At 43.0% G+C, this 144,179-nt stretch overlaps 1 protein-coding gene and 1 pseudogene across 1 annotated transcript; both read left to right on the top strand.

The window, feature by feature from the left end:
- The first annotated feature begins 14,520 nt into the window (after positions 1–14,520).
- LOC120034717 lies at positions 14,521–25,494 on the top strand (annotated as a pseudogene).
- A 10,606-nt stretch (positions 25,495–36,100) lies between these two features.
- On the top strand, positions 36,101–96,999 carry LOC120035089 (melatonin receptor type 1A-A-like). The gene is made up of 3 exons (XM_038981859.1): positions 36,101–36,153; positions 36,250–36,404; positions 96,131–96,999. The coding sequence occupies exons 1-3, from the start codon at positions 36,101–36,103 to the stop codon at positions 96,997–96,999; spliced, it is 1,077 nt and encodes a 358-aa protein (XP_038837787.1).
- Positions 97,000–144,179: the final 47,180 nt, after the last annotated feature.

Raw genomic sequence — 144,179 nt, 5'->3', positions numbered from 1 at the left:
TGCATGTGATTGAGAGCAATGATTAATCAAATCAACTAGCCTTTTATCATTTGATTTGCACATGCATCAAACTGACATTTAAAAGGCCCTGCACACTGACTGACATTGCAGTTGTCTGCACTTGGGCCTAACAGATCCACACTACTGATCCCAGTTCAGTATGAATGTCATTACATTACAGTACAGAGAAGAGGATAATGCTGTAGATCCATGGTACTGATCCCAGTTCAGTAATGATGTCATGTAGCACCGATAACAGATTGATTTGTCAGCCAGGGTGGGACTGAGCTCTCAAATTATTATATTATTACTTGCAGTACAGTACAGAGGGGAGATCCTAGTACTGTAGAGCTACACTGCTGATCCCAGTTCAGTATTGATGTAATCTTATTACATTACATTACAGCGCAGTGCAGAGGGGATAGCCTAGTGGAGCCACGCTGCTGATCCCAATTCAGTTGATGTTCTGTCAGCCTCCAGGGCTTTAGAGTGAGAAGAGACCTGACTCAGCACCTGGGCAGAGATGGACTGGCCATAGGGAAATTCTGGCAAATGCCAGATGGGCTGGTCCACATATAGCCCAGTAGGTCTGTCTAAGTTTGGGTTTTCACGCAGAAATAACATTATTCGGCTAATAGTGCCGAATAATAAGGGAACAAGAAATGGTTAAGAGTGGGGCCCTCGGGGACAAATATTGGGCCAGTGTGTTAGAAATGCCAGGGTCTATTTCTGGTCCCAGTCTGTCCCTGTCTACGAGCCAATAGTGAGAAACACACACCATCAGCCATTGTTCAAAAGCACTACGCCACTGACTTCGTTGATTATAACAGTGCCTGCTGGCTACTGTATATGCAGTAGGAGCTCTTTGATTAGAGTTGATAACGGATTGGAAGGAAACGATAAAGAAGATGCAATACTTTGACCTAAAATGTAAGATGTATACGATGTAATATTGATGTATTTAAAAAATATATATAATTAGTCACAACTACACAGTATAAGAAATGGATGAACATTATTTCAGATTTTTGAATATTTAAAGTCACTCTATAGCATAAAAAGTTTCAATATTTGTATATGGCTATAATCCATTTTCCAGCATGTAATGCCCTTTTTGAGCCCTTGTCACTATGACTAATGGCTGTGTCATGCAGTATGGTTCTGGTCATGACCATGTGTTTGGATGATTCCAAAACGGCCGCATACTTCCTATATAGTGCACTAATTTTGAACAGGGCCCATAGTGCACTTGGGTGTCATTTGGGACGCAAAGGGTGTCCTTGACTTTCTGATCCAGTACTACCCAGACGGTGTCCCAAATGACACACTGTTCCCTATATAGTGCACTACTTTTGGCCAGGGCTCGTATGTAGGGAATAGGGTGCAATTGGGGACGCATATCCCAGTGTGTTCTGGATCCCACCGCTGCCACCTGCCTGTGTCTGACCTCTAAACATCATCTGTCAGCAAATGAGGAGGGGGAGATGTACTGCAGTGATTTTCCTTTTCTTTTTTTCTTTTTTTTACAAAGAGAGATAATATAGTACTGCTGCCTTCTCCCTCCCCCTATCCCACTCACTCTGTCTCTGTTCCCATCTGTCTCTATATCTTTCTCTGTTTCTTTCGCTAGCCCTCTTTCTTTTCCTCTCCTCTCCTGGGTCACCTTTCCCTCGCTCCTTCTTCTCTCCTTCCCCTTTCTATCCTCTCTTGCTCTCCCACTCCCTCTTTCTCTCGCGCTATGCTCTCCCCTCTGTCTTTCCCCCTCTCTCTTCCTCTCTCTGTCTCTAAACTCTCCACACCCCTCTGTCTCTATCTTCCGCTCTTTATTTCTCACACTACTACCCTCTCTCTTTCCTCTCCTCTCCTGCTTGCTCTCTCTCGCCTTCCTCTTCCCTTACACTCTCTACCCTCCTCCTCGACCCACACTTTGTGCATTCACTCTCTCTTTCCTCTGCTGCTTCTCTTCTGTTATCCCACCTCCCCTTTTCTCTCCTCTCCTCCCTTTCTCTCCCTCTCTCCTCCCTCTCTCTCTCCCTGTCTCCTGTGACTGGTCTAACTAACCTCTCTCCCAGTATCCAGAACATGTTATGCCTGTCAGTAAGTAGTACGATTGGGCGTACTCCTTTTCCCTCAAGTCCCTGCTCACTGGCTCCAGTGCAAGTCGTCTCACTCCTGTGGGGATTTCAGATCCGCATTGGAATCCTGTCAGTTTCCCTCTCTCTCTGTCTCCCTCTCTACTCTTCTTTCTCCCACTGTCAGTGTCTCTCTATGTGTCTCTGTCTCCTTTTCTGCTTCCCTCTCCTCTCTCCGTCTCCCTGTCTATCTTTCTAGGTATCTGCCTCCCTCTCTCCTCTTTGTCTCCCTTTCAGTATCTCTCTCTCTCTCGCTCTGTCTCCCTATCCACCTCTAAATCCTCACTCTCTTTTCTTCCCATCTCTCTATCCCTGGAACTATCTTGCACAGTTATAGAAACCTGTCTCAGGAGGGATAGTATTTTAACAGCCAACCTCAGTTTTCGAGAGCTGAGCCTCACTACTGCAACATGGCTACAAGGTACTGTCCTGTATCCATAGGGTATGAGACGCCATGGCTGCAAGGTACTGTCCTGTATCCACAGGGTATGAGACACCATGGCTGCAAGGTACTGTCCTGTATCCACAGGGTATGAGACGCCATGGCTGCAAGGTACTGTCCTGTATCCACAGGGTATGAGACGCCATGGCTGCAAGGTACTGTCCTGTATCCACAGGGTATGAGACGCCATGGCTGCAAGGTACTGTCCTGTATCCACAGGGTATGAGACACCATGGCTGCAAGGTACTGTCCTGTATCCACAGGGTATGAGACGCCATGGCTGCAAGGTACTGTCCTGTATCCACAGGGTATGAGACGCCATGGCTGCAAGGTACTGTCCTGTATCCACAGGGTATGAGACGCCATGGCTGCAAGGTACTGTCCTGTATCCACAGGGTATGACATGCCATGGCTGCAAGCTACTGTCCTGTATCCACAGGGTATGAGGCGCCATGGCTACAAGGTACTGTCCTGTATCCACAGGGTATGAGACGCCATGGATGCAAGATACTGTACGGTATCCACAGGGTATGAGACGCCATGGCTGCAAGGTACTGTCCTGTATCCACAGGGTGTGAGACGCCATGGCTGCAAGGTACTGTCCTGTATCCACAGGGTATGAGGCGCCATGGCTGCAAGCTACTGTCCTGTATCCACAGGGTATGAGGCGCCATGGCTACAAGGTACTGTCCTGTATCCACAGGGTATGAGACGCCATGGATGCAAGATACTGTACGGTATCCACAGGGTATGAGACGCCATGGCTGCAAGGTACTGTCCTGTATCCACAGGGTATGAGACGCCATGGGCCCTGGTCAAAAGTAGTGCACTATATAGGGAACAGGGTATCATTTGGGATGCAACCATAGAGTGGCTCAATAGACGGGCAATCCATCTTATTACGGCAGTGGAGGCTGCTGATGTAACGGCTGTTGGAAGGAGAGGACCAAGGTGCAGCGTGGTACGTGTCCTTATTTATTAAATTAACACAGAAATAACAAAAATAACAAAGATAACGAAACAGTTCTGGCTGGTGCAGACACACAACAGAAAACATAGAACAAAACATAGAATGCCCACCCCAACTCACGCCCTGACCAAACCAAAATAGAGAGATAAACAAGGAACTAAGGTCAGGGCGTGACAGCTGAGGGGAGGACGGCTCATAATAGTGGCTGGAATGGAGTATTGGGACTGGAATGGAGTATTGGGACTGGAATGGAGTATTGGGACTGGAATGGAGTATTGGGACTGGAATGGAGTGAATAGAATGGTGTCAAACACATAAAAAACAGGTGTTTGATACCATTCCATTTGCCCCGTTCCAGCCATTGCTATGAGCCGTCCTCCCCTCAGCAGCCTCCACTGTAATGCTGATAGTGTAAGTGAGAGTGTTTGATGAGACATGCATTCGAGTGTGTAATTAAACAGTTTGAATTACATGAATTTGTCCAACACATGTTGCTGTAATAACATTTTATTCACTTTACACATCAGGGAGACAAATGTTAATTTATACCGGAATCCTAGAAGGGGTGACCATGGCTCTTAATAACCTTGAACCAATAAAATAAAGTATTTACCCCAAGACCTGAAAATGTTCAGTATGTGAAACACCTGCATTGACCTATGGTCCGATTGTGCTCCGCTTTTCAGCAACTCACAGCAGGGTTAATTCCATTTCAACTCAGCCCCGGCAAGACGTACTGCAGCAAGAATTGAAATGAAAAGAAATGATTCTACGGGAATGAGAATTCACTTCCTGAATGAATGGATTTAAATAGAATTGAGCCAAACACTGGTAGACTACACACCAGTACAGGCTAATACTTGAAGACCTCCAAGACATGTCCATCAGGTTGGACATAACGGCTTCAAATCACACAAAACAAATCCCTAAATGAACCAATAGTGTGATTGTGTTGATGCTTTCCTGGTAGCCTGTACACCGACATAGTTAGGTAGTTTGATTAGATTTATGCTTCTCCTTCACAGTAACATGACTCAAAGGTTCCTGAAAGAGAGCGAGAGAGTGTTTTGCCAAAAGGTCACGGTAGGGTCACAGCTCTGAGTGAAAGGTCTCGTGGGAGAGATAGATTGCAGAGGAATGAAGGGGGGGCTCATAAAGAGAGAGGGAACACTAGCAGGTTCAGCTCTCCTGAGACAGACGGGGGCAGATTATGTTATCCGCTTAATAATGTAGCAGATATACAAGTGCTGCTGTACACATGAATAAGTGAGGGAACTCAGAGGCTGTTTCGGGAGGCACTTGAAGGGAGGTGTTCCTCTCATAGACATTTCTAAAGGAATCATTTGTACAATAAATGATGTAGAAATGTTTTTCATCTCAATAGCATTTCTCAAACTCAAATGAAATAAAATAGTGATTATAATATTATACTGTTGTTGGTTGTGTGGAATGTAATGCAATGCATTTCAATATAAAACCTTTTTTGAATGAAGAACAAACTAAATGACTTGTTTATGTTCAACAAGTAAGGCGGATTACAGTAGTGTTACAGTAGTGTAATTACTGTAGCATGCTAATAAGTAAGGTGGATAACACTAGTGTTCTTGGTTTCAGCATGCACACTAATAACAGAGGCCAAAGTTGAGCTATACACAACTACTAAGTCAAGCAAGCACTGACTGTGAATTAACAGGGATTTATGAATCCCACTGCAATACCGTTCAACTTTATAAAACGTTCACAAACAAGCTACTGCTCGGCCTTGCAAGAATTGGTACCTTGCCAGAATCAAATAGCCACGTTGCAATCAATAAATAAATCCTGAAAGTCCGATCAAGTGCAATCCCAGGATGCGCTAACTTCACTTTTGCAACAACAGCACTAACTTCCAATATGCTTCAAAATTACAACCCTCAGGTCTACATGATAATAACAAAGGTTCATTTTGTGTTAAGATTAGCATTGACAGAGAATGACTATGTGGTTTTCGTAATTTACAGGTGATGCAATCTCTATTGCACTCCACACTGCTCATTCCCACCTGGACAAAAGGAACACCTATGTGAGAATGCTGTTCATTGACTACAGCTCAGCGTTCAACACCATAGTGCCCTCAAAGCTCATCACTAAGCTAAGGATCCTGGGACTAAACACCTCCCTTTGCAACTGGATCCTGGACTTCCTGGCGGGCCGCCCCCAGGTGTTGAGGGTAGGTAGCAACACATCTGCCACGCTGATCCTCAACACTGGAGCTCCCCAGGGGTGCGTGCTCAGTCCCCTCCTGTACTCTCTGTTCACCCACGACTGGATGGCCAGGCACGACTCCAACACCATCATTAAGTTTGCAGATGACACAAAAGTGGTAGGCCTGATCACCGACAATGACGAGACAGCCTATAGGGAGAAGGTCAGAGACCTGGCCGGGTGGTGCCAGAATAACAACCTATTCCTCAACGTAATCAAGACAAAGAAGATGATTGTGGACTACAAGAAAAGGAGGACCAGGCACGCCCCCATTCTCATCAACGGGGCTGTAGTGGAGCAGGTTGAGAGCTTCAAGTTTCTTGGTGTCCACATCACCAACGAACTAGAATGGTCCAAACACACCAAGACAGTCGTGAAGAGGGCACGACAAAACAGATCTTCAAAAGGTTCTACAGCTGCAACATCGAGAGCATCCTGACTGGTTGCATCACTGTCTAGTACGGAAAGTGCTCGGTCTTCGACCGCAAGGCACTACAGAGGGTAGTGTGTACGGCCCAGTACATCACTGGTGTCACGAACGTCGTCAGTGTGGAAATGACCGGACCAAGGTGCAGCGTGGTGAGCGTACATTTATCTTTATTTTGAATGTCGCCAACAAAACAAGACACAACAGAAACGAACGTGAAGCTGACTTGGGCTATACAGGCCACTAACACAGACAACTACCCACAACTGAGGTGGAAAAACAGGCTGCCTAAGTATGATTCCCAATCAGAGACAACGATAGACAGCTGTCCCTGATTGAGAACCATACCCGGCCAAAAATAGAAACAGAAAACATAGAAATAAAGAAACTAGAATGCCCACCCTAGTCACACCCTGGCCTAACCAAATTAGACAATAAAAGCCTCTCTATGGCTAGGGCGTGACAACTGGGGCTAAGCTGCCTGCCATCCAGGACCTCTACACCAGGCGGTGTCAGAGGAAGGCCCTAAAAATTGTCAAAGACCCCAGCCACCCCAGTCATAGACTGTTCTCTCTGCTACCGCATAGCAAGCGATACCGGAGCGCCAAGTCTAGGACCAAAAGGCTTCTCAACAGCTTTTACCCCCCAAGCCATAAGTCTTCTGAAAAGATAATCAAATGGCTACCCGGACTATTTGCATTGTGTCCCGCAACCCCCTCTTTTACGCTGCTGCTACTCTCTGTTTATCATCTATACATAGTCACTTTAACTATATCTGCATGTACCTATTACCTCAATTAGCCCAACTAACCGGTGCCCCCGCACATTGACTCTGTACCGGTACCACCTGTATATAGCCTCGCTACTGTTATTTTCACTGTCATTTTACTTTTTTAAACTTTTATTTCTTTACTTATCTATTGTTTACCTAATACCTAGTTTTTACTTAAAAATTGCACTATTGGTTGGAGCTTGTAAGTAAGCATTTCACTGTAAGGTCTATTGTTACCTGTTGTATTCGGTGCGCATGTGACAAATAAACTTTGATTTGGTTTGATTTACACAGCTCTCTAAGCTTCATAGGGACCCCTTGTCTTGATATAGAGAACTAATTCAATTTAATCTATTTAAAATAAATTTTTAGTCTGGCAAAAACTTGAGTTATTTTGTTCCATACATTTTTTAGTCATTTAGCAGACGCTCTTATCCAGAGCGACTTACAGTAGAGTGCATACATTTTATTACACTTTTACATACTGAGACAAGGATATCCCTACCGGCCAAACCCTCCCTAACCCGGACGACGCTATGCCAATTGTGCGTCGCCCCACGGACCTCCCGGTTGCGGCCGGCTGCGACAGAGCCTGGGCGCGAACCCAGAGACTCTGGTGGCGCAGCTAGCACTGCGATGCAGTGCCCTAGACCACTGCGCCACCCGGGAGGCTCCCATCCTACAATGTTTTATGGTAAGTTTATGGTAAAACCAACATAAACATCATGTAAATTGCCAATCATATTTAGCAAATATCAAACGATGTATAAAAAGTGTATTATGTGAACTGTAAGTCTTAAATTGTTAATTTCTATCTTTCCACACACTTGGGATACGTCTCCCTTACAATCTAGGATGCTTTTAATCTCAATGGCGTCAGTCATCCTATTATATCAATGAGGACTATGGTGCTAATAGCAGTTCACACAGTGTGTCCGAAGCTGTGGGCTAGTCACATAATATGTTATGTGTTTCCCCACCGGAGACCGGGGTTCAATCCCCACGTCTACCCTTTATCTCCCTTCCTACACTTCTAACCTGTCTCAATACAGTATAAAAATACAATACAGTATAAAAATACAATAAAATATAATATAAAAATATACAGGAAAGTGGAATTCTTGTCTTACATGCACTATAGCACCAGGCTAGCATATTGAACATCCTGTCACTCTGTCACTCGGTATTACAGAAATGCATTAGACTGGTGAGCTTTATACGGCCGAGGGATTGATCAGTGATCGGCCCTGCAGAAGAGCTGGAGTGGAAAGACTGCAGACTGACAACACAGTTGGTGCCGCCCCCCCCTGTCATTTACTCCCAGCAGCCACTGAGATCAATAGAGAGAGACAGAGAGAGATAGAGATGGTTGGGGATGAGAGAGGGGCAGACAGAGGGGGAGGAGAGAGGTGTGTGTATCCAGACTGTATCACAACCAGCCGTGATTGGGAGTCCCATAGGGCAGCGCACAATTTGCCCATCGTCGCCCGGGTTTGGCCGGTGTAGGCCGTCATTGTAAATAAGAATTTGTTCTTAACTGACTTGCCTAGTTAAATAAAGGTTAAATGTGTGTGTGTGTGTGTGTGTGTGTGTGTGTGTGTGTGTGTGTGTGTGTGTGTGTGTGTGTGTGTGTGTGGAGAGAGAGAGCTCAGGGGGAAAAGGGAGGAGTAAAGAGAGAGGAGGGAGGAGGAAGAGAGAGAGAGAGAGAGAGAGAGAGAGAGAGAGAGAGAAAAATAAGGCCATAAGACTTTCTTAGGAAATGATACTCATAGACACAATCAGAGCATGTAATTGTGTAACTGATACCTTCACCTTCCCCATCATTCCCACTGGACATGATCAACTCATTCTTCAATTACCAAAGACAAGATTCAAAGTGAGTTATGATGAACTTCATCCTCATCCTTACAGACTTCATATTCCGAATATCAATAAAGGAAAGTGATAATCAGTTCAAGTTTGAGCAAATAGAGCCCCACAGCTTCCTCCTCCTCTTATGTATTCTCAGGAACTGTAAAGCGCGCTCTGTCAATTAGCTATCTTCGCACACAGGACCTGTCAGCGCAGCCCTCTTCCTGCTGTTGTTGCCAGGTAACGACACAACGGCGAATCATAGGGCTGTAATTTCACACGGGAAGCTCCCAGACAGCTCTGCAATTAACACGCTTCAAAGTCATTCGGTGCCAGACTGGAGCTGTTCCGATATGCACACTTAAAGGGGAAATCTGAATTTCATACAATAACAAAGTGCCAACACTGAGGGATGAGCAGGAGAAATGTAAGTACTCTCATACACAAAGCTATGGACACAAGGACTGATCATCCAATTATACTTTGAACCATGTTTTTAAGCTTTACAGTTGTATTGTTTACAAACAGTACAGTTAAACAGGCTTACATTTTGGGTTCTAATGCGGTACAGCAGTTTAACGAAGACCACGAGACATTTGTAAGTTATGTTCCTCAAGAATCAACAGGTATATATCCAAAAGTTGATGCATCAATCACAGACACATACACAAGTTATCATGTCGTATGTAGAGTATTTTGGAACACAAGGGATCCTTTCCCTATTTGGCTCGTTTCTGAAGCAAAGATGCGATGAGTAAATAAGTGAATCAATACAGTCTAGAATCTATAGATCTACATCTCTTATGGCCTCTGTGGCAATGGTTGTCAACAGGACGTCCACATTTTTGTTCCAGACTAGCCGATTTAGACATATTTGTATAAAATACAGAATATACAGAGCTATATCCATCCATCCATCCATCCATACAGTACATACGTACATACATACAATAAACCATGTTATTTTTAATTTCAAGTAATCTATTCTTTAAGTGATTGGATAATTTTTTGTTGTTGTTGATATAACAAAGAATTCACTTCTTTTTTTTTTTTTTTGCACCGTATCCCTGGATCTCATTTAATGTTTTTGCCGTTTGGCTTTTGGGAACTTCGAATGTGGACTGTATGTGTCCGAAACTGCCCCGCTTCAGGCTTGGTCAGTGGCTTTGGTCAATTGGTAAGGGAGCCACTACAAGTACAAACCCTTCTAACGTACCTGATTCAAAAAGTCAGGGGCTTGATGTTTAGTTGAACCATGTGTGTTTGTGCTGGACTATAACAAAATGTCCCTATTTGAATGTCAATGTTCCAGAATGGATGGCGCTGAAAACCAGTTGCCTATAGAATCTTGGTGATTACAGCTCTAAGACAGGGCAAAGCGGAGGCTCCCTTCGTCAGTTGAGTAAGAGAAGTGGATAACGTAGTTGACTCTCCTATAAATCACTAGATTTGGACTCAATCCTGTGGGATTTCCTAGAGGCGGGGAAATGGATTAGCTCGAGGAGTGAGATTGTATTGCTTCTTGTCGACACAATGCCTCTGATCCAGATGGCAATAAAGAAACTTGGGTTCTGTAAATTCACTGTGGTTTACTTTCACTTCCTGGTCAGCAATATAGAAAGAAATACAGAACGGTTGGTAGCCAAACAAACCCCTCAAATGTCATAATTTGGAGTATATTCAACTGAAATAACATTTATATTAGTCCGTGTGAAGGCGGATGTGAAATTACCACAAAAGTTAGAAATCTCAGAAAACTATGACAAACCACAAAGCAGAAATGAGTTATGTGTGTGTACCAAACCATTTTTTACTACTTAGATTCAGATGAATTCATAGCCACGCTGATTTTGGAATAAATTGTGGAATTTTGTCTTACTCTTTGTCTTACTCTACACCTCAAAGGGATAAACTGCTATTTTAGGGACTAAGGGTGGAATCCTGATACAAAAGAATGAACTAACATTAAATAGACATAGGGAAATGGCAGACTGTAGTAATGGAACAGTTTATCTTGTTTACATAATTAATTTGAGGTTCACTATTTAAGTCGTTTTCTTTTGGTTTCTTTTGACATTTATAATTTTGACAACTTTTACTTCACTACGTTCTTAAATAACGTACTTTTTACTCCATACATTTTCCCTTACACCCAAAAGTACATTTTGAATGCTTAGCAGCACAGGAAAATCCCTTATCAAGAGAACATCGCTGGTCCTCCCTACTGCTCTGATCTGGGGGACTCACTAAACACACATACTTCATTTGCAAATGATGTCTGAGTGTTGGAGTGTGCCTCCTGTAAATTCAAATAACAAGAAAAGGGTGGCGTCTTGTTTGCTTGATATAAGGAATTTGAAATTATTTTTTACTTTTGATACTTAAATATATTTACAACCAAATACATTCCGACTTTTACTCATAGTATTTTACTGGGTGACTTTGACTTTTACTTGACTCATTTTCTATTACACATCCTACTTATTTTATTCATTTATTTACACATTTTCCAATGAGGAACTTATTGCTTGATCACTATCGCCATCTCCTGGACAAAAGCCAGTATGTTTAGAAATGGTCTGTTTAGTGAGCTTCGCAGTTATCACAAGTCTGAACAAGTCATTGACATTAAGTTCATAAAAATAATAAAACTGCCAGTCTGCAATTGGTCCATTTTTGGACTTAGATTTGATAATAGCCATTATATTTTGGGTTCAGTTGAACTCAGGTCACGTGGCATTTACATATTCTTCAAGAATTAATATATCTTGGACCATCTTTTATGATATTTTCAGTGGTATTGTTAACAAACACTCCCCCATAAAGAAAATGAGAATTAAAACAATTTCGACGTGATCTTGCAGAGTTACTCATAAAGAAAATGAGAATTAAAACAATTTCGACGTGATCTTGCAGAGTTACTCCACCTCAAGAATTGCATTTGGTGAAAGGCTCAGCACACGCATACTCAGGCTGACTGGCTCTCGTCAAGGCAAATGAGAAATAAGTGCACTCAGGCTATCCAGAAAGCCAAAGTAAGTTACTTTAAGGAGCAGTTCTCTCTCTGTGGGTCTAACCCCAAGAAGTTCTGGAAAACTGTTAAAGACCTGGAGAATAAACCCTCCTCCTCACAGCTGCCCATGTCCCTTAAAGTTGATGATGTGGCTGTTACTGACAATAAGCACATGGCTGAGCTCTTTAATCACCACTTCATTAAGTCAGGATTCCTATTTGACTCAGCCATGCCTCCTTGCCCGTCTAACATTTCCTCATCTTTTTCCCCTGCTCCACTACAAAGTTTCTCCCTGCAGGCGGTCACTGAGTCCGAGGTGCTAAAGGAGCTTCTTAAACTTGACCCCCAAAAAACATCTGGGTCAGATGGTTTAGACCCTTTAAGGTTGCTGCCCCTATCATCGCTAAGACTGTCTCCAACCTTTTTAACCTGTCTCTTCTTTCTGGGGAGGTTCCCATTGCTTGGAAGGCAGCCACGGTTTGTCCTTTATTTAAAGGAGGAGATCAAGCTGTTCCTAACTGTTACAGGCCTATTTCTATTTTGCCCTGTTTATCAAACATGTTGGAAAAACTTGTCAATAATCAATTGACTGGCTTTCTTGATGTCTATAGTATTCTCTTGGGTATGCAGTCTGGTTTCCACTTAGGTTATAGATGTGTCACTGCAACCTTAAATGTCCTCAATGATGTCACCATTGCCCTTGATTCTAAGCAATATTGTGCTGCTATTTTTATTGACTTGGCCCAAGCTTTTGATGCGATAGACCATTCCATTCTTGTGGGCTGGCGAAGGAGTATTTGTGTTTCTGAGGGGTCTTTGTTCTGGTTTGCAAACTACCTCTCTCAGAGTGCAGTGTATAAAGTCAGAACATCTGCCTGTCACCAAGGGAGTACCCCAAGGCTCGATCCTAGGCCCCACGCTCTTCTCAATTTACATCAACAACATAGCTCAGGCAATAGGAAGCTCTCTCATCTATTTATATGCAGATGATACAGTCTTATACTCAGCTGTCCGGCTCCGGATTTTGTGTTAAATGCTCTACAACAAAGCTTTCTTAGTGTCCAACAAGCTTTCTCTATCCTTAACTTGAATAAAAAAGGGACAGGAATAACTCAACTTTGCTCATTAAAAGAAAGAGGAAGGAGGCTTACTTCAAGGGTTTGTGGATTAAGAAAGGGAGGAAAAAGGGATAAACTCTGTCCTTTCTCACACGTGTCGGATTTATATTAGCTACAACCTCATCCACAGGCTAATTGCTACCGAGATACAACTGGTAGATTAACCTTCTCCCCTGGCTCAGTTGATAATGAACACTCCCGCTGGGCACAAACCTAATTTTAACATCTAGTTTGGATTTACAATTGGTTGAGTTGTCAACGTAAAATCAACTAAAACAATTCACCATGTCATTGGATTTAGGTTCAAAGTTGGGTGGAAAAAAGAAAAGCCAAACAGTTTTTGGTGTTGTTTGGGGTGGGAGGTAGTCTAGTGGTTAGAGCGCTGGACTAATAACCGAAAGATTGCAATATCAAATCTCCGAGCTGACAAGGTAAAAATCTGTTGTTCTGCCCCTGAACAAGGCAGTTAACCCACTGTTCCTAGGCCATCATTGAAAATAATAATTGGTTCTGACCTGACTTGACTAGTTAAATAAAAGATGCAATGTCATCACAGATTTTTGGTGTTGAAAGGATGTGGAAACAACATTGATTCAACCAGTTTTTGACCAGTGGGTTTTTAGTTACACGATCATGTTTTCAATTCATAAGCAGTCAATAATTCATCAGTTTTGTATTATACTCTACATGATTGTGTTACATGATACTACCCCATTTGTATATGCTTAGGGACACACATGGGATTTTGGGGGGATTTTTTTTACTATGTTTATTTATTAGGATCTTTTTAAGCCCACCAAGGGCTAGTCTTGCAAGCGTCCTTTACGTATGTCAGAAATGTTTGGAAACAGTATAGAGCAGGGGTATTCAACTCTTACCCCACGCCTGATGGTTTTCTGTTTTACCTGATAATTAATTGTGCACACCTGGTGTCCCAGGTCTAAATCAGTCCCTGATATAGAAGGGAACAATGAAAAAAACGCAGTGGAACTGGCTTTGAGGTCCAGAGTTGAGTTTGAGGGGTATAGAGTACATCCTAAGAATGAAATGTTCCCTTGTGTGATATCATAAAGTACTTCTAAGAGGTCTGGACCTTAAAACCTTAGCGGCCCAAATGATGCTTACGTTGCCGAGTTGCTAGTTCAAGCCCAGATCCAAGGCCTTCATTGGAAGTCCAACATCCACCCTATTTGTTTTGGGGATTGCCCCTTTTCCTGATATACTTTTTCAAGCTTCAATCATAGCTCTTCCCCCTTCATTTGCCTCAAAAGTAACACCCCTTTTTTAAGGGCATCTCAATGTGAATTGGCAAGGGGGCTTGCATCCTAAACAAGTTGACGACTGTATTAGTAGCCTGCTATTGTGGCTCACTTCAGGGGTACTTGTAGTGGTAGCCTACCCGAATCTCCCTGAGGAGCATTACATGGTCATAAATGGTCATTGCATGGCCATAATTACACAAAACCTTTTGTCTGCTATTGCTAAAGAATGAGACCCTGAAGCAAATGTACATTTATGAGTCAATATTGGACCACCACCTAACTAACCAAGATGAATATCGGTGAATTGCTGAGTGGGTCGATCGTTTTGGTCTTACTCCTGACCATATTGACCGGCGGCTTCACCTGGCAGTTCCTCAGCAGCTCTCTGCACAGATGGACCCAGATGAAGCCATTACCAGGGATAAATCCAAGCTACCCATTACTGGGCAATGCTCTGTCATTTGAAGCTAATGCGAGAGGTAAGGTGTGTGTGTGTATACAGTGGGGCAAAAAAGTATTTAGTCAGCCACCAATTGTGCAAGTTCTCCCACTTAAAAAGATGAGAGAGGCCTGTAATTTTCATCACTTCATCTATGACAGACAAAATTAGATTTTTTTTCTCCAGAAAATCACATTGTAGGATTTTTAATGAATTTATTTGCAAATTATGGTGGAAAATAAGTATTTGGTCAATAACAAAAGTTTATCTCAATACTTTGTTATATACCCTTTGTTGGCAATGACAGAGGTCAAACGTTTTCTGTAAGTCTTCACAAGGTTTTCACACACTGTTGCTGGTATTTTGGCCCATTCCTCCATGCAGATCTCCTCTAGAGCAATGATGTTTTGGGGCTGTTGCTGGGCAACACGGACTTTCAACTCCCTCCAAAGATTTTCTATGGGGTTGAGATCTGGAGACTGGCTAGGCCACTCCAGGACCTTGAAATGCTTCTTACGAAGCCACTCCTTCGTTGCCCGGGCGGTGTGTTTGGGATCATTGTTATGCTGAAAGACCCAGCCACATTTCATCTTCAATGCCCTTGCTGATGGAAGGAGGTTTTCACTCAAAATCTCACGATACATGGCCCCATTCATTCTGTCCTTTACACGGATCAGTCGTCCTGGTCCCTTTGCAGAAAAACAGCCCCAAAGCATGATGTTTCCACTCCCATGCTTCACAGTAGGTATGGTGTGCTTTGGATGCAACTCAGCATTCTTTGTCCTCCAAACACGACGAGTTGAGTTTTTACCAAAAAGTTATATTTTGGTTTCATCTGACCATATGACATTCTCCCAATCTTCTTCTGGATCATCCAAATGCTCTCTAGCAAACTTCAGACGGGCCTGGACATGTACTGGCTTATGCAGGGGGACACATCTGGCACTGCAGGATTTGAGTCCCTGGCGGCATAGTGTGTTACTGATCGTAGGCTTTGTTACTTTGGTCCCAGCTCTCTGCAGGTCATTCACTAGGTCCCCCCGTGTGGTTCTGGGATTTTTGCTCACCGTTCTTGTGATCATTTTGACCCCACGGGGTGAGATCTTGCGTGGAGCCCCAGATCGAGGGAGATTATCAGTGGTCTTGTATGTCTTCCATTTCCTAATAATTGCTCCCACAGTTGATTTCTTCAAACCAAGCTGCTTACCTATTGCAGATTCAGTCTTCCCAGCCTGGTGCAGGTCTACAATTTTGTTTCTGGTGCCCTTTGACAGCTCTTTGGTCTTGGCCATAGTGGAGTTTGGAGTGTGACTGTTTGAGGTTGTGGACAGGTGTCTTTTTATACTGATAACAAGTTCAAACAGTGGAGGACAGAGGAGCCTCTTAAAGAAGAAGTTACAGGTCTGTGAGAGCCAGAAATCTTGCTTGTTTGTAGGTGACCAAATACTTATTTTCCACCATAATTTGCAAATAAATTCATAAAAAATCCTACAATGTGATTTTCTGGATTTTTTTTCTCATTTTGTCTGTCATAGTTGAAGTGTACCTATGATGACAATTACAGGCCTCTCTCATCTTTTTAATTGGGAGAACTTGCACAATTGGTGGCTGACTAAATACTTTTTTGCCCCACTGTATATATATATATTTATTTATTTATTTATTTTGTATATATATATTTTTTGTATTTTGAGGAGGGTGTGCTTTTATCAATTTAGCGTTGGGGAACTTCTAACCATGAAGACTTAAATTATGCCATCCGTAATATCTTTAGGAAATACTTTGTAGCAGTAAAGAAAGAAAATAAATCAATTTATTCAAAAGATACGTGAATACAATATCCAATTTGAACGGTGAATCACATTAATCTGTTTGTCCCAAATGTCCTAGAAATGAGGTTGTTCTCATTAACACAATATATTGTCTGCATTGTTGCTGCATGGAGATTCGAGGCACGGCAACTTCTTCAGACCTTGTGTGACTGTTAAATATTTTGGAAGGCCCCCACTTTAAAGAGGCAATCTGCAGTTCATACAACAACAAAGCGGTCAAGCAGCCACTGTTTTGGTAAAAATCTGATTGTGCTGGAAAATGTAACCACTCAACTTTATAGACATAGCTATGGATTCAAGGACTGACCATCCATGATATCAAAATTATAGTTTTAACCATGTTTTGGTTTATAACTGTCTGTGAATAAAACGTTGCTGTGTTATGACAGGCAGTTATCATCTGAGTGTGTGCACATGTGTGTTATACCTGTCTGTGTCTGTCTGCATCTTATCCAGAGCGACTTACAATAGTGAGTGCATACTTTTTCGTACTATGTACTACATGTGCGTGCATGACAGTACAAAATACTATCCCTTGATGAACATCCATGTTTACCTCTTTCCCCCTCCCTACTGGTTAATCATTCATAACTAGAGGCCGGGGTATCAGGGAAAAGTGGGGAACAGGTAAGGATTAAATTCCACCTGATATGAGGTGAAGCCAGCAGGTCTCAGACATCCAGTTGGAGGTTGTTTAGGCCACGTACTACCCAGAGATGGTGATGGTTTTGGGGGCTTACACTTTGGGGCTTCTGTGGTTTATCTACTGCCGTTCCTGATACCGCACGGCAAAGCAATGCACAAGGCCCCAAAAATTGTCAAAGACTCCAGCCACCCTAGTCATAGACTGTTCTCTTTGCTACCGCAAGGCAAGCGATACCGGAGCACCAAGTCTAGGTCCAAGAGGCTTCTAAACAGCTTCTACCCCCAAGCCATAAGACTCCTGAACATCTAATCAAATGGCCACCCAGACTATTTGCACTAATCCCCCCCCCCCCCCCCCCCCCTCTTTACATCGCTGCTACTCTCTGTTGTTATCATCTATGCATATTCACTTTAATAACTCTACCTACATGTACATATTACTTCAACTAACCGGTGCCCCCGCATATTGACTCTGTACCGGTACCCCCTGTTTATAGGCTCGCTATTGTTTTTACTGCTGCTCTGCTCTTTTATTCTTATTTTTTTTAACTGCTTTGTTTGTTAGGGGCTTGTAAGTAAGCATTTCACTGTAAGGTTTTATTCGGCACATGTGACTAATACAATTTGATTTGATTTGAAGTTGGAAAAACTCCAATGCATGCAAGCCAGGCAATCCATCCTAGTCTGGCAGATGAGTCGCAGCTGTGCGAATTTGCCTCCCGTCGGAAAGAATGGACTTCTGCCGGAACACATACAGTTTGGCACAACCAGTGTACACGAGGCTTTACGCCTCATTCACATTACATCTGAGCAGTCCATTGAAATGAATGACATCCGGCGCAACGCAATGGGGACCGTCCGCAACGGAGTGGTATCACAGCAGCAACAGAGTGCTGTCTCAGCGCCTCCTTGCGTCGAAGGCGCTGTTGCGAAACGGATTCCGCATACCATAGATTTTTTTCAAACTTTGTGTCATCTTTAGCGCAGCCTGAGTCCGTCAATAGAACAGAAAATTACAAAACCACAGAAGATGGTGAAAATATGTGGTTTTTGGTGATGGCTTTATGGGATAGCTAGCAACGACCAACTATTAAAGCGATGGTGTGATATGTTTTTTTTTCTTCTATAACTTCATGAAGAGGAAGCATCGATCTAGATTCTAGAGAATTATAAATGTGCAGGGCAGCATTATAAGTAACATCAAAATTGCTTCTCTCCAAGTCAAACATCACAAATGTATTCAATATTTGTCGGTACATGCACACGTGTGTTTCTGTGTGTGCGTGACAAAAATAGTATCCCTTAATAAACAATAAACAACCATGTTCACCCCCCCTCGCTATTGGTTAATCATTCATCATGACTAGCGGCCGGAATGACAGGGACATTTGGGGAACAGGTCAGGATTAACGTCCGCCTGACATTATGTGAAGCCAGCAGGTCTCCGACATCAAGTTTGAGGTTGTTTAGGCCACGTACTACCCAGAGATGGTGATCGTTTTGGGGGCTTACACTTTGGGGCTGCTGGGGGTGAGCCTCTTCTTTGCAATGCTGACCTGCACCACCTACCAGCTACTCAGCAGTAACCTGTGTAAATGGAGGGAGATGAAGTGCATCCCGGAGATTGAAAGCCAACTCTGGAATTGAGCGAGGAGAGGAGATGTGAGGAGAAGGGAAGAGAGAGGAGAGGACAGTAGTTTAGGGAGGAGAGCTTCGAACATTCATTCATTCACTCATTCATTCAGTCTACAAGGTCTAATGCCCTGTCAATCTACAGATAATCAGAAGCTTGGAACTAGTGAATGACTTCAGAGTTCTCTTTCTTTGGATTCAGATTTCTTCCGTCAAGTCATTGGCTACACAGAGCAGTTCAGGGACTCCCCACTGTTGAAGATTTGGATCGGACCAGTACCCTTCCTCGCTCTGTTCCATGCAGAAACCATTGAGATAGGCTTTTAATCGAAGAATTGACTTGAATCAACTTGATGCATAACACCTGTATGTTTGGCAAAGTGTTTAAATATGCTAATACATACAAGTTGGTGTCACACTTGTTTAGAAACCTCAACACTACATTGGTTCACTCCAGAGATGGAAATCTACTCTCCATAAATAAGGTAGTAATTACACCACATACTGGTAGCCTGACAATCAATATATAGTTACTGCTATCAAAACCCATTCTGGCCTGTTGCTTTGGGTGCAAGCGTGCCGAAGCAAACCCGACTGTATTGAATACTAGAGGAAGAGTCACATTTTCCATAGAAACGTAATTTACTAAAGCAAAAAGAATTCACTTTGCTTCAACAATTTTTTTTATGTAGTTGCTGTTAACTGTCTGTTTGCTGATGATGATGCCATGCCAATGACCAACGTTCCCTCTGAGAAAAGAAATAAACTATATTTTATTTTCTATTCTATTGTCTATTTGATTCTATTTATTCGATTCTATAGACAGTTCTGAACAACTCTGTTCATATGGAACGGGCCTATGCTTACAAGTTCCTGCACCCTTGGCTCTGCACTGGTCTACTAACCAGGTGGGTGTTTCAAAACAGATCACATTCGATAAAGATCAAACGTATGTGCATTTGAGACAACATAAAATATGTATTATAACGCAGGATAGGAACATGAAATTCTTAGATAAGCCTTCAACAATTATTAGGAAAACACGTCCTTTTTTTATGACAAAGAACAATACATTCTGAGAAACGTCAATACTTTCCCTCCATATTTTCTGAACTTTTGTCGATCTCTCACAGTCTCTCTCTGTGTTACTTGTTCTGCATCTCCCTCTCTCGGATTCCCTTCCCTTTCTTTGTCTGTCTGTCTCACTCTCTTTCTTTGTCACCCTCCCCCTCTCTCTCTCTGTCCTCCTCACCCCTCTGTCTCTCTCTTCCTCTGTTTCTCCCCACCTCCCTCGCTCCTCACCTCCCTCTCCCCAGCACGGGGGACAAGTGACGTCGGCGGCGGAAGTTGCTCACCCCCACCTTCCACTTCTCCACCCTGACGGAGTTCCTGGAGGTGATGAACGAGCAGGCCGAGGTGCTGGTGGAGAAGCTGGACAAGGAGGCAGGCAAGGGACCATTGTTTCAACCACGTCACCCTCTGTGCCCTCGACATCATCTGTGGTGGGTCCGGGTCTGGGTCTGGGTCCGGGTCTGGATGTGGGGTGGTTCTAGCGGGTCCAAAGGCTCAGTGGGTTAAAAAGATGTCCTATTCTTGTGGCCATTTCAAGTCAACTAAAAAACTAAAAAATTCCAACCAAACTTACAATAAATATCTCTGTATATGATTTTCCTTTCAGAGACTGCACTGGGGAAGAAAATCTACGCTCAGAGTAACTATGACTCAGAGTACGTCCGATGTGTGTACAAGTGAGTACCTCGTCCTGAATGCAACCGACAGATGTTGTCATGCCCAGTGTTGTTTTGAAGTAGAGGGTATTGACGGCCGACCATTTCTCACTGTCCCTGCGTCTCTCTCTCTGTGTCCTTCTGTCTGCACTGTTGGTAGTTGGTTGCAAGTAGTAGCCAACTTGTACCACGCATTTTGTTGTACTCTTTAAATGCTACTAATAAACAGACGTTTGGGGACAATATTCATTGCAGAAAATGTAATAGAGCGGGATAAACTGGCATCAAATTAATATAATTTTCTCTCCCTCACATCCCTTCTACTGTCCCCAGGATGAGTGACATCATCACACGGCGACAGAGGATGCCGTGGTTCTGGCCTGACTTTTTTTACAACTACTTTGGCGCGGGCTGGGAGCACAACAGGAGCCTCAAGGTCCTCCACTCCTTCACCTCCAATGTGAGTCATCAGTCAATCAAAAAGGGGCTTTTGACTATTTAGCTGTACCCAGGGAAATAAGCGGTCATCCATCCAGCCAAGGGCTTGTTCAGATGGAAGACCGTTACATAAGGTTCAGATAGAAATGTATTGTGTAGAACATAAATTATTGTCTGTACGATCGAATAAGAAATCATGTCAGCTCTATTCATTCTATTTCTATCTGCAATGTTTAGAATGCCTCATGTCAAATGTTTTCACTGAATACACCCCCAGTTGATCTACGAGAGGGCGGAATACATTGCCTACATCGAGTCGGACAGCGAATCGGACCAGGGCATGAGGAAGAGGCGGGCCTTCCTGGACATGCTGCTGAAGACCACAGACGAGGAGGGCAACGAGCTCACCCACCAGGACATCCAGGAGGAAGTGGACAGCTTCGTGTTCAGGGTCAGAGGTCAAAACCACTATCACACACTCCATGTAGAATATATTACAGATTCATCATTAGTGTTTTTTTTATTGCCCCTGTCTTGCAGGGTCATGATACTACAGCCGCAGCCATGAATTGGGCCATTCACCTGCTGGGCTCCCATCCAGAGGTGCAGAGGAAGGTTCAACAAGAGCTTCAGGGGGTGTTTGGTAATCCCCCCCTTATTTTTTTTAACCCTTTTACTGCATGGGGCTCCCTTTCCTGGACACAAATGCCATGTGAATTGTTCTCATAATTTACACTTCAATTAAAAATGTAAACTCAATCTCATGCTAGTTAAGAGGTGATATTCAACATTAAATCAAATTTCCCTAGACTCTGTTCTTGGAAAATGTATCAAAAGCATTTGCAACATTGTGCAATAGTGGAACTGCAATTCAAGTGAGAGGGTCAAGGCAAAAGTAATATTGACATGACTAATATGTTTTAAATACATTTTTGTAAATGTAGGCTAAGATAGGCTAAGGTGTACCTGTGGATGTATTTCAAGGCCTACCTTCATACTCAGTGCCTCTTTAAAATTGTAGACCTCCACAAGTCTGGTCCATCCTTGGGAGCAATTTCCAAATGCCTGAAGGTACCACATTCATCTGTACAAACAATAGTACGCAAGTATAAACACCATAGGGCCACGCAGCCGTCATACCGCTCAGGAAGGAGACGCGTTCTGTCTCCTAGAGATGAACGTACTTTGGTGCGAAAAGTGCAAATCAATCCCAGAACAACAGCAAAGGACCTTGTGAAGATGCTGGAGGAAACAGGCACAAAAGTATCTATATTCACAGTAAAACGAGTCCTATATTGACATAACCTGAAAGGCCGCTCAGCAAAGAAGAAGCCACTGCTCCAAAACCGCCATAAAAAAGCCCCATTACGGTTTGCAACTGCACATGGAAACAAAGATTGTACTTTTTAAAGAAATGTCCTCTGGTCTGATGAAACAAAAATAGAACTGTTTGGCCATAATGACCATCATTATGTTTGGAGGAAAAAGGGGGAGGCTTGCAAGCCGAAGAACACCATCCCAACCGTGAAGCACGGGGGTGGCAGCATCATGTTGTGGGGGTGCTTTGCTACAGGAGGGACTGGTGCACTTCACAAAATAAATGGCATCATGAGGTAGGAAAAGTATGTAGATATATTGAAGCAACATCTCAAGACATCAGTCAGGAAGTTGAAGCTTAGTCGCAAATGGGTCTTCCAAATGGACAATGACCCCAAGCATACTTCCAAAGTTGTGGCACAATGGCTTAAGGACAACAAAGTCAAGGTATTGGAGTGGCCATCACAAAGCCCTGACCTCATTCCCATAGAAAGATTGTGGGCAGAGCTGAAAAAGCGTGTGCGACAAGGAGGCCTACAAACCTGACTCAGTTACACCAGCTCTGTCAGGAGGAATGGGCCAAATTTCACCCAACTTGTTGTGGGAAGCTTGTGGAAGGCTACCCAAAACGTTTGACCCAAGTTAAACAATTTAAAGGCAATGCTACCAAATACAAATTGAGTGTATGTAAACTTCTGACCCACTGGGAATGTGATGAAAGAAATAAAAGCTGAAATAAATCATTCTCTCTATTACTCTGACATTTCACATTCTTAAAATAGAGTTGTGATCCTAACTGACCTAAGACACAGATTTTTTACTCAGATTAAATGTCAGGAATTGTGAAAAACTGAGTTTAAATGTATTTGGCTAAGGTGTATGTAAACTTCCGACTTCAACTGTATATGTAGAGAGAGAGATTTTACATGTGTTTATTTAGGGCCATTTTACTTTAGAAAAACAGATATATATATATATTTTTTTGCATGGTTCCTTCATAATGCATGCAGTAGAGGGTTAAAATATATATTTTTTGCAGTTGATTTAGACAGTGATGAAAGAGAGCAGAGAGCAGAGACAGGTAATTGGGATTTAGAGGAGCTCTATTTAGAGGAGCTGGACGAATTACTGCTAGACAATGGGCTCTGCAGGAGGCATTTGGTAATTATAACCCTCTCGTGTACCGTCGCTATTTCTGCTTCTATCTTGTTTTCTCTGCCCGGGGCCTTTTGGTTCTCGTCAATGCTGACTCTCGTTCAAATCCTTCTCTCACGGGTCAGACTGAGTTCAAACACAGTCACACCGAAGTGGTTCTGTGGCATATCAAAATGGTGTGCTGTATATGAGGCAGTAGTTCCCAAACTTTGGGGCACATGCTGGGTAAATTCTGCTTGACGTTAAAATAATGTTCTTCTCCCTCTAATGCAAAAACATTCTAAATAGGTTAGAGTTCAAGTGGTTCTTTGCGGTTCGGCAAAAAAAGGAAAGGAGGGGTGCTCAACAACAACGAAAAAAATAATGAGAATGGCTGACCAAAAAAAATTCCAAAATGACTAATTCGAGGTAAAAAGGAGTTGGAGCACTCACCAAAAAAAGGCAGAGTGATTCATTTTTGCTCACTATAATCCATTGTACATGTGACTGATGTTTAGGCATCAAGCTAACATCTTCCTCAAATTAGTCCTTTTGGAAGTTTTTCTTGGTAAGCCATTGTAACGGTTGTTCTCCTCCTCGTCTGAGGAGGAGCAGGGATCGGACCAAAATGCAAATTTTGTGGAGTACATAATGAATTTATTTAAACAAGACGAACACGAAGCACACTTGATAAATTACAAAAACGACGTAGACCGACCTGGACATGAGAACTTACATAACACGAAGAACGCACGAACAGGAACAAACGAAACAGTCCCGTGTGGTACATACACAGACACAGAAGACAATCACCCACAAACAAACGGTGTGAACAGCCTACCTTTATATGGTTCTCAATCAGAGGAAACGTCATACACCTGTCCCTGATTGAGAACCATATAAGGCTAATTACCAATGAACCTAAACATAGAAACACATAACATAGACTGCCCACCCAGCTCACGTCCTGACTAACTAAACAAAGCTAAACAAAGGAAAATAAGGTCAGGAACGTGACAGCCATCCACATGCTAAATAGGTTCTCGGGAGGTTTTTGCCAACACACACAAAGAATGTTCCTGTAGCTAACGGCAAAATGGACACTCAAACATCAGGGAAACATAACAGGTAACACTACAAAAATGTTCTATCTCCCTAGAATTGTTAGCTGGTCTGTGCCATATAGAAGATGAACCTACAACGTGTGTCCAGCGACCTTTCCATTTCAGTCATCTCGTTTTGCTATTTTTTGTTTGTTATTTGTGTTCATTAGTTCATTTATCCACTTATACCTTTTTGTGGACCTAATAGCCTAGCTTGTGTTTCACTGTTGTGCCTGTAGACGGGTTCAAGGTTCCCAAAGGTGTCAATGCCATCATCATGCCCTACTCCCTCCACCGTGACCCGCGCCACATCCCCCAGCCAGAGGAGTTCCGCCCGGGGAGCGCTTCCTGCCGGAAAACTGCGTCGGGAGACAACCGTACGCCTTCATTCCCTTCTCCGCTGGACTCCGCAATTGCATTGGTAGGAATAGGAGACATTTAATACATTCAATTAAAGTAGCATTCAATTCAAGTAGCACTTAAAGTAGTACAACATTTTAGAAAATTGGAAAATCAACATCATTCCATTTGAGATTAATGACACAAGATTGGTCACCTTTGGCAGCAATTTTCAACTTGAAGCCAAAATAAGCGATTTAAAATAAAACAAGGGTTGTGTTGTACAATATCATAGGTATTGATCGATGTTTTATCGGCTTGAAAGTGGACTGTCCACTACAGTGGGCCTGTCCAACGAAGATGCGTACAAGCTATCACTACCTTAATGATAGTGACAAACTAAAGTTTAACTTCCGACAACAACAAAAAACAAGACATAATTAAAACAAAATGGAGGATTCAAAGTGTGTGTCCTCACATGCTCTCGTTACATCCCTGCCCCCAGGTCAGCGCTTTGCCGTGATGGAGGAGAAGGTGATCCTGGCATCCATCTTGCGCTACTTCAACGTGGAGGCGTGTCAGAAGCAGGAAGACCTCCGTCCACTAGGGGAGCTCATCCTTCGCCCCGAGAATGGCATCTGGATCAAACTGGAGTAGAGGAATCAGCATCAGCACTCATAGGCTGCGTCCCAATAATATCTAATTTCTCCTGAAGGGCACTTCACTACTTCCTATGAATCTAAAAGCATTGGATTAATGGAGACGTGGGCTAGAGGGGAGTTTCTACCATGTTTCTTACACCAGTCATTTCCTTTTCAATCAGTGAAGGAAAGTGAACAAGTGCACACTTTGAGAGGAAGGAGAGATAATTGGGACATAGCCATATACATGTACTAGAGAGCTCATATCTTTGCATATCTACCTCAATTTGAAAGTCATACACTTCTTCTTCTTCAACTTTAACAAGTGTATTGGCAACAAATGTTCAGCAAAAGTGCCCAAATCATATGTACAGAACTTCAGCCTCTTCCAGGCTAATCAGTCTCCTATGGGGGCTCTAGATCTTTCTTTGATGACAAATTGGTTATTAGTGACTCATTGGGTTACCCGTAAAGCATGGTGGTGAGCCAATCCGAAAATGCATGCCGGGTGAAGTTGCCCCCTGATCTATGGTCAGTTTAGCATTTCCCCCCACTAGATCCTAGATCTAGAAAAAGCCTTGAAATGAAAACCTCTCACAGTGATAGGGTTATACATGTATATGCTCTGAAGATTGTGATGAAATAAAATGACAACATCTCAGCAGCATCAAATAACATACGCGTCCTGACGTATTCGTGTCCAACAACACAAGTGTCCTTGTTGGGACTCTCAGTTACTGGAAGCTATTATCGTTTCCGAGAAGACGGCACGTTAGGTATATTATTATCTGAGAACATAGTGAAATAGTACTGATAATGGAGGCCGTGGTCGTCAGGTTCATTGTTGCATGTGATGTGGTGAAAAGGGACCTACTGTTTATCCTCCACAAGGGGGTGATAGTGGTCCTCTTTTCCCTCCTGCTGTTGACAGTGAGTGTGTATGTGTGCCCACCCATGTCAGTGACAGTCTCACGATGTGTGTTAGTGTGCATGTCAGTGGTTGTTTGTGTGCGAGTGCGCGTGTCCACATCAGTGGCTGTGTGGTGCGTGTATTGTCTGCATGCTACATTTGTTGGCGGTATGTTCACTCTATGAATGGGTGAGCACTCAAGGACAAGACACTGCCACCACCTGCCCTGCAATCTGCAAGGCCACAACAAACCACATCGTCAGAACAACAGAAGAAGAAGAAAAACACCCCACAGGGCTGCCAAATCTGAATGAGAGAACTTTGACGTGGCAACCCACCCTTCTTTTTTTCCAGACTCCTTCTTTCTCCCTCCCCCTTTGCCTCTACCTCTCTCTCAATCCCCCTCTGCCTCCCTCTCACTCGTAGCTCCCTCTCCCCTCCAGCTCCAGTCATCTCCCTTTTCAAGAGAATCTCAGATGCCGTATTCACAAACTGTCTCAGAAGTGGTGATCTAGGATCAGTTTAGTCGTTTGCTCGTTATTAATACGCTTAGCTGATCCTAGAACAAGCCTGATCCTAGATCAGCACTCCTACTCTGAGACACCCAGAGCTCCGGTCAATGCAATCGACCTTGTGTGGCGCTCCCCCAAACAATAGCTTTCAAAGACAGGGAGCGAGCGGCAAGGGAGAAAGCTTAACCACTATCTGCAAAGGCTGTTGTTAAATGCCCCAAAGAGGATGTGTCCAAAATACAAATAAGAAATAGTGCTGGATAGCAGGGAGGGAAGAGAAGGAAAGAGAGGAAAGTATTGATCGTTTTTTTCTGAAGAGTGATAATGTTGAGGTGGGGGCAGGGGGTGTTTTGGGATAATGGTGATTCTCTTGTCCTTTCTCGTGGTTCCACATCCAGGGAGACTGGTGGGAGGAGCTATAGGAGGACGGGCTCATTGTAATGGCTGGAATGGAATAGATGGACTGGTATCAAACAGATTAAACATATGGCAACCATGCAACCGTCCTCCTATAGCACTTCCCACCAGCCTCCACTGTTCCACATACTCCATGGGGTGTTGTGCATGTGTGTGTATGAGCATATGCATATGTTTACAAGCATACTGTATGTATGAGTTCCTAAAAAAAAAAAACAGCATAGCAAGGGAATTCTGTCGCATCACCTCTTGGACCGAATCGAACAATCTCATTGGTTCGTGCCTTGACATCCCTCTCAAAATACACAGGGACGGACTTATAAATAACTCTCGCTCTCAGCCACATTCTCTCTCTCTCTCACACACTCACACACACACACACACACACACACACACACACACACACACACACACACACACACACACACACACACACACACACACACACACACACACACACACACACACACACACACACGCGCACATACCACCAGCGATCGCTTCATCCCTCTGTCTCACAGAATACACCTCTCTCTCTCTGGCCCCGCCGGGCTCTCCAGTCACTGTGGTAACCTACAAAAACAAGACAGTGGCAAGTCAACTACAAAAACACCAACAAAATAGTAACGCTCGCCTCTGGACCTCCGCGCAATGCTTCAGAGCACAGTGATGCGAGAGAGAGAGAGAGAGAGAGAGAGGGCGAGAGAGAGAATAGGGAAAGAAAGAGCAGGAGGGAGAGACAGGGAGAGGGAGAGAGTAAGAGAGGAGGAGAATGAGAGAGGTTGAGAAATTCATCACCCCTCCATCACTCCCTTCATCACCCCTCCATCACCCCTCCATTACCCTCTTCATTACTCCCTTCATCACCTCTCCATTACCCTCTTCATCACTCCCTTCATCACCCCTTCATTACTCCCTTCATCACCCCTCCATTACCCTCTTCATTACTCCCTTCATCACCCTTCCATTACCCTATTCATTACCCCCTTCATTACCCTCTTCATTACTCCCTTCATCACACCTCCATTACCCTCTTCATTACTCCCTTCATCACCCTTCCATTACCCTCTTCATTACTCCCTTCATCACCCCTCCATTTCCCTCTTCATCACCCCTCTATCACTCCCTTCATCACCCCTCCATCACTCTCTTCAACACCCCTTCATCACCCCTCCATTACCCTCATCACCCTCTTCATCACCCCCTCCATTACCCTCATCACCCTCTTCATCACCCCTCCATTACCCTCATCACCCTCTTCATCACCCCCTCCATTACGCTCATTATCATTCCCTCCATCACCCCCTCCATGACCCCATTTTATATTGCTCCTATGGACCAAAAGGACAAATCTTCTCAAATTAACAGTTATATACATTGCATTCAGAAAGTATTCAGACTCCTTATTCTAAAATTAATTAAATTGTCCCCTCCCCTCATACATTTTTGAAATATGAAATATGACATTTACATAAGTATTCAGACCCTTTACTCAGTACTTTGTTGGAGCACCTTTGGCAGTGATTACACCTTAAAAGTGTTCTTGGGTATGACGCTACAAGCCTGGCACATCTGTATTGGGAAAAGTTTCTCCCATTCTTCTCTACAGATCCTCTCAAGCTCTGTCAGGTTGGATGGCGAGCGTTTCAGCACAGCTATTTTCAAGGCTCTCCAGAGATGTTCGATCGGGTTCAAGTCCGGGCTCTGACTGGGCCTCTCAACGACATTCAGAAACTTGTCCTGAAGCCCACTCCTGCGTTGTCTTGCCTGTGGGCTTAGGATCGTTGTCCTGCTGGAAGGGTGAACCTTCGCCCCAGTCTGAGGTCCTGAGAGCTCAGGAGCAGGTTTTCATCAAGGATCTCTCTGTACTTTGCTCTGTTCATCTTTGCCTCTATTCTGACTAGTCTCTGAGTCCCTGCTGCTGAAAAATGTCCCCACATCATGATGCTGCCACCACCATGCTTCACCGTGGGGATGGTGCCAGGTTTCCTCCAGACGTCCACAGAGGAACTCTTGAGCTCTGCCAGAGAGACCATCGGGTTCTTAGTCACTTTTCTGACCCATGCCTAGGTCCCCTGATTACTCAGTTTGGCTTGGTGGCCAGCTCTAGGAAGAGTCTTGGTGGTTCCAAACTTTTTCCATTTAGGAATGATGCTGCAGACATTTTTTGGTACCCTTCCCCAGATCTGTGCCTCGACACAATCCTGTCTCAGAGCTCTACAGACAATTCCTTTGACCTCATGACTTGTTTTTTTCTCTGACATGCACTGTCAACTTTGTGACCTTATATAGACAGGTGTGTGCCCTTCCAAATCATGTCCAATCAATTTGAATTTACCACAGGTGGACTCCAATCAAGTTGTAGAAACATCTCAAGGATGATCAATGAAAACAGGATGCACCTGAGCTCAATATCGAGTCTCATAGCAAAGTGTCTGAATACTTATGTAAATAAGGTTTTTCAGTATTTGTATTTTTAATACATTTGCAAAACATTCTAAAAACCTGTTTTTACTTTGTCATTATGGGGTATTGCGTGCAGATTGCTGAGCATTTTGTATTTATTTAATCAATTTCAGAATAAGGCAGTAACGTAACAAAATGTGGAAAAAGTCAAAGGGTGTGAATACTTTCCGAAGGCACTGTACAGAGCTATCACTGAATGGAGCTCCTTACCAACCCAAGCAAATAGTAAATTCACATTCAAGAAAGATTTAAAAAAATCTATGAAACCAAATCGACCACATGACTGGACAGATACTGAATCTGCTTATTGAATGTTACATTTTACCTTTCAGATTTATAAAATGATAAATATTTGTTTAAGTTTGTAAATGTACGTGTACATTTTGTCTGTCATGTCTTTTTTGTTAGTCTTCTTTGGGTCCGACACCTATCTGCCCCCTCCGACACCTAACCCCAGAGCTGTGACACTCAGATGACTCTCTTGTTCCCTGTCTAGATTCCATGTCCTTCCTGTCCATGGAGTTTCTCTCTCTCCGGTCTCTCCCTCTCTCTCTCTACCTCTTTCACCCTCTCCTCTCTCTCTCTCTGCCTCCCTATTTGCATGTCTCTCTCTTTCTCTCTCGCTCCCCTCCCCTCTCATTCCCCTCTCTGCCATTTCATTTACAGATATCTCTACCTCTTTGGCATCTCCCTTCATCTCTCTCTCTCCCTCCATCCCTCCATCCCACAATCCCACCTCTCTTTCATGTGAAGGTCGCCCCCATGGAAATCCCAGTAATCCCAGTCTATGGAAGTATTTCAGCAACAACTGCAATCTTATGAAGCTCCAACAAATATCACCCACCCAGGTTGTACTGTACTGAGTGTCTCAGAGTAAGAGTAGGATCAGTTTTACCTTTTGGAAGATAATGAGATTAGATGGACAGGGGGGACCTGATCCTAGATCAGCAGTCCCTTCCTTTTAGAGGCCCTGGTAATTAAAGAGGGCCCAGAGGCAGTGGCGTCATGCCTGTATCTGTTCTCTGTTCTAGGAACTCAGTGAAGACATACAGTAATCTGAGTAGACCAGACGAAATAGGCAGCCTCTCCCTCCTCTCTCTCTCTCTTTCTCTCTCTCTCTCTCTCTCTCTCTCTCTCTCTCTCTCTCTCTCTCTCTCTTTCCCTCAATTAAATTAAATTAAATTTAAGGGCTTTATTGGCATTGGAAACATATGTTAACATTGCCAAAGCAAGTGAAATTGATCACAAACAAAAGTGAAAATACAATACGAAATTGTTTGTTCTTCACTGGTTGCCCTTTTCTTGAGGCAACAGGTCACAAATATTGCTGCTGTGATTGCATACTGTGGTATTTCACCCAATAGATATGGGAGTTTATTTAAAATTGGATTTGTTTTCGAATTCTTTGTGGGTCTGTGTAATCTGAGGGAAATATGTGTCTTTAATGTGGTCATACATTTGGCAGGAGGTTAGGAAGTGCAGCTGTTTCCACTTTATTTTGTGGGCATTGTGCACATAGCCTGTCTACTCTTGAGAGACAGGTCTGCCTTCTGTACATAATCAAATATTTCCTTAATTTTGGGTCAGTCTCAGTGGTCAGGTATTCTGTCACTGTGTACTCTCTGTTTAGGGCCAAATAGGATTCTAGTTTTCTCAGTTTTTAAAATAAATTCTATCCAATGTGTGAAGTAATGATATTTTTGTTTTCTCATGATTTGGTTGGGTCTAATTGTGTCTTTGTTCTGTTTCACACACACACACACACACACACACACACACACACACACACACACACACACACACACACACACACACACACACACACACACACACACACACACACACACACACACACACACACACACACACACACAGTCTGTCTCGCCCCCCCCCCCTCTCTTGCTCTCATTCATTCAGAAGTGTGTGTAGTGTGTACTCTGTTCCCCTTTCCGTCTCTGCTCACTTCAGTGCCTTTTTATTTCATTCAAACCATAGATGTATTATTGATCGATAACGCAGCAGCATGTGTGTGATTCTGGTTTTTGCGGATGCTTTGTGAGATTCACTTCCACTGTGACTAGGATTCTTGTTTGGACTAAAAAGGATGCATTGGTTTTCCCACTCATTCTCTATTGTCTGAAATAGTGTGGGGGTGTTTCGGTTTGGTTGGCCAGTATCAGACCCAAAGAGGATGATCGAAAACTCAACAGATCACAACACTGTCAAACGGTCTCAGAACTTAGAATCTCTCTCTCTCTCTCTCTCTCATTCTCTCCCCTCCCTACATTCTCTCTCTCTCATTCTCTCCCCTCCCTACATTCTCTCTCTCTCTCTCTCTCTCTCCCCTCCCTACATCTCTCTCTCTCTCCCTCCTTCTAGCTCTCCTCCCTCTCTGCCTCCCTCTCTCAATTCAATTCAAGGGGCTTTATTGGAATGGGAAATATATGTTTACATTGCCAAAGCAAGTGAAATGGATAAATAAAAGCGAAATAAACAAAACGTGAACAGTAAATCTCTCTCTCTCTCCCTCTCTTGTTCTCTCTGTCTGTAGTGTATCATGAGATTAAGCAGTAAAAAATAGGGGTAGGGTTGTAGAGAATCGAAGGTACCATGAATGTAATAAGAAACATTAGGTGCTAGCTTAAGGCCGGTAGCAACCCCTACAGAATGTCCGGTCAGAACTAGGATGAGACGGATGTTTAATGGAAGAAGATGTCCACATTCACACACATCACACACACATCTGACCTCTCATGGTTCAGATAACTGAGAATCATGTCCAATGAGAACTGACATGAACTATGTGGTGGTTTGGATGCACGCACAATTAAACATCAGACAAACAGGGATTCGGTCCACAGAAGGATAAGTTCAGCAGGAGGGAAAACTGTGGAAGTGCTCATTAGGATGGGGAAAGCACGTTTCTGACCACACAGCGTTCTGGGGTCATTTATTATTTTTAATGTAACCTTTATTTAACTAGGCAAGTCAGTTAAGGACAAATTCTTATTTACAATGACTGGTCTACCCCGGCCAAACCCGGGCGACGCTGGGACAATTGTGTCTGTACTTGTGCGTGCGAACGTGAACCCGCGCCTGACTATGTGTGCGCGTGTATCATGCAGGGACCAAGGTATGAGTTTGGAGTAACCTTTGCCCTCTCTTCAACTGAACTCAAGTCTATTCCTGGTTCACTAACAATTTAGTCTGGATAATGTTTTTTACTACCACATATGGACACATTTCAACCTTATGACAAGTAGTAATGGGTCTAACAGTACTTTATATGGGCTTTCAGGGCAATATGTTGACATTTTATGACAAGCTAAAAGCATGGTGGACATACAAAGTAGCCTCATACAGTAGCCTTGCTGGGTCAGACAGAGTGTTTGCATCGCAAACAGCACCCTGTTCCCTTTTGTGCACTTCAGGGCTCTGGTCAAAAGTAGTGCACTATATCGGGAATAGGGTGCCATTTGGGACACACCCTGTCCCGTCAAACGGAATTACTTGAGCAGTGCCCAATCAATCAAATCAAATTGTATCTATATAGCCCTATGAACAAGATGTCAAGATGAAGCTGCTGCTATCGTGTACAAGTGGCTTTTGCTAAATAGATTTAATTTGAATAAGACTAGCCTGTAACCTCCTACAACCACCCAGAAGTCTTACGGGTTTACATTCTGTTTTGCGACACGGATTACACCTGGCTATGGGCGGAAGATGTGAGCTTGGTGCCCTCACCGTTTTGCCGGACCAATCAGCGTCCTTTGAAGAACTATGGGGGTGGTTTAGTTGATGGCGAATGCGAAGCGCCACTGTCGACAGCCACTATATGGCTTTAGTTGAGTTGGCATTTCTTTGCTGAAGACAAGGTAGTAAGTAGATAGCTATGTTAGCTAAAATGCTTTTGCAGCCAGGTCATCAGGATGCAAGTCAGTATTCAACGTCCATCCATGTCCAAGGACGTCGGGAGACGATGTGGAAACCGGCCACTAGGGGCAACAGTGAGCGCAGTTAACTTAAATTAGGTTTTGGTTTTGCTAGGGTGTTTTTCTAAGCTTCTGCCTCTGATTCCAAAGGTTGCAAGTTCGAATCCAGCGATAGAAAGTTGTTTTTGAGATTTTTGTTTAAGCCTATCCCAAACCTTAACCCTTACCTTAACCATTCTGAGTTAATGCCTAACTTTAAGATTTTGGGGTTAACGACCTCAACTTAAACCCTAACCTTAAACATTCTAAGCTAATGCCTAAACGTAACCTTAAACACTACACTAATATACTTCGAAAGTTGATGTTTGAGAAACATGGACGAACGTCTAATTCTGACGTGAGACTGTGAGACCTAGTTGGTTTGTGTCTTGGTACTCGATGTGCCTTTCTCTGCAAAGACGACATGCGCTTCTTTTACTTCTGCAAAAAGCTGCGCTTTGGTTTCTGTTTTCTGACTGGTTGAATATGATCCAATTACTTTAAAATGGGGTTTTCTGCAACACCACTCGGGCAAAACGGCTTCAATGGTTACTTTTCCCGAATGATAGTGCATAGGTAATCAGTCTGATAATTAGGAGCCTAATTTACTTGTAGTAAAGGATAAATATGCTGACAATAACCAAGCCTAGACCCTAGGGTTTGGAATTAGCCCTTAACAACGTTAATCCAACACGTAATCTACTAATGTTCTGGGTTGATTGTAAAGGTAATTTGAACAGATGGACCTACCTTCTACTGTGAGACAGACTATTTTGAGTAGGTGGTCTGGCTCACGGCATCTGGACTCACTCACTGAGACACACACACACACACACACACACAGAGCGAAGGATAATGGGGAGAGGGAGAGCTGGAGGGAAAGAGAGTGAATGAAAGACAGAAGGGGAGAGAGAATTAGAGAGAGAGAGAACATAGCCCACGCAACCTTTTTAATGAACTGCCTTCCTCACAGCAGACATATTAGTGGAATGTCTCTACATTAAAGTTGCATTCACATGGCAGAGGAGGTTTGGGTGACAACCCCTCAACAGCGTGTGTGTGTGCGTGTGTGTGTGTATAAGGGTAGGTGGAATAAAGTACCTGCCATGTGCTGACATTTGTGTGTGTCTGTGTGTGTGTGGGCATTTGTGCAGAAAGTAGCGATCATAAATGTACTTATAGGTCGCAGGGGCGCAATTTCCTTTGGTAAAATAAACTTAACCGTGTGTTGGCTTTTTGAGTCAGTTCCACTACATTTCCCCAGCTCAGCTACAAGCAGTCTCCTCAACCTGTCTCTATAAGTCTGCATATTCCCATATAGTGCACTACTTTTGACCAGATCCCAATGAGCCCTGATCAAAACTAGTGCATAGGGTGCCATTTGAGATGCACTGACTGTTTCTATGTTAGAGTTTGTAGTTTAACTTGATATTCTGTAGATACTAATCATGTGGATTCTGCGTTACAACACATGCTGTTGGGACAGAGAGAGAGAGAGAGAGAGAGAGCGAGAGCGAGAGAGAGAGAGAGAGAAGGGAAAGAGAGAGAGAAGGGAGAGAGAGAGAGAATAACACAATGTTAACATGGGAAGAGAGAGAGAGAGAGAGAGAGAGAGAGAGAGAGAGAGAGAGAGAGCGAGAGAGAGAGATGCACATCCATTATATTCTCTCACCCTGACCTATATATTGTGATCATAACATATGATCAGGATTTACATCCGTACATCTGTCTAAATCGTTCTGTCTCTCCATAATATGAGTAAATATGTTATTTTAATAAATAGTATTTTCTCTATCATAGTAATTGGAATAAATTCCAATAATTGATATTAAGCATAATCATCGGGATTATTTTAATAATGCCATAGGCTAGTCAACATCCTTATATTGATTGATATGTTAGAAAAAGGTGCATTTTATCTGTTTCGTTTAAGTGTGAATAAATCGATGTGGGAATGGATCAAATATGAACTATTCCTCAAAATAAGGATCAACGAATGCATGAATAAAGGAACGACGAGTCGCTGGACGCAAAGCAATAATTGCGAGGGGAGCTCGCAGCCAGGCTTCAAAACACACCGGGAAATAAAGGAGTGCCGTCCACTGTTTTTCCCTCTTTCGGGCGCTGAGAGGCAGCATTAGGCTACCACTTACCCGACACCACCCACGACAGGCTCACTGTAATAACACAATGTTAACATGGGAAGGTTTGAAGTTGCCTCTGAATGTCACATACCAACAATGTGATGGGTAACACATATAGCCATGTACGCGTAGACTCTGACACACGAGCATTGTGACGAGAAGGGTAAACAGAAGGTTGTCTACGGGAGCTATAACGGGCAATATGGACAGGAGGAAAGCCACGGGAGAATACCACGGCATCCCTGTGTCCAAAATGTAGACTACATTTTATGGGACGGGCGGCACGTTTATTTCGCTAATTGGAAAAGTTACAAAATATACAATGATTATAAATGGGTCTTATCTGAACAGGTCGTCGCTGGACCCGTACGAGGAAGTGTTGAATCGCCCCCCGTGGGTTACAACAACTTTGGGGTGCTTTCTGATATTCACTATAGTGGTTGATATTTTGGGCAACCTTTTGGTGATATTCTCTGTCTACCGGAACAAGAAGCTAAGGAATGCAGGTGAGTAAAGTACTATTGTGCATGAGGTCGGAGTAGCCAAAGTATTGTATTGTGTATATAAACAAGTTTCAAAGTGTTGTATTTCACACAACATTGTTGTTCGGATACAGTTGAGTCCGAAATATGACAACAACAAACCAGCGTTTGGGTAAAGCTGTGTACGCTGTTCGCGCGCAAATCTCGAAATGAACAAGAAAAGTAGGCTTATTTGTGATTCAGAATTTGTGATAGGCGTACTACATACATCGATGAAAATCAATAAAATGCATTGGTATATCCCAATTAATTTAGCTTGGGTTTAAAGCTAAGGTGAAAGTAATGTCCCGGTGGCATTTGGAGGTAGCTACCCGAGCGTTATAGAGGATGCCGTGTCAATGTTGGTAGCCTGATTTTATACCCCAAACAATGTATGTTGTATACCGGTAAATTTTATATAGGCCAGTCAAGGATGCCTAAATAGGCATGTCATGAAAGTTAGATTATCGCTCTCGTATCATAACCGTCTATGGACGCGCAAGCTGCTCTGACCAGACCGAATAACCATGTCTAACTAAATACTTCTCTGTTTAATCTCCGAGCGAGCAAAGATGAAATAATAACTAGAAAGTGTCAACGAATGAGGCTCTTCCAAGAATGAAAAATAGACTCGCGGAGATTGATTGACAAGCGCCGCCTGAAGCCACTCAAGAGAAATTATAGGATGGACAGCAGTGTATTTTAGGAAACATTTGCGCCACAGCCTCGGCATGCTTAGTTGGGGATTGCGTTTCACATCCTATCAATCATGTAACTAAACTGGGAAGTTGAATGAGAACATCTTGAACTATCCGTTTGATTTTTCAATGGACATTTTGGATTAGGTGACGGAACATGCGTCACGTGCGCACTTCGGTTTTATGAATTGGGATCGGAGTGGGGCTGCTGTGTCTCGACCACCTTATTATCACCAGATATTATATAATGTGTTTGATATTATAATGTAGGATAATGCTGTATGTAGGATTATGTTGTAAGTTGTGTAGTGTGGATATTTTAAATTCATTATAGTATTGTACTGTGGCGTGATTATTTAACGTATGTTTGGATGATTATATTCCAGTGATTATACTCCAAAGTACTGTACTGATGTAACCCTGTGATAAGAACCTATGACATTATTGTGTGAGAACGCAATGATATACATATCATAAAAACTAATTACATTGTGTTTTGATAGGCTACAGATAAAATGTGCGCCAGATAGAAGTTAAGTTGTTGAGAAAATATATATTTAGTCCTACATTATTACAGACTGGTGTGTTCTCCAAATACCAAATGACATGCTTTGCGCTCCAGTTCCGCTCTGGCCATTCAATGACAGATTGGAATTCTAGACGAACCCACATTGTAGATAGATTTGAGTGTTTTATCGTTTCCTGGAATGTGTATCTAGCTAAATGACTATTTTTTTACCACCCAAATTAGTTTTCTTTTCTTTGATGTTTCATGTTATTAGTTGCGTTTGTTTGTCACAACCTAGACCTAATGTCAAACGCAGAGCATTTTTTGGTGATTTAAGCAAAATGGATTTGTGCTAGTCATATTAAGCCCCCCCTAATGTGATGAATATCATTATTATTAAGACTTCCTGTAATTCCTCGTCCCACCCCCCTCTCTATCTTTATTTATCATTGTAATCACTTCCATTTAATATAAACATACACAAAATTGCACAATCGCTGTGTCCTGGATTTGAGTCTTTTAATAGTTTATACAGTAAATATAATCGAACATTCTGTCAGGTGCAGAGAATTTATTTTATTTGATATGTGCTTTTACAAGTTTGATCACATTTTATGCTGCCCAGTCTGTGACTGCCCAGTTAGGGAGCACATCTTTGATCTTTGAGGAGGGGATGGCCGATTCATTTAAATGTAAGTGCACAGAGTTCTCTCTGTGCATCTCAACAGTCTGACGCGCTCCCTCTCCTTCTTCTGCATCAATAATGGCTGCATCTCAACAGTCTAAAGTGACGCCCACTCCTTGTCTCTTGTCCTTCATTTGCACTGGTCTGAAAGTCCTAATTGTAGTCCCCAATTATTCAACTGCTTCACCTGTCCAGTCCAGCCCATTCACATCAGTGCAGATGAAGGAAAGGAGACAAGTCGAGGAAGCTACTTTAAACTATTGATATGAAGCCGTTTTTGTCAGTTCAGAGTAGCTGAAGTAGCACTGCTTAAAACTAACTATAAGTTAAGTATCTAAGATGTGCTAAATCAATTATCTCCAGCTCAGGGCTCCAGCTAGGCATTTGTTTGCTAACTTGCTAGCTAAGTGGCTAACTTGCTAGCTAAGTGGCTAACTTGCTAGATCAAGCTTCTTGGTTACAGCCGAGACAATTAATCCCGTCCTCGATCAAGATCCCTGCTGTCTTGCTTTTATATTCATTTAATTAAATTTTTATGCTTGGAAAGAAATAGCGCCCCTTGTCTGCACTGCTGGCAATACCGTATGGTACAGGAACGGTATGAAGGTATGAAATACCGCCCAACCCTAGTTAGAATATTTGCTTTCTATGAAACCATTTACATTGACATGAATATCCATTCAGTCTTTTGTCAGCTTTCTACACAACAATAATTGGCTTTGTATGATGTCAACAATAATGGACCTATGTCACAGGCTTTTTTCACATGAGCCACGTGAAAAAATGATGTATCTCTCTTAATACTGTTTCCACAACAGCATTTGGCGAGTACTAACATCCCTTAAGCAGGCCAGCCACCCGGTTTCCCTGTATCCTTAGGTTCATGCCTTTCAGGATCGTTTGCAATTTCTCAGCCCAGTTCCCAAAGATGGTGCCTGTCCTTCTATTCAAGCCGAAGAAAAGGAAAAAACCCTGCATTGGCAAATCGTATGCCTCATGGCGGCCATATTGATTGACACAGAAACTTTTCTACTTTCTAGGTCTATCTGCCCATGTGGCCTGTCCCTCTGCCAGCGAACAGAATGGCTGTGCCGCAGGAGAGTGGGTGTGTGTGTGACTGCACATTGAACTCTGATCTGAAGCACTCTCTCTCAACCCAGCGATGTGTTATTGTTTTCCATCCTTTCAGAAGCAGAATGTTGTTTGTGTGCCAAAGTTTTGTGTGTGTGGGTTAAATACACAACATGTAATAAATGGAATTGGAACCAGGTGTGATGGAAGACAAGACAAAACCAATGGAAAATGAAAAGTGGATCGGCGATGACTAGAAGGTCGGTGACGTTGACCGCCGAACGCCGCCCGAACAAGGAGAGGAACCAACTTCGGTGGAAGTCGTGACAAATACCTTATTTACATAAGTATTCAGATACTTTACTATTAAACTCGAAATTGAGCTCAGGTACATCCTGTTTCCGTTGATCTTCCTTAAGATGTGTTTACAACTTGATTGGAGTCCACCTGTGGTAAATTCAATTGATTGGACATGGTTTGGAAAGGCACACACCTGTCTATATAAAGGACACATTTGACCTTGCATGTCAGAGCAAAATCCAAGCCATGAGTTTGAAGGAATTGTCCGTAGAGCTCCGAGACAGGATTGTGTTGAGGCACAGATCTGGGGAAGGGTACCAAAACATTTCTGCAGAATTGCAGGTCCCCAAGAACACAGTGGCCTCCATCATTCTTAAATGGAAGGTTTGGAACCACCAAGACTCTTCCTAGAGCTGGCCACCCGGCCAAACTGAACAATCGGGGGAGAAGGTTCTTGGTCATTTAGGTGACCAAGAACCCGATGGTCACTCTGACAGAGCTCCAGACTTTCTCTGTGGAGATGGGGGAACCTTCCAGAAGGATAACCATCTCTGCAGTACTCCACCAATCAGGCCTTTATGATAGAGTGGCCAGACGGAAGCCAGTCCTCAGTAAAAGGCACATGACAGCCAGCTTGGAGTTTGCCAAAAGGCCCTTAAAGAGACTCAGAACATGAGAAACAAGATTCTCTGGTCTGATGAAACGAAGATTGAACTCTTTGGCCAAGCGTCACGTCTGGAGGAAACCTGGCACCATCCCTACTGTGATGCATGGTAGTGGCAGCATCATGCTTTGGGGATGTTTTTCAGCGGCAGGGACTGGGAGACTAGTCATTATCGAGGGAAAGATGAACGGAGCAAAGTACAGAGAGATCCTTGATGAAAACCTGCTCCAGAGCGCTCAGGACCTCAGACTGGGGTGGATGTTCACCTTCCAACAGGAAAACGACCCTCATGTCCGTAGCCATGGAAGTGCTTTGAAAGGCTGGTAATGGCTCACATCAACACCATTATCCCAGAAACCCTAGACCCACTCACATTTGCATACTGCCCAAACAGATCCACAGATGATGCAATCTCTATTGCACTCCGCACTGCCCTTTCCCACCTGGACAAAAGGAGCACCTACGTGAGAATGCTATTCATTGACTACAGCTCAGTGTTCAACACCATAGTACCCTCAAAGCTTATCATTAAGCTAAGGATCCTGGGACTAAACACCTTCCTCTACAACTGGATCCTGGACTTCCTGACGGGCCGACCCCAGGTGGTGAGGGTAGGTAGCAACACATCTCCCAGTGGTAGGCCTGATCACCGACAACAACGAGACAGCCTATAGGAAGGAGGTCAGAGACCTGGCCGGGTGGTGCAAGAATAACAACCTCTCCCTCAACGCAACCAATATTAAGGAGATGATTGTGGACTACAGGAAAAGGAGGACCGAGCACGCACCCATTCTCATCAACGGGGCTGTAGTGGAGCAGGTTGACAGATTCAAGTTTCTTGGTGTCCACATCACGAACGAACTAGAATGGTCCAAACACACCAAGACAGTCGTGAAGAGGGCACGGCAAAGCCTATTCCCCCTCAGGAAACTAAAAATATTTGGCATGGGTCCTCAGATCCTCAAAAGGTTCTACAGCTGCAACATCGAGAGCATCCTGACTGGTTGCATCACTGCCTGGTACGTCAATTGCTCGGCCTCCGACCGCAAGGCACTACAAAGGGTAGTGCATACGGCCCAGTACATCACTGGGGCTAAGCTGCCTGCCATCTAGGACCTCTACACCAGGCGGTGTCAGAGGAAGGCCCTGAAAATTGTCAAAGACCCCAGCCACCCCAGACATAGACTGTTCTCTCTGCTTCTCAACAGTGTTTACCTCCAAGCCATAAGACTCCTGAACAGGTAGTCAAATGGCTACCGGGACTATGGCTGGCTACCCGGTTGAAATGGCTACCCCCCCCCCCCCCCCCTCCAACCCCTCTTTTACGCTGCTGCTACTCTCTGTTTTTCACATATGCATAGTCACTTTAACTATACATTCATGTACATACTACCTCAATTGGCCCGACCAACGGGCTATCTGCATTGTATTCCGCCACCCACCACCCGCCAACCCCTCTTTTACGCTACTGCTACTCTCTATTTATCATATATGCATAGTCACTTTAACCATATCTACATGTACATACTACCTCAATCAGCCCGACTAACCGGTGTCTGTATGTAGCCTCGGTACTGTTATAGCCTCGCTACTGTATATAGCCTCGCTACTGTATATAGCCTCGCTACTGTTATAGCCTCGCTACTGTATATAGCCTCTCCACTGTTATTTTTCACTGTCTGTTTTACTGTGGTTTTTATTTCTTTACTTACCTATTGTTCACCTAATACCTTTTTTTGCACTGTTGGTTAGAGCCTGTTAAGTAAGCATTTCACTGTAAGATCGCACCCTGACAAATAAACTTTGATTTGATTTGTCCAAACGTTTGACTGGTACTGTATGTGTAGATTGACGAGGAAGAAAAAACAATTTCATTCATCTTAGAATACGGCTGCAACGTAACAAAATGTGGAAAAAGTCAAAAGGTCTGAATACTTTCCGAATGCACTGTATGTCTATCTTACAGAGTCTGATTATAGAGTCTGGTGTAAAAGCTATATAATGTCTACAAGCCATTTGTGTACTATCAAAGTCATGTCTTTTCATGCATACACATTACAAGTTTCAATGATGTTATGGTGAACTTCAGATTCAAACTTCAAGTCCCAATGAAGTTCCTTAGCTCAAAGCATGATTAGATTTGCTACCGGATGTCCCCAAAGTTTGTTTTCATTTCATTAATGTTATTTTGGATCATCATAGAATCCAAAATCCCACTGCCCCTCCAGAGTGTTGTTGTAGCTCCAAGCGTAATACATGATTTCTAAGCATATAATATGGCTTTAAGTGCTTTGCGTATGTCTCCATTTACGACAAGCGTTTATGGTCCCTAAATATCCCACTGGCTTTGTTGTTAAACCTCTTTAACGTAAATTGGTACACAGCACAGTGGCGTCAAATTAGAGAGCTCTTTGAAAAACAAAAGACAAATCCTCATTTTGGAGGGAAATTGATATATTTAAATTGCAGTGATTCCCCCCAGCGTTTTGTTTGATTTTCATCTAGAGGGAAACCATTTTATATCCCAATTAAACTCTGGATCAAACAAGATTGAGGTTTGTTCTTTTGGGACTATTCCATTGTACTAGAAACACCTAACCAACGGCAACTCTAAAGTATTAAAATATTTCGATTAGATTGGATAGTATTTTATTGTGTGTTTTCACAGAAATGTCTATTATATACAGAAATTGCACTGCGTTCAAAGAGATTCCACAACAAAAAGAGAAACATAATATAGTCATAACATCAGACATACAAATTCATTCATTTATTCATATTTGACACAGGTCTGGTATTTACTAATCGTCTGGATGGTCAATGGACAGCCTAGCATGTTTGAGTGACAGGAAAATACATGGGTATTGTGAACAAAGCTTTTTGTACACCTCTCTGACAATCTGCTGCTCAATATCTGTCATTGGAGTGCACCAGACAAAAGAAGAGTCCCAATTTGAACCTGTCTTGTGAGGTCCAATGTTCATTTTGCTGATTGCAATGTGGCAAACAAAGTATTACCAGAATGTAGTGTATTGTATCTACTTCACAAGGTTTGGAATGAGTACATTTTGCCACCGGGTCGATTTGTTAAATCCAGTTGCAGTAGTCAACTTCTTCTACGCAGTCAAAACAATATCAAAGTGAGCTGTCATGCTGTTCCATAAAGACGTCAACACCACCTGTTTTCGAGAGACACACTCAATAGGCTTGGGCACTATACCGTATATACCCTATACCGGGGTATTTTGAAATACCAACGGTATGATTTTCAATACCGTAAAAAAAAGGGATGGGCCAAATAAATGATCTCCAGCTCGGGGCTTCAACTATGCATTTGGTTGCTAGATAAGTGGCTAGCTTGCAAGATCAAGTTTCGTGGTTACTCCTGGATCAACATCCCTGCTGCCTAAATTAGCTTTTGTGCGCCCCCCCCCCAAAGAAAAGGTTTACCCCGGTATGGTACAGGAACGGTATGAGGTATGAACATCTGGATACTGCCTGACCATAGCACTCAATACCCATTAAAGGCCCTTGGTGTGTAGACAAATTGTTGTTACATTGCACAACCTTCAATGTTATGTCATGATTATGTACAATTCTGGCAAATTAATTACGGTCTTTGTTAGGAGGAAATGGTCTTCACACAGTTCGTAACGAGCCAGGCGGCCCAAACTGCTGCATATACCCTGACTCTGCTTGCACAGAACGCAAGAGAAGTGACACAATTTCCTTAGTTAATATTGCCTGCTACCATGAATTTCTTTGAACTAAATATGGAGGTTTAAAAAAATATACTTGTATATTGATTTTAAGAAAGGCATTGATGTTTATGGTTAGGTACATTGGTGCAACGACAGTGCTTTTTTCATGAATGCGCTTGTTAAATCACCCGTTTGGCGAAGTAGGCTGTGATTCGATGATAAATCACTGCGTTGATTATTTGCAACGCAGGACAAGCTAGTTAAGCTAGTAATATCATCAACCATGTGTAGTTAACTAGTGATTATGTTAAGATTGATTGTATTTTTATACGTTTAATGCTAGCTAGCAACTTACCTTGGCTCCTTGCTGCACTCGCGTAACAGGTGGTCAGCCTGCCACGCAGTCTCATCGTTGAGTGCAATGTAATCGGCCATAATCGGCGTCCAAAAATGCCGATTACCGATTGTTATGAAAACTTGAAAATCGGCCCTAATTAATCGGCCATGCCGATTAATCGGTCGACCTCTAATATAAATCCCAAAAGCGCTCAAACAAAGCAGCAACAGTTCCGCTCTTTGAAACGGTGATAAGTCGGCATCCGTGAAGTGGGATGAAATGTCTGTGTCCTTCTTCCCCATCCAGTGGGCTGGCCTTATCAGTCGTTTCCAGAGTTTTCACCTCGGAAAGTGCGACTGGGGTTTCTTTAAGACCTTCCGGGATCCCAATTTGACTTCGCTTTTTCTGTTGGCTTTTTCTGTTGGATCAGTGCAGCTATAGGTGATTTGAATGTGGGTAGAGTGTCACGCGCCAGGTGTCCACTGCTACTCTATGCTACTCTATCAGCGGCTGGCTGATCTGTTTCAAATCCCCCACCCCTGTGAACGCTGCTACATTTGACATATTGTTACTCAAACACTGTGCTTGCTCGCTTTCTCCTCTGGCTGCAGTGGAGAAGCTATCATTAACTATGTCCTTGAAACCCCTGTTCACATTTCTACAGAGACATTGTAGACACGGTGGTCGTATAGACTGTATTGTATACATGAGACATCACTCAATCTTGCAAGGTGAATACCAGTAACCTGCTTTCGCATTCTCTCTGTAGACACAGTCCCTGTCTTCTTTGGTTGCATAACTGTCTAAGTTGGATATGTCTAACCTTGGCTGATATGCTCAAACTTTACATTACGTCTGTCAGAGTTTCTACAAAACCATCAGCCAAGAATCAGTCTTTTACCAAAGAGTTTGCCTCGCTACACTACACAAAGCACAACTTTCCTATCAAGGGAATTGGTACCATTCTTTCAGGATAAGAACATGTTTAAAACAACACCTCAATGCATCAAAACAATAACCAGGTAAGTCACATTGCGATCAACATCTTTGTCAACTCTTACATGTGAACATTGGCCAAAAAAGCTGCATGCTCCTGTTGACGTCCGTTGCCGCGGGGGGCTGACCACACTAGGAGTCAAGCAGTGGCAGGGGGATAGGGCACGTTGTCAGGACCAAGGAGGATGGTGGGTAAACTCAGGTGACTCAGGTGAGAGTGGCCGTAGGGTTGCATGACATTGGGGTGCCTTCGCTGTGTATATGTGTGTTGGTGGCTTCCCTGTGTGTATGTGTGTGTGTTGGTGGCTTCCCTGTGTGTGTGTGTGTGTGTGTGTGTGTGTCTGTTTTGGTGGCTTCGCTGTGTGTGTGTGTGTCCGAGCTGCATAAATGAATAATGTGTTGGGAACGTTCTCCTTAGTTCTCATCATAACCCACTTAACATCGGCCGTAAATCAGTCTTCACATTACCACCAGTCAACTAGGGCAAAAAATAAAAGTGGAAGTTGTCAATACCTCTTCAAGTAGGCTTTCCTGTGTGTGTGTGTGTGTGTGTGTGTGTGTGTGTGTGTGTGTGTGTGTGTGTGTGTGTGTGTGTGTGTGTGTGTGTGCGTGCAAGTGTGTGTATTTTGTATTTTACTAGGATTCCCATTAGCTGTTGCGAAAGCAACAGCTACACTTCCTGGGGTCCACACAAACCATGAAACATGACGTAGTACAGAACATGAATGGACAAGAACAGCTGTGTGTGTTTGTCCCTTTTATGAGTTACGCCAGCAGGACTATTCTCTGTGACACTGTGGTCCTTGCTGGTGATCTGGTAATTGGCCAATGTAAATTCTATTGGAGTGCCGTCAGGTGCATGTGTCTATCAAGCCACCCTGGAGCAGTGAGCAAACCTAATGAAAGGATTGGATTGTGTTGTGAAGTTGTGTGGTTTGGTTATAAGTCTGCTGTTATCCTCTGTCGTGCTAACTCCCATGGGGATGGGCGGAGTGGGGGGAAAGAGAGGTAGAGAGAGACTAATAGAAAGGGAGGGAAACAGAGACATTTCATCTGTTGAATTTGTTCGTTGAAGATGAAAATAGAGCAATTTTCTGGGTCCCTCTTTTTTTGCCTATTCCATTCCCACGGCACAGATGTCAATTCAACGTCTATTTCTTGTTTGTTCAGCATAATTTAACAGCTATGGAGTGGCAACAATGATGATTCAAGCAGTGTGTGCCCAATGGGTTGCTATGTTTCTCTCTCTCTTCAATACTCTCGCAAGTACCTTAAAAGCCCCTGTGCCCATCCCCCACATCTACCTTCCTCGTCTTTATCCCCCACATCTTCCTTCCTCATCTTTATCCCCCACCTCTTCCTTCCTTCCTCTTCTTTATCCCCCCTCTTCCTTCCTCTTTTATCCCCCCTTCCTTCCTTCCTTCCTTCCTTCCTTCCTTCCTTCCTTCCTTCCTTCCTTCCTTCCTTCATCTTCTTCATCCCCCCACCTCTTCCTTCCTCTTTTTTATCCCCCACCTCTTCCTTCCTCTTTTTTATCCCCCCTTCCTTCCTTCCTTCCTTCCTTCCTTCCTTCCTTCCTTCCTTCCTTCCTTCCTTCCTTTATCCCCCACCTCTTCCTTCCTCTTCTTTATCCTTCCTTCCTTCCTTCCTTCCTTCCTTCCTTCCTTCCTTCCTTCCTTCCTTCCTTCCTTCCTTCCTTCCTCTTTTTTATCCCCCACCCCTTCCTTCCTTCCTTCCTTCCTTCCTTCCTTCCTTCCTTCCTTCCTTCCTCTTTTTTATCCCCCCCCTCTTCCTTCCCCTTCTTTATCCCCCACCTCTTCCTTCCCCTTCTTTATCCCCCCCCTCTTCTTTATCCCCCACCTCTTCTTTATCCCCCACCTCTTCCTTCTTCTTTTTTATCCCCCCCCTTCCTTCCTTCCTTCCTTCCTTCCTTCCTTCCTTCCTTCCTTCCTTTTCTTTATCCCCCACCTCTTCCTTCTTATTTTTTTATCCCACACTTCTTCCTTACTCTTTTTTATCCTTCCTTCCTTCCTTCCTTCCTTCCTTCCTTCCTTCCTTCCTTCCTTCCTTCCTTCCTTCCTTTTCTTTATCCCCCACCTCTTCCTTCTTATTTTTTTATCCCACACTTCTTCCTTACTCTTTTGTATCCTTCCTTCCTTCCTTCCTTCCTTCCTTCCTTCCTTCCTTCCTTCCTTCCTTCCTCTTCTTTATCCCCCACCTCTTCCTTCCTCTTTTTTAGCCCCCACCTCTTCCTTCCTCTTTTTTATCCCCCACCTCTTCCTTCCTCTTTTTTATCCCCCACCTCTTCCTTCCTCTTTTTTATCCCCCACCTCTTCCTTCCTCTTTTTTATCCCCCTTCCTTCCTTCCTTCCTTCCTTCCTTCCTTCCTTCCTTCCTTCCTTCCTTCCTTCCTTCCTTCCTTCCTTCCTTTTCTTTATCTCCCACCTCTTCCTTCTTCTTTTTTATCCCCCACCTCTTCCTTCCTCTTTTTTATCCCCCCTTCCTTCCTTCCTTCCTTCCTTCCTTCCTTCCTTCCTTCCTTCCTTCCTTCCTTCCTTCCTTCCTTTTCTTTATCCCCCACCTCTTCCTTCCTCTTTTTTTATCCCACACTTCTTCCTTCCTCTTTTTTATCCTTCCTTCCTTCCTTCCTTCCTTCCTTCCTTCCTTCCTTCCTTCCTTCCTTCCTTCCTTCCTTCCTTAACCCCCACCTCTTCCTTCCTATTTTTTATCCCCCACCTCTTCCTTCCTCTTCTTTATCCCCCACCTCTTCCTTCCTCTTTTTTTATCCTTCCTTCCTTCCTTCCTTCCTTCCTTCCTTCCTTCCTTCCTTCCTTCCTTCCTTCCTTCCTTCCTTCCTTCCTCTTTTTTATCCCCCACCCCTTCCTTCCTTCCTTCCTTCCTTCCTTCCTTCCTTCCTTCCTTCCTTCCTTCCTTCCTTCCTCTTTTTTATCCCCCACCTCTCCCTTCCCCTTCTTTATCCCCCACCTCTTCCTTCCCCTTCTTTATCCCCCACCTCTTCTTTATCCCCCACCTCTTCCTTCTTCTTTTTTATCCCTTCCTTCCTTCCTTCCTTCCTTCCTTCCTTCCTTCCTTCCTTCCTTCCTTCCTTCCTTCCTTCCTTCCTTCCTTCCTTTTCTTTATCCCCCACCTCTTCCTTCCTATTTTTTATCCCACACTTCTTCCTTCCTCTTTTTTATCCTTCCTTCCTTCCTTCCTTCCTTCCTTCCTTCCTTCCTTCCTTCCTTCCTTCCTTCCTTCCTTCCTTCCTTCCTTCCTCTTTTTTATCCCCCACCTCTTCCTTCCTCTTTTTTATCCCCCACCTCTTCCTTCCTCTTTTTTATCCCCCACCTCTTCCTTCCTCTTTTTTATCCCCCTTCCTTCCTTCCTTCCTTCCTTCCTTCCTTCCTTCCTTCCTTCCTTCCTTCCTTCCTTCCTTCCTTCCTTCCTTTTCTTTATCCCCCACCTCTTCCTTCCTCTTTTTTATCCCCCACCTCTTCCTTCCTCTTTTTTATCCCCCACCTCTTCCTTCCTCTTTTTTATCCCCCACCTCTTCCTTCCCCTTCTTTATCCCCCACCTCTTCCTTCCTCTTTTTTATCCCCCTTTCCTTCCTTCCTTCCTTCCTTCCTTCCTTCCTTCCTTCCTTCCTTCCTTCCTTCCTTCCTTCCTTCCTTCCTTCCTTTTCTTTATCCCCCACCTCTTCCTTCCTCTTTTTTTATCCCACACTTCTTCCTTCCTCTTTTTTATCCTTCCTTCCTTCCTTCCTTCCTTCCTTCCTTCCTTCCTTCCTTCCTTCCTTCCTTCCTTCCTTCCTTCCTTATCCCCCACCTCTTCCTTCCTCTTTTTTATCCCCCACCTCTTCCTTCCTCTTCTTTATCCCCCACCTCTTCCTTCCTCTTTTTTTTCCTTCCTTCCTTCCTTCCTTCCTTCCTTCCTTCCTTCCTTCCTTCCTTCCTTCCTTCCTTCCTTCCTTCCTTCCTTTTCTTTATCCCCCACCTCTTCCTTCCTCTTTTTTATACCCCACCTCTTCCTTCCTCTTTTTTATCCCCCACCTCTTCCTTCCCCTTCTTTATCCCCCACCTCTTCTTTCCCCTTTTTTATCCCCCACCTCTTCCTTCCCCTTCTTTATCCCCCACTTCTTCCTTCCTCTTTTTTATCCTTCCTTCCTTCCTTCCTTCCTTCCTTCCTTCCTTCCTTCCTTCCTTCCTTCCTTCCTTCCTCTTTTTTATCCCCCACCTCTTCCTTCCTCTTTTTTATCCCCCACCTCTTCCTTCCTCTTTTTCTTTATCCCCCACCTCTTCCTTCCTATTTTTTATCCCACACTTCTTCCTTCCTCTTTTTTATCCTTCCTTCCTTCCTTCCTTCCTTCCTTCCTTCCTTCCTTCCTTCCTTCCTTCCTTCCTCTTTTTTATCCCCCACCTCTTCCTTCCTCTTTTTTATCCCCCACCTCTTCCTTCCTCTTTTTTATCCCCCACCTCTTCCTTCCTCTTTTTTATCCCCCACCTCTTCCTTCCTCTTTTTTATCCCCCTTCCTTCCTTCCTTCCTTCCTTCCTTCCTTCCTTCCTTCCTTCCTTCCTTTTCTTTATCCCCCACCTCTTCCTTCCTCTTTTTTATCCCCCACCTCTTCCTTCCTCTTTTTTATCCCCCACCTCTTCCTTCCTCTTTTTTATCCCCCACCTCTTCCTTCCCCTTCTTTATCCCCCACCTCTTCCTTCCTCTTTTTTATCCCCCTTTCCTTCCTTCCTTCCTTCCTTCCTTCCTTCCTTCCTTCCTTCCTTCCTTCCTTCCTTCCTTCCTTCCTTCCTTCCTTCCTTTTCTTTATCCCCCACCTCTTCCTTCCTCTTTTTTTATCCCACACTTCTTCCTTCCTCTTTTTTATCCTTCCTTCCTTCCTTCCTTCCTTCCTTCCTTCCTTCCTTCCTTCCTTCCTTCCTTCCTTCCTTCCTTTTCTTTATCCCCCACCTCTTCCTTCCTCTTTTTTATACCCCACCTCTTCCTTCCTCTTTTTTATCCCCCACCTCTTCCTTCCCCTTTTTTATCCCCCACCTCTTCCTTCCCCTTTTTTATCCCCCACCTCTTCCTTCCCCTTCTTTATCCCCCACTTCTTCCTTCCTCTTTTTTATCCTTCCTTCCTTCCTTCCTTCCTTCCTTCCTTCCTTCCTTCCTTCCTTCCTTCCTTCCTTCCTTCCTCTTTTTTATCCCCCACCTCTTCCTTCCTCTTTTTTATCCCCCACCTCTTCCTTCCTCTTTTTTATCCCCCACCTCTTCCTTCCTCTTTTTTATCCCCCACCTCTTCCTTCCTCTTTTTTATCCCCCTTCCTTCCTTCCTTCCTTCCTTCCTTCCTTCCTTCCTTCCTTCCTTCCTTCCTTCCTTCCTTCCTTTTCTTTATCCCCCACCTCTTCCTTCCTCTTTTTTATCCCCCACCTCTTCCTTCCTCTTTTTTATCCCCCACCTCTTCCTTCCTCTTTTTTATCCCCCACCTCTTCCTTCCCCTTCTTTATCCCCCACCTCTTCCTTCCTCTTTTTTATCTTCCTTCCTTCCTTCCTTCCTTCCTTCCTTCCTTCCTTCCTTCCTTCCTTCCTTCCTTCCTTCCTTCCTTCCTTTTCTTTATCCCCCACCTCTTCCTTCCTCTTTTTTTATCCCACACTTCTTCCTTCCTCTTTTTTATCCTTCCTTCCTTCCTTCCTTCCTTCCTTCCTTCCTTCCTTCCTTCCTTCCTTCCTTCCTTCCTTCCTTCCTTATCCCCCACCTCTTCCTTCCTCTTTTTTATCCCACACTTCTTCCTTCCTCTTTTTTATCCTTCCTTCCTTCCTTCCTTCCTTCCTTCCTTCCTTCCTTCCTTCCTTCCTTCCTTCCTTCCTTCCTTCCTTCCTTCCTTTTCTTTATCCCCCACCTCTTCCTTCCTCTTTTTTATACCCCACCTCTTCCTTCCTCTTTTTTATCCCCCACCTCTTCCTTCCCCTTCTTTATCCCCCACCTCTTCTTTCCCCTTTTTTATCCCCCACCTCTTCCTTCCCCTTCTTTATCCCCCACCTCTTCCTTCCCCTTTTTTATCCCCCACCTCTTCCTTCCTCTTTTTTATCCCCCACCTCTTCCTTCCTCTTTTTTTATCCCCCACCTCTTCCTTCCTCTTTTTTTATCCCCCACCTCTTCCTTCCTCTTTTTTATCCCCCACCTCTTCCTTCCTCTTTTTTATCCCCCACCTCTCCCTTCCTCTTTTTTATCCCCCACCTCTTCCTTCCTCTTTTTTATCCCCCACCTCTTCCTTCCTCTTTTTTATCCCCCACCTCTTCCTTCCTCTTTTTTATCCCCCACCTCTTCCTTCCCCTTCTTTATCCCCCACCTCTTCCTTCCTCTTTTTTATCCCCCCTTCCTTCCTTCCTTCCTTCCTTCCTTCCTTCCTTCCTTCCTTCCTTCCTTCCTTCCTTCCTTCCTTCCTTCCTTCCTTCCTTCCTTATGCTCGTCCGTGGGAAACCTAATGCTCGTCCGTGGGGAACCGTGCACAACATATGCATACAGTAGTATATGCTGGGTTAGAGTATAAGAGATGTTTTGAACATGCACACACACACCCACGCACACACACTTATAGGCTGACCATACCGCTCGCGTTGCAAAATACACTGCTCAAAAAAATAAAGGGAACACTTAAACAACACAATGTAACTCCAAGTCAATCACACTTCTGTGAAATCAAACTGTCCACTTAGGAAGCAACACTGATTGACAATAAATTTCACATGCTGTTGTGCAAATGGAATAGACAAAAGGTGGAAATTATAGGCAATTAGCAAGACACCCCCAATAAAGAAATGGTTCTGCAGGTGGTGACCACAGACCACTTCTCAGTTCCTATGCTTCCTGGCTGATGTTTTGGTCACTTTTGAATGCTGGCGGTGCTCTCACTCTAGTGGTAGCATGAGACGGAGTCTACAACCCACACAAGTGGCTCAGGTAGTGCAGTTCATCCAGGATGGCACATCAATGCGAGCTGTGGCAAAAAGGTTTGCTGTGTCTGTCAGCGTAGTGTCCAGAGCATGGAGGCGCTACCAGGAGACAGGCCAGTACATCAGGAGACGTTTAGGAGGCCGTAGGAGGGCAACAACCCAGCAGCAGGACCGCTACCTGGAGGTGCACTGCCAGAGCCCTGCAAAATGACCTCCAGCAGGCCACAAATGTGCATGTGTCTGCTCAAACGGTCAGAAACAGACTCCATGAGGGTGGTATGAGGGCCCGACGTCCACAGGTGGGGGTTGTGCTTACAGCCCAACACCGTGCAGGACGTTTGGCATTTGCCAGAGAACACCAAGAGTGGCAAATTTGCCACTGGCGCCCTGTGCTCTTCACAGATGAAAGCAGGTTCACACTGAGCACATGAGCACATGTGACAGACGTGACAGAGTCTGGAGACGCTGTGGAGAACGTTCTGCTGCCTGCAACATCCTCCAGCATGACCGGTTTGGCGGTGGGTCAGTCATGGTGTGGGGTGGCATTTCTTTGTGTGGCCGCACAGGCCACCATGTGCTCGCCAGAGGTAGCCTGACTGCCATTAGGTACCGAGATGAGTTCCTCAGACCCCTTGTGAGACCATATGCTGACACATGCACATTTGTGGCTTGCTGGAGGTCATTTTGCAGGGCTCTGGCAGTGCACCTCCTTGCACAAAGGCGGAGGTAGCGGTCCTGCTGCTGGGTTGTTGCCCTCCTACGGCCTCCTCCACGTCTCCTGATGTACTGGCCTGTCTCCTGGTAGCGCCTCCATGCTCTGGACACTACGCTGACAGACACAGCAAACCTTTTTGCCACAGCTCGCATTGATGTGCCATCCTGGATGAACTGCACTACCTGAGCCACTTGTGTGGGTTGTAGACTCCGTCTCATGCTACCACTAGAGTGAAAGCACCGCCAGCATTCAAAAGTGACCAAAACATCAGCCAGGAAGCATAGGAACTGAGAAGTGGTCTGTGGTCACCACCTGCAGAACCATTCCTTTATTGGGGGTGTCTTGCTAATTGCCTATAATTTCCACCTTTTGTCTATTCCATTTGCACAACAGCATGTGAAATTTATTGTCAATCAGTGTTGCTTCCTAAGTGGACAGTTTGATTTCACAGAAGTGTGATTGACTTGGAGTTACATTGTGTTGTTTAAGTGTTCCCTTTATTTTTTTGAGCAGTGTATATTTAGAAATCTATGTTATTCAATTATTGCACCCACACTGCTCGCGCGCGCCAACGAGGGCTAAAATAGAAATCAGTTTTATTTCTGACGCAGATCGCGCTGCCAGTCCTGCCTCTCCCATCTCCTCATTGGTTTGTAGAAGCAGGTACCCACGTGCCATCTCCTTATTGGTTATACCCACGTGGGTGACTGAAGACGAACGAGGTCAGTAGGGGTAATGCTCCTAATTTATGAAAGTTGCCAATCGCAATATAAAGTCAAGAGAAGAAAAGGTCTGGAAGGAGGAGAGATGACTAGAAACGATTCGGCTGACCATTTTATGTGTGGATTAATTGGCGGAGTAGAGGACCTTGTGCATTTCAGGTAAAATAACAACCTAATGTTTATATCCCAGGACAAATTAGCTAGCAAGTGCAAGCTACCTAGCTAAATTGCCATAAATGTTTAATGCTTTTCGACCTGTCCCCAAATTAATATAATTGGTTCAGAGTTTGTTTTGATATTTTAACCTGCGTGTCGTGATCGCGTTTGGTGTAGGGGGACAAAATACATTTATGCACGATAGCGCACGATGGCGCACGGGCGCAGCCGGATTGGGTTCCGTGTTACGCCTCAATTACACTTACAGCGCCATTGCGCAAAATGGTATGCAGCATCAACATGAAAATTCAACAATCAGGTTCTTAAAAAAATTAAGAAAACATACAATATACTTGCAGGGAAGCCGCTCAACAACTACATCACATTAGTCATCTAACAGACACCCATCCAGAGCGACACACAGAAGCAACCAGGGTCAACGCCCTGCTCAAGGGCACGTTAACAGATCTCCCACAAGGTCAAAAACGGAGACCTGAACCAGCGATCCATCAGCCACCAGCCCAAGCTCCCAACCGCCAGCCCTCCCAAGATGCCACCCACAGTTCCCCAAGAGCTGCCTGTCAACCATCAGAGACCCTCCCCGAAATTAACAAAAGAGAAAAAAGAGAAAGGACAACCAGAAAAAAACGATGCAAAAACCAACAAAGACATCAAGGACAACAACAATCATAACAGCAAGGCCAACTGAATATGTTTGAGTGCATGTACGGCACTATTTACCTGTGTGTGCGTCCGTGTATGTGCACGTGTGCATTTGAATGAGAGTGTTCTGCTACCATTTATGTCAAGCCATTTATATGATTTGATACATACGTTTGATAAATTCAACGCATGCACCACACTGAACACACTGCAGCTGCCTCTGACACGCAATGCTGCAAGGCAAATGCAGCGTTCTTCTGGTGTGTCAAAATGCAATGACACTGTATGTGTGATCAAGGCGTTACTGGCAAGCTCTCCCCCCCCTGTGCGCCTGTCTGTTTCCCCAAAAGAGCTTGGGCGTGATCCACTTATGGCCAAACAGTTCGAAACAGTTTCATCAGACCAGAGGACATTTCTCCGAAAAGTACAATCTTTGTCCCCCATGTGCAGTTGCAAACCGTAGTCTGGCTTTTTTATAGCGGTTTTGGAGCAGTAGCTTCTTCCTTGCTGAGCGGCCTTTCAGGTTATGTCGATATGGGACTCGTTTTACTGTGGATATAAATACTTTTGTACCTGTTTCCTCCAGCATCATCACTTGGTCCGTTGCTGTTGTTCTGGGATTGACTTGGACTTTTCGCAATAAGTACATTCATCTCTAGGAGACAGTCTGCGTCTCCTTCCTGAGCGGTATGACGGCTGTGTGGTCCCATGGTGTTTATACTTGCATACTATTCTTTGTACAGATGAACGTGGTACCTTCAGGCATTTGGAAATTGCTCCCAAGGATGAACCAGACTTGTGGAGGTCTACAATTTTTTTCAGAGGTCTTGGCCTTGGTCTTGATTTCTTTTGATTTTCCCATGATGACAAGCAAAGAGGCACGGAGTTTGAAGGTAGGCCTTAAAATACATCCACAGGTACACCTCCAATTGATTCAAATTATGTCAATTAGCCTATCAGAAGCTTCTAAAGCCATGACGTAATTTTCTGGAATTTTCGAAGCTGTTTAAAGGCACAGTCAACTTAGTGTATGTAAACTTCTGACCCACTGGAATTGTGGTACAGTGAATTATAATTGAAATAATCTGTCTGTAAACAATTGTTTGAAAAATGACTTGTGTCATGCACAAAGTAAATGTCCTAACCGACTTGACAAAACTATAGTTTGTTAACAAGAAATTTGTGGAGTGGTTGAAAAACGAGTTTTAATGACTCCAACCTAAGTGTATGTACATTTCCGACTTCAACTGTATCATAGATGAACGTAAACAAGAAACTCTCCACTCACCCCAGCCTTCAGAGTGATTAACTGATTCACTGTTTACGTCCCAAATGGCACCCTATTCTCTAGTGAACTTCTTTTGACCAGCGCCCATAGGGTATATACTGTATATAGAGTATAGGTTGCCATTTTGGGACAGACCCATAGTGGATGATAGACACATAGGCACTTGAATGTTCTTCTTTAATATCCGCTGTGACACTTTGTCCCCTTCAAGCTTTATCTAAATGCTGCCCCGGCGTTTCCTTGTGATTATTAGATTGGCAGGGTCACCCTGTATCCTCACTATGGCCAGTTACACTTATTACAATCAGAACTCACAGAAGTAAGACAGAGAAGGGGAGAGAGGTAGAAAGATGGAGAGAATGAGGTAGAGAGAGAAGGAAAGGGAGAGAGAGAGAGGATGAAGAAGAGCAGAGAGGTAGAAAAAGAGAGAGAAAGAAGGGCAGAGAAACAGAGTGAGAGAGGGATGGAAGGAAGGAAAACAGCATGACATATAAGCAGAAACCAGCAAAGGATTACACGAGGTGATGAAACATCACTGTTGTCTTTGTGTGCCGGAGAAAAAGAGCAAGAGAGGAAATAAGCCAAAATATGAAGAAAAAAACAAAAGCAAAAATTGTATCTAATGTTCCTCTTTTTATTTTGGGCAACAGATTTGTTGGAAATTATAAGGTATCACGATGCTCAAAGTGTAATTACAGAGACAAACTTTTATCAAATGGGTTTTTGTGCTCAGCACGATAGAAAGAAAGCCAGTTTCACCCCAAGGCGAGATGCGTTGACTCATTCCATGTGATTAAAACAATTAAACGATTGTTTTTTCTTCTTGTGCTCGGATCAATTACTCTATCTGGGTTTTCAGCAGAGGTTGGAACTAAAATTATTTTCCGTTCTGAAAATAATATTATTTTGTTTCCGTTCCTCTCTTACGTCCTGCTCAATAAAGTTCTGAACCGGTTCGAACCCCCAAAAAAGTAAATGGTTAATATCGTTCATTTCTGTTCCTTTTAAACCTCTGAAATTGGAGACAGCCTCATATTTAAACCTTTGAAATGTATATTGCTATGGAGCAGGCACGCTATTGTTTACATGCATTGGACAGACAAATCCAGGGCGTGAGATGCGGTTGACATTTTGTGGGTGGGGAGAGAGCATGAGACTGTGGAGGAGGAGGCTTGGCTTGAAGCGCTGGTGATCTTGTTATGACATGCATGATCTGAATTAGGCCCACAGAATTATACCTATGGAGGTGTGGCTTCCATGAAGGAACTTTGAATGTCTTTGAACTTCCAAAGGTTGGATTAATGTTGGACCAGAGCTAGCTTGCTAGCTAGCTAACACAGCTAATATACCTTAATAGAAAATGACTCAAGTAAAAGTGAAAGTCACCCAGTAAAATACTACTTGAGTAAAAGTCGAAAAGTATTTGGTTTTAAATATACTTAAGTATCAAAAGTAAAAGTATAAATCGTTTCACATTCCTTATATTAAGCAAACCAGATAGCAACATTTTCTAGTTTTTTATTTATTTACGGATAGCCAGTAGGGATGACGAGGGATGTTCTCTTGATAGGTGTGTGAATTGAACCATTTTTCTGTCCTGCTAAGCATTCAAAATGTAACAAGTACTTTTGGGTGTCAGGTAAAATGTATGCATTAAAAAGTACACAATTTAAAAAAAAGAATGCAGTGTTGTAAAAGTAAAAGTATTTTTACTTATGTACTTTACACCACTGGTGCAGAGAGGCACCAGAATTAAAATAAAACACATCTCACCTTTTTGTAGTTAATAAATCCAATTTGAAACGTGATGACTATAGTATCCTTAATTAGCATTGAAAAAGTTCATCCATTCTTCGCTAATACAAATCTCTCTCCCGTATTTCTGAATCACGCTGGTAACGTCAGTAGGCTACAGTAGCCTATGCTTCGGAAGGGAGAGGGGCAGGCAGACACCAGCTAGCAGGCAGACACCAGAATACGTTTCTGAGAATATGTTTACCAGAACGTTATTAACCGGTTCCCATGCTTTTAAAATAACGGCTCTGTTCTGGAACAGTATAGATTCACTTTCGTTCTCGGTTCAGATTCTGGTCGTAGAAAATGTAGTTCTGTTTCCTGAACCGGTTCCAACCCTTCTGTCTGTGGATACATTTACCCTGGAATCCTAGTATTCACCTAACACTGAAGGTGTAAGGGCTGGTTCCCTGAACCATGTTCACGTGACAAGTAACCTTGCCTGAGACTTGAATTAGCGCTCAGAGCTAATGCCTAGGCTTTAGCTCAGCGGGATAACACAGTCTTGTGGTGCACAGTTGATTCGGTTTCTCACCCAGACATCCCATTTCAACATTGCTGCATGGTCATTTCTCTCCTTAAAGAATTTAAAGTCTTATCACACTGTCAACCTCAATGCAGTGCGGATTACAAGGGCCAAAGACATGGGACGAGTAGGTGTACTATCATTTAGCTCTTCTCTCCAGAAGGACTTACAGTGAGTGCTTACATTTGATGTATATGTGACCCAGCGGGAATCGAACCTACGGCCCTGGCGTTGCTAGAGCCACGCTCCTATAACCTGAGCCATAGAGGACCAGCGAAACCACGTAGCTGTGAACTGCCAAGATAAGCCATTTAACGTACCTGTCCTCGTCACACAATATGCCAATATTACCCTATAGGTTTTCCATGGCCACTCCATTGAACTTACCAACCGCTAATGGCTTGTATTGTTGAGGCCTGATGATCTGGTAACACATGCATCCCAAATAGCACCCTATTCCCTACATAGTGCACACATTTTTAACCAGGGCCCATAGTAGTGCACTATGTAGGGAATAGGGTGCCATTTGGGATGAGACATTGTGTCAACGACCGCAGTTGTACTTCACAGTACTGTATGTGTCACTATGGTGACAGGGCCGTCCATGTACCAGAGGACATTGGTGTCAGCTTCTCCCATAGGGCGGTATACATTCCCTTGTATGGATGGACCTTAGGGACAAGTAAGCACCCCCTCTGACTTCTCCTCCACTGTCATTGTCACATAGTGAGAAACCTTTGACTTGTTATAAAAATCTAGAACAGCTCATGGCTCCTAGTAACACCCTATATTTTCAGTAAATGCATTAATGAAGCCTTAATTAATGCATACATCATGAATTGCGCTACATATAGAAATTGTCTAATGGTAGCAGATTATGTGGCCAAAGTTTCTAAGAATATTTATACCTCCAGTATGTGAACTGTATGTTACAAACTGCAAAGACATCTCTTGTATAATTTTATATATATTTTTTTAGAATTTACCATTGACAAGAATGGATGATGGAACAGTAACTTTTCATTTGCTAACGCTAATGTGAAAGGGGGTGCAAATTGTTTTCCTTCCAAGCTGTATGATTTCTTTTAACAGGCCATAAACAAACTCTTTGAAATTGTTCTCTACATGAATGAACCAATTTCATAGACTTTCAAATCCGCTACAATCTCCCTTCGCCTTCCTGGCTGCTTAGCCCTTGTCCAAGCCAGCTAGTCCAGAGCCGCCCCCGTTGCGCTCCGACGGCGATGAAATGGCATTTGAAAATGATGCAGTAGGAAATAAGAGGATCTCAACCATAAAATACCCTCACGTCCAAAACGCGGCCGAGCCGTAGTTTCTCAGAGACCTTGAGCCTGTCAGAAAACACTTTCGGATGTGTTACGAATCCAAAAAGAGTGACTTCCGAGCTAATGTGGCGGTGAAGACAGCCTCGCGTTTTTCTATAAATGATATCACCTCTGGTATTTTAGGGGAAAAGATAACATTGATGAGCAGCGCTGCTGAGAGGTTTTGGCGCATTTGGCGGTTGGAAGGTGGGTGCATGGGTGTGGTTCACTGATATTTCTCATCTGTCAGAAATGGTGTGGCTTCCAATTCGAGTGAGCTGCGCTCTGTATCAAATGCCAAATCAGACCGTAGTAGTTTTGCTGTCGTTACCTCGTGGATTATCCCACATTTCATTCTGCTGCTCATAACAGAAGGAAATAGAGAGTGAGAGAGAGGAAGAGAGAGAGAGAGGGGGGATAGAGAGAGGAGTGGAGGGGAGGGAGGAAGAGAGCGACAGGAAGGGACAGAGACAGAGACTGGAAGGGAGGCGACAGAGAGATAGGAAGGGAGAGAGAAGGAAAAAAGAAGGGAAATGTCAGTTTTCCACTAAATTGCAACTTTATCTTATCTCAACTTTTTTCATTTTTTGCAACAGGGTTTATAGTAGTGATGGGGGGAAAAATCTATACAGTTACATGTCAGATTATTATTTTTGATGATATGTTTTATTTCATTGTTTTGACAATATTATGTTTTTGTCCTTGTTGGCTGTACCTCCAATTTGTTTTCAGTACTTGTATTTCGATGACAGATCAAAACTCGTTTTCTCATAGCTCTCTCGTCCCACTGCAGCAGACATATTGTGAGCAATATGTTTGAAACATTGAATTGCAATAAAATAACCGTATCCAATCGCAATACGTATAGAATTGTGAGAATCGCAATACATATCAAATCAAACTTCATTTGTCACATGCGATGAATACAACAACTGTAGACCTTACCTTGAAATGCTTACTTACAAGCCCTTAACCAACAGTGCAGTTCAGTGTTAAGAAAATATTTACCAAATAAACAAAAGTAAAAAATGTAACACAATAACATAACAATAACGAGGCTATATACAGGATGTACCAGTACCGAGTCAGTGTGCTGGGGTACAGGTTAGTTGAGGTAATTTGTACATGTAGGTTGGGGTGAAGTGACTATGCATAGATAATACACAGCGAGTAGCAGCAGTGTACAAAACAAATGGAGGGGGGGGCTCAATGTAAATAGTCAGGTGGCCATTTGATTAATTGTTCAGCAGTCTTGGCTTGGTCGTAGAAGCTGTTAAGGAGCCTTTTGGTCCTAGACTTGGCGCTCCGGTACCGCTTGCCGTGTGGTAGCAGAGAAAACAGTCTATGACTTGGGTGACTGGAGTCTCTGACAATTTTATGGGCTTTCCTCTGACATTGCCTATTATATAGGTCCTGGATGGCAGGAAGCTTGGCCCCGGTGATGTACTGGGCCGTACGCACTACCCTCTGTAGTGCCTTGCGGCCAGATGGTGAGCAGTTGCCATACCAGGCGGTGATGCAACCGGTCAGGATGTTCTCGATAGTGCAGCTGTAGATCTGGTGACCCATGCCTAATCTTTTCAGTCTCCTGAGGGGGAATTTGTTTTGCCGTGTCCTCTTCTCAATTGTCTTGGTGTGTTTGGACCATGATAGTTTGTTGATGTGGACACCAAGGAACTTGAAACTCTCGACCCGCACCACTACAGCCCCGTCGATGTTAATGGGGGCCTGTTCGGCCCGCCATTTCCTGTAGTCCACGATCAGCTCCTTTGTCTTGCTCACATTGAGGGAGAGGTTGTTGTCCTGGCACCACACTGCCAGTTCTCTGACCTCCTCCCTATAGGATGTCTCATTGTTGCCAGTGATCAGGCCTACCACTGTTGTGTCGTCAGCAAACTTAATGATGGTGTTGGAGTCGTGTTTGGCCAGTCGTGGGTGAACAGGGAGTACATGAGGGGACTAAGTACACACCCCTGAGGGGCCCCAGTGTTGAGGATCAGTGCGTCAGATGTGTTGTTGCCTACCCTTACATCCTGGGGGTGCCCTGTAGGGAATTGCAGGATTCAGTTGCAAAGGGAGGTGTTTAGTCCCAGGGTCCTTAGCTTAGTGATGAGCTTCGTGGGCACTATGGTGTTGAACGAGAGTTGTAGTCACTGAACAGCATACTCACATAGGTGTTCCTTTTGTTCTGGTGGTAAAGGGCAGTATGGAGTGCGATTGAGATTGCGTCATCTGTGTATGTATTGGGGCGGTGTCACGTTCTGACCTTTATTTTCCTTTGTTTTGTCTTTATTTAGTTGGTCAGGGCGTGAGTTGGGGTGGGCAGTCTATGTTATGTGTTTCTATGTTTAGGTTTGTCATTTGGCCTGATATGGTTCTCAATCAGAGGCAGGTGTTTTGCATTGTCTCTGATTGGGAACCATATTTAGGTTGCCTGTTTTCACTGTTGGTTTGTGGGTGTTTGTTTCCTGTGTCAGTGTTTGTGCCACACGGGACTGTTTTCGGTTAGATTCTCTTTGTTATTTTGTTTTGTGTCGTGTTTCAGTTTATTATATTAAAACATGGACACTTACCACTCTGCGTTTTGGTCCGATCCCTGCTACACCTCCTCTTCAGAAGAGGAGGAAATCAGCCGTTACAGGCGGTATGCGAATTGGAGTGGGTCAGGGTATCTGGGAGGATGCTGTTGATGTGAGCCATAACCAGCCTTTCAAAGCACTTCATGGCTACCGACTTGAGTGCTACGGGGTGGTAACAATTTAGGCAGGTTACCTTGGCTTCCTTGGGCACAGGGACTATTGTGGTTTGCTTGAAACATTACAGACTCGGTCAAGGAGAGGTTGAAAATGTCAGTGAAGACACTTGCCAGTTGGTCCACGCATGCTTTGAGTACACGTCCTGGTAATTCGTCTGGCCCTGCGGCTTTGTGAATGTTGACCTGTTTAAAGGTTTCGCTCACATCGGCTACCGAGAGCATTATCACACAGTCATCTAGAAAAGCTGGTGCTATTGTACATACTTCAGTGTTGCTTGCCTCGAAGCGAGCAAAAGGCATTTAGCTCGTCTGGTAGGCTCACGTCACTGGGCAGCTCACGTCTGGGTTTCCCTTTGTAGTCCGTAATATAGCCGGTGTAGTAGGATTCAATCTTAATCCTGTATTGAAGCTTTGCTTGTTTGATGGTTCGTCTGAGGGCATAGCGGGATTTCTTATTAGCGTCTGGATTAGTTTCCCCCTCCTTGAAAGGAGCAGCTCTAGCCTTTAGCTTGATGCTGTTGTTGCCTGTAATCCATGGCTTCTGGTTGGGATATGTATGTACGATCACTTTGGGGACAACGTCGTCGATGGACTTATTGATGAAGCCGATGACTGAAGTGGTATACTCCTCAATGCCATTGGATGAATCCCGGAACACATTCCAGTCTGTGCTAGGAAAACAGTCCTGTAGAGTAGCATCCTCAGCATCTAACCACTTCCGTATTGAGCGAGTCACTATTACTTCCTGCTTTCGTTTTTGCTTGTAAGCAGGAATCAGGAGGAAAGAATTATGGTCAGATTTGCCAAACGGAGGGTGGGGGAGAGCTTTGTGTGTGGAGTTAAGGTGGTCGAGAGTTTTTTTCCTTCTGGTTGCACATGTGACATGCTGGTAAAAATGATTTAAGTTTGCCTGCATTAAAGTCCCCGGCCACTAGGAGCACCGCTTCTGGATTAACATTTTCTTGTTTGTTTATGGCCTTATACAGTTGGTTGAGTGAGGTCTTAGTGCCAGCATCAGTCTGGGGTGGTAAATAGATGGCTACGAATAATATAAACCCAGCAAAAAAGAAACCTCTCACTGTCAACTGCGTTTATTTTCAGCAAACTTAACATATGTAAATATTTGTATGAACATAACAAGATTCAACAACTGAGACAAACTGAACAAGTTCCACAGACATGTGACTAACAGAAATGGAATAATGTGTCCCTGAACAAAGGGGGGGTCAAAATCAAAGTAACAGTCAGTATCTTGTGTGGCCACCAGCTGCATTAAGTACTGTAGTGCATCTCATCCTCATGAACTGTACCAGATTTGCCAGTTCTTGCTGTGAGATGTTACCCCACTCTTCCACCAAGGCACCTGCAAGTTCCCTCACATTTCTGGGGGGAATGGCCCTAGCCCTCACTCTCCGATCCAACAGGTCCCAGACGTGCTCAATGGGATTGAGATCCGGGCTCTTCGCTGGCCATGGCAGAACACTGACATTCCTGTCTTGCAGGAAATCACGCACAGAACGAGCAGTATGGCTGGTTGCATTGTCATGCTGGAGGGTCATGTCAGGATGAGCCTGCAGGAAGGGTACCACATGAGGGAGGAGGATGTCTTCCCTGTAACGCACAGCGTTGAGATTGCTGCAATGACAACAAGCTCAGTCCGATGATGCTGTGACACACCGCCCCAGACCATGATGGACCCTCCACCTCCAAATCGATCCCGCTCCAGAGTACAGGCCTCGGTGTAACGCTCATTCCTTCGATGATAAACGCAAGTCCAACTATCACCTCTAGTGAGACAAAACCGTCTCGTCAGTGAAGAGTCATTTTTGCCAGTCCTGTCTGGTCCAGCGACCGTGGGTTTGTGCCCATCGGCGACGTTGTACCTGGTGATGTCTGGTGAGGACCTGCCTTACAACAGGCCAACAATCCCTCAGTCCAGCCTCTCTTAGCCTATTGAGGACAGTCTGAGCACTGATGTAGGGATTGTGCGTTCCTGGTGTAACTCAAGCAGTTGATGTTGCCATCCTGTACCTGTCCCGCAGGTGTGATGTTCGGATGTACCGATCCTGTGCAGGTGTTGTTACAAGTGGTCTGCCACTGCGAGGACGATCAGCTGTCCGTCCTGTCTCCCTGTAGCACTGTCTTAGGCGTCTCACAGTACGGACATTGCAATTTATTGCCCTGGCCACATCTGCAGTCCTCATGCCTCCTTGCAGCTTGCCTAAGGCACGTTCACGCAGATGAGCAGGGACCCTGAGCATCTTTCTTTTGGTGTTTTTCAGAGTCAGCAGAAAGTCCTCTTTAGTGTCCTAAGTTTTCATAACTGTGACCTTAATTGCCTACCATCTGTAAGGTGTTAGTGTCTTCTCGACCGTTCCACAGGTGCATGTTCATTAATTGTCTATGGTTTATCTTGTTTATCTTCCAGTTTGTGATGAGTAATCGCTGTTCTGATGTCCAGAAGTTATTTTTGGTCATAAGAGACGGTAGCAGCAACATTATTTCTAAAATAAGTAATAAAATAGATTACAAACAACGCAAAAAAACTAACAAAATAGCACAGTTGGTTAGGAGCATGTAAAACGTCACCCATCCTCTTCGGCGACATCTTATAATGCATATCATATCATATCGACACCTAATTATCGTGATAATATCATACCGTGAGGTCCCTGGCAATTCCCAGCCCTGGTTTATAGTATATTTAAGCATTACATTGTCATATGCTGTCAACGGTTTCTAATTCCCTGTCCAAACTGTCATAACAATATTAACTTATCCAGTATTGTCGGGGCAGAAGGCGAGGGAATAGAGTGAAATGTTTTTTTATTTCACCTGTATTTAACCAGGTAGGCTAGTTGAGAACAAGTTCTCATTTGCAACTGCGACCTGGCCAAGATAAAGCATAGCAATTCGACACATTCAACAACACAGAGTTACACATGGAATAAACAAAACATAGTCAATAATACAGTAGAACAAAAGAAAACAAAAAGTCTATATACAGTGCAAATGAGGTAAGATAAGGGAGTTAAGGCAATAAATAGGCCATGGTGGTGAAGTAATTACAATATAGCAATTAAACACTGGAATGGTCGATGTGCAGAAGATGAATGTGCAAGTAGAGATACTGGGGTGCAAAGGAGCAAGATAAATAAATAAATACAGTATGGGGATGAGGGAGGTAGATAGATGGGCTATGAACAGGTGCAGTGATCTGTGAGCTGCTCTGACAGCTGGTGCTTAAAGCTAGTGAGGGAGATAAGAGTCTCCAGCTTCAGAGATTTTTGCAGTTCGTTCCAGTCATTGGCAGCAGAGAACTGGAAGGAAAGACGACCAAAGGAGGAATTGGCTTTGGGGGTGACCAGTGAGATATACCTGCTGGAGAGCGTGCTACGAGTGGGTGCTGCTATGGTGACCAGTGAGCTGAGATAAGGCGGGGCTTTACCTAGCAGAGACTTGTAGATAACCTGTAGCCAGTGGGTTTGGCGACGAGTATGAAGCGAGGGCCAACCAACGAGAGCGTACAGGTCGCAATGGTGGGTAGTGTATGGGGCTTTGGTGACAAAACGAATGGCACTGTGATAGACTGCATCCAGTTTGAGTAGAGTGTTGGAGGCTATTTTATAGATGACATCACCGAAGTCGAGGATCGGTAGGATGGTCAGTTTTACGAGGGTATGTTTGGCAGCATGAGTGAAGGATGCTTTGTTGTCTGGCAAACATAGCAATCATAGACTAAAATGCTGAATTCTGGTTTGTGGAATATTGAGGAGGTGGTTGCTGTGTGGGTGGGAGGTTCTGCCTGTCACTTGTTCTCCACAGGCAGCCAGTCTCAGAAGGGGGACGTGAAGAGGGAGACTGCAAAGTCCAGGCACTGCTGCTCTCTTTGTTCTGAGTGTTTGCGGTTCTCGTGTTTTTAGTTCATCTGTGTATCTGTGTAAATCTTTCTTAGCAGATAATGACAACATGACAATAACAGTAGCTGTAGATGATGTATTGAAAGTTGGAGGGTGGTTGGTAATGGGGGACATGTCTGGGTGTTTGGCAACACCCATGTCTGGGTATTGGACCCCTAGGTCCTGGAGAACAGGAGCAAAGTTAAAGGGAACAGGGTAGGAGACAGACATAAACAAGCAAACACACAGGTTACACTTTACTGTGAGAAAATGTGATGGATTAGTGCAGTGTTATAAATGGGAGATATGTACTTTTCAACACTTTTGGAAGGTATAGCCTACCTCAAGCTGGTCCCCCTCCGACTCCAAGCACAGAGAATCAGACTGATCCGAACTCACTGGTTCTGGTGAATGGGATACCTCCTGGAGGGGCTTGGACAGTCGATGGTCCTAAAGTCATTTGGAGAGGTAAATTGAAGAGGTATATTTTTATAAGCTCAGCATAACTACCGTTTCTTGCTTCCTCAAATGTCAACCAAAGCTTAATATACTTTGTCTATTGGGCTTCACCGAAGTGTAGGGCGTCAGTGCTTTCAGTGGTCGAACGTCCAACTCCTCCAACTGGAGAAGATTGTTGGCTTCCACCGAGGTAACCCTAGGAAGACAAAGAGAGAAATATCAGTGTTAAGGAAGCTAAAACTAGCTTCAGGTTATTTTGTGTGCAAATGCAAATAGTTATTATCTGAGATTTTTTATATTCACCTTAAAAGATGGTGACCCCAGCTAGGAGCGAAAGAGCAGCGAGGTTTTCCAGGTCTCACCTTCCTTTCGTCCTTCTTCCAAACCAAGTAATTCGCCCCAAATGTCATAGCAGTTGGTCTCCTTCTTGAATCTGCTCCGATAGCTCTCCTTCCGTTTCTCCTGCGCCTTTTCGAGGTTCAGTCTCACCTTGATTGATAACAGGAATAAATGAAATTAGATTTCATATAACAAATACATTTCTTACATATCTCTTGGAGGGACAGAAAATAAATGAACAGCAGACAATCATTTTTACCTGGTCAAAAACATCCACATCCTTCTCAGTCCGTGCCTGGAGGTGGTCCTCGAAGGCGTTCTGATCTGGTTCGACAACTTCCACCACGTCAGGTGGGGGTTCAGTGTTCTGAAAGTATGTTATAGCAACAGACAAATAGCAACACTAAGTCAGTCACAAATTTGAAAGACCACATTATATACAATAATTGTATATAAAATTGCATTGTTTACCTCAGTCAACAGCTGCGGCTCCCGTCCGTACTCGGTGGAGGCCTGGATGCTGCTGTTATGTGCAAAGAGAATTACCTCCAGGTTGTTCTCCCACCCTTCCGTCTTGAAAGTCAGGTTGGTCCATTCACCAAACCTGGAGGAAAGTGATATCTATTGACAATGTAAGATATTGAAATAAGTCTGATTATGTACCATGGAAAAACTAAAACAAATTGTAAAAAATAAATAAAACAAACCATTGGTGACAGAATTTAACTTATAACATCCGTACCTTGTTCCAGAATTCATGACCTCGGTCACTCATGATGACCTCAGGAGAGCCGTGGGTGTTGAAGATGTCCATCATTGCCTTGGAGGTGGCCTCGCCAGTCTCGTCCTTGATGGGTATCATACAAAACGAAATCTATTTTTGGGTCCAAGCACCCTTTTTAATGGGTTACAGAAGGGAATTTAGAGTTAAGCACGTACTCTTCCTTTACTAACCTTAACTTCTACTTCATCACAATCCCGGATCCGGGAGCACCCCCATCAGTAAAAAAGCTGACTAGCATAGCCTAGCATAGCGTCACAAGTAAATACTAGCATCTAAATATCATTAAATCACAAGTCCAAGACACCAGATGAAAGATACACATCTTGTGAATCCAGCCATCATTTCTGATTTTTAAAATGTTTTACAGGGAAGACACAATATGTATTTCTATTAGCTAACCACGATAGCAAAAGACACAACTTTTTTTTTCCACCATTTTTTTCCTGCATAGGTAGCTATCACAATTTCCACCAAATAAAGATATAAATAGTCACTAACCAAGAAACAACTTCATCAGATGACAGTCTGATAACATATTTATTGTATAGCATATGTTTTGTTAGAAAAATGTGCATATTTCAGGTATAAATCATAGTTTTACATTGCAGCCACCATCACAACTCTCACCAAAGCAACTAGAATAACTACAGAGACCAACGTGAATTACCTAAATACTCATCATAAAACATTTATGAAAAATACACAGCGTACAGCAAATGAAAGACAAAGATCTTGTGAATCCAGCCAATATTTCAGATTTTTTAAGTGTTTTACAGCGAAAACACAATATAACATTATATTAGCTTACTACAATAGCCAACCAGACAACAGCATTGATTCAAGCCAACAATAGCGATAACGAATAAACCAGCAAAAGATATTAATTTTTTCACTAACCTTCTCAAACTTCTTCAGATGACAGTCCTATAACATCATATTACACAATACATATAGAGTTTGTTCGAAAATGTGCATATTTAGCGGCACAAATCGTGGTTATACAATGAGAATAGTAGCCAAGCTGCCAACAATATGTCGGGAGAAATCTTGGGAGAGGCACCTAATCTAAATCAGTAACTAATCACAAACTTGACTAAAAAATACAGGTTGGACAGCAAATGAAAGATACATTAGTTCTTAATGCAACCGCTGTGTTAGATTTTTAAAATTAACGTTACTACGACATACAGCGTGCGTTAAAGCGAGACCGCACCAAAATTAATGGCGGAACAGTAGTTTTACATTTTTCAACAGAACAACGAATTAACATCATAAATACTTCTTACTTTTTGATGAGCTCCCATCAGAATCTTGGGAAAGTTGTCCTTTGTCCAGAGGAATCGTTGTAGATTGTCGCCTTCAATTTTGGAATTAGCAGTAAACATTAGCCATGTGGCGAAGACGTGTCCAACTCACCATAACGCAGCACAAATAAAATACCGAAAATCGCAATATACTGATATAAACTGATATAACTCGGTTTAAAATAACAACATTATTGATGTCTTTAACACCTATATCGAATAAAATCAGAGCCGGATATATCTAAGGCCTATAACGGTAGCTTTCCAGAACGCCATCCTGAGGTCTGTCTTGCGTCATGGCGAAAGATGAAAAGACTGGACCCTACGTTCCCAGCCCATTTATATGGCCTCAGATCTGCCTAGCAACTCCATTCAAATTCTCACTATTTGCTGACATCTAGGGGAAGGTGTATGCAGTGCATCTCGACCAATAGAAGACATGCAAATTAATAAACTGACCCCAGAACAGCCTGCCTTATTTCAGATTTCTCACTTCCTCACAGGAAAATTGCTCCAACTTGAGTTCTGTTTTACTCACAGATATAATTCAAACGGTTTTAGAAACTAGAGAGTGTTTTCTATCCAATAGTAATAATAATATGCATATTGTACGAGCAAGAATTGAGTACGAGGCAGTTTAATTTGGGAACGAAATTTTTACAAAGTGAAAACAGCACCCCCTATTGAGAAAGGGTATCGCCCCACCCACTTGGTAAAGTGATCGGTCGCCGTCAGACACCAGCTGTTGCCATTCCTGGATTTCGTGAAGGGTCCAATGAGGTCCACCCCTAACATTTAAAGTGTTAGAGAGAAGATGACTTTATTCTTACCCGTATCTGTGTCAAACAGTATGCAGATTGTCATATTTGTAAGGATACTGACACTCACACACACACTCTATTATATTGAACTCTGCTGTGGTCAAATAAAGCAACCATTACAAAACAACTTATCAGTGCAACATTTGAATTGGGACACCTACCGATCATGTGCCAAGGTGAAACAACTTTGATAGGGCTTCAACTCCGTTGCCACATTCTTCGCCTTCTCAAGCTTCTGGCAGGTTAGACAGGGTACTGACCTTTAAGCAATAAGTGACAAATTGAAACATTGTGTGCTCTCTGATATGACATTCATTGAAATCATAATCATTTCAGATATAATAGAATGTGATTGATAAACAAAAAGTTATTTCACTTGCCCAGCTGTCCACCTCCTTGACAATTACCCGTCAGAAGAAGCGTAGGTTGATTTTGGCAATCATGCTCTTCACTCCGAAATGGCCAGAATGCTTCTTGGTCAGTACAGCCTCTTTCTCCTGAGCAAAATGCACCCTCCTGTATGGCTGGCCATCCTTCCCCCATAAGTACATGTGATTGCCTAACAAGTTGGAAGAGAAATACTCTAGTGTAAGTACATTTGTACTGCTGCCTTTCGTTCTCTCTTTCTCTCTCTTCATCTCTCGCTCTCTCTGTCTTCCACTCTCTTCCCTCTCTCACTGTTATCCTTTCTTTCTCACTTGCTTCCTCTCCCCCCTTCTCTCTCTGTGTCTGTCTAGCGAAGACACCTAGTTTGGAATTACCATAATTGCTTACACCTATCCATTTGATTGATCAGGTTTAACTTATAGCTAGACACCTCAATATGACAGACATATAACTGGAGTCAATGGAATGGTATCAACCACACCACGTGTTTGATACCATTCCATTTACTCCATTCTAGACATTATTATGAGCCATCCTCCCCTCAGCAGCCTCCACTGAACTATAGGTATAGCTAGCAACATGTAGATGACCAACTAGCTAGATGGAAAATGGTTGTTGAAAAATGGTTGTACATAGCTAAATCCGTCCACTTACCTAATGGAAGTGAACTGCTTAATGTCTGAATGTTGCGCCTCTTGTCGAGATCAGTGGTGCCTTCATAGTACTTCGCCTAGTTGGAAAGATAAAATAAAATCTCCTCGAGGGATGCCATTGAAATGCAAGCTACATTCAAACAGAAAGCTACAATAACAGTTACAGTAGCTAGCTAACTAACATTAGCTAAATAAAACTGAATACTAAATAAAACTGTTTGGCTAGCTAGCTGGCTAGCTGACTAGGCAGGCTGAGGTAAATAAGTTGCTAGCAATGTCAATCTAAAAACATCTTAAATTATTTCTTCCTATTTAACAATATTTTCTTATATGAAGACAAATAAATGGTAAATTAAGAATGTTCTACTAAAACTGCCCGCACCCTCCTTCCTTTGCGAGCCCTACGCGGTAAAATAGAGCCAAGCAACCAGCATAGCAACGGACGCTTTGGTTCATTTCATAATCCGGTCAGAATTTTGTTTTAGCAACAACCCTTGCAACAGAAGCTAGAACCTATCGAATCCCATTGTGATGCGGGACACTTTTTGGCAGGGGAACACTATTTGGCATACCAGGACCTGAGTCTGAACCCCTCCCTGTGCAACTGGGTCTTGGACTTCCTGGTGGGCCGACCCCAAGTGGTGAAGGTAGGCAACAAAGCTTCCGCCACGCTGATCCTCAACACGGGGGCCCCTCAGGGGTGCATGCTCAGTCCCCTCCTATAGCCCCTGTTCACCCATGACTGTGCGGCCACGCTCATCTCCAGCTCAATCATCAAGTTTGCTGACGACACAACCGTGGTAAGCCTGATTACCAACAACATGAGACAGCCTACAGGTGAGAGCCCAACACATCATTGGGGGCACACTGACTGCCCTCCAGGATATCTACAGCACCCGGTGTCACAGGAAGGTCAAGAAGATCATCAAGGACCTCAGCCACCCGAGCCACAGCCTGTTCACCACACTACCATCTAAAAGGCAGAAACAGTACAGGTGCATCAACACTGGGACCGAGAGACTGATAAACAGCTTCTATCTCCAGGCCATCAGACTGTTAACCTGTCTAGCCCCGGGGTTCCGCTAGCGGAACTCCTCCCACATTCCACTGAAAAGGCAAAGCGTGAAATTCAAAAAATATTTTTGAGAAATATTTAACTTTCACACATTAACTTCTACCGCCTCAGAAACCCGGATCCGGGAGCACCCCCCACCACCCCCACCAGTAAAAACGCTGACTAGCATAGCTAGCATAGCGTCACAAGTAAATACTAGCATCTAAATATCATTCAATCACAAGTCCAAGACACCAGATGAAAGATACACTTCTTGTGAATCCAGCAATCATTTCTGATTTTTAAAATGTTTTACAGGGAAGACACAATATGTAAATCTATTAGCTAACCACGTTAGCAAAAGACACCATTTTTCTTTGTCCACCATTTTTTCTCTCCACCAGTAGCTATCACCAATTCGACCAAATAAAGATATTGATAGCCACTAACCAAGAAAAAACCTCATCAGATGACAGTCTGATAACATATTTATTGTATAGCATAGGTTTTGTTAGAAAAATGTGCATATTTCAGGTAGAAATCATAGTTTACAATTGCACCCACCATCACAACTCGACTAGAATAAATACAGAGAGCAACGTGTATTACCTAATTACTAATCATAAAACATTTCTTAAAAATACACAGCGTACAGTAATTGAAAGACACAGATCCTGTGAATCCAGACAATATTTCAGATTTTCTAAGTGTCTTACAGCGAAAACACAATAAATCGTTATATTAGCATACCACATGTGCAAACATTACCCCAGCATTGATTCAAGGCAAAAAGAGCGATAGCATTATCACCACCAAAATATATAAATTTTTTCACTAACCTTCTCAGAATTCTTCCGATGACACTCCTGTAACATCATATTACAACATACATATAGAGTTTGTTCGAAAATGTGCATATTTAGCCACAAAAAAACGTGATTATACAATGAGAATAGTAGCCAAACTGGCCAGAAAATGTCGGGCGCCATCTTGGACAGTGATCTAGTCTAATGAATAAATAATCATAAACTTGACTAAAAAATACAGGGTGGACAGCAATTGAAAGACAAATTAGTTCTTAATGCAATCGCTGAATTACATTTTTTAAATTATCCTTACTGTGCAATACAGGGTGCGCCAAAGCGAAGCTACCCCAAAGAAAATGGCGGCATATGCGTTTAACATTTTTCAACAGAACAACGATTTATCATCATAAATAGTTCTTACTATTAGCTGAACTTCCATCAGAATCTTGGGCAATGTATCCTTTCTCCGGTCTAATCGTCTTTTGGTCGAAAGATGTCCTCTTGTCCTGTCGAAATGGCCACTAACGTTCGGCATGTACTGGAAAAGTGTCCAACTATTGGAAGTGCGTCACAAAGAAATGCCAGAAAATCGCACTAAACGGATATAAATTGCTATAAAACGGTTTAAATTAACTACCTTATGATGTCTTTAACACCTATAACGAGTAAAAACATGACCGGAGATATATTACTGGCTAAACCAAAGCTTGGAAGGAGGCCAGTCCGACGTCCATCGTGCGTCAAGCGCAGGGAAGAAAAGAAAGGTACTTCCGCCCTTTGGTCTTTTATAAAGTCCCAGATTGCGCAATCAACTCCATTCAAATTGTCACCACTTACTGACATCTAGAGGAAGGCGTAGGCAGTGTTTGTAGCCCCATAGCATTCACAGGGACCTAAAAACTGACCTGGGAACAGAGGCCAAGATTTCTGAAATCTCACTCCCTGGCAGGAAAAGTGCTGTAGAATGAGTTCTGTTTCACTCAGAGACATAATTCCAACGGTTTTAGAAACTAGAGAGTGTTTTCTATCCAATAATAATAATAATATGCATATTGTACAAGCAAGAATTGAGTACTAGGCAGTTTAATTTGGCAACGTCAAGAAAAAAAAAGTGCTAACAGCTCCCCCTATTGAGTAGAGGTTAACAAGTCCAACACAGCAAATGAAAGATAAACATCTTGTGAATCCAGTCAACATGTCCGATTTTTAAAATGTTTTACAGCGAAAACACCACGTATATTTATGTTAGCTCACCACCAAATACAAAAAAGCACAGACATTTTTCACAGCACAGGTAGCATGCACAAAACCAACCAAACTAACCAAGAACCAACCAAACTAACCAAGAAACAACTTCATCAGATGACAGTCTTATAACATGTTACACAATAAATCTATGTTTTGTTTCGAAAAATTTGCATATGAGGTATAAATCAGTTTTACATTGCAGCTACCATCACAGCTACCATCAGAAATAACACCGAAGCAGCCAGAGTAATTATAGAGACCAACGTGAAATACCTAAATACTCATCATAAAACATTTCTGAAAAATGCATGGTGTACAGCAAATGAAAGACAAACATCTTGTGAATCCAGCCAATATTTCCGATTTTTTAAGTGTTTTACAGCGAAAACACAATATAGCATTATATTAGCTTACTACAATAGCCTACCACACAACCGCATTCATTCATTCAAGGCACGTTAGCGATAGGCACGTTAGCGATAGCGAATAAACCAGCAAAAGATATTAATTTTTTCACTAACCTTCATAAACTTCATCAGATGACAGTCCTATAACATCATATTACACAATACATATATGGTTTGTTCGAAAATGTGCATATTTAGAGCTGAAATCCGTGGTTATACATTCTGAAAACTTAGCATCTTTTTCCCAGAATGTCCGGATATTTTTCTGACACTCACCTATTCTGACCAAATAACTATTCATAAACTTTACTAAAAAATACATGTTGTATAGGAAATGATAGATACACTAGTTCTTAATGCAATCGCCGTGTTAGAATTCTAAAAAGAACTTCATTACGACATGCAGCTTACGTTATTGCGAGAGAGCGCCCAAAATCTGGGCGCAAACTAAAAGTAAACATGTTCGACAGATATATGAAATAACATCATAAATGGGTCCTACTTTTGATGATCTTCCATCAGAATGTTGTACAAGTGGTCCTTTGTCCAGAACAATCGTTGTTTGGTTTTAGAATGGCATTTTTCCCTCTCGAACGAGCAAGCAAAACTAGCCAAGTGGCGCTAAGCTCTCCTTCGTCACCAAACGCAAAGAACGCAACACGCCTAAACTCCCGAAAAAATGTCAATAATCTAATAAAACTATATTGAAAAAACATACTTTACGATGATATTTTCACATTTATCAAATAAAATCAAAGCCAGAGATATAAGACGTCTATAACGAATGCTTTTCAGAAGCCAATACTGGTGACCTTTATGCGCTTCCTGAACAAAGGAATTCTGGGGTCATGTCATTCCAAGCTCTATCTTTTGACCATAGAAATACCTAGAAACCCTATTTCACCTCTCACAGCCTATTGACATCTAGTGGAAGGCGTATGAAGTGCATGTATACTAATAGATATCAAGCACATTTATAGGCAGGCCCTGGAACAGAGCCTCGAATTCAGATTTTTCACTTTCTGACAGGAAGTTTGCTGCAAAATGAGTTCTGTTTTACTCACAGATATAATTCAAACGGTTTTAGAAACTTGAGAGTGTTTTCTATCCAATAGTAATAATAATATGCATATTGTACGAGCAAGAATAGAGTACGAGGCCGTTTAAATTGGGCACGATTTTTCCCCAAAGTGAAAATAGCGCCCTCTATCCTCAACAGGTTAAACAGTCACCACTAGTCGGCCTTCGCCCAGTACAGTGCCCTGAACCTTATTCAATGTTAATAGCCGTCTACCACCCGGTACCTCTACCCTGCACTTTAGAGACTGCAGCACTATGTACTTTAATAATGTTTAATAAGGTTTACATACTGTTTTACCCATTTTAGATGTATATATTGTATTCTAGTCATGGCTTATCCTACTTATCCTAATATAAAAGGTGTGTACTGCTGTACACATATTTTATATTAATATACTATCCATAATGTCTATAGACACCAATATAAATAATATATTATATTGTATATTCTGGATTCTGACATTGCTCATTCTGATATTTCTTAATTTCTTTCTTCTCACTTTCTGGATTATGTGTGTATTGTTTTGCATTGCTAGGTATTACTGCTGCACTGTTGGAGCTAGAAACACAAGCATTTCGCTTCACTTGCGATAACATCTGCAAATCTGTGTACGTGACCAATAAACTTTGATTTGTTTTGATTTGACGTACAATCCATGTTCTGGGTCTCAGTGTTCTGAGTTCTAAATTCCCATTGCACACGTGTGGCATGAGTTGGTGTGTTAATCTCAATGTCCTGGCTAAATTCCAAACCTGGCCCTCAGTTTCCAATGGGCTCATTCAACCTCTCTACTCTCTATTCCTGTCGTATTTTTAAATGAGAATGTGCTCTTAATTAACTTAATTTCCTAGCTCCCTAGTAGCTGACCGGTTCTACTGATACTCTTTATTTCTGTCCTGGGCCCAGATTCACAAAACACTTCTTACTCAAAAACTTAAGAAATATGAAGTTCATAAATTAGTTCGTAAGTACAATTCCTCAACAATATCATAAGATTGAATGATTTTCTCAGGAACTTCTCAATGATGTTTGTTGCTTGGCAACTATTTTAGCTAGCTAGCAATCAATGACAGCTAGCTAGCAATCTTGTTTGCATACTTCTTACTGAGATTACTGTTCTATAACATTTCTTGGGTTTAAAATAATCAATACTGAAAATTTCAGATGACGTTTGTGAGTGAATTAAACATGTTCAATTGCTTTCTTGAGCTTTTTCTCTCACTGCCCTGAGTTTAAGACAAAGGGTTTAGCTATCTTGGAGTTAAGAACATTTCCAATAACTTTATTTTCAAGAATCAAATTTATTCTTAACTTTTTGCTTCAGGAGAAACATAAGAAATAGCGCAAGATAATTTCCAAGAAACTTTTTGAGGAATAGCAACTTTGCTTAACTTTCTTCTTAAGTCTGTAGTTAAGGAAAAAATGGCAGTTAAGAAGAAATGTCTTCTTAAGAAGGTTTTGTGAATCTAGACCCTGGACCTGTCTAGGCCCTGGACCTCTATACCAGAGTATGTAGTTAATTACTTGCATCAGGTGTATTAGTACTGTCCTAGAACGCATACCCTGTGGTTCCCCCCAGGACCTTGAAAAGCCCTGCTCATTACTCTAGAATCTGGAGGCACCTTTTGACTTCACACCATGCCTTGTGAAGATTCAAATGGGGTGGAGCTCCACTAGTATAGGATGTGTGTGTATTCAGCCCAGACTCAGTTGAGCTGTATCTACAGACTGAGAATGACGAATTCATCATTTATCTGGTGTAGCTCTCTCTGCACACTCCCAAACTGCAACGCTCAGCTCCGTCTCCCAAGTCTCTCCTGTGGTGTGTGTGTGTGTGTGTGTGAGGCTGCTGTTTCCCTGGAACATTCTGACCCAATCCTGTTTGCTATGTTTCTGCCTGCTGGTCCGTGTTTTCAAACGTTGAACTCTCTTGTGCTATAGGTCCCTGAGGTAATAGCTCAGCAGGCCAAAACACTGTTGTGGCGTGCAGGATATTGGTGCTCGAACCCAGTCAGTCGGTCAAATAGGGGGGTATGTGTGTGAGTCAGTGTGTGGCTCTCTTTTCAGTTTGTGTGTGTATCTCTGTCGTGTGTGTGCATCTCTTTCTCCACTGTGTGCGTGTGTGTGTGTATCTCTGTATTTGTATGTGTGTGTGTATCTCTTTCTCCAGTGTGTGTGTGTGTGTGTGTGTGGGTGTGTGTGTGTGCCTCTCTCCAGTGTGTGTCTAAGCACTCTTCAATGTTTCACATTGTTCACAATAGTTCCAAGATGGCGTAGCAGTGCAGACGTGGTTTGACGTTCTCCCATGTACATTTTTGTCTTTTTTGTCTTTTTTTGTATATATTTCAATTTATTTTCAATATACCTTCCGGTAACCCGCCTCACCCAATGTGATACGGATCCACTATTTTTAGACCTTATAGCCAGATCTCCATCAGGAGCTAGCCATCAGAAGCTAATCAGCTAATTAGCTACTAGCTGTTTAGTCATTGTCAGCCACTGCTAGCGGCCTTCACTTTCTGCACAGACTCCAGACGCTTTTAGTCTGGATAATACTTGCCAGCCTGCCAGTATTGGACTGTTTTCTCCACTACAATGCCGGATTCCTGCCGTAAGCCCTGGACCATTACTCCTGATCATCACAGCTAGCTAGCTGCCACCGAGTGACCCATCCCCGAAGCTAGCTCTGAGCCAGGCCCACCTCCCGGCCTGCTCAGTGATCACTCGGCTACACAGCTGATGCCCCCCGGACTCTACCCCAACACAGCTAGAATCCACTACTCCACCGGATCCTTGCCGTAAGCGCTGGACCTTTGCATCGGATCATCGCTGCTAGCTAGCTGCTACCGAGTGGCTATAGCGGCTAACACCCTTTTCCCGAAGCTAGCACCAGTTAGCCGCGAGCCAGGCACATCTCCCGGCTAGCAAACAAAATTACAGGCCAACTGGCCTGGACCCTTTTGTCGACACGGCGCCCCGCCATACCACCACGACTGGTCTGCCGACGTAACTCCATCCGCTGTGCCCTCAACCGGACATTGGAGCAGACGCTCTTACTAGCCCCGGCCTGCTAACTTTAAACGCCGTGTCTCCCGCTTGCTAGCGTAGTAACAACTACGCCGGCTTCCCTGTTTCATCTATTGCTGTTCACTGGACCCTATGATCACTTGGCTACATAGCTGATGCCTACTGGACTGTTCATTAATCACGGTACTCCATTTTGTTTATTTATTTTTAAAATATTTTAAAAATATTTTTTATCTGTCGGCCCCAGCCTCGAACTCATGCCCTAACTGACCATCTCTGCCCATTCATCGCCATTTTGCCTGTTGTTATTGTCTTAGCTGATTAGCTGTTGTTGTCTTACAAATTGTTGTCTTAACTAGCTCTCCCAATCAACACCTGTGATTGCTTTATGCCTCGCTTTAAGTCTCTATCAAATGTCAATATGACCTGTATCCTGTGTTTTAGGATATTTATCATTGTTTTACTTTACTGCGGAGCCCCTAGTCCCATTCAACATGCCTCAGATACCTCCTTTGTCCCACCTCCCACACATGCGGTGACCTCACCCAGCATAACTAGCACGTCCAGAGATGCAACCTCTCTTATCATCACTCAATGCCTGGTTTACCTCCACTTTACCCGCACCCCACCATACCCCTGTCTGTACATTATGCCCTGAATCTATTCTACCACGCCCAGAAATCTGCTCCTTTTATTCTCTGTCCCCAATGAAGTAGACGACCAGTTTTGATAGCCTTTAGCCGTACCCTCATCCTACTCCTCCTCTGTTCCTCGGGTGATGTGGAGGTTAACCCAGGCCCTGCGTGTCCCCAGGCACTCTCATTTGTTTTCTTCTGTAACCGAAAAACCCTTACTCACTGCTTTAGCACACTCCGCCAACCCTGATGTCCTTCTAGTCGGCTGGCCCTCGCTACCTATTCGTCGCCAGACCCACTGGCTCCAGGTCAACTATAAGTCTATGCTAGGTAAAGCTCCGCCTTATCTCAGCTCACTGGTCACGATAACAACACCCACCCGTAGCACGCACTCCATCAGGTATATCTCACTGGTCATCCCCAAAGCCAACACCTCCTTTGGCTGCCTTTCCTTCCAGTTCTCTGCTGCCAATGACTGGAACGAATTGCAAAAATCACTGCAGCTGGAGACTTATATTTCCCTCACTAACTTTAAACATCAGCTATCTGAGCAGCTAACCGATCGCTGCAGCTGTACATAGCCCATCTGTACATAGCCCATCCAATCTACCTACCTCATCCCCATATTGTTTTTATTTACTTTACTGCTCTTTTGCACACCAGCATTTCTACTTGCACATCATCAACTGCACATCTATCACTCTAATGTTAATTTGCTAAATTGTAATTACTTCGCTACTACGGCCTATTTATTGCCTTACCTCCTCACCCCATTTGCACACACTGTATATAGACTTTCTTTTTTTCTATTGTGTTATTGACTGTACGCTGGTTTATTCCATGTGTAACTCTGTTGTTGTTTGTGTCGCACTGCTTTGCTTTACCTTGGCCAGGTCGCAGTTGTAAATGAGAGCTTGTTCTCAACTAGCTTACCTGGTTAAATAAAGGTGAAATAAAATGTAACATCTGTTTGTGCTCCCCCCCAATCCCACAGTAGGCGACACAAAGCAGTATAGAAACTAAAAGAGGCATCGGACTGCTGATTGGGATTTTCAATCATTCAGATTTTATTTAGATTGTTGTTCAGGTTCACCATAAGAAATCGTTTTGGTAATTTTGCTTTAAACAGTCAAGTGTATTTGGTCATTGTTACATGAGCAGGGTAATTTCATAAAGAACATTTCGCATTCATTGGCTCTATAAAATTCAAAACGGTCGAAACCATTCGCTTTCGAGATGGGGTAAAATCAAAAGATGCATTATATAAATTGTATAAATGCCATGCTAATTTCTAAATATATATATTGACATAGTACTAGCTCAAAAAACTTCCAATCAGTGCATGATGGTTATTTCAGAAAAAAAGTGGGGGGAATAAAAGCAAACATTTCCCCCTTTCCTAATCTGATAGTGGGGTGGTAGATGCTCAGTCTGCCCAATGGCTCAGCTCAGGTGCCTACACACACCATTGACATTGACACAAACACATACACACACCAACAGAGGTCCATTTAGCTAAGAGAAGTCACCTCAGACAGATCCAGCTCAGAGAGGCCCAGCTCCTGACCCATCAGCATCAGATATTCATTTAAAATGGAAAATTAATGTGTTCATGCAACAACAACAAAAAGTTGCATCGAATCATATCGAACCGCGTCGCATCAATTCGTTCCCCGAATCCCATCGAATCGTTTCAAACTAAAACATATCGTTCCTGTATTATATCGGAGCCCATGCATCTAGATGCGTATTGAATCGTTCATCAAAGGAGAGATGCACATCCCTAGTGTGTGTGTGTGTGTAGTTGTGTTACTATCTGTGTGTGTTGCTATGATTTAATCTGTTTTAGGGTGTGTTTATGTGTGCGTGTGAGAGAGAGAGAGAAAGAGAGAGCGAGAGAGAGAGAGAGAGACAGAAAGGGAAAGAGAGAGCGAGTGTGTGTGTGCCAGGGAAAGTGTGTGTGTTCCGTCAACCCCAACGCGTGGCTTATTTATTTTGTGTAATTTTGGGGCCTCTCGCCGAGCTGTCAGAGAAGTAATTACAGGAGTATCTGAGCTGTCTGGGATGGAGGGAGAGAGTGGTGGGAGGCAGGCGAACGGATGGGATCAACTCACTGTTGTGGAAAATAGGATTCATTTTAATGTTGAATTGAAGATAGTGGATCGTTTTTTAATATAGGGATTAATAAATGTGACTAAATGCTCAGAATTCCGGATAAGGTATTGGCACGACTTTGATGATGAACATGTTGCATAAACATGTTCAGAGACTTGGCTGTGTGGTGCCAGGACAACAACCTCTCACTCAACGTGATCAATATCACATGATCAAGACACGTGATCAAGGAGATGATTTTGGACTACAGAAAAAGGAGGACTGAGCACGCCCCCATTCCCGTCGACCGGGCTGTAGTGGAGCAGGTTAAGAGCTTCAAGTTCCTTGGTGTCCATCACCAACAAACTATCATGGTCCAAACAAACTAAGACAGTCGTGAAGAGGACACAACAAGGCATCGGTCCTCAGATCCTTAAAAAGGTTCTACAGCTGCACCATCGAGATCATCCTGACTAGTTGCATCATTGCCTGGTATGGCAACTGCTCGGCCTCCGACCGCAAGGCACTACAAAGGGTAGTGCGTACGGCCCAGTACATCACTGGGACCAAGCTTCCTGCCATCTAGGACCTCTATACCAGGCGGTGTCAGCATTGTAAGGTCTGCACCTGTTGTATTCGGCGCATGTGACAGATAAAATTAGATTTGATTTGATTTAAACAGAATATTGTTGGGCCGGGTGACAGCTTATGCATTAACAGGTCCCTTACTAACCAGGGTGGTGTTCAGTTGGGTAAATGGAAAAACGAAAAATCTGCAGATAGTACCTCCCCATTTCGAAACATTTCAAAATGTTATTTTACCTACAGAACCTTACCCATAAGGCTTGGCTGCTAGTCATCCTATAGGGCCAAATTATTCACGTGAGAGGGATAAACGGCATGGTTTATCTTTTCATCAAGGGGGGTCGGTTTCATTAGAAAAGACACATGACAACAAAGTCATAGAATATCATTGGAAAATGGGAAGATATGAGATTGACATATTATGCAACGCATTCCCATTCAAAGTTTAAGGAGATTAAATTTGAGCTCTTTTAAGTCAGCTGGGGCTAGGTCATCTGCTTAATAAAAGATATGGGTGGTAAGAATAACAACCGTCACGCCAAGCAATCCGAATTTAGAGGCTCAACAGGCAGATGTTAAACCATTGGCTAGACACTGCTTGGCCAACATATTTTAGTCAAAACCCTGAACAAGCACTGTCACTTACAGTAGCAATGGATAAACCACACTCCGGAGTGAAGTTTACCCTAGGTACAGATCTAGGATCAGCTTCCCCTCCCCCAATCCTAACCTTAACCATTAGTGAGTTTTATGCAAAACTGACCCCTGATCAGCATCTAGGGGAAAATTTACACTAAAAAACAACATTATTTCTTAAAGTAATATTAATTGTGTATGTTTTACCAGATGTGTATTGGTATTGTGTTGGTGTGTAGTATTCAGCTACTGTAGGCCACAAACTAAACCTGTTTTTTTCAAATGGTCATTGCAAACAGTATGTCAAGGCTTTTTCATTTGGGAGGAATACAATTAAGAGGTAGCTGTAGGAATAATGTGAGATATTGCAGCTTCGTAAATATATTTTCTTATCGAAGGCTTCATGGTTTCCCTACTAATGAGTTGGCCAATGTACCAAGCTCATATCAATTTAGTTCAGATTTCATTTAAACTTTAAACCCGTCATTCTTTGGAAAATAACCCACTATCCAGTCCATCTTAATAGTCTATTTTAATTATGGGGATATTCAGTACCATCCAAACAAGCACACACTCACCCAACTGTAATGCACCCAATCTTCCTCTCTAAAGATAATAATTGTAAAAAAAAATGTACGTTAACCATATATAGAGTTTTAATTAGTAACTTAATCAAGAAAAAAATGATCAAACACCCACACCCTACCCCCAATCTCCCGCCATTTGTCAAACAGCCAGCATAGTGCTATGCTACCAAAATGTCTTTATCTACCTATAGGTAGCTTTTTCAATGGGTCGGTCTTCTGTTTACAATTTGAACGACAGCGAGTAGCTCATCATTAAATGGTGTTTTTATGAGGACTTCGAAAGCTTAAAGGCTTAATGGGTTCAATCCGTAGAGATAAATAGAGATCACTACTTGGAAATAACACATGTTTGCATGGATATTGCCAATGAGGACTTTCACCATTTTAAAGTAGTCAACTGGGTGGGACTCCTCATGGTTTAAGTAAGGGTCACATAATTCTATCGCGGTCATCAGGGGGGATCAGCCAATGAATTAGACTCATGAAGAAACATTTCATAACTGCAGGTGGCAGTAAATCACCAACCTGGGCTTTAGACCTGTTCAAACAACACACTCCAGGTGGCAGTATTCACCCTTTTAGTTTGTTTACCAACTCATAGAAGAAGTAGAAGAAGATTTACTACTTCAGAGGACTCATTTTCGTATCTGTGCCATTATAGCGTCTGTGACAGCATGGGCAGCGCCATTGAGGCTATCTCCTTTTTAACATTGGACTAGATAGCTAGCTAACAGGTTTGTGTGTGCCGAGCGGCACCAGAGTTAAAATAAAAACACTTCTTACCCTTTCGTAGTTAATAAATCCAATGTAAAACGTGATAACTGTAGTATCCTTAACTAGCATTGAACAAGTGAATCCATTCTTCTCTAATAAAAAAAACTCTCTCCCTAATTTCTGAATCACACTTGTATCAGTAAGATACAGTAGCCTGTGCTTTGGAGGGGCAGGAGTAGGTAGCCTACACACGCACGTACACACACTGGAATAGATTTTCAGCTGGCAAGCAGACGCTGGAATATGTTTCTGAGTGACAGAGTGAGGGCTTTGCATACGTGCTTTGTGTGTTTTTGTGGGACTGGAAAAAAATGCCCAGAACGTAAAAGAACGTTATTAACTGGCTACCATGCTTTTAAAATAACGGTTCTATTCCGGCACATTATAGATCACTTTCATTCCCGGTTCTGATTCTGTTTCTCAAAAAATGTAATTTTGAGGTTTTCGGTTCTGTTTCCTGAACCGGTTCCAACCCTTGCTAGTAATTGCAAAATGGAGCCCAAACCCTGCATATTTAGTTTCCTATATGCAGGAAACCCACTGGGCACAGACGTCAGTTCAACGTCTTGTTTTGATTTACATCTGGTTGAGTTGTCAACTAATGTGAATTCAACAAAACATTTCACCATTGTATTGGATTTAGGTGAAAAGTTGGGTGAAAAAAAATGAAATTCCCTTACATTGATGACTTTTTCAAAAATCCTAGCAGTTTTCCCCGTTGATTCAACGTCATCGTTGAATTTTTGTTGTTGAAATGACATGGAAACAACGTTGATTCCAACCAGTTTATATGGGAAGAGAGAAAAAAGGAGGGGTAAACCTCTTCTCTGTATATCACGATGCTATGGGTTTTCTGTCCATTTTTCTTAGTGTTCGCGTTCCACCACCTAATGGGATTTGACTGCAATATATGGTTTGTTAGCCTGTTAGCCACCTAGCATTCCTTGAGAAAAAATAATTGAGAATAGCCCCAGAATCACTTCCAACTAAGACCTCTCCCACGCTCGTGTCCTGTAATCCTTGTGTCCTGGCTGAACTTTCAGTCCGTTTCCCCCCTATCTGAGTCACCTCATCAGTCCCCTATTGTGCCGTGCCCAGGCTTGCCTCTCCAAATCAAAACTCACGCACCCACTCAAAACAAATTCCCCTGGGTGTCTAATTGGAGGTGGAGGGAAGGTGATAATCTTACTGCGGCACTGTGTGTTAGCTTTGGACAACACTTTGATTCCTGCTGCTAGGCCATCCCTGGCCTGTATCCTTATGCCACAAAGCTGAAAATCAAAGGGCCCCTTTCGAAAATAATGGAGTTGGACCCTGGGGCTTGCCCAAAGCACCCGGGCAGGTGCCAACACTCCTGTGATACTCTTGATGTGGTGGCCATCATTACAGTGGACCTCTGGTGGGACACGGAAATCACTTTGATCCTCTGATATTTAACGGCAGAAAAAGGGTTGATGGGATTGGAATTTAGGACCGAATGGGTTTTTATTTGCGAACCCACTCTGTATGGATCCAGAAACAGGCAGCCTTGCGCTTTGACATCCTTTTCTCTAGCACACAGTCCAGAACAGTGCAACACAGTGCCAGTGTAGGGTCCTAGTTTTGCATTCACAGTGCCCAGGAAGTGGATCAGGGACTGCAGCTGTGGTGCATTGGGGGTGTGGTTCTGTGAATATATTTTTCTCTTACTACTGTATCTGATGGTGGATCTCTGAAAAAATACAGAATGGCGCCAAAGGAGATGGCTGCCGTTTTACAATCCCGTAACCAATTGTGCTGTTGTATATGTTTTTTTGCGTTATTTGTAACTTATTTTGTACATAATGTTTCTGCCGAGAGCTTCTAGATATCAGGATAGCGATTACTCACCCCGTACTGAAGGAATAATTTTTCTTCAACGAGTCAAACGGGAAGGATTTACTTCAGACACCCGACAAGGCCCTCATCCCTGTCATTCGCAGGAGAAAGACAGAGGTATCGGGGACGAAGGTCCAGGTGCCTTGTAAGGATCCGTCGACAAGAGGGTAATCTACCTTTACCATCGGTTCTATTAGCCAACGTACAATCAATCGATAATAAAATAGACAAACTACGATCACGTACTGTATATCCTACCAATGGGACATTAAAAACTGTAATCTCTTATGTTTCACGAGTCGCGGCTTAACGATGACATGAATAACATACAGCTGGCAGGTTTTAAGCTTTTTCGTCAGGATAGAACAGCGGCCTCTGGTAAGACAAGGAGTGGCGGTCTATGTATATTTGTAAACAACAGATGGTATACGAGGTTTTGCTCGACTATTTACTAAGAGAGTTTTCATCTGTATTTATGAAATCTGTCTTTATACCACCACAAACCGATGCCGGCACTAAGACCGCACTCAATGACCTGTATACGGTCATAAGCAAACAATCCAGAGGTGGCACTCCTAGTGGCCGGGGACTTTAATACAGGGAAACTGAAATCTGTTTTACCTAATTTCTATTAGCATGTTAAATGTGCAACCAGAGGAAAAAAACTCCAGACCATCTTTACTCCACACACAGAGACACGTACAAAGCTCTCCCTCAAGGAGCGGGACTCTTTTTATTTATTTTATTTTATTTAACCTTTATTTAACCAGGTAGGTAAGTTGAGAACAAGTTCTCATTTACAATTGCGACCTGGCCAAGATAAAGCAAAGCAGTTCGACACATACAACAACACAGAGTTACACATGGAGTAAAACAAACATACAGTCAAATAATACAGTAGAAAAATAAGTCTATATGCAATGTGAGCAAATGAGGTGAGATAAGGGAGGTAAAGGCAAAAAAAAGGCCATGGTGGCGAAGTAAATACAATATAGCAAGTAAAACACTGGAATGGTAGATTTGCAGTGGAAGAATGTGCAAAGTAGAGATAGAAATAATGGGGTGCAAAGGAGCAAAATAAATAAATACAGTAGGGGGAGAGGTAGTTGTTTGGGCTAAATTATAGATGGGCTATGTACAGGTGCAGTAATCTGTGAGCTGCTCTGACAGCTGATGCTTAAAGCTAGTGAGGGAGAAAAGTGTTTCCAGTTTCAGAGATTTTTGTAGTTCGTTCCAGTCATTGGCAGCAGAGAACTGGAAGGAGAGGCGGCCAAAGGAAGAACTCTAACCCGGAAGCTTATAAGAAATCCTGCTATGCTCTCCGACGAACCATCAAACAGGCAAAGCGTCAATACAGGACTAAGATTGAATCATACTACACCGGCTCCGACCCTCGTCGGATGTGGCAAACTATTACAGACTACAAAGGGAAGCACAGCCGCGAGCTGCCCAGTGACGCGAGCCTACCAGACGAGGTAAATTACTTCTATGCTCGCTTCGAGGCAAGTAACCCTGAAGCATACATGAGAGCATCAGCTGTTCTGGATGACTGTGTGATCACGCTCTCCATAGCCAATGTGAGTAAGACCTTTAAACAAGTCAACATTCACAAGGCCGCAGGGCCAGACGGATTACCGGGACGTGTACTCCGAGCATGCGCTTACCAACTGGCAAGTGTCTTCACTGACATTTTTAACCTGTCCCTGACTGAGTCTGTAATACCAACATGTTTAAAGCAGACCACGATAGTCCCTGTGCCCAAAAACACTTAGGTGACCTGCCTAAATGACTACCGCCCCGTAGCACTCACGTCTGTAGCCATGAAGTGCTTTGAAATGCTTGTCATGGTTCACATCAACACCATTATCCCAGAAACCCTAGACCCAGTCCAATTTGTCTACCGCCCCAACAGATCCACAGATGATGCAATCTCTATTGCACTCAACTCTGCGCTTTCACACCTGGACAAAAGGAACACCTATGTGAGAATGCTATTCATTGACTACAGCTCAGCGTTCAACACCATAGTACCCGCAAAGCTCATCACTATGCTAAGGACCCTGGGACAAAACACCTCCCTCTGCAACTGGATCCTGGACTTCCTGACAGGCCGCCCCCAGGTGGTAAGGGTAGGTAACAACGCATCCACCATGCTGATCCTCAACACGGGGGCCCCTCAGGGGTGCTCACTCAGTCCCCTCCTGTACTCCCTGTTCACTCATGACTGCATGGCCAGGCATGCCTCCAACACCATCATCACGTTTGCAGATGACACAACAGTGGTAGGCCTGATCACCAATAACGATGAGACAGCCTGTAGGGAGGAGGTCAGCAACCTGGCCGTGTGGTACCAGGACAACAACCTCTCCCTCAACATGATCAAGACAAAGGAGATGATTGGGGACTACAGGAAAAGGAGGACCGAGCACGCCCCCATTCTCATCGACGGGGCTGCAGTGGAGCACGTTGAGAGCTTCTAGTTCCTTGGTGTCCACATCACCAACAAACTGTCATGGTCCAAAAACACTGAGACAGTCGTGAAGAGGGCACGACAAAGCCTATTCCCCCTCAGGAGACTGAAAGATTTGGCATGGGTCCTCAGTTCCTCAAAATGTTCTACAGCTGCACCATCAAGAACATCCTGACTGCAAGGCACTACAGAGGGTAGTGCATACGGCCCAGTACATCACTGGGGCCAAGATTCCTGCCATCCAGGACCTATACACCAGGCAGTGTCAGAGGAAGGCCCTAAAAAAATTTGCCTCCAGCCACCATTGTCATAGACTTTTCTCTCTGCTTCCGCACGGCAAGCGGTACCGGAGCACCAAGTCTAGGTCCAAAAGGCTTCTAAACAGCTTCTACCCGCAAGCCATAAGACTCCTGAACAGCTAACCAAACGGCTACCCAGACCCCTCTTTTACCCTGCTGCTACTCTCTGTTTATTATCTATGCATAGTCACTTTAACTCTACCTACATGTACATATTACCTTAGTTACCTTGACTAACCGGTTCCCCCGTATATAGTCTCGCTATTGTTATTTTTCTGCTGCTGTTTAATTATTTGTTACTTTTATTTTCAATGTTTTACTTAAGACTTTTTTTCATCTTAAAACTTCTTAAAGCGTTGTTGGTTAAGGGTTTGTAAGTAAGCATTGCACTGTAAGGTTGTATTCAGGGCATGTGACAAATACGATTTGATTTTGTGAGCAGCTGAGGTAAGGTGCAGTGGTGCACGGGGCTATGACAAGCCATGACCCACATGTCTCACCCAACCCACACCCTCCTCAGGGCCTCAAGTACAGTAGCCCTTACACAACAGGCCAGGGCCCCATGTGAAGCAAGTAGTGCTGAGCGATTAACCGAAATTTCGTTCATTTTCATTTTTTTTACAACTAATTTACCGACACCTGTTCAATGATTTTAATTCCATTTTGTTCATTTTTGATAAAGAGATTGATAGCTGATATTCAGCAGTCATAAAAGTATGCCTTATTTACTTTGAAGAACTGTTACAGTTTTCAACCCATATAATCATATAATCAAAATAAATAAAAAATGAATAATTGAACAGAAACTGAACTAACCTCAAAAAGCACTAATCGCTCAGAACTAGAAGCAAGATGAGTGTTTGGGAAAATGATGCAGCTAATGTGTTATTGTGTAGCAGTCAGTGACTGTACATCCTAACAGCTAGCTAGCCTAAAACGTAGCTTTTCAGATCCTCGTGTTGGACAGAATTGTAATTTCTCTGTCATAATGACACATTGAAGATGTTGTCTGGGGTTGTTAAACCTGCAGGTCAGTGCTACATCTAGAACGGTGACACAAACAGCCTTTGTCACTCAGTTCAGGTATGAACAAATACGATACCTTAACTAGCGCCCGTCCACAGGTTTGATGTTTTCCGTCTATGTTTTTGGAGGAGAGGTTGCAATTAACATTGGAGACGGCAAAACTTCACAAATGAAGGATGGCGTAATCGGAGTGACAACATGACAGCGAAGAACTCCGCCCAGGGGGGTTCTGTCTGGCTCCACGACCAACACGGCTGGTCCTGTCATCTCGCTTCGTGCCACCAGCTGTGTGGGCCGTGTTGACATCCAGTGTGACACCACCCATGGTGTTTTGTCATCGCGGCTTCCTCAGCTTCCCGAGGAGAGACAGGTACATGCACAATGTATGGTCTTCAAAGCCGCGACACGCTGTGGTCTAGCGGTCCGTAAAAATTGACTAGCAGCCCGGCAAATTGAGAATGAGATCGTGAACTAGGGAGGATGGGCAACTTTGGTGGAATTTTTTTGTGGCATGTTCTGTGAGTAGGTGCAATGTGGGATTCAGTTGACTCAAGTCTATCTGAGTATTGTTAAACCACAGCGCTATCACACCCTAGGATTTGTCTTGCTGTGCCGAACACTAAGATAAATATATGGGGAATTGGAAGAACTTGACGATTGTTTTCTGATTTCCATGAATATAACAGTGAAAGTCATTTCCTGAGGTCTTCAAGCGCCCATAAAAGTACTTTGTTGCACTTAGCAAAATGTAAACGTGCACAGAATTAAAAGACTCACTCGTCTGAAGAGTTCTCTCTGAATACAGACAGAGGGAAGCACCCTGACCTGACAGTCTGTCTGCAAGACATCTTATGCCAAAAGCTGCACCCTTGTCTGAGAGAAAAAGAGACAGAATCCCAGATGGAACAAGTCAAAAGCACTCTCTGAAATGTCAAGAGTTAGGTAAGGGCCTTGAAATATCTGTGGTAATGTGAATCTCTTGGGACTGCAGTCGGGTTCTTTCTTCTCTCCTCTGGCACTAGTCCGCCTCGTATGGTAGCTCTTGACTCCTGTGATTTATTAACTGGTGGCAATGACAGTTCAAGTGCGGTAGCTTACTGCAGAATCAGCTTCCATTTATACTGTCTCGAATTGTAGGATTCGCTTTGTCTGTGTTGTCTTTTGTGGTCGTCTTGTGCATTCCATGGTTGCTTTGTATTGGTTCATATTTTGCTTTGTTATGTCTGCTGGTGTGAATTGGTCGATTGCCAAATGTTTACATATTGCATATAGGATAACATATTGCGTTTATATGTTCTATAAGGTTGTGTTGCTTTGTATTGATTGTAATTGCAGAATCTGCTTATGCCCAGAGAGCAAGAGAGAGAGAGAATAAACCAGGCAGGCGAGCCCAAATCTACCAAATTATTCTGACTGGTTAAGGCAAGGGTTAAGGTTTGGTTTAAGGTTAAAACAGAAACAATAATAACCAGAGCATAGCACTGGGATTGAACCTGTGATCCTCGGAGCCATGTGCCTACTTGATGGTAATACATGCTCACGTTGCCTCTAGTGGATGGTATTGAAGGCGTCTCCTGACGTCCTGGGGACCTGGACAGAATATTTAAGTAATATCTGGTGTGATCTCGCTGATACTCTACACTGCTTGCATTTCTGGGGCTGGCCATTTTCATTTCTAAGCCGTTTGTTTTATGGTCCGCTCTTGAAATAGCCTTAGTAGAGAGGAGAGAACAGATTAACTCTGGAGAGACGGGCCTCATCATCCATGCCTGTCACCAGCCCTCATTCATAAACACAATATCTGCAAATCCAATAATGTCACAAAGTTTTTTGTTTGTTTGGAGCCATCATATTTTATCTTTGTTGTGCTGGTGGCAGCGGTGGAATATTTTGGGTTAATTCCAACTAGTCCTGACTAAATACCCGCCATGCCCATCTGTGACACATATCAATTTTGTAACACCATTATTGACTTAATAAGCCAGTGTTACCACATAACTTTTGTGAAAGAAACATTTTAATTATTAACCATTTTATTGATGCCCAAGTACAGAAGGTGAACGTTAAATGTGAAGTTACAATTCATGAATGTCAGGTATTCATTCACCAACATCTATGTTTTACGTGCACAAGCACTGTTCATGACAAGGTTCACACCCCTCTTGTTTTGCTGTTTTTAAGCTAATTCCCTGCAATTTTACACATTTATGTCTTATGTGATATCTGAGTGACTCAAAATTTACAACAAAATCAAGACATCAGATGACATGGGCTAGTTGATCAACTGGGCATTTCTGACAAGTTCTAAATAGCTCTCTCTACAATGACTGACTGGACAAGAGGAACTGATGATGCACTAGCCAATTTTGAAATTCCACCTTGTGCATTTTACTATTACAACTTTCAAGTGTACTGTAATTTGAAAGTCCAACTGAGTTCCTTTTTCATTTGTTCATCTCCCCTAGTTTGGGAACCGCTTGTAACAATGTGCGCTGAAAGTCGGGAAGGAAGTTCAGGGAGTGAGTGTTTTCATAAATAAATGAAACCAACGGGTAACACAAACAACGCACAGACATGACCCAGGAACAGAAACAATAACGCCTGGGGAAGTAACCAAAGGGAGTAACATACAGTATATTGGGAAGGTAATCAGGGTGGTGATATAGTCCAGGTGAGCTTGATGACGCGCAGGTGCGCGCAACGATGGTGACAGGTGTGCGCCATAACGAGCAGCCTGGTGACCTAGAGGCCGTAGAGGGAGCACCCGTTCAAGTACCCCCTCTCCAACACGCGGCTCCAGGTCACCTCTACTGAGGCGTAGGAAACCTGTCAATCCGGCTGAGACACGGGAGCATGGTGACCTAGAGCGCCGGAGAGAGAGCATACGTGATGGTACCCCCTCCCCGGCGCATTCAGCTCCAGCCACAGGACGTCGAGGATCCCGGGGATCAGGAGCGGACCGGTCACCCCTGCTGATGCCCGGGAACTTGTCTCTGGCTGCGGCGTGGGAACCTGACAGACCGGCTGAGGCATGAGAGCCTGACAAGCCGGTGGAGGCAGGGGAGACTGGCGATCTGACTGAGGCATGAGAGCCTGTAGTGGCTCCCGGACCCGCCGTCATTCCCACTGACACACAAAACAAAAAAACACTCCCTGATGCTTCCCTTAGGTGAGGCGTTATTCTGTAACAATGTGTGCTGAGAGTCTGGAATCAAGTTCAGGGAGTGAGTGTTTTAATAAATAAATGAAACTAACACGTAACACAAATAACGCACAGACATGACCCAGGAACAATGACGCCTGGGGAAGGAACCAAAGGGAGTGACATATATAGGGAAGGTAATCAGGGAGGTGATGGAGTCCAGGTGAGTCTGATGACGTGCAAGTGAGCATAACGATGGTGACAGGTGTGCGCCATAACGAGCAGCGTGGTGACCTAGAGGGAGCACACTTGACACCGCTGCCGTACATTATCATAGATTACTTTTTAACAGCTAGCTAGCCCATGCATAATACAGTGCCAGGGGTAATAGAGTTAGTGCCCTTGTAACCTCCTCCGCTTACTGACACTTCGACCTTGGTGCCTCGCTGACCCTCAAGTTGCGGAGTTTACACTTGGACTCTAGGCGTTAAAATTCCCACCTCATTAGCGGAGCGTAACCGCGAGGCTACAGTTGGCCGGCGCTGACGTGCTTGGACTCACTCTGACTCGCTCTACCTGCCGTCCTTAAAAAAGGGCATGTCGCTCCAGGTATTGAAGGTATCTTAATCATGCTGCTCCATTGCAAAAATGTATCTCCACTGCCTGCCAAAGAAAAGGACCAGAGGGGATTCCCTCATGCATAAATCCTTATCAAAGTTGATGAGTGAATGAAAATGAATGAAAGTGAATGAAAATGTATCTCCCCTTAAGCTAAATTAATACTTTGAGTGGTGTGTCAATCACCGGGTCTAGCCTCCACGGTGACAAGAGCTGATAGAAGCCAGGCCTCAGGGCACTTGAAAGCCAGCCGAGCTGCCTGTAGGGCTCTGTCTCACAACCTTGTCAAGGTCTAGGCTCTGTATTGACACTCCAAGCAGCTCAAATAGTCTAAACCCTGGCCCCAGCTTTGCTTTAGCGAGTCTCGCGTTGAGGGGTAGTGCAATCCTGGTCTTATAGGTCTTAAAGACAAACTCCTCGACCCTTACTGTCTCCACCCGTAAGCTCTCACCACGTAGCTTGAGAAACATATCTTTGTTTTAGCCGCCAGACCTTTTGTTAAGTCACTTCGTCCTGCTAATCGTGACAATAGCACGTGCACATAATCCTCTTACAGAGGGCTCCTGGATGACAGATCCAGGAGGACGTAGCTTAATTTAATGCAGGAAAGGTCTTCGGCCATGAAAGAATGTCTGGCATGCTACGTGGGGGGGAGACAGAAAGAGAGGGAAGGTGCCGGGCAGACCTGGGTTTTGTTGTGCTTATGTGTCTGTGCCACCGGCGTCCCGGAGAGACTGACACATTTCCCAGAGGCGTCTGGGAACTGATCTGTGTGATAGATCGTAGCTGGAAGTCAAGGAGTGATGTGTTTGGAAAGACGATACTTCAACGCTATTGCAATGTTTTGCTGAGTCGTTGTAGCGATGTTGTAGAAGCGTAGTACTATGCTGTCTTTATGTTTAGCTCACATCTGACACACGAGGAACTCGTCACTAACAGGACCAGGTTTATGACACACACACAGTACTGTAGGTACTGTAAAGTTGTTAACTGACTGCTTGAGTAAAATTGAGCTTTTCCTTTTACGCATACAATTTCACCCTTCAGAAGATCTGCCGGGCAAACGCGGAGAAAAATACTGACTTTGCATAATTAAAGCAAACTTGGAACTAACTAGCGTGCTTGCGTGTGTTTTTGCGTGTGCAAGCCTGAGTGTGACTGTGTCAGAATATAATCGTCCTCCTTCTCCTTCTCTGTGTGAAGTGGCATGTCATGCACTCACTTCACTTGAAAAAGGGTCTGTAAGCCCTTTCCTGCAGTCAATGACCAAAAGCACCCACTTTTTCCTCATCGGTGGAAAGTTATTAATTTAATTTCATAATTAATAAAGATGATAAAAAATAGAACATATGATGTTTCTATGTCAAATGGTTTTGTTATATTTCAATCTTCTGTGGTGTATATAAAGTGAAATATTGGGATGCAAACTCAAAATTGAATACATTTCAACTGTATATCTGCCATGGTACAGGTGTCTTTTTTGTTGTCGCCCATAACCATGTGTGTGAGGTGTATACTTGTGTTTCAAAGTAGATTTGTTTAAGACTACCAAGAAACAGTCTATGACCCTGATTTAGCCCACTGCAGTAAATGGTTAAAAAACATCTTCTCATTTAGAAAACAGCCTATGTGGCATCAATATGAGTCAGAAACATTTATTCTACTGTCATAACTGACTACGAAGTGTAAATAGGATAATTCTGGTCATACAGTCAGTCTTGTCCAAAATGTATTTTTGTGAGACTTGTGGTAGTCGTGACTGCATCACAAATTAAATGTTAGGTTGGTTTCAAAAGTTCAATCCTGTCCACCTGTCCACATGCCCACAGCTGGCAACACAGAAGTAATTATGGATTCAGTGCAGGTGCACGCTAGAGACGGAAGATGAAGCGAGACACCACACTTGCTGTTTATTCTGTAAAATGTTTTGGTTCAATGAAAGTCATTGAACTAAGTAGACCAGACCCAGCTGCTATTGCATTGGTGTCTATGGGAGACACACCCAATTAAGTAGACCGGAACGTCATTTATTTTTTCAATAGCTAACGGCCTGGGTCAACTATCTTCATTTATCCACCATCTTTGCTGCACGCGACCCAATCGTAATGTCTGTGGTAAATGTGGGTTGACTTTGGATATCCTTATGGGGCTAGTTAGGGACCATCAGTAAATTACACATTATACTTGGAGAATATGTTAAAATTCCAGTAGCTCTAAATTTCAATGACTTAAAAACCTAAAAACAACTATAAATTGTAGAAATTCATATACAAATATTGAAAGAATTTAATGAGAACCTAAAGGTGTGCAACATGAAAATATTGTCTCATTGACATTGTGTAATTTATTGATGTTCCCTAACTAAGAAACAAACAAAGAAACACACACACACACAATGACATTCACACACTGACATTCACACACTGACATGCACATTTACACAAGCATATGCAGATTCAAAGGCATTGTTTTTCTCTCATCATAAGCACCTAGTTGTCAAAGTAGTAGCCTTGAAGCAGATTGCTGTGTAGTGAGAGGTATGCAAAATGGTAAATGTAAATAAATGAGTCAACCCTCGCTGGCTGAAAGAACCGAAACACAATTACCTGTCCGTCCATTCAGCCACTTATTCAGTGACATTAACATTGGGTTTGTCTTGATGACTTTGATTGTGCTTATTGTGAAAGGATAGAATATTTACTAATTGCCATGGTCTTTGTTTTCTTTCTCCTTATCTATATGTTCTTTCTCTATCTCTCTCTATGCTCTCTCTCTATGCTCTCTCTCTATGCTCTCTCTCTATGCTCTCTCTTTCTCTCTCCCTCTCTCTCTATGCTCTCAATCTCTCTCTCTCTCTGTGTCTCCAGGCAACATCTTTGTGGTAAGCCTGGCCGTGGCCGACCTGGTGGTGGCCATCTACCCCTACCCTCTGGTCCTCTCCTCCATCTTCCACAAAGGCTGGAACCTGGGCTATGTCCACTGCCAGATCAGCGGTTTTCTCATGGGCGTCAGCGTCATCGGCTCCATCTTCAACATCACCGGCATTGCCATCAACCGCTACTGTTATATATGTCACAGCCTTAAGTACGACAAGCTGTACAGTGACAAAAACTCAGTGTGTTACGTCCTACTCATCTGGGCGTTGACCATTGTGGCCATCGTGCCGAATCTCTTCGTGGGTTCGTTGCAGTATGACCCCAGGGTGTATTCGTGTACGTTCGAGCAGTCGGCGAGTTCGGCGTACACCATCGCCGTAGTCTTCTTCCACTTCATCCTACCGATCATGATCGTCACCTACTGCTACCTGAGGATCTGGATCCTGGTCATTCAAGTTAGGCGACGGGTCAAACCGGACAATAGACCGAAACTGACGCCAAACGACGTGAGGAACTTCGTGACTATGTTCGTGGTGTTTGTGCTGTTCGCCGTGTGCTGGGCACCGCTCAACTTCATCGGGCTGGCGGTGGCCATCAACCCAGAGGTGGTCGTGCCTCTCATCCCCGAGTGGCTCTTCGTGGCGAGCTACTTCATGGCCTACTTCAACAGCTGCCTTAATGCCATCGTGTACGGGATGCTCAACCAGAACTTCCGACGCGAGTACAAGCGCATCGTGGTGTCGGTGTGCACGGCGCGAATCTTCTTCCACGGCAGCTCCAACGACGCGGCCGAGCGGTTCAAGAGCAAGCCGTCGCCGCTCATCACCAACAACAACCAGGTCAAGGTGGAGTCGGTGTGAGAGGACCAGCTGGTCCCAGTGCCCTCCCTACCCCTCCCCCATGGCGCGAACCCTTCGATGTCTATACATCTGTAAAGTGGAAACAAGCAATATGGCGGAAGCTCAAGCTTCACCATTTCGCTCCTTGTACCTATCCAGTACACTGCAGATCTATAAACATCGGAGGGGTTAAGGAGCCCAGGGGAAGGGGTAGGGAGCGATTTGGGACTGGGTGATACTAACACACAGACACACACATGAACAAAGGGGGAGGGGGGATTAAGGGAACCAATGTGACATAAAAGAGTTAAATTAGTTTAAAAAATATAAGTGAATGGAGAACAATTACCAAATACAAAAACAAAACAGCTTCCACTTTCTGAACCGTCCGTGATCTGTGCTATCTTCACCTCTATACAATCAAAGCGAAATGGGGAAAATGTATCTTTGTCTTGCAAAAATCACTTTTGTTAGTTTTTTCGATACTTAAAAAATATATAATGTACTTTTGTTTTCATGTTTACAGTGATGATAACAGTGACTCTATGTAAGACATATTATATGTTTTTATTTTGTATGAAGTATATGTTATATAGATATACAAGAATATATATCAGGTTCATTTCACCAACATCGATAATCCGATGAAAGAAAATGACTAGGGTTGCAAAATTCCTGTAATTTCTCAAAAATTCCAACCAAGATTTATGGAAAACTGGGAACATTTGTGGAGTTACCTGAATTTTGCAAACCTACAAATGACAAATATATCATGCCATGAAAGACAGAACATTTCTGCAATGTCTGGTCACAAACATAACCAAAAGTGTTTTACAGATTTTACCGAATGTTAATGATCATTTTTGTTGGGGTGTGACACTGTTACACTCCTTCCTTTGGAGGAGGAAGCAATATGTTTGGGGATTGCTGCTGTTTCACGATGCCCTGCGGTTCTGTTCCCATCATTCGGTGGAATAAATATGTTTGTAAGTATGGGATTTCTTTCTCCCTCACTTCTTATTCCCTTTCTGTCTCTTTCTCGCTCTCTCTATCTCTGTGAGCTCTTTGTATGCATGGATCTGAAGAATCGTTCATATGCAAAATAAAGGTTCAGATACAGACATGGGTGCTCCTATTTCAGTACAACACAACAGAACACGAGCACACACATATTGCAGTTCAGTTTGTTCAAATCCAATGTCATCTTTTTTTTAGATATTTTCTTGGAAAGTTATTTAGTTATACATCAGGAAATATACTTAGTAAAGACAGTTGGGTAAAATCGGCCCAGAAGTGGCTCTCTTCTGGGGGGTCGGAACTGATTGAATCGGCCCGGAATTGTGTGTCGTTCTCAGCCCGGAATCAAAATGAATGACTACCCAGAATCCGTTTCCATCTGCCGGAATTCAGCCGACTTTGCCGGCATCTTACCAGAATCCACCCAGAAGCGGCCCAATGCAATTTAAAAAAAAGATATATACAAAATTACCCGATTTAGAAATTTTAAATATTAAGATTATACATACAAATTATACCCATCCACAAAAAAAACATTTTGTGTCGGAGGAAACACCATACACCAGGTGACCGCCTGGCCCGCCACAGGAGTCGCTACTGCGTGATGGGGCAAGGACATCCCGACCAGCCAAACCCTCCACTAACTCGGACGACGCTGGGCCAATTGTGCGTCGCCTCATGGATCTCGAACCAGCATCTGTAGCAATGCAATTTGTACTGTGATGCAGTGTCTTAGACCTCTGCAACAGTCGGGAGGCTCCATCCACAATGTTTGATGCTTATCAATTGCCTTGCACTGTCAGGGTTTACCAAAATTGGACCCAGAAGCAGACCAGGACAAGGTGAGTATGAAGATGGTGAGTATTTATTAACAAATGAGAACGTGGAGGTAGATAGTTCCAGGTGGTGGAGCGGGCAGCGGAGGTGTGTTGATGGGATTGGATAGGCAGATCCAAGGGATAAACAAAAACTGGCGACGAGCAGACAGGGATGGGATATGGGTTCCGGGTGAATGGCTGTAGACAGAACAAACGGAGGTAAGTTAAAGGCAAGCAAGACGTACAAAACAACAAAACAAACTCTATCAACTGGAGGCTGGTTCGTGGGCACAACATACTGTTCATGGCTAACGATCCGGCAGGGAATGGATGTCAGGTCCGGGCTTAAGAAGAGGAGAGATGATGATCAGGACCAGGTGTGCAGATAGCTGATGGGATACAGGTGCGGGTAATCAGAACTCTCCCAACTGGCTACATTGCCCGGCAACCAGACAGGGTGCGTTCCAGGACGCCGGAAAAAACACTCCAGGACAGAACACAGGCAAAAAAAACAGACTCAGGAAACGGGATTCGTGACATGCACAAAGTATCAAAATACTAAAATACTATACAGGACTCTTAAAGAATTTCATTTAAATGTTCATTGTATTTTTTGAACACAGACACAATTAGAAAATATAGAAAAATAAATAATGAAATGTTAATTACAATAAAAGTCAGAAGTTTACATACACTTAGGTTGGAGTCATTAAATCTCGTTTTTCAACCACTCCACACATTTCTTGTTAGCAAACTATAGTTTTGGCAAGTCGGTTAGGACATCTACTTTGTGCACAACACAAGTAATGTTTTTCAACAATTGTTGACAGACAGATTATTTCACTTATAATTCAATGTATCACAATTCCAGTGGGTCAGAAGTTTACATACACTAAGGTGACTGTGCCTTTAAACAGCTTGAAAAATTCCAGAAAATTATGTCATGGCTTTAGAAGCTTCTGATAGGCTAATTGACATAATTTGAGTCAATTGGAGGTGTACCTGTGGATGTATTTCAAGGCCCACCTTAAAACCCAGTGACTCTTTGCTTGACATCATGGGAAAATCAAAAGAAATCAGCCAAGACCTCAGGAAAGAAATTGTAGATCTCCACAAGTCTGGTTCATCCTTGGGAGCAATTTCCAAACGCCTGACGGTACCACGTTCATCTGTACAAACAATAGTGTGCAAGTATAAACACCATGGGACCACGCAGCTGTCATACCGCTCAGGAAGGAGAATCAATCCCAGAACAACAGCAAAGGACCTTGTGAAGATGCTGGAGGAAACAGGTACAAAAGTATCTACATCCACAGTAAAACGAGTCCTATATCGACATAACCTGAAAGGCCGCTCAGCAAGGAAGAAGCCACTGCTCCAAAACCGCCATTAAAAAGCCAGACTACGGTTTGCAACTGCACATGGGGACAAAGATTGTACTTTTTGGAGAAATGTCCTCTGGTCTGATGAAACAAAAATATAACTGTTTGGCCATAATAACCATTGTTATGTTTGGAATAAAAAGAGGCTTGCAAGCCGAAGAATACCATGCTAACCGTGAAGCACAGGGGTGGCAGCATCATGTTGTGGGGGTGCTTTGCAGCAGGAGGGACTGGTGCACTTCACAAAATAGATGACATCATGAGGGATGAAAATTATGTGGATATTTTGAAGCAACATCTCAAGACATCAGTCAGGAAGTTAAAGCTTTGTCGCAGATGGGTCTTACAAATGGACAATGACCCCAAAGTTGTGGCAAAATGGCTTAAGGACAACAAAGTCAAGGTATTGGAGTGGCCATCACAAAGCCCTGACCTCAATCCTATAGAACATTTGTGGGCAGAACTGAAAAAGCATGTGCGAGCAAGGAGGCCTACAAACCTGACTCAGTTACACCAGCTCTGTCAGGAGGAATTGGCTAAAATTCACCCAACTTATTGTGGGAAGCTTGTGGAAGGCTCCCCGAAAAGTTTGACCCAAGTTAAATAATTTAAAGGCAATGCTAGCAAATACTTATTGAGTGTAAGTTATTATTATTGAGTGTATGTAAACTTCTGACCCACTGGGAATGCGATGAAAGAAATCAAATCTGAAATAAATCATTCTCTCTACTATTATTCTGACATTTCACATTCTTAAAATAAAGTGGTGATCCTAACTGACCTAAGACAGCGTATTTTTACTAGGATTAAATGTCAGGAATTGTGAAAAACTGAGTTTAAATGTATTTGGCTAAGGTGTATGTAAACTTCCGACTTCAACTCTGTATATAAAGCAGCCTGTGTAATCATCTGAGTGTTACCCCAATCGCCCCGATCCCCAAGTAATACATTTGGGCCAGAAAACTCACACTGGATTCGCCCCAAGTTCAATCCCCACATCCTAGCCATAAGTAATACTGCCGAAGGCGGCCCAGACTCGGGCCACATGATGTCGGCTGAGTCTGACTCTCAGCCCAGTGCCCTGACTCTCAGCCGGAATCGTCCCAGATCCACTGTGCTAGCTGGGCACAGACACAAACTGAAGGGTCATTACGATAATGGATATGCTCATTTGTTGTGAATGATAATATTTAAAAGTGTGCCTTCATGAATTACATTAACAAAAATTATTAAACTAATTTCCATGATTTTTCATGACCTTATAGAAACCCTCGTTGACAACTTGGAACAGCGCATCATGTGCATTCAGGCTGGTGCATTTTCAGTCTGCGCAATCTCGAACAGCCTGCTGTCCCGCACAGATTTACAGATAAATAAACTTGAACAAAGCGGATTCATGAAATGAATACCCACTTTCAATTGCTATCCCGTCATCATTCCGGTTTGATCAATCTTTTTATTTGCATGTCAATCTGGGCCGGCTATAGTCTACTTTGTTTTGTAGTGATGAGTATTGCCTTTGTTTAAGAACAAATGTCATAGGCGCCTCGATTGTGCGTGACTCGGCCCGTTGTCCTTGTTATTGCCTAACGTGTGTGGGCAGCGGGGTTAGTGGGCCACCACAATTGCACTGGTTGCGAAAAGCTGAACTGTGCTTTTGACATCCACTTTGTTTACATACGGACTCTGTGTTGTAGATCCTAGTGCCAAAAGAGGTTATAAGGTCTGCAGGAAGGGACCAGAATACTGTATAATTATGTTTGAGCAGGGCGTTTTTTATATTTGCTCCTGGCTCTGTCCTGCCTGTTTTTTTCAGTGAGCGTCTGTCCACCTCGGGAGGCCAGGGAGAAGGGGGTGAAGTGAACCGCAGGTGACTGACCATGCTGGTGTTCATTAGGCACCGAATGGAAGAAAATGGACTGAAAAGGAAGGGACTAGCTGGTCTAATAGGAAATGCTCGTCTTCATTTTCCGTTGCAAAATGTGTTTACAATTTTCTGTTGCGGGCCCAAATGAACATGACCCTGGTCGGTTCTGGTTGGTCCCTGGTGGGTGGAGTGTTTGTCGTGGTGAGTCGAGACAAAATAAATGTGTGATGATCTCACCACCAACCTGAGCCTCATTTCCCAGTATTTCAATTAGCGTCGCTAAGCTCATTGTTAGATCCCAGTTAAAATGCGTCACTCGCATCCGTACTGTTTCCCAATAACCAAGGTTGCGCTGACGCTGAATCAGTCACAGAATGCGGTAACTCTCTCCCTTTGGATGACAACGCATTTCTTGAACATACGTAGAAAATGTACAGACTTTATCATGAGATATTAATTAAGACTCCTTGTTGTTATTCATGTTGTACTTTGTGATCATTGTAAAAACCATTGAATACAGGACTACCAGCCCCTTGTATCAGGACAATATGAAGTTTGATCAAACAGTATGGCATTTTTTACATTGTCCGGCTGCTCACTTGCTCTTGATGCTTCTCAGCCAGGTTTAAACTCCCTCCATCCGGTACATAAGTTATTAGGCCTTGTCCGAGTCAGAACAGAATCTCCTGTACTCCCCCCAGACAGGATGCTAGTTTGACGCAGGGCCTTACCCCCAATTATGGAACAATCGCTCCGCCATTACCTGCTTGCTAAAACTCAAATCCAATCAAATGTTATTTGTCACATACACATGGTTAGTAGATGTTAATGCAAGTGTAGCGAAATGCTTGTGCTTCTAGTTCCAACAATGCAGTAATAACCAACGAGTAATCTAACCTAACAATTTCACAACAACTACCTTATACACACAAGTGTAAAGGAATGAAGAATATGTACATAAAAATATATGAATGAGTGATGGTACAGAACGGCATATGCAAGATGCAGTAGATGGTATCGAGTACAGTATATACATATGAGATGAGTAATGTAGGGTATGTAAACATAGAAAAGTGGCATTGTTTAAAGTGGCTAGTGATACATTTTTTCATACATTTTTACATTGTTAAAGTGGCTGGAGTTGAGTCAGTATGTTGGCAGCAGCCACTCAATGTTAGTGGTGGCTGTTAAGGCTAGGGGGTGCTGTTGTCACTATTTATGGAAATCGTGTAATTTTTGAAACGGCTTCCTACAAACTTCTTGATCGTACAATATGCATATTATTATTATTATTGGATAGAAAACAGTCTATAGTTTCTATAGCCGTTGAAATGTCTCTAAGTGGAACAGAACTCATTCTACAGCAATTTCCCTGACATGGAGTCAGATTTCACACATTTTGGCCCCTGTTCTGGAGTCAGTTTTAAGGCCACTGTTATTCCTATGAGTATACGGACACTGCTTACGTCTTCCCCTGGATGCCTTTACGTGATGACGCTTTGAATGGTATCGATTGCCCAATCACAGCCACTATAAATGAAAAAATCCTGTAGGTAGGACCTCTTTTCTAGGTGCGTCATGCGCGCGGAGGATACCGACCTACTGTTTTTCCAAGCATTAGTGTAGCCTGTTATTTCTCCGGTCATATTTTTACTCGTTATAGGAGTTAAAAACATCATAAGGTAGTTAATTTAAAGCGTTTTATAGCAATTTATATCCGTTTAGTGCGATTTTGGGACATTTATTTCTGAGCCACTGTGAATCTCTGGGCACCGTTCCAGTTCATGCCGAACGCAATGTGCATTTCTGCATGGCAAGAGGACAGCTTTCGACCAAAAGACGATTAGACCCAAGAAAGGATTCTTTGCCCAAGATTCTGATGGAAGAACAGCTCAAAGTAGGAACAATTTATTATGATAAATCGTGTTTCTGTCGAAAAATGTTAGTGGCTTAGGACGCCATCTTTTTTGACGTAGCTTCACTTGGCGCAAACTGTATTGAAAAGTAAGGATAATTTAAAAAATGTAATTCCGCGATTGTATTAAGAATTAAATTGTCTATCAATCGCTGTCCACCCTATATTTTTTAGTCACGTTTATGAGTATTTATGTATACGACTAGATCACTGTCTAATATGGCGCACGGCATTTTCTGACCAGCTCGGCTACTTTTCTCATTGTATAACCACGATTTTGGTGGCTAAATATCCACATTTTCGAACAAACTGTATATGTATGTTGTAATATGATGTTACAGGAGTGTCATCTGAAGAATTCTGAGAAGGTTAGTGAAAAAATTAATATCTTTTGGCGATGTTGACGTTATCGCGCTCTTTGGCTAGAATCAATGCTGGGGTAACGTTTGCATATGTGGTATGCTAATATAACGATTTATTGTGTTTTCGCTGTAAGACACTTAGAAAATCTGAAATATTGTCTGTATTCACAGGATCTGTGTCTTTCGATTAGTGTATGCTGTGTATTTTTACGAAATGTTTTATGATTAGTAATTAGGTAAGACACGTTGCTCTATCTATTTATTCTAGTCGATTTGTGACGGTGGGTGCAATTGTAAACTATGATATCTACCTGAAATATTCACATTTTTCTAACAAAACCTATCCTATACCATAAATATGTTATCAGACTGTCATCTGAGGAGGTTTTTTCTTGGTTAGTGGCTATCAATATCTTAGTTTAGCCGAATTGGTGATAGCTAGTGGTGTTGGTGGACAAAGAAAAAATGGTCTCTTTTGCTAAGGTGTTTACCTAATAGATTTACATATTGTGTCTTCCCTGTAAAACATTTTAAAAATCGGACATGTTGGCTGGATTCACACGATCTGTATCTTTCATTAGCTGTATTGGACTTGTTAATGTGTGAAAGTTAAATATTTTAAAAATATATTTTTTTTGAATTTCGCGCCCTGGCTTTTCAGTGGGGGGGGGGGGGGGTGCCGCTAGCGGCACCCCAGTCCTAGACAGGTTAACAGTCTGATGGCCTTGAGATAGAAGCTGTTTTTCAGTCTCTCGGTCCCTGCTTTGATGCACCTGTACTGACCTCGCCTTCTGGATGATAGCGGGGTGAACAGGCAGTGGCTTGGGTGGTTGTTGTCCTTGATGATCTTTATGGCCTTCCTGTGACATCGGGTGGTGTAGGTGTCCTGGAGGGCAGGTAGTTTGCCCCCGGTGATGCGTTGTGCAGACCTCACTACCCTCTCGAGAGCCTTGCGGTTGTGGGCGGAGCAGTTGCTGTACCAGGCAGTGATACAGCCCGACAGGATGCTCTCGATTGTGCATCTGTAGAAGTTTGTGAGTGCTTTTGGTGACAAGCCGAATTTGTTCAGCCTCCTGAGGTTGAAGAGGCGCTGCTGCGCCTTCTTCACCATGCTGTCTGTGTGGGTGGACCAATTCAGTTTGTCCGTGATGTGTACGCCGAGGAACTTAAAACTTACTACCCTCTCCACTACTGTCCCGCCGATGTGGATAGGGGGGTGCTCCCTCTGCTGTTTCCTGAAGTCCACGATCATCTCCTTTGTTTTGTTGACGTTGAGTGTGAGGTTATTTTCCTGACACCACACTCCGAGGGCCCTCACCTCCTCCCTCTAGGCCGTCTCGTCGTTGTTGGTAATCAAGCCTACCACTGAAGTGTCGTCTGCAAACTTGATGATTGAGTTGGAGGCGTGCATGGCCACGCAGTTGTGGGTGAACAGGGAGTACAGGAGAGGGCTCAGAACGCACCCTTGTGGGGCCCCAGTGTTGAGGATCAGCGGAGTGGGGATGTTGTTACCTACCCTCACCACCTGGGGGCGGCCCGTCAGGAAGTCCAGTACCCAGTTGCACAGAGCGGGGTCGAGACCCAGGGTCTCGAGCTTGATGACGAGTTTGGAGGGTACTATGGTGTTAAATGCTGAGCTGTAGTCGATGAACAGCATTCTCACATAGGTATTCCTCTTCTCCAGATGGGTTAGGGCAGTGTGCAGTGTGGTTGTGATTGCGTCGTCTGTGGACCTATTGGGGCGGTAAGCAAATTGGAGTGGGTCTAGGGTGTCAGGTAGGGTGGAGGTGATATGGTCCTTGACTAGTCTCTCAAAGCACCTCATGATGACGGAAGTGAGTGCTACGGGGCGGTAGTCGTTTAGCTCAGTTACCTTAGCTTTCTTGGGAACAGGAACAATGGTGGCCCTCTTGAAGCATGTGGGAAGAGCAGACTGGGAAAAGGAAAGATTGAATATGTCCGTAAACACACCAGCCAGCTGGTCTGCACATGCTCTGAGGACGCGGCTGGGGATGCCGTCTGGGCCTGCAGCCTTGCGAGGGTTAACACGTTTAAATGTTTTACTCACGTCGGTTGCAGTAAAGGAGAGTCCGCAGGTTTTGGTAGCGGGCCGTGTCAGTGGCATTGCATTGTCCTCAAAGCGGGCAAATCATTTGTTTAGTCTGTCTGGGAGCAAGACATCCTGGTCCGCGACGGGGCTGGTTTTCTTTTTGTAATCCGTGATTGACTGTTGACCCTGCCACATACCTCTTGTGTCTGAGCCGTTGAATTGCGACTCTACTTTGTCTCTATACTGATGCTTAGCTTGTTTGATTGCCTTGCGGAGGGAATAGCTACACTGTTTGTATTCGGTCATGTTTCCAGTCACCTTGCCCTGATTAAAAGCAGTGGTTCGCGCATTCAGTTTCGCGCGCATGCTGCCATCAATCCACAGTTTCTGGTTTGGGAATGTTTTAATAGTTGCTGTGGGTACGACATCGCCGATGCACTTGTTAATAAATTTGCTCACCGAATCAGCGTATTCGTCAATGTTGTTGTTTGACGCAATGCGGAACATATCCCAATCCACGTGATCGAAGCAATCTTGAAGCGTGGAATCAGATTGGTCGGACCAGCGTTGAACAGACCTGAGGGCGGGAGCTTCCCGTTTTAGTTACTCTAAAGGTTTATGTGACAAAACATGCTGTTTTGTGTTTAGTGTAGAAAATAAGTATACCGTCTAAACGGCTGTGAAATATATTTTCAAGCTGGTGTACAAAACCAAAAGTAAAAAGATGCGAACACTGAACTTGAGGGGGAATACATAGAAATAGCACACACAGAATGGATCGACCACATATCAGACGTGGTTTCAGTGAGAATCAGTGACAGATCTATTACATACATTTCTATGTGAATTCTGTCAGGTCACGCACACAGCTACATACTTCAGCTTTATTGCTGAATGGCAAGCGGAGAGGCTTCAGGTCCCATTTTCTTCAGTACTGACTCCACCAGTGATCAAACCCCTGACCTTCCATTCTCAGGGCATGCAGTCTAACCGCACGGCAACTGATTTGGAATCAGGCACATGCTGCTCTGCAAATCAAACTCACCTCTGAAAGCGCAACCTGAAAAGCCATAGTCGTAAACTGTTTAGTGTCTTATATCTGAGAAATATAAGACACTAAACAGTCTCCATACATTTTTTTCAACTGGTATTGGGGAACCTTCAGATGAGTCTTGTGGCCACCAACATGTACGTGTTCGTGAGAATCTCACCTTTCCACAGAGGGGTCATATTAGTGTGTAGCCCAAACTGTTTGGTCGCTGCAGACAGAAGTTGGCAGATCAGCTGTACCATCTTCAGATGAGTCACCTTACACTTCTGGAAGTCGTAGAGCAAAACAGAGAACACCATCGTGAGTCTCCATCTTTCTATCTTTCCATTTCCGAACCGCTGGGATGCGACACACAATTTTTGTGAGAAGACCGAATTTCGGGAGTTCTCATGGTCTGACAAACACCGCTCTAGCTCTGTCACCTTTCACCGCAGATGCGGAAGTGCGACATAGGCGGCTGTGGTGGATTGAGACACACCCAATGCAAAAAATGCAGATATAGTCTACACATTAATAACTGATATGATGGATTCACATCTCCATTTCAACAAAATATCAAAGTTAGGACTAAGTCAAAGGACTAAATCAATTGCACTTTAAATAAAGTTTGATTTGATTTAGTCCTTTGATATTTGGTTGAGATGGAGACGTGAATCCAACATATCAATTATTAATTTGTAGACAAACTGGAATTAAAGCCATACTAAGTCAGTGGCACAAACGTAACTAACCAAGCAGAAGATACATCTTCAAATGGTGATATCTGGTTGCGTTGACAACCAAACACAATTCAATATAATTTTGAAATCCAATAAATAGCCTATTAACCTGTCGCCAAGTTAACAAATTATATGTTGGATTCACGTCTCCAATTTAACCAAAAAGAGTTAAGTTCAAGAATGGGATTAATCCAGTGGCTCAGATGGACCCATCCAAGCAGCAGATACATCTCCTTTAAATCTTTATATTTGGTTGCATTGCATTTTATTACTTTTGTAATGCAAGATAGAGCTATCTTACAAAATAATGTAATATTCAAACTTAAAATCAGTAACACATCCATGTCAAAAAAGTTTAGGTTACTTCTAATGTAATCATATAAAGCATGCATGTTCAAGATAGCATACATCGGTCATCGCAGATCTTCACAATTGCTGTAATAATCTGTGCATACTCTCGAATCGTAATGGTCACTTGGACCATGTACTTTTAATGTAATCTCAACTGCAATCCAGGTAATCTGATTCTACTATTAGATGAAGCACAGTTTTTATTTTATATAACCTTTGTTATATAGGCAAGTCAGTTAAGAACAAATTCTTATTTACAATGACAGCCTAGGAACAGTGGGTTAACTGCCTTGTTCAGGTGCAGAACAACATATTTTTACCTTGTCAGCTCAGGGATTCAATCTTGCAACCTTTCAGTTACTGGCCCAACGCTTTTACCACTAAGCTACCTGCCGCCCCAGTGATATAACATGAATCTGCTTTATAAATAAACTAAATATCTGACATTGTATTCCCATTTGAACTTTGCTGTGCTTTTAAATGGTTGAAAGTGCAGTAGTAGACATTTGGGTGAAAACTAAACCAAAAATCAAACATTGGAATTTGGTTATGCTTTTAGGTTGAAAGCATAGTGATAACACATTGGAAATTCAACTACCTTTGGCTGTCTTTTTGAGTTGGTGAATATAGGTTGTGGCTGGGCTGCGTCGGAATCTCGTTGATTGACGTCTCAACCAAATATTACCCAATTATCCATGTTGAAAGGAGGGGGGTGCCCGTTTGGTCAGGTGTTTCTCTCTTTCTCTCTTTAGAGCTCTTTCATAATGTCTTTCCACGATTCCTCCCACATCTCCTCACCTCTTTCTCTCACCCCTCTGACCTTCTTCTTTAAGGGTTTTATGAAGGATGTGTGGAGAGAGGATGTAAGAAATCATGAGAAAATGAATTGAGAACGACCCTCTCTGTTGCTCAATGATGGAAGTATTACACTTCTATTCCCCGTCTTCTGAATGGACCATGTCAACTCGGGGTGTTGCCCAACCAATCAGGGCAATGAGGACAGATAGGGCCCCACATAGTGCATCCATGAAGAAGGGTAGAGACAGAATGAGACAAGAAGAGAGGGAGCGAGAAAGAGAGATGGGTTCAACATTGAATGACAAGGAGGCTCCTTTGTCACCAGTTGTCTCTGTTGAGAAAAATGTTTAAAAAAAAGATCTCTCATGTTGGCCATTTTTCATTTGTGTAAGAAGGCATAAACAAGTACTTCATTTAGTTTTTTATTTGATTTATTAGGATCCCCAGACGCCAATGGAGACAGCTAGTCTTACTGGGGTCCGACACATAATGAAAAAAACATTACAGACAAAAAACTTTACAATTTACATACATTTAAAAACATTAACATGTAGTGTGTGCGTGCATCTATCAGTCACTCATACATGTCAGTGTACACGTACAGTGGCTTGCGAAAGTATCCCCCCCCCCCCTTGGCATTTTTACTATTTTAGTACCTTACAACCTGGAGTTAAAATAGATTTTGGGGGGGTTAGTATCATTTGATTTACACAACATGCCTACCACTTTGAAGATGCAAAGTATGTTTTATTGTGAAACAAAAAAGAAATAAGACAAAAAACAGAACTTGAGCGTGCATAACTATTGATCCCCCCAAAGTCAATACTTTGTAGAGCCACCTTTTGCAGCAATTACAGCTGCAAGTCTCTTGGGGTATGTCTCTATAAGTTTGGCACATCTAGCCACTGGGATTTTTGCCCATTCTTCAAGGAAAAACTGCTCCAGCTCCTTCAAGTGGGAAGGGTTCCGCTGGTGTACAGCAATCTTTAAGTCATACCACAGATTCTCAATTGGATTGAGGTCTGGGCTTTGACAAGGCCATTCCAAGACATTTAAATGTTTCCCCTTAAAGTACTCAAGTGTTGATTTATCAGTATGCTTAGGGTCATTGTCCTGCTTGAAGGTGAACCTCTGTCCCAGTCTCAAATCTCTAGAAGACTGAAACAGGTTTCCCTCAAGAATTTCCCTGTATCTAGCGCCATCCATCATTCCTTCAATTCTGACCAGTTTCCCAGTCCCTGTCGATGAAAAACACCCCCACAGCATGATGCTACCACCACCATGCTTCACTGTGGGGATGTTGTTCTCGGGGTGATGAGAGGTGTTGGGTTTGCGCCAGACAGCATTTTCCTTGATGGCCAAAAAGCTCAATTTTAGTCTCATCTGACCAGCGTACCTTCTTCCATATGTTTGGGGAGTCTCCCACATGCCTTTTGGCGAACACCAAATGTTTTTGCTTATGTTTTTCTTTAAGCAATGGCTTTTTTCTGGCCACTCTTCTGTAATGCCCAGCTCTGTGGAGTGTATGGCTTAAAGTGGTCCTATGGACAGATACTCCAATCTCCGCTGTGGAGCTTTGCAGCTCCTTCAGAGTTATCTTTGGTCTCTTTGTTGCCTCTCTGATTAATGCCCTCCTTGCCTGGTCTGTGAGTTTTGGTGGGCGGCCCTCTCTTGGCAGTGTTTGTTGTGGTGCCATATTATTTACATTTTCGATAATGGATTTAATGGTGCTCCGTGGGATGTTCAAAGTTTAGGATATTTTTTTGTAACCCAACCCTGATCTGTACTTCTCCACAAATTTGTCCTTGACATGTTTGGAGAGCTCCTTGGTCTTCATAGTGCCGCTTGCTTGGTGGTGCCCCTTGCTTAGTGGTGTTGCAGACTCTGGGGCCTTTCAGAACAGGTGTATATATACTGAGATTATGTGACAGATCATGTGACACTTAGATTGCACACAGGTGGACTTTATTTAACTAATTATGTGACTTCTGAAGGTAATTGGTTGCACCAGATATTATTTAGGGGCTTCATAGCAAAGGGGGTGTATACCTATGCACATACCACTTTTCTAATTTTTAATTAAAAAAAAAATATATATATTTTTTGTTTTTCTTTTCACTTCACCAATTTGGACTATTTTGTGTGTGTCCATTACATGAAATCCAAATAAAAATGAATTTAAATTACAGGTTGTAATGCAACAAAATAGGAAAAATGACAAGGGGGATGAATACTTTTGCAAGGCACTGTATACACACAAGAAGTAGGTCACATGGGAGAGAGGTGTTGTGCCATGAGGGGTTGCTTAGTTAGTTTTTTTAAACCAGGTTTGCTGTTCGCTTGCACTATATAAGATTGAAGCGAGTTCCATGCACTCATGACTCTGTATAATACTATACATTTCTTTGAATATGTTCTGGACCTGGGGACTGTGATAAGACCCCTGGTGCATGTCTGGTGGGGTAAGTGTGTGTGTCAGAAGTGACACAGTCTTTCTTAGCCAAGAGAGACTGGCATACATAGTATGAATATTAGACCTCTGATTACAATGAAGAGCAAGACATGCGGCTCTGTTCTGGGTCAGCTGCAGCTTAACTAGGTCTTTTTTGCAACACTTGACCATATGACTGGACAATGATCAAGATAAGATACAACTAGAGCCTGCAGGACTTGCTTTGTGGAGTGTGGTGTCAAAAAAGCAGAGCATCTCTTTATTACAGACAGACCTTTCCCTATCTTTGCAGCCATTGAATCTACAGTATATGTTTTGACCATGACAGTTTACAATGCTCTTAGTTTTAGAGATGTTCAGGACTAGTGCGGCAGGTAGCCTAGTGGTTAGAGCATTGGACTAGTAACCGAAAGGTTGCCAGATCAAATCCCCAAGCTGAAAAGGTAAAAAATAAAAATAAATACAAAATCTCTCATTCTGCCACTTAACAAGGCAGTTATTCCACTGTTCCTAGGCTGTCATTGAAAATAAGCATTTTTTTCTTAACTGACTTGCTTAGTTAAATAAAGATACAATTACAAATTTAAAAAATGACTGGCCACCTATTCCAAAACAGACTGCAACTCTTTGTCAAAGGGTTTCAGTGACTTCATTAGCTGTGGTTGCTGATGCGTATATGGTTGAATCATCAGCATACATGGACACACAAGCTTTGTTTAATGCCAGTGGCAGGTCATTGGTAAAAATAGAAAAGAGTAGAGGGCCTAGAGAGCTGGCCTGCAGTACACCGCACTTTACATGTTTGACATTAGAGAAGCTTCCATTAAAGAAACCCCTCTGGGTTATATTAGATAGATAGCTCTGGATCCAGAATATAGCAGAAGTTGACAAGCCATAACAGATACGTTTTCTCAACAACAGGTTTTGGTCAATAATATCAAAGGCTGCACTGAAATCTAACAGTACAGCTGCCACAATCTTCTTATCAATTTCTTTCAAACAATCAGTCATTTGTCAGTGCAGCACATTCGGAGTGCCCTTCTCTATAAGTACGCTAATGAGTGGCAATTGGGGTATCATCTCATCGTCTTCTAATTATTCTGTGTCACTTCTATCTTCTCTCAATCCTGGCTTATTATGAGATTCTAACCTTCGTAATGCTCCAGGTCTCCTGCTCCTCACTCCCAGTCTCTCCCTCTCATTCTCCTCAAATGCCTTCTGCTCTCTCTCTAGCTTACTCACTTCCTGGCCACCCCCCCACCCCCCTCCTTCTACTCATACTCCCAAACCATCAAGGTCACCTTAGGCCTCCACATAGGGCGGGGGAGCCCTTCTCCGTCTGCCTTTTCTACTATCTGTCTGTCGCTCCTTCCCACAACCGTCAGTATTAAATATGGGTTGTTTCCAAATATTTACTAAATGTCTCACTGTCTCCCTGTCTGAACTCATGGATTTTAGAAAAATCACATGTCTATGGTAGTAATCTCTAAGTGCCAAATGTCTTACACTGCATACAACAACAGCTGACTCCCTGAAGGAAAATAAAACTTTGCTAGATTTCTAAACATTACTTAAGCCACCTTAAAATCAGTATTACAAATGACCTTAAATTCATTATCCAAATGGCCCTCCCATGAGGCTGATCAGACCACAAAGGAAAGCCATGATAGAGGTCAAAAGTCATACCACCCTTTCACAGTAGTGTTTCTTACTATATTAGACAAATGAAAGAAAAACCATCAAACATTTTCTACAAGTTGTATCCCAGGTTCCCAGAACATTCCCTTTATCTAAAGAATTCACGTGTTTAATTAAAACTCGGAAAATACAACTTCTAATATTCCATATGTGTGTGTACCCCTTTAAGATATCGTGTCTAAAAGAAAAATGGAATCTCCTCAAACCCAAAGGTTAAAAACAAACAAAGCATTTCCAGACCTTTTCAATTTAGTAGAAATATGCCTCTATCTCACTCGTTCCCTTCAAGATTACAGCCCCCAGAAAACATTCCAAAGAGAGACAATGAAGCACTCCTTTTCCCAGAAAAAAACACTTGGTCAGCATTCATTATACTCCCCCGATTCAGAAACCCAAACGTTGACTACAAACAAACCCTAATAATAATGATAATTCCATTGTACTCCCTCCAATCATAAGTTTTACATTTCCTCAATGGTTATATGTACTTAATTGAACATGCGCTACCCTTGGATACAATACTTTACTTCAAATCTCTGAAATTCCCCTACTACTTGACTAGTTCTGCCCAAGCTTGCTTGGCAACATTAAAACCCATTTAGTCTGTCTGCAACCAGTCTCTCAAAGTGCTTGATAGGAATACCCAGCCATTAGACACACACAACTGTGATTAATGTTCACTGTCCCTGTAAAATAAAATGAACTCAAACTGCAATCCACTTTACTGACCTGACATTGTTCCACGTACTGGAAACAGATTAAAATGTTAGAATACATTAACTTCCTGTTTCAATTCCCTGCTGTTACCTAAACAATCAAACCAAGAATCAATAACCAGAAACTATCACAAAGCTTTTATCCGACATCAGTCAATCCATAAGAATAAAAACACATTTCGATGGGCACAACTCTATCGCAATTATCTCTCCGCTATTATTTAGAATTCATTAGATTTAGGTAACCGTCTCTTCTATGGTTCAGTCATTTAAATACGACTCCATTCTCAATAGGTTATTCCCGCAGACCATTTAGGCAAGACAACGTATTACATCGAAATCGTCTTGCTATTATTTTGAAGGAATTAGTCTTTCAATTTAACCTGTTTTAATGTCCTATCTCATCGCCATTGAAACATTTTCTAGCGTCTGATCCTGTCCCCCCTTCTCTCTTAGGTCCCTTCCCCTTAAGGCTTCCTTTATGTTTGTCTACAATTACCCCGATAGTTACTGTCAGATGCTCTGACTCAACCTGTTCTCTCTTTTTACAGTCTCGGTGATTATGGCCTATTCTATTGCAGTGTTTACACGGTGCCTCACAATCTCTAGCAAAATGACCCGGTTTGTGACAGTTAAAGCATCTATCTCCCCCTTTCTTTTGACTGTCTATCCACTTTTCTCAACTTTCTCCCTTTCTCTACCTCTATCCACTTTCTCAATAAGTTTGCTAAATCCTGTCCTCCTTTCTGTGCCTCTTCCTCTCTTCCTCCCTCAGCTCCCTGAGGACCAGCATATGGGGGAGGGTGTAACGGGGCGGGCGGCACCTGACGCGGCTGCCTCCGTTTCATTACCACCACCTCGTCGTTTGGATTTTCCCTCTCCCCCTAATTTGAGTTTAGGTGAAATCTCTGTAGGAGACGTGGGAGTCCTCTCTGTCTGCTTCTGGCTACCTAATTCTTCCTCCTTAGTAGCTCCCTTTTTCTTGGCCCCCTCCGCTCTTTTTCTAGCTTCAGCCAGCCAAATACGAGCGTCTGTTGTTAATTTGTTTAGAGAGAAATAGCATTGTATTTGGTCAAACACTATTTTTTCCAACAGTTTGCTAAGAGCTGGGTGCAGGCTGATAGATCTGCTGTTAAAACCAGTAAAGGCCGCTTTACCACTCTTGGGTAACGGAATGACTATGGCTTCCCTCCAGGCCTGAGGTCAAAGACTTTCCTCTAGACTCAGATTAAAGATATGACAGATAGGAGTGGTTATAGAGTCAGCTACCATCCTGAGTAGCTTTCTATCTAAGTTGTCAATGCCAGGAGGTTTGTCATTATTGATCGATAACAATAATTATTTTTCCACATCACCCACTCTAACTTTACAAAATTCAAACTTACAATGCTTTTCTTTCATAATTTTTTTTAAATGCATGAGCACGATGTCACACTTTTCATTGTAGGAATTTCCTTCCTAAGTTTGCTCACTTTGCTAATGAAGTAATCTTTCAAATTATTAGCAATATCAAATGGTTTTCGTGATGAACAAGCTATCTGATTCGATTCATTTAAAGTACTCATAATATTTTTTTAAATAATTCTTTAAAATCATTCATCTTGACTTCATAATACAGTTTCTTCATCTTTTTGTTGAGTTCAGTCGAATCATTTCTCAGTTTGCAGTAAGTCAGACGGTCAAATGTGTAGCCAGACTTATTAGCCACTCCTTTCTTAGCCAATCCATCTCTTTCAACCATACAGTTTTCAATTCCTTATCAATCCATTAAGCCCAAACAGTTCTGACACTGCGCTTCTTAAGAGGTGCATGTTTATCAATTATTGGAAGAAGCAATTTCATAAATTCATCAAATGCAGCATCTGGATGCTCCTTATTAATCACATCAGACCAACAAATATTTGTAACATCATCCACATAAGAGTCACAGCAGTGTCTTTTGTATTATCTCTTCTACACTATTTCAGGGACAGCTTTTTGCTTTCCTGGATATAGCCAGTGGTTCTTCCTTTAAAAGTTGCGTTGTACTGCAGCACAGCTTGCGGGCTGCCTCAGAATTCTATGGCACGTTATTTAAGTGTCAGCCATTAATGCTAGTTAGTGCTAGTTTGACCACCAGAGGGCATCTTTGAGAAGAATTTGACTGTTTTTAATATTGGCTGTACTAGAGAATTTAAAACCTTTTTTTGCACATTTTAAGAAAAGCTAAGAAATGTAGCTTAATTAATTTGATTAATACTATAGTGTTTCTATTCCAAAAAATGTAATAAAAACGAAACCCTCAGGGGAAAATATGACGCTGTACAAAGTGACCGGTCGGGAGTAGGCTGCTAAGTGACTGCGAGTGAAGAGCAAAATAATCCTAACATTTCCATACCCTAATTGTAGTCTAACCAATACCCAAACGGAGATTCAGTGAAAATAAAAATCTCATTGATTTATCAAGACCAGTCCCCATGCTTGTCTCAGAGCAGCGTGAAACGGTGCTGAAATAGTTGACCACGCACAGGTAGACTATTGCTTCAAATCCTATTGTAACAATTGGATGACTTTGGATGTTCCAGTAAGCAACAATTTGTTGCCTTCATTTGTCTATTTTATTCCAATATTTCTGTCATTTCGGGATATTTATTCCCATAGTAATATGTTATGGATCTATCCAGATGTGGTTACAAAACAATGCATTTGGTGGACTCTATTGAGAGTCTATTGTCCTGCTGATAGCCCATCAAGGGAGGATGGCTTGTTTTGTATTCTTATTAAAAGAACTCCAGCACAGAGAAGAGAAAGGACCCTTGAATAATTAAATATGTCGATAAAAAACTGTTAGACTTGGAGATTATGGACAGTGCTATTCACCTGTGTTACGCCGAACGCGAAAGCCCAGGAAAATGAGCAGATACAGTAGGCTACAATACTGTTACGTAGGCCTAATAATGCTAAAAAATAATGCTTAAATAAATTGACTGCTGGTCTTCACTGTATGCTGCACATTTTTACATTGTATTCCATTTCCGGGCGAGACTATTCAAGCCATCGACTCACTGATGGTTGAAGATGCTGGCATCATGGCACAACATCAACATCGCTCTAATCACAGTCAGAAGACAGTTGAACAGTTTGATTTATGGAATGGCTCTGTAAGACATTTTCTGTATATATATATATTTATATAAATACGTGTATATATTCGTCTGACAAACAAAGAACTTTGCGTCCTGCAGACCCAGGCATGGATCAAAGCTGGCAAGACATCCAATGACATCATCAAGAGATATGCTGGACCCTATGTCAGAGACTGTTTTTTCAGACCACATCATGTCTATTGTCCTGCTAATAGCCCTTGTGAAAAACAAGTGTTTGAAATCATGTTCCTTACTTCCCCTTCCACTTGCCTCTTCCATTTTTGCGGTGATGCTGCAATTAGTTATTTGTAATTTTGGTTAGAGCAGACATTTCCATATATTTGTGTTAGCTGCATGTGTGAAATAACTCCACCAGTCTGGTTTATGATATATTTTACAAAGATTTAACCTTTTTTTTTTAAGGTTTCCGATTTTTTTTTTTTTTTAATCAATTAGTGTATTTGAGATTAACCACAATATTTGTTGTATTACTTGTTCTGTCTTTTCTGGTGGATTAAAATGAAATTGTAACCAACTTTCTATGGCTTGTTTAAAAAATAGATCTAATTCAATTTAGAGGATTGGAGGATTCTAAATGAATATCTAAGTGGCATTTTTTGTTAGGGCAAATCTGGTCTGTGATATTGATTTAGGAATGTAAAACCTTACAGAGAATATCTAAGGGGCTTTTATATGTTATTTAAATGAATTATTGATTTTTTTTTTTTTTGCTATTTCAAAATGCATATGTTTATTAATCTACTGTGCAGTGTCTTTAAATACAATGCGCCCCCAACCCTCCTTTCCTACCCTCCTTCTTGGCAAGAGTCTATTGTCCTGCTAATAGCCCATCATGGGTGAATGGCTTCTTTTGTTATTCCAATGTAGGGAGTACTGGAAAGGTATGACTCCAGGTTACAAAAATCCATAAGTATACAGCAGATCGCCAATTGTCCTCTCTTTGATTATGCTGTAACAACATACTCTAGTACCATGACCAAGATCTCGATTAATTTAAGTGAGCAGATTAAGGCTTTCAGGAGGAGCGGAACATTGTGTGTCAGTTCATAAACCATGTGCCATGGAATCGGTACATCGAAAATCTCTTCCCAACTATTTTGCAATCTATATGACACAGCTGTCGATTTTTTTGTTCCTTAATGAAACTGGTATATAAAGTCAGCAAAAAAAGAAACGTCCTCTCACTGTCATCTGTGTTTATTTTCAGCAAACTTTGCATGTGTAAATATTTGTATGAACATAACAAGATTCAACAACTGAGACAAACTGAACAAGTTCCACAGACATGTGACTAACAGAAATTGAATAATGTGTCCCTGAACAAAAGGGGGGGGGGTCAAAATCAAAAGTGACAGTCAGTATCTGGTGTGGTCACCAGCTGCATTAAGTACTGCAGTGCATCTCCTCTTCATGGACTGTACCAGATTTGCCAGTTCTTGCTGTGAAATGTTACCCCACTCTTCCTCCAAGGCACCTGCACGTTCCCGGACATTTCTGGGGGGAATGGCCCTAGCCCTCACCCTCCGACCCAACAGGTCCCAGACGTGCTCAATAGGATTGAGATCCGGTCTCTTCGCTGTCCATGGCAGAACACTGACATTCCTGTCTTGCAGGAAATCACGCACAGAACGAGCAGTATGGCTGGTGGAATTGTCATGCTGGAGGGTCATGTCAGGATGAGCCTGCAGGAAGGGTACCACATGAGGGAGGAGGATGTCTTCCCTGTAACGCACAGCATTGAGATTGCCTGCAATGACAACAAGCTCAGTCCGATGATGCTGTGACACACCGCCCCAGACCATGACGGACCCTCCACCACCAAATCGATCCCGCTCCAGAGTACAGGCCTCGGTGTAACGCTCGTTCCTTCGATGATAAACGCGAATCCGACCATCACCCCGGTGAGACAAAACCGTGACTCGTCAGTGAAGAGCACTTACAACAGGCCTACAAGCCCTCAGTCCAGCCTCTCTCAGCCTATTGCGGACAGTCTGAGCACTGATGGAGGGATTGTGCATTCCTGGTGTAACTCGGGCAGTTGTTGTTGCCATCCTGTACGTGTCCCGCAGGTGTGATGTTCGGATGTACCGATTCTGTGCAGGTGTTGTTACACGTGGTCTGCCACTGCGAGGACGATCAGCTGTCCGTCCTGTCTCCCTGTACCGCTGTCTTAGGCGTCTCACAGTATGGACATTGCAATTTATTGCACTGGCCACATCTGCAGTCCTCATGCCTCCTTACAGCTTGCCTAAGGCACGTTCATGCAGATGAGCAGGGACCCTGGGCATCTTTCTTTTGGTGTTTTTCAGAGTCAGTAGAAAGGCCTGTTTAGTGTCCTAAGTTTTCATAACTGTGACCTTAATTGCCTACCGTCTGTAAGCTGTTAGTGTCTTAACCACCGTTCCACAGGTGCATGTTCATTAATTGTTTATGGTTCATTGAACAAGCATGAGAGACAGTGTTTAAACCCTTTACAATGAAGATCTGTGTAGTTATTTGGATTTTTACGAATTATCTTTGAAAGACAGTCCTAAAAAGTAGTCCTGTAGGCCTCATTGACCTGAGCTCATACAACTTGTTTTTGAGTTTAAAAAAGCATAATGTATGGATTATTTTGACTATAACAAATACTCAGATAAAACATACTGCGCTATTGATCACAGACTACTTTGTGTCAAAGTTTAACAAGGACTCTCTCCTCCTCACCAATGTCATGATCAAAGATATGATCAAGAGCCTCACATACAGTATATTGTTTGGTCATTGTGCTGCCACAGAATGAATTGTGAGCAAGGTCTCAAAAAAGCTTTATATACCAGAGCTGCGAGAAAAGTTCTATATATTATTGAAATCCCGTGGGGGTTGCCATGGAAGCCAAGAAGGGGAGTGAGGTGTGTGTGTGCTCAAACACACATGCATGTGGGGGTCTGGGAGAGGAAGTGTGTCCATCTGATGAATGGGCATGTGCCTGAATTTAATACACTAATTGTAGTCTCACCCATTAATTTCTAATGACTGGGAACATCACAGGTGTACCAAAGTTAAATAAAACACCCAACATTTTATGAAAATGCCCTGTGTGGACAAAGACATCGAACCTTATGACAATCAGATTAATTTAACAAAATCTTTCAGAGAGAAAACTTGTAAATCGGTCCAATTCGACCAGAACACAGCAGGAGCGATAAAAGGCTAATTGATCATTAGAAAACCCTTTTGCAATTATGTTAAAACTAGCCTTCTTTAGACTAGGAGGCCCCGGTGCACAACTGAGCAAGAGGACAAGTACATTAGAGTGTCTAGTTTGAGAAACAGACGCCTCACAAGTCCTCAACTGGCTGCTTCATTAAATAGTACCCGCAAAACCCCAGTCTCAAAGTCAACAGTGAAGAGGCGACTCCGGGATGCTGACCTTCTAGGCAGAGTTGCAAAGAAAAAGCCAAATCTCAGACTGGCCAATAAAAATAAATGTTTAAGATGGGTAAAAGAACACAGAAACTGAACAGAGGAACTCTGCCTAGAAGGATGCGTCCATAGAATATGTGTGCAGTGTCCTCTGCGGTTTGTGTCTCGTGTTAAATGTATATCTATTCAGGAACAGAGAAGGGATCTTGGTTGTGTGATATAGACTGAGTATACTAAACATTAGGAACACCTTCCTAATATTGAGTTGTCCCCCCCCCCCCTTTTGCCTTCAGAACAGCCTCAATTCATCAGGGCATGGACTCCACAAGGTGTCGAAAGCGTTCCACAGGGATGCTGGTCCATGTTGACTCCAATGCTTCTCACAGTTGCGTCAAGTTGCCTGGACCATTCTTGATACACAGGAAACTGTTGAGCGTGAAAAACCCGGCAGCGTTCTTGACACAAACCGGTGTGCCTGGCACCTACTACCATACCCCGTTCAAAGGTACTTAAATATTTTGTATACACACAACCCAGAAGCCTGAGTAATTCACACACGCGTGCACGCACACACACACACACACACACACACACACAAACACACGCATATGCACACAAACGCACTTCACAAAGGACAGGGAGGGTTTGGCCGCAATGTCACTGAAAGCAAAGCAGCTAAAAAGCACAGAGGGGGATACAGAGGTGTGATGCTAAAGGATGTTACAAGTGCTGTACCCCCCCGGGAAAACGGAGTCCAGCAACCTCCAAACATTCACGATGCGTTGGAAGGTGAAACACGCTAATATTCCCTCACCAAGAAGAAAAATGACACACAAATATGTCACATGACACAAGTCTGTCACACAAGTGTGTGGTCTGGCCACCTTTGATATTGACATTGACACCGAAACCTATTTGTTCGCTACACTAGCATTTGGCATGCATTCCAACTAGTATGCAAGTATGTGTGAAAGTATTTATGACTTGCTATACACTATTATTGGGAACCCCACAGCAATGTTGTACTTTGTATGCAAAAGTAGTTGACAACTGAACCAAAATGCTCTTTGTTTGTAACAATGGTCTAGACCGACGTTCAGGGATAATCTGGGGTTACGTTTCCTCTAGGTACAGATCTAGGATTAGCTTTCCCTCTTCCAATCCTAACCATTTGTAACGGCAGCCTTCCCTCTCTTCACGAGAAGAGAGGGTGTAACAGGGATCGGACCAACACGCAGCGTAGCCAGTGCTCAACATGTTTAATAAAACGATAAACAGTGAACACTTAACACGATACAAAATAATAAATGTGGCAAACCGATACAGCCCTATCTGGTGCAGAGAAAACACAAAGACAGGAAACAACCACCCACCAAATCCCAACACAAAACAAGCCACCTATATATGATTCCCAATCAGAGACAACACAAAACACCTGCCTCTGATTGAGAACCATATTTGGCCAAACATAGAAACAGACAAACTAGACACACAACATAGAATGCCCACCCAGCTCACGTCCTGACCAACACTAAAACAAGCAAAACACACAAGAACTGGTCAGAACGTGACACCATTAGTGGGGAAAATGCTAAACTGATGCAAGATCAGTGTCTATGGGCCACTTCAACCTACTCATTCATTTCCAGATGAGACAAAACCTGGGGGTGCCAGTCAGACAATATATCTTGTGACAGTTTGCAGACTGGACCTCGCCGTACAAATGTTTGGAGTATTAGAATAATTGATTATGCTTATGTTACATTAATAGAAAGGGAGGGGTTATAAGACCCCTCCCTCTTTACATTTATAGGGTCATAGACTACAGATTAACAATACAAATTCATTGTAGAGGTTTAGTATTCCACAATTGTTTTTATTTCTCTCTATTTCATTATGAAGAGGCCCTTCTGAGTAATGTGTGACTGTGAAGAAGGAGCTCTGCAGGGGAGTGGAGGAGATAAGGCTAGTCAAACATTCCACAAGAAATCAGCTTTGGGGAGTGGACGTTTACTGCTAAGTTTAAGATAACACTAAAAGCCATTGTTTATATAGGGTTTTGGTCTCAGGAGTAAAAAGGTAATGACTAGTTAGTGACATCACTAAGGCGGGACTTCGGTTTAATAAAACCACTGGAGACCTTTTGTTTGAGGCAGAACTTACTCAGAAACATGCGTGCTATGTTCCTGTTTGTCAACTTCTGTATGCAATTGCATTAATAAAGGTTTTTGAATGATTTAATTAAAGATATTGTCATAATGCTAATTTCACCAATGAACCAATGATTGACAAAGAAGGACGTAAGGAACGAACCCTAACAGTATCAGAAAATGATTCAATATTTCTTAATGTCTCATTATAAATGATTTGGCCATCAGCAGTCGGGTGAGTATGGTGAGTGACCTCTTTGCTTATCCCAGCCCTTCTGAGGCCCCCTGACCCCCCACACTCTCTTGCTGCCTCTCTCTCTCCCTCCACTCTCTCTCATTGTCTCTCCCTCCCTTGACTCTCTCTATTTTTTTCTCTCTCTCCACTGAGCAGTGAGATTTTAATCATCATCATCAAATCATTTATCATCATTTAATTCACTTGGTATTACAGTTAAAAAAAAATATATATATATATTTTTTTACAATCGCTAGGACCCATTTCTCAATATTTAGGTCACTTTTTCAAAACCCTCCTAACCAACTTTCAGCTTGGCACAGCAGTTCATTTCACATCCAAAATGCAGTAAAATTACCAAAACACTTCACACGTCTCAAATCAACTCATTCTTCCTTAGCTCTAGAAAAGGTGGTCACCCAACAAGCACACTTTGTCACTCATAAAACAATGACCTAAAAACACTAACAACAGGTAGCGTTACACAATGTTCTCTTTTGTAAAAAATCTTTACATAACAAGAATGACACCTCTCTACTGTTTAGAATTCACTGCAATATACAGTTGAAGTCGGAAGTTTACATTCACCTTAGCCAAATACATTTAAACTCAGTTTTTCACAATTCCTGACATTTAATCCAAGTAAAAATTCCCTGTCTCAGGTCAGTTAGGATCACCAGTTTATTTTAAGAATGTGAAATGTCAGAATAATAGTAGAGAGAATTATTTATTTCAGCTTTTATTTCTTTCATCACATCCCCAGTGGGTCAGAAGTTCACATACACTCAATTAGTATTTGGTAGCATTGCCTTTAAATTGTTTAACTTGGGTCAAACGTTTCGGGTAGCCTTCCAACTGCTTCCCACAATAAGTTGGGTGAAATTTGTCCCATTCCTCCTGACAGAGCTGGTGTAACTGAGTCAGGTTTGTAGGCCTCCTTGCTCGCACACGCTTTTTCAGCTCTGCCCACAAATTTTCTATAGGATTGTGGTCAGAGCTTTGTGATTGTCACTCCAATACCTTGACTTTGTTGTCCTTAAGCCATTTTGCCACAACTTTGAAAGTATGCTTGGGGTCATTGTCCATTTGGAAGACCCATTTGCGACCAAGCTTTAACTTCATGACTGATGTCTTGAGATGTTGCTTCAATATATCCACATAATTTTCATCTCTCATGATGCCATCTATTTTGTGAAGTGCACCAGTCCCTCCTGCACCAAAGCACCCCCACAACATGATGCTGCCACCCCCGTGCTTCACGGTTGGGATGATGTTCTTCGGCTTGCAGCCTCCCCCTTTTTCCTCCAAACATAACAATGGTCATTATGGCCAAACAGTTAAATTTTGTTTCATCAGACCAGAGGACATTTCTCCAAAAAGTATGATATGTGTCCCCATGTGCAGTTGCAAACCGTAGTCTGGCTTTTTATGGCAGTTTTGGAGCAGTGGCTTCTTCCTTGTTGAGTGGCCTTTCAGGTTATGTCCATATAGGACTCGTTTTACTGTGGATATAGTTCCTTTTGTACCTGTTTCCTCCAGCATCTTCACAATGTCCTTTACTGTTGTTCTGGGATTGTTTTTCACTTTTCGCACCAAAGTACGTTCATCTCTAGGAGACCGAACGCGTCTCCTTCCTGAGCGGTATGGCGGTTGCGGGGTCCCATTGTGTTTAAACTTGCGTACTATTGCCTGTACAGATGAACGTGGTACCTTTAGGCGTTTGGAAATTGCTCCCAAGGATGAACCAGACTTGTGGAGGTCTACAATTTTTTTGTCTGAGGTCTTGGCTGATTTATTTTGATTTTCCCATGATGTCAAGCAAAGAGGCACTGAGTTGGAAGGTAGGCCTTGAAATAAATACACAGGTACACCTCCAATTGACTCAAAAAATGTAATGTAGACTATCAGAAGCTTCTAAAGCCATGACATAATTTTCTGGAATTTTCCAAGCTGTTTAAAGGCATGTCAACTTAGTGTATGTAAACTTCTGACCCACTGGAATTGTGATACAGTGAATTATAAGTGAAATAATCTGTCTGTAAACAATTGTTGGAAAAATTACTTGTGTCATGCACAAAGTAGATGTCGTAACCGACTTGCCAAAACTATAGTTTGTTAACAAGAAATATTTGGAGTGGTTGAAAAACGAGTTTTAATGACTCCAACCTAAGTGTATGTAAACTTCTGACTTCAACTGTATGTTGCAGGTATGGATCAGAAATGATGCAATATGCTTTGTGTCCTTTTTTGGCATTGAGTGATTCCAAAATACAATAATTTGTATTTACACCATCTACCGATACAGATACAGTAGCAATACTAGTCAACCCTGTCTTCTGCATTTGGCCACAAGTTCTCATCCACATCACATCTTATGTCATCTTGGGCAATACACCTAGGAAATAATATTTTGGCATGCCTGGTCCATCCCTGGCAATCGTCTGCAGATATGTCCAGGCATCCAGCATTCATTGCGTCCAGGAGGGACATTTGATCATGTGGATGGTGGTCATAAACCTTCCACCTCCATGAGGAAAATAATTCCTCTATGGGGTCGAGGAATGGAGAGTAAGGTGGGAGGAAAAGTGACACCATCCTGGGATGGGGTGAAAACCACTCTGTGACTGCACGGGAGTGGTGAAAGGCCACATTGTCTCATACAATTACAAATGTTGGCCGATTTCGCCTCACTGCAACCCTTTCCTCACCTGGCACAACCCTTCCAAAGAGGTCGCTTGTGTTGTGTGGCCCAATTAGTCGTTTGTGTAACAGCAATCCATTAGAGGATATTGCTGCACACATTGTGATGTTGGCACCCCTCTGGCCCTGGACATCCACTGTGGCTCTTTTTCCACATTTCTTCTCCGCCGCTGTGTTTTGGCCAAGTTGAAACTAACCTCATCCACATACTGTAGATGAATGTATCGGGTGTTTGCCTGGCTTCAATCTCCATGACTCTTTAAGGCAACATAAGAGTTAGGCTATTATGGTAGTTTACATTATACCTAAAAACATGCCATTATGTGCCTCTGCCCTGTTTGGTTTTGTTCAAAACCAGTTCTGTATTTTATAGTCATCTTAACTGGAAATATGGGTTCCTAAGTTGCTTGATTCGTTCAGAGTTCCTCTCAAAGGGGACAGTGTACAACTGCTTCATCCTGACTTTATGTTGTTTCAGGACTCTAGAAATAGTTGTTATGCTTACATTGTGAATATCTCCAAATGTAATGTTGTCTGCCAACACTCTGTCCCGAATCTCTGTGAGTTTTATGCCATTGTTTCTGATGATCATATCAACAATTTCAGTTTCCTGCACAGCAGTGAAAATCCTCCCTTTACCACCTGTGGGAGGTAATTGTTGGGTCCTAAGCAGAAATACAAAAACAATGACACACAAGTGGGTTTGGAGGCTTTGCTCAACTTACTTCTGTAATGTGCAGTTCAGTCAGCTGCCCTTGTAGAATGCACATCTTACCTTGTTGTTTTGCCGGAAATATGTAACAGTAGATGATACTGTTGAGCGTTGCAGATTTGGCTGTACTCTCAGACCAGCCTCTATCATTGATAGACCATGATTTATTACAGGATCAATTATAGCGGCCCTAATCTCATCTGAGACTACAGCTCTTGATCTTCGTCTCAGTCTTCTTCCACCACGCATACGTACTCCTCTCCCTCTCCCTCTCCCTCTCCCACTCCCACTCCCACTCCCACTCCCCCTCCCTCTCCCTCTCCCTCTCGCAGCCACTCTTCTTCCTCTGTCAGCCACTTCTCTATTTCTGGCTGGGTCCATGTTTACATCACAGTACAGCATTATTCCTAAAATGTCCCCTTTAATATAGATGGTAATGCAATTGAAAGACTAACACCCGGGTAGGTGTTCAGCTACAATGGGAATCAGCTGTGGTTGGTCTAACTATTTTGATAGTATTTAATTTTTTAGATTTGGAATATATTTCAATGCAGTATTACTGTAGAAATGTAGCAAATTGCTGTCTTATTCAATTTTGTGTTATGTTAGGTTTTGAATTTAATTTTAACAGTTTTGAAAAGAGTATGACAACATGTTCAAATAGGACTGTAGGTACATAGAGTTTTGTTGGTAGTTGTGTCTGAGTGAGAAAACAATTGATCAAATTTGAAAGTTGTAGTCATTGAATGCATTTTGTGCCAAAGCAATGAAAAATGATCCACAGTTTCACCCCAAATAGATTGCTCTTGTGCTCACTGTGTGAAGAGTTTTGAAAAAGTGACCTAAGTATTGAGAAATGGGTCCTAGCGATTGTAAAAAACTGTAAAGGTAAGCGTTATGTTCCAATACAACAGCCTATAATTTTGACTTGCTTCTTGGGACTGGTTGGAACATCTAGTCACTCCAACCAATGTTACTTCCAAGGCTCTCCTTTGTGCTCTTGTATAGTGAGGTAAGTTGGAACCGTTGATGGCCAAATAGTTATTCCAGTGTCATGGCAATTATAATGTTATGACAATACAACAACATATCCAGAGAAAACATTAATAAAATTGACAAATTAACCTAGAGTCGATGTCCGCTCCCCCACAAAAATCGAATTAGGTTAATAAAAAAATACTCATAAAAATCTGTTAGTTTAAGCTTGAGATATCTGGTGCTTTGGATGCGTCTCAATCCACCAACGTCGCACTTCCACATTTTAGCAGGCACTCTTATCCAGAGCGACATACAGTAAGTAGTGAGTGCATACATTTTCACACTGGTACCCTTTGGGAATCAAACCCACAACCCTGGCGTTGCAACGCCATGCTCTACTAATGCTCTGCCATGTTCTACCAGCTGAGCCACACAGGACCAGGACTGTGGTGAATGGCGACAGAGCTAGAGCGGTGTTTGTCAGACCATAAGACATGAAGAAAATCGGTCTTCTCAAAAAATCGTCTGTAGCGTCTGAATGGTTTGGCCCCTCTATGGAATGATGAGACTCTCGCAAAGACGATGGTGTTCTCAGTTTTGCTCTACGACCCCCACAAGCGTCTGAATTCGATACAGCTGATCTGCCAACTTCTGTCTGTAGTGTCCGAACAGTTTGGGCTACACACTAATAACCCCTTTGTGGAATGGTGAGACTCTCACGAACACTTACATGTCAGTTGTTTTGCTCTTGTACAGCCACAGGAGTCACAAGACTCGTCTGAAGGTCACCCGGTACCAGTTGATTTTTTTAAATGGAAGTACAGTATATTATGGAGACTGTTTAGTGCCAAGAATAAGGGGTTCAATACATGTATTTTTTAAATAAATATATTTCCTGATCTTTCTTATAGCTCTCGGATATAGGACATACACTTCAGAACAAACTTCCTTTAGATTTTTTGGGGGGGAGGACTATCGGTCGTTCCATGTAGTGAATCTGTTTGTCACATATGCTCTCTCTGGCGGTCTATCCGGATTGACAGGTTCCAGCGCCTCAGGTGACCGGTCCGTTACTGTTTCTGTTTCAGTTTCATGTCTGTGCGTTGTTTGTGTTGCTTGTTTTGTATTATGTTTCGTTCATTTATTAAGTTATTCACTCCCTTACCTTGCTTCCCGACTCCCAGCGCACACGTTACACTGTTATTCAATAAGCAGTAAGGCTGAATAAAATGTTTCATCAAATACATTTGTAGTATAGTTTTTTGGTACTTCAAGGGGTCTTAAAATTTTAAATCAAATAGCAAAATTATCCTTGGTATGACCGTATGAAAACAACTCCATATAGCTTAGTACAGTGGTCACCAACCGGTCCAAGGCATTTCTAGTCGATCCCAAACATTTATGTAAAAAACCCAACGATAAAGCCTTGTGTTCCTATTTTTTTAATTAGTTTCGGGCTGTTGGTGGTAGGTGCAGCCAATTCAATTCAGCTGCCCTGCGCACCGGGTAGGCAAACTGTTGCCATTTCATGTGTCTGAAGGTACAAACTCTGCTGACCGAGATGACCGAGTCTGCAGTAACATAGCAGGCATAAAAGAAAGCTACGGCAAAATTGATACTGTGAGATTTCAAAACGTTTAAAACCATGACTAGAGAGAGACTGTCAACGAATACAGCAAAGAGCTGCTGTTTTTATGAGTGAGTTCATATTTAAGTTCTTACTCAGCACTGTTCAAACTTTGTATTCAACACTTTTATAAGCCATACAATGCGCGTTCTTCCCATTTCCACTCAGCGCTACAACAAGCAGTGCAGCAGTAATGAATGAGTAGGAAAGTGTAGCTATAGGCTTGCGTTGTTGTTATTATTAGCGGCTTGGGTCTTTTTTAATATCAAGGAATATTTCACTTTCTCTGTTCATAGGAGTAACAACATGAATTTGTGCATGAGGCAGAAATAATGCGGTGCGACTCGAGTTTCGCCATCAGCTGGTCTGCTGCTCTCAACCAGTCTGCTGCTCTCTCCCTCCCTCCGCTGAAACTGACCGTCAGATGCAGGCATCATCATCCCAGTCAAATAAAAAGCTAATTATTTAAATGTATGCTCACTCAGCTGTGCCTCACAAGTAATATAACAATGGATCTATTATCGGTGTGATCATATAACCTACCTCAACTTTTGAAATATATATTTTTTTAAATGTCCCGAACAATACGTTGGTAGGTAAATTCAAGCAAAGCCAGTATGCGGTGATAATGTATTGGGCCAATAGCTTAATGCACAAACCTCATTGCTACAGTACTGTTTTTAAATAGTTAAATGTTGCATAGACTTAATTTTTTAAAAGTCATGTTAATAGAAAATCAGAGCGGTAGATCTCGGCATGCGTTTTGACTCCGAAAGTGATCTCGACTCAGAAAAGGTTGGTGACCACTGGCTTAGTAGAACCCCACTCCCCCTCGGTTTAAACTGTAACGCGTTAACCATTCATATACATTCTCATTTCGGTCATTGTTAGCCCATTACCTCTTCCTCTTTAGAAGAGTTGTATTTGAGGGGTTATGTTCTTTTCTGTCTCAATTGTCCAGCTCTATATTTCCAGTGTCAATGCATGCAGAGCTGAGTGCTTGAATCCATTGTCTGTGTGAAGGCCTAAACCTGCAGTCTAAATCAACCTCGTTGCATTATCCATTCTGGTAATATTTTTTGCAGCTTTCCAGCTTTGGCTATTTTCGTCAGGCAGACTTGTGCGTCACAAGCCCCGGAACAGTAATGTGATTTTCGAGATGATCCAAATCAATATACGTGTATTAATAAAGGTGTTTGCATTTTAAAAGCCTCTCACAGCCACCTCCTCCCCCACTCTCTGCTCTCCCATCTCTCCATCCCTCCTTTTTTTTTTTTTTCTTCCCATAATAGCATCCCAGTAGGGGAAGGATTCAACTGACACCATTCGTCTTTCATACCAATATCAATGATACCTGATACGTTTTTCATAGACATCTTCCCCCCCCCCTGACGATATCTGTGCCACAGTGACAGAGAGGGATGAGGGCCTAAAAGAGCCATGCAAGTGGCTGTGAATGGGGTTTGAAAAGCGATCCGTCTGCCTCGTCCTTGCCTACAATTTCCATGACAGTGCCTGGGTCATGTTCATTAATGCACTCAATGGGTAAAACTTTACGAAATTTTGTAATGAAAGTGAATGTTTTCTATTGGACAAGTACAGGTGGTCCCTGCATGTTTCAGAACTGGTTGCTTTCACCTAGTGCCCAATGAACACAGCCCAGGCTTTGGCCATGTCTGACACACACCTAACCATTCCACAAGTAAATACTACTGTCAGGTATGAAGGTAAGACCCAGATGCAAGATGGTTTAATTATCCAACAGGGGCAGGCAATAGATAGGTCAAGGCGGGCAGGGGTCAGTAAACCAGAGGTGGAGCAACGGTACCGGATGGCAGGCAGGCTCAGGGTAGGCAAGGGTAAAAACCAGGAGGGAGAGAAAAAGAGAGACGGCAGGAGCTTAGACACAAAAACGCTGGTTGACTTGACAAACGAGACGAACTGGCAACAGACAAACAGAGAACACCAGTATAAATACACAGGGGATAATGGGGAAGATGGGTGACACCCGTAGGGGGGTGGAGACAATCACAAAGACAGGTGAAACAGATCAGGGTGTGACACTACTATGTCATGGCCGACTTAGATCTTTGGAAAATGTATGTTTACCAACCACCGTTAAAGTTTTGGAACTTTCTTTACACATAAAGACAGTATAATGAATCCTGACCGTGGATCAAAATGAGTTCAAAAACAATTACCACCCAATCTTTCATGACTAATACAGCTGGTTTGATAGTTAACTAGTTAAACCAACTCAAGTGATTAAACATAGTGTTTAATTAAACATGTCTCCTTTTAAAAGTGCTGCTAGAAGTGGCACAGAACGGCATAGTTACATCAAATGAATGATGAGTCATTGTCATCCCGCAGTGAACGCCAATCTGGCGGCCATTTTGACCTTCATCATAGCAGGAGATGAAGGAACATGAAGCACAAAAACACACAAGCGTAATAAGGGGCTCCTGCTATCGCTATTCACCCACCATCATTACCTTCGAGAGCTTAGGATCAAACCCCCCCCCTTCATCCACGCCGCTGTAGATAAGAAATAATTATTAGTATTACTGCCATCGTTAAGCAGTGGCTCCTTATCTAAGCCGGTTTATATAAAAAATGATTTTGAATGTTTCATGTATTCGCCTAGGATGATAGAGGCGTATGTGATGTGAAAGGAGAAGGGAGGAAGGAATAAGGTGATTTTAGACCTGGGGAATTTGACTCTGGAAGCTTTTCTCACCACTCCGTCTGGGCCGAATGGGTCACTCCTTAGCCGCCATTAAAAAAAGAGGAGAGGAGGAGATGTCGCTATCAACCACTCACACACGTAACAGGAGAACATAGACTTCATGAATCACTTGATATAAATTACTAGTGAGGATGGATCATCTGGAAACACTCAAGATATTGGAAGAGAGTAAAGCGACGTGTGTCTGCTGCTGGTGACGAACTTCATCCTCTGGAGATCCATAGAAGAGAGAATACAGTAGACGGCACACGTCAAACGTGTGATTTATGACCCTATTTTATGGGTCACGTGTGTATGCCCATATATGGACATCCTGCAGGACATCCTGTCCGGAAGTTCTCACGCTCTCTAGGGTGTGCCCATATATGTACATCCTGTCAGGAAGTTCTCACGCTTTAGAGTGAGTGTTTATTTAACCAGATAGTGCATCTGTTCCTTTGAAGTAAAGCTGTCATGATGATTGATGTGTAGGGATCTCGTTGAACTGGGGAATGTGTTTGAACATTTCGAAGAGCATGGCCCCCCTGTTGTAGGGAACTTAGGGCTGTTGTCTATGAAACAGGAATGTCTGGGGTTATTGGGGCAGCCGCATTATAAGTAAGAGCTGAACACTACAAGCGATCTCGATAAACCACTTAAGAAATTAAAATAAACAAACTTTAAATAACAAATTAAACATGTCTCCTAGGCCAATTGTAGGTGTACTTTGTGCCTTGTGTCAAGAACACAATGACAAAAACATTGAAGACATTCTGTGTGATGCCCCTGATTGTTTTAATGGAGTGCTGGATGTGAGTGACGGACATATGGGTTACATTTTCCAACCGGAGGATTCAACTGTGAAGATTTTCACAAACAGCGGCCACAGCACCCTTTATCAAACAAAACCCGGAAGTTTTTCTCCTGCATGAGAGAATGGCTTAAGATATGGCTGGCGCTATGCCAGATCAAACACGCCCTGATTGGGACAACCCTGCCCGGGTACACGCTGGAAGAGGAAGTCTGCGTGTGAGATGATTTGAAAGCCATAAGAATCTCTTCAGTGGCGTATAGTCCAGACTCCAAAGTGACAATTTTAGCATGTGCCCAATTCAATAGTTCCAATGCTACAAAATTGGTTAGTTCATATGTATTTTTGAACTATTTTGTGCCTGTCTTTAGCTTTAGTAAGTGGAGCGATTAACATATATTCCTGGCCATAATGAAACAGCTGGACAATCTTTTCCAACATCGTGAACAATTACGCCACTGGGCGCTTCTATTCTTAAGACAAACCCAGGGTCTAAAGGCAAGACGTTTGATCTATCCAGGTAAAGAAAACATACTGAACATCGTGCAGGGAAGAGACAGTGTGCTGGACATCGTGCAGGGAAGAGACACTTTCGGGAAGATGGGGAATTAGACACTGACGGGTGTCTGGGTTAAACTTGTTTGGGATAGGGGGCAGCATTTTCACTTTTGGATAAATTGCGTGCCCAGAGTGAACTGCCTCCTACTCAGCCCCAGATGCTAATATATGCATATTATTATTTATATTAGATAGAAAACACTCTGAAGTTTCTAAAACTATTTGAATCATGTCTGTGAGTATAAAATAACTCATATGGCAGGCAAAACCTGAGAAAAATCCAAACAGGAAGTGGAAAATCTGAGGTTTGTAGTTTTTGAACTCACCCCTATCGAATACACTTTGCCGGAGACCCCGGGCTGGGGACCGTCGCCGGAAACCCCGGGCTGGGGACCGTCTCCGGAGACCCCGGGCTGGGGACCGTCGTTGGAGGTTCCGGACTGTGGCCCGTCGTTGGAGGTTCCGGACTGTGAAACATCGCCGGAAGCTCTGGACTGGGTACTGTCGCCGGAAGCTCTGGACTGGGTACTGTCGCCGGAAGCTCTGGACTGGGTACTGTCGCTGGAAGCTCTGGACTGGGTACTGTCGCCGGAAGCTCTGGACTGGGTACTGTCACCGGAAGCTCTGGACTATGGAAGCGCACTGGACGCCTGATGCGTGGTGCCAGAACTGGTGGTACCGGGCTGAGGACACGCACCTTAGGGCGAGTGTGGGGAAGAGGCACAGGCCGTACTGGACTGTGGAGGTGCACTGGAGGCCTGGTGCGTGGTGCCGGTATTGGTGGTACCGGGCTGGGGACACGCACCTCAGGGCGAGTGCTGGGAGGAGGAACAGGACGTACTGCACTCTGGAGGCGCACTGGAGGCCTGTTGCATGGTGCCGGTATTGGTGGTACAGGGCTGGGGACACGCACCTCAGGGCGAGTGCGGGGAGGAGGCACTGGACTCTGGAAGCGCACTGGAGGCCTGGTGCGTGGTTCCGGAACTGGTGGTACCAGGCTAGAGACACGCACCTCAGTGCGGGAAGGAGGCACAGGATACACTGGGCCGTGGAGACGCATTGGAGATCCTTAACGTAGAGCTGGCTCAATACGTCCTGGCTGGATGCCCATTCTAGCCCGGCGAATGCGAGGAGCTGGAATAGAGTGCCCTGGGCTAAGAATGCGAACTAGAGACACCGTGCGCATCTCTGCATAACACGGTGCCTGACCAGTTACACGCTCCCCACAGTAAGCACGAGGAGTTGGCTCAGGTCTCCAACCTGACTCAGCCAATCTCCTCGTGTGCCCCCCAATTTTTTTTTATTGGGGCTGCCTCTCGGGCTTCCATGCTAAACGTGTCCCCTCATATCTTCGCCTCTCCTCCTGCGCTGTTTCTACCTGCTTTCATGGCAGAGTCCTGTCCCCTGCCATTTCCTCCTGGAGGTCAGGCCAGGGCGTGACAGAAGTTTACATACACTCAATTAGTATTTGGTAGCATTGCCTTTACATTTTTTTAACTCGGGTTAAACTTTTCGGGTAGCCTTCCACAAGCTTCCCACAATAAGTTGGGTGAAGTTTGGCCCATTCCTACTGACAGAGCTGGTGTAACTGAGTCAGGTTTGTTGGCCTCCTTGCTCGCACACGCTTTTTCAGTTCTGCCCACAAATTTTCTATAGAATTGAGGTCAGGGCATTGTGATGGCCACACCAACACCTTGACTTTGTTGTCCTTAACTTCTCTAGGGTAGGAGGCAGCATTTTATATTGACGATGTTATTGTCCGGTTGAAATATTATCGATTATTTAGGCTAAAAACAACCTGAGGTTTGAATATAAACATCGCTTGACATGTTTCTATGAACTTTACGGATACAATTTGGATTTTTTTGTCTTCCTGTTTTGACTGTGTTTGAGCCTGTGGATTACTGAAGAAAACGCGCGAACAAAACAGAGGTTTTTGGGTATATAGAGACTTTATCGAACAAAGGGAACATTTATTGAGTAAATTAATATCTGCTGAGTGCAACCATATGAAGATCATCAAAGGTAAGGGATTAATTGTATCTCTATTTCTAAATTGTGTAACTGTTCTATCTGGCTGGCTACTGTTTGTAATGATTTGTCTTGTGGGCTATGTTCTCATAATCGTAAGGTATGCTTTCGCCGTAAAGCATTTTAAAAATCTGACACCGTGGTTGGATTCACAAGAAGTTAATCTTTAAACCTATGTAAAATATGTTTTATTTTCTGAATTTTTATAATGAGTATTTCTGTATTTGAATTTGGCGCCGAGCAGTTTCACTGGCTGTTGAAGAGGTGGGACGCTACCGTCTCACGTGCCCAAGAGAGGTTAAGCCTTTTTCCCACAACTTTGGAAGTATGCTTGGGGCCATTGTCCAGTTGGAAGACCCATTTGCAACCAAGCTTTAACTTCCTTACTGATGTCTTGATGTTGCTTCAATATAGCCACATAATTTTCCTACCTCATGATGCCATCTATTTTGTGAAGTGCACCAGTCCCTCCTGCAGCAAAGCACCCCCACAACATGATGCTGCCAACTCCATGCTTCACAGTTGGGATGGTGTTCTTAAGCTTGCAAGCCTCCCCCTTTCTCCTCCAAACATAACATTGGTCATTATGGTGAAACAGTTCTATTTTTGTTTCATCAGACCAGAGGACATTTCTCCAAAAAGTATGATATTTGTCCCCATGTGCAGTTGCAAACCGTAGTCTGGCTTTTTTTATGGCGTTTTGGAGCAGTGGCTTCTTCCTTGCTGAGTGGGCTTTCAGGTTATGTCGATGTTTTACTGTGGATATAGATACCTTTGTACCTGCTTCCTCCAGCATCTTCACAAGGTCCTTTGCTGTTGTTCTGGGATAATTTGCACTTTTCGCACCAAAGTACGTTCATCTCTAGTACACAGAACACATCTTCTTCTTGAGCGGTATGACGGCTGTGTGGTCCCACGGTGTTTATACGTGCGTTCTATTGTTTTGTACAGATGAACGTGGTACCTTCAGGCGTTTGGAAATTGTTCCCAAGGATGAACCAGACATGTCGAGGTCTACAATTCTTTTTCTGAGGTCTTGGCTGATTTCTTTTGATTTTCCCATGATGCCAAGCAAAGAGGCACTGAGTTTGAAGGTAGGCCTCAAATACATCCACAGGTACACCTCCAATTGACTCAAATGATGTCAATTAGCCTACCAGAAGCTTCTAAAGCCATCATTTTCTGGAATTTTCCAAGCTGTTTAAAGGCACAGTATGTAAGCATCTGACCCACTGGAATTGTGAAACAGTGAATTATAAGTGAAATAATCTGTCTGTAAACAATTGTTGGAAAAATGACTTAACCGAGATGTCCTAACCGACTTGCCAAAACTATAGTTTGTTAACAAGAAATTTGTGGAGTGGTTGAAAAACGAGGTTTACTCTCTCCAACCTAAGAGTATGTAATCTTCCGACTTCAACTGTACATTTGAGATTAGTAAAGTAGTATGTAAACATTATTTAAACATTATTAAAGTGACTAGTGTTGCATTATTAAAGTGGCCAGTTATTCTAAGTCTAAGGTGGAAGGTTGTGTAACCGGGTGGAAGCCGGCTAGTTTTGGCTATTTAACAGTCTGATGGTCTTAAGACTGAAAAACATATTCTGTCTCTCTTTCCCAGTTTTGATGCACCTGTACTGACCTCGCCTTCTGCATGATAGCGGGGTGAACAGGCTGTGGCTCGGGTGGTTGATGTCCTTGATGATCTTTTTGGCCTTCCTGTGACATTGGGTGTTGTAGGTGTCCTGGAGGGCAGGTGTTTGCCCCCGGTGATGCGTTGGGCATACCACACCACCCTCTGGAGAGCCCTCCGGTTATGAGTGGTGCAGTTGCCGTACCAGGCAGTGATACAGCTCGACAGGATGCTCTCAATTTTACATCTGTAAAAGTTTGTGAGGGTTTTAGGGGCCAAGCCAAATTCTTCAGCCTCCTGAGGTTGAAGAGGCGATATTGCGCCTTCTTCACCACGCTATCTGTGTCGATGGACCATTTCAAATCGTCAGAGATGTGTACGCCAAGGAACTTCAAGCTTTCCACCTTCTCCACTGCGATCCTGTCCATGTGGACAGGGGCGTGCTCGCTCTGCTGTTTCCGGTAGTCCACGATCAGGTCCTTTGTTTTGTTGATGTTGAGTGAGAGGTTATTTTCCTGGCACCACTCTCCCAGGGCCCTCACCTCCTCCCTGTGGGCTGTCTCGTCACTAACACACTATAACGTGCTGATACATGCCTATTAAGCAGTAGGCATTTAAGGTTGCAGGTATGGGTGTGGTTGGAGGTGTGACCAACCCAAAAGTGCCATCTTGAATTAGTAGTTATGGGAAAACTAGGCTTTCTAAAGCCTTTGGGGCTTTCACCAAATTGTGCCAAAAAACAGTTCATTACTTTGAGCTTTTAACACAATGCATATTAGTGACATCTGCAGGTCTTTGATGTTCAGATACACATTTTCCCCCATCATTTGTCAAATCTCTGTGGCGCAGAGGTTTGTCATGCGTTTTTAACCCCTCAGGTAGAATCCAAGGTTTGCATCTTACATCCGAGGCTACTTCTCTTCTTTGCCTCCAAGTTCACTATTTTTCTAAAACATGATTTAGTGCGCAGCAAAAGCTTATAATATAACCTACTGAATGAAACAAATTATTAGAACAGCAATGTGCAGATGTGCCGTTTCAAAACAATACAAAAAAGTGTGCCTTTGCCTGGATTCAACCTTACTCTTTATCGTCTCCGAGTGTTTCGTATTTTCCAACCTACCTGCTGAGGTATGCAACACACATTTCTAAAATGTACTTGATTTCAATGACGCTTTCCACTGGGCACAGACATCAGCCAACTCAAATTTGGTTGTGTTGTCAACTGACATGAATTCATGCACACTGCTTTGGTTGAAAATAGACATCGAATGGTTCAATTCTGTTTTCATTGGACCTTTTGGATTTATGTTGGATCATTGACTTGAATTGGTTGAACCTGTTTGTCTTTTTCGGGGGTTATATCCTTGGATTTGGACTTTGACTTCCCTTCAAGACTCAACCTGAGGTTCTGGTTGTCACCGCCGATGCTGGAAGAACTGGACCAAAGCGCAGCGTGGTAAGCGTACATTACTTTTATTTTGGAATGACGCCAACAAAAACAATAAACAATACAAAAACGACCATGAAGCTTAAGGGCTATAGTGCCACAAACAAAGACAACTACCCACAATGAAAGGAGGGAAAAAGGGCTGCCTAAGTATGGTTCCCAATCAGAGACAACGATAGACAGCTGTCCCTGATTGAGAACCATACCTGGCCAACACATAGAAATAAAGAAACATAGAAACAAAACATAGAATGCCCACCCCAAATCACACCCTGACCAAACCAAATAGAGACATAAAAAAGGCTCTCTAAGGTCAGGGCGTGACACTGGTAGAACGTTTTAAGTTTTATTATTAAATAATTATTTGTTTTACTTATGTTGAATCCTTATGGTTTCCTATCAATAAACTATTATTGCACTCACCAAGTTCCCCAACTTCTTATTTCTGGCAAGTTTGTGTTTTATCCAAGTTTGTTACAAGTTTCATTCAACGTATACTTTTATAGCTTCCCTAATGTCGGGGAAAAATCTCCCTAGGAACTCACCACCGTTAAATCATTTTGTATTTCATTTTGGAATCTTTGTTCCCACTAGTCCAGTTTCCCTATACCACTACTGGCCATACTACATACAACGGTTATCTTGCAGTTTCAGTGGTAGGGAGGAAAAATGCAAGTGGGTCTTAAATAACTATTACCAGTTGTATTGTTTCTGCACGTTTTATCCACTTGAATATTGTGAGAAGTGGTCCTTACCCTTCATCACTACCTTGGTAGATTAGTACTCAATCATTTGTGCCGGATGCTTTTCCAGCTAGCACATACCATTCTGAGAACCATATGTGTCTTCGAGCTTCAAGAAACCTATTGGTTTTGAACCGGGAAATACCCTCACACATGGAAGTAATTAGAAAAGCATAGTAAAGCAACGGATGAGTTGAACATATTGAAAGCGCGCGGTACACAGAACGCACTGCAGCCTAGAGCGGCACCCTCAACGTAGCGTTGCGGACTGCTCCATCGACAATGACTTCCGCCCGGGAAAAGCAAAGAGTTTGATGCATCTGGTGGACATGAGGTGTTGGCCAGGGCTGTGAACGTGCCGTGTACGATATTCTAGACATCTAACTCTTTAACCAGTCCTTTACATTATTTAGACCGAAGTGCAGTCATATTTCATTGAGCGTGTGTGGATATTTTTAGAACCTCTGGCGGGAGACAAGAAAGAGTGTGCTTGCACATGAGCGGTTAATTAGGTCACGACCAATGTCAAGCCTGCATTGGAGCTGCACAGGGAGTGTGTGTTTGTGCATGTGTGTGAGAGCATGCGTGCATATGCACGAGTGTGTGTGTGTGTGTATCAATGCATGAGAGTGTGCGTGTGCACGGGTGTGTGTGTGTGAATGTTTAGCATTCAACTGAATTTGGCTGACACTTATTCACACACATTGCATTTTAACACCACATGTTTTACTGGCAGATTTGTAGATGTGGTTTTAATGAACAAAAAGCCGTAATCCGCCCAAAACGTGACTGGCTGTTCAGTGAGCAAGCAGTGTAATATGTGACAGATCAGTGAGAAATGTGAAGGAAAAGGCTGCTTTTGCTTCTTGGTCATTTCCAATGACCGACAAGACTGTAAAGCATTTTCTTTTCATAGTTTTCATTTGCAATTCAGTTCAGCTCAGCTCAGTAGTTTGAAAAGGGTACTAGTTAATTAACACAAATGTCACATAACTGTCGCACCACCATCTCTTCAATATAGACTCAATGTCTCCCTCCCGAAGCAGACCCAACAGAACTTATTTTTCCCTTCAAAAGTGTCATTGAGACGCATATCTAGTCGTCTATGGCGGACCTTTCGCTAAATAGCCGTGGACTTCGCATTGACCTCTCAAAGGGTCAGTGGTCCCACTAACGATCCCACTAAAGGTGTTTGAGTCCCAAATAGCACCCTATTCCCTACATTGTCCACTACTTTTGACCAGAGCCCTATGGGCCTTGGTTCAAAAGTAGTGCACTAGGGAATAGGGCACCATTTAGGACACAACCAGGGTTTTCAAAATGGCTAAAGCACTCTATTAAGAGATGAGACTGCCATCGCCGGTTTATTTTTTAGAGCTTTTCATTATAAAGTGGCATATTCAGACTGCCCAATTTATTCCGGCGACATCACGGATGATTTCATCTGAATGCGGAATTAGCGTGTGCAGTGGCGTCCTCTTGTGAGCTTTCTACATTTAATGACTACCATAAAAAGCAGACTGCACCACAAGGCCGGGACGAAATGAAAATAATGGGTGGAAACACACAAGGAGAGATGGAGGGAGCCAGAGGGATGCCCATAGCTGGAGCAAGGTCCTAGGTGGCCATTCCGCCCTCTGTGAGTTTTTCGTATGTATGTGTGCGTGTGTTTTTTACCTTAACAAGCCTGGAGGAACATGTGGCTCACTGGGTAGATAATAATAATGTTATAGACAGAGTGCTTAGACGACAGTGTGGTCACACACACACACACACACACACACACACACACACACACACACACACACACACACACACACACACACACACACACACACAAAAGCTCTCAAAGCTATGTGCTAATATCACGTTGAAGGTCTATGGACCGAAATGGTTTGTGGGAGGTCTGTTCAATACATTATGGAGAATAGAAGAGTAGCGCTGTGCTGGAGTTTCTTCCTCTATGCAGCTAAGTAGGCTGTATAAGGCATGCAAAGAAGACCTATTTTACAGGGATAAGATATGCCTCAAAAGATAAAGATATTTGAAATCAAAAGCAACAAACCCTTTAATACGTCAAGATTTCCCATCATGCCTCCTTGTAAAAAAGCAATACGAAGAACAACACTTACGAGAATTTCAAGACTCATTTCCACAAAATCCCCCAATCCTTCAAAAAAATTGCAAATAAATTGAATTCCTGAATGTAAACTTTCTTCTCTTTTGACAACAATCCTCTGACAACTCCAGACTTTGCTGATGGGCAGACGATGATTTGAGGACTGAAGCCGTGGGTATATTTGCCCATTCCCTGATTCCGCTAAAAGTCCAATATATCCTTTGGGATTAATGTCAAAATCGGGGTAAGGGATCGGAAGGCTTAGGGAAGGATAGAGGAGGGCTAGAGGAGCTCATTTTCTATTTCATATGACAGATGGTGATTGGAGCCATGGATATAGGCGCCTCAGAACTCAAGGTGCTTCAAATGTCTATTTTCTATTAACACTGGCCAATGCGACGTATTAGGAACAATGATACATTTCAGTTGTCAGTGTGTGTGCCAATAGGCTGGTCCTTTTATTAGACATAATGAAGAGGAGAGACAGTCTCTTCTTTGTGTGTGTGTGTGTGTGTGTGTGTGTGTGTGTGTGTGTGTGTGTGTGTGTGTGTGTGTGTGTGTGTGTGTGTGTGTGTGTGTGTGTGTGTGTGTGTGTGTGTGTGTGTGTATGCGTGTGTGGGTGGATATGTGTTACTACAATTGTACTGTACCTCTGCACACAAACATAATTTTATTGGTGCACACACACACACGTGCATACACACACGTGCACACACACACACACACAAAACCCACACACTACTACCCATGCATTTATTCCTGTAGTTGTTGACACACCCCCAGCCTCTGATCCGGCCCCATGTCATAGAAGACCAGCATCGATTATGTAAAGTTTTGTCCCCTTAACAGCAGTGGGCATATAGGGCCCTGGGGCTGTCATTACAGATACAGACAGACACAGAGGTCAGAAGGCAGTGTAACCGTTACAGGCGACCAGATCAGACAATAGCTACAGTAGCCTGTGTGTGTGTGTGTGTGTGTGTGTTTGTGTGTCTGTTATGGTGACCGTGCCGCAACGCCAGCGATCACGAGTCATGACTACAGTCAAATGCCACGTGACCTATTTGTCACGGTAGCTAGGCTTCTCCAAGCTCTGATGCTGCTGATGGTCATTAGTAGCCTACCAAACTTGCTAACTGCCTGGTACTCAGCAATGCAAATCTGATTGAAAATCTAATCATACTCTTCATAAGAACCCATGAGCTCATGTTGCACAACATTTCTATAGGCTATGCAAATTTGTAAGAAAACTTTTTCAATGGCTTCTATTAAAAAAAGGAAGATCCCATCAGCTTTCTATAGGCTGGGCCTACTATATTTATTTCTCAACTTTCCTAATATTAAGCACATTGCGTCTCTTTACAACAGGAGCATAACCTACCTGGCTGGCATGAAAATGAACCGTGGGAAAGGCATCCTCCATTCACTATTTAAGTGCATAGATGACATGTATTTGTTTCCCCCTGCCCCTGTTTCGAGACAAGTGCATGATAATGGTCCATTCTAAATCTAAACAAAATTCACACACATATTATTTATTTATGTAAAGACAAGATTAAATCAAGAATAGTCTGATGGGTGCCAATATTAGCATATCAAATCTGAATGATATCACTTGTGAATGACGCCAAGCTTGTGTGCAGTAAGGCAAGAAATAGCGCATGCCTTTTTTCCCTCTACTGTTTCAATTCATAGTCGCATACCTCATGTAGCATAGCCCATAGGCCTATGTTTTGATAAGGTTTGTATCACAACTAAAGTGGCCAAATAACTTCTTAAAATTAAGCACATTAATCTGCTTTACAACCGGTGTAGAATCTAACTGGCATACATAGGCGGCGCGTGAGTTTCAAGTTTCGGGAAGATCATTTTCACCATAAAAATGTACCTTTATAATAAAGCATGTGGTGGAATTATTGTTATCAAAAGGAGAGACTTTTAGATTTCTTCAAAACAATCAAACTTTATTTTTTAATTACTGCAGTAATGGAGCTGTTTGGTAACCACCCCTGGAGGTTATCACTGAGAACTCAACGAGCTGGTTTGAGCCACAGCATTTTATAGCAAAGTCCATCCTCCTTCAGTCTACATAACACAACAGATGTATGGAATGGGTCACAAGGTTAAGATTTGTATGAAAGATACTTATAATTCACAACTGTAACAACAGTTCTCATTGTGTAGAGACCAGTGTCTGGCCCCTTAACTCCATACTGGAGCCATGTCTCCCTGGTACCATATAGAACAGAAACATTAACCCATGCTCTGGAATGTGGTATCCCCAAAGACATCATAAATCTCCTGTCACTGTTATCTCCCAGAGGCCCACTTTCAGTTCACACAGAGACAATAGAGAGTTATAAAAAACCTCTATTCTGTTGCATAAAACAACCATTTGATGCAATAAAAGTATTATAACATAAGCTTGTAATTTCCACCATAAGCATTACGTGCATAATCGCATTTGCGGTTGTTTTTGAGAATGGTGTTTTCCCGCTAATTAATTGCATTTTGGAACATTCGTGCATGTATCCTACTGCTGTGTGCACAATGCTGCGCTTATAATGTGAAGAAATAGCTTAATAGTTTATCAACATTTTAAGCTAAATGTTCTGATCTGTTGCATCAGCCACATTGTGTACAAAATTGTTTTTTGATGCTAGTGGTTGTATTCATTTGGAATCTATCGCATCCCACAACTGTGTTCGGAATATAAATTTCTCGCACAGAATAGAATTGGTCAACTTTTGTACTATGGGGGATAGTAGATTGACCTAAGCTAGTGCTTTTGCTGTTCGTTAGGCATACTCATCTTGTTGGCTGACGAAAAGTAAATGTGGACAGTTCTTCTGACATCTTCAATATGCGCCTCAGAATTCGATAAGGACGCACACAGTTGCGTCCCCGATGTGTCTGTCTTCACTTGTAGCTTGTGAGAAGGACCCACGAGGCCTGTGAAAAGGACCCGATCACGTGAAG

This window comes from Salvelinus namaycush, chromosome 42 (assembly GCF_016432855.1).
Source record: "Salvelinus namaycush isolate Seneca chromosome 42, SaNama_1.0, whole genome shotgun sequence".
Taxonomy (NCBI): Eukaryota; Metazoa; Chordata; class Actinopteri; order Salmoniformes; family Salmonidae; genus Salvelinus; species Salvelinus namaycush.
Note: the sequence above shows the minus strand (reverse complement) of the source record. Positions and strands in the feature narration are given on the sequence as shown.

Coding starts and splice junctions, on each gene's coding strand:
- LOC120035089 (XM_038981859.1), top strand. CDS start 36,101: ATGGACAGGAGGAAAGCCACGGGAGAATACCACGGCATCCCTGTGTCC. Junction 36,154..36,249: donor GGCATCCCTGTGTCCAAAAT/GTAGACTACATT, acceptor TTATCTGAACAG/GTCGTCGCTGGACCCGTACG. Junction 36,405..96,130: donor CAAGAAGCTAAGGAATGCAG/GTGAGTAAAGTA, acceptor CTGTGTCTCCAG/GCAACATCTTTGTGGTAAGC.